Source organism: Kogia breviceps, chromosome 14, assembly GCF_026419965.1.
Source record: "Kogia breviceps isolate mKogBre1 chromosome 14, mKogBre1 haplotype 1, whole genome shotgun sequence".
NCBI classification, from domain to species: Eukaryota; Metazoa; Chordata; class Mammalia; order Artiodactyla; family Physeteridae; genus Kogia; species Kogia breviceps.
The window spans coordinates 43,931,297-44,074,931 of record NC_081323.1 but is presented as its reverse complement, the minus strand read 5'-3'; the positions used below and the strand labels follow the sequence as shown (position 1 = coordinate 44,074,931).

Genomic DNA, 143,635 nt, shown 5'->3' with positions numbered 1-143,635 from the left:
GGAGCTGGAGAAAGACTGGGACCTGAATATACATATAAGAATGTATAGATTCATAATTATAGCAATTATATATATATGTATATCAAGATGAATATAGATACCAATATGTGCATGTATAGAGAGAGATACACAGAAAAGTATTAAGAAGTGTTATATATATGAGAGTTTATTTCCCTACATATGGTGAAATTGCAGGTAAATGTTTTTCCGTTTTGCTCATCTAATATATTCTGCTTTTCGTAAAATGAACTTGCATCATTTATCCAAAAAGAAAGTTGTTTTTTTAAGAAAAGACTAAAGATACAGAAAAAGTATAAAACACTTTGTAGGAATGGCTTCTGACTAGCAGATACATTTAGTTATCTCCCATCTAGTTAGAGTGTCGAGGCAAGTAGAGGGCTTCCAGCATCAGGAAAAAGGGGAAATTTTTAAAGCTATGTCCATGGTCCCACACAGCTAATAATGTAATTAGTTATGTTTTATTTCTGTGAAATTTTTCTACTGAAAAATGACTGTCATGATAAATATCCAGTTTTCAACCAAGTTGTCTCAGGAGTATAGTAGTAATTCTTTGTGGGTATTCCTAATCCAAAAAAGCTATTTTTACATGCACATTGCTTTCAGAATCTGTGGCACATCCTTTAATTAATGATAACACACAAACAGGTCCATAATAAAATGGATTCACCTTATTGTAGACAACTCTCACCCTTTGCAGAAGGATTTGAAATATGAAGCATCAAAAGTTATTACTAACCATATATGAGAACTAAGTTGGTTGAGAAGAGGCATTGTATTAGTTGCCTGTTGCGACGTACAAATTACCATAAACTTAACAGCTTAAAACAATGCCTCTTTATTATCTTACACTTCCCTATAGATCAGGCATCTGGGCAGATTTGGCGGGTTCTTCTGCTCAGGGTCTCACAAGGTTGAAATTTAAGTGTGGGCAGGTCTATATTCTTCTCTGGAGGTTCTACTGGGGCAGAATCTACTTCCAAGCTCCTTCGGGTGTGGGCAGAATTCAATTTCTTGTTGTTAGAGGGCTGAGGGCTTGTTCCTCACTGGCCACTGACTCTCAGTTCTTTAATGCCACTCACATTTTTCTCATGTGGTCCCCACAATCTTCAAACCAGAAATGACATGTAAAGTCATTCTTATGCGAAGAATCTTTTTTTCTTTTGCCTTCTTCTGCTGATTTTTAAAGGGCTTGTGGGATTTGATCAGGCCTACCCAGATAACCTTCCAGATTGGGAACTTTAATTAATAATTGCAAATTTGGACTTCCCTGGTGGCTCAGTGGTTAAGAATCCACCTGCCAATGCAGGAGACATAGATTCGAGCCCTGGTCGGGAAGATCCCACATGCTGTGGTGCAACGAAGCCCGTGCGCCACACTATTGAGACTGTGCTCTAGAGCCCGCGAGCCACAGCTACTGAGCCCACGTGCCACAACTACTGAAGCCCGTGTGCCTAGAGCCTGTGCTCTGTAACAAGAGGGGTCACCAAAATAAGAAGCCTGCACTCCACAGTGAAGAGTAGCCCCCGCTCGCCACAGCTAGGGAAAGCCCATGCGCAGCAATGAAGACCCAACGCAGCCAAAAATAAATAAGTTAAATAAATAAATTTTTTTTAAAAAGAAATACATGTGTATAGGAAAGGCAAAGAAAAGGAACTCAGATTTGTTGAAAGTTTACCATGACCAAGCATGTGCCAGATAGTTCATGTACATTGTCTTACTTACTTTTCCCTACAACCATAATTTTATGCCAATTTTACATCTGATGTCAAGTAATTTCTATAATTTCACACAAAACATTCAGTGGCAGACCCAGAAGTTGAGCCTCAAATTAATGGACTCCAGAACATAAATTCTTGACCCTGCTGAAATGAGACTGAGATAGAAGGTTGAGGGCTGGTAATTTTAAAAGTATTTCTAAAAGTTTTTTTTTTTTTTTTTTTTTTTTTTACTGTTGTTAGGTTATCTTTTCAAGCAACCTGGAAATTAATTAAAGCCAAGTTTAAAAATTTGTACAGGGCTTCCCTGGTGGCGCAGTGGTTGAGAGTCCACCTGCCGATGCAGGGCACACGGGTTCGTGTCCCGGTCCGGGAAGATCCCACATGCCGTGGAGCAGCTGGGCCCATGAGCCACGGTCGCTGAGCCTGCGCATCCGGAGCCCGTGCTCCGCAACGGGAGAGGCCACAACAGTGAGAGGCCTGCATACCGCAAAAAAAAAATAAGATAAAATAAAATAAAAGCAAAAGGGAAAAAGAAGAAAGAAAATTAAACATTGAAATTTAAAAATCTGGCTCACCCAAGCAGGAGCAGTGGCCTGCCTTGATACTGCCTCTTATGTGTCTCAAGACCCAGGATTCACTAAGTTTGGCCTCTAAGTTCACTGGAGCAACTTTAGCATGGTGATGGGCAGACACTGGCCACATGGAGATTTTCTGAGTCCTTCTGTAGGAAACCATGCCAAAAAATAAACACAAGAAAGTTTTGACTCATTCATGCTCTTGTTCCCCCATTTTAGGGGGTTTGACAGGCCTACATTTGGCCTGCACAAAGCCAGCAGACCTTGGCCTTCTGTGGTCTGTGTTGGGACCATCTACATGCCCAGAATAGCCCTTGGACCACCCATCCTTGTGGACCTTTGTGATACTCTCAAGGGCAGCTTAACCTCTCCCAAGGTCCAGGAATCAGGGTCAGGGATGTCAATAATAGGGATGCCCACAGAGACAGAGCTGTGAATGGAGCTGAGGCTAAGAAACAGTGGGAGAAACAGTACCGAGATGTGCCAAACTGCAGACCTGGGGACACCTTAATTCCAGAGGATAGAAGTTTATCGTCTGACGACATTCTTAAGGAGCTGTGGCTCTACCTGCTGAATTGCACTGCCCTGTCTTCAAGGTCCCTCCTAACCTGACAAATCTGCTAGAGTATACAGAGAAACATTTGGGCCTGGTACCATGTGAACTAGGTTGGCTACAAAAGTGACTTTCATTTACTTTGTACATCCTCTTCCCATCTCCAGTTTGTCACACCTACTACCATGAAATAACCTTGCTAAAATACAAATATACTTATATCACTTCCCTGATCAAAAACCTTCAAGGACTCCTCAGTGCCTGCTGGATAGTCAAATTATTTTCCTAGTCTGTCATCATTTGACACTAACCAACTCTGCATGTACTTGACTTCAGTGAAATCAATCTAGTCAGCACCCCGTTGAGGTAGATACTGTTTTCTCCCTACCTTTGGGACTGTGTACACAGGTCTCTCCACCTCTCCAAGCTGACCCAGTTTGGGGCCTACACAAAAGTTTTAGTAGAAACAAACTGAAAAATGACCATACGTATAGTAGTTATCTTTGTTAATGTAGGAGTTACAATGGAAAAATTCCAATTAGAGAGCTGGAGAAAAAGATGACCCTTTTTGAAGATAATATTTTCCAACTGGTTTCCTGAAAACACTCCTCCTGGAGGTGTCAGTAAGTGTGAATGCAATCTGTGTCCTCTCCTGGGTGTGTCATAGTGTTCATGAGGGCATCACAGAAGTCATGTGATTAAAACAAGAACAACAGCAACAATAAAAACCCCTAGCATTTAGGCCAGCATTTCCCAAATGAATTTGATCATCGAACTCTGATTCCCTGTCACACCTATTAGCATGCCTTAGAAGAAGCATTTTGTAAGATGTGACTGAGAAATATTACTTTAAGTTGGTCCTTTTTCACTGTGGCCTGTCAACCAATTTTTTTGAATCCCAGTAGTCTTTTTCCTAATTGCTCATAAATATAATATTTGGAAAGAGTCTTGGAGATGAGTTGTCTCCCAATATTTCTTCCCTCTTTCTTCCAGAATAACTATTTTTAGTTGGGCACATGGCTGCCAAGAATAGTCAGCTCTGCCCAGCTTCCTTTGCAGCTAGATGTGGCCATGGGACTCAGTGCTGGATTGTGCTCATAAAGAGAAGGAGTATATTCTCCCTCTCTTCTTTCCCCCTTCCTCCACTACAGTGATGGAATGCAGAGGGCTGGTGAGCCATATTGAATCATGTGGTCAAAAGCAACACAGAGCAGGAAGGGCAGATCAAGAAGTGAGAATGAGCCAGAGCTTCTGGCAACATGATAGAGCTGAGATGTTATACCATCTTGGACCTTTTTATGAGAGGAAAAAAACTATTTCTATCTGTTTAAGGTGGTATTATTTTTGGTCTCTGTCACTTGCAGCCAAGCCTATATTCTCATGAGTGCAGTTACCATTTATTGTTTTGTCTGGCCAGAACAGAGCCACTATCATTTAGGAAATGATTCCCTACTTTCTAACCATGTAGTTCTTGGGGAGTTTGCAAAACCCCACTTTCCTGTCCATGGTGATGGTTGCAGGGATGGAGACATGATCCACACTGGCCAAGCAGAACACTCTCTGGGATTTCTCTACCTGAAGCTGGCAGGGAAGAGCCTTTTTCTTTGCTGGACATGAGGCTGTAAGAGCATGAGCAGGAGCTTCCTAACGATCTAGTTCAGAAACAGGAGCGAAGAGGGCAGGGCACAACCTTTAAAAGAATGACATAGCCTTGGGACATGACATAAATGGTTACAACCAACTAGGTCCAAGATGGCGGACGAGACTTCCACTAGACTTAAGCCTCAGTAAACACTCCTTGTAACACATCAGCATGCTAAATTACACACCCACAGGTGCCATGACTGTTCCAAGGCTGACCATAAAATGTCAACAAATGGGCGGTGGCCCTATTTCTGGAAATCCCCATCCCTTCCCCCAAATAGCAGGAATACTCCTCCCACTCATTAGCCTATGAAATTACCCACCCCTATAAAAACTGACAACCCCATACCCTGGTGCCTCTCTTGCTTTCTGAGATGTCCCACACTATATGGAGTGTGTTTCTCTCTAAATAAATCCACTTCTTACCTATCATTTTGTCTCTCACTGAATTCTTTCTGCAACAAGACATCAAGAACCTGAGCTTCATTAAGTCCTGAGACCAGGTGTGTGATCTCAATCAAAAGACCATGGTTTCAAGCCCCAATCTGAGTTGCACGGTTCCAGCCTCCTTGTGGGGTTGATGTGCCAAGGTGAGGGAAACTGCGAAAGGGCTCCCTCATCCCCCTTCCTCTTGACTGTCCTTCTCAACACCACATTTTGCTCTTCTCTATTCCACAACTACATTCTTTTTAAAAAAAAAAAAAAAAAATTATTTATTTATTTATTTATTTTTGGCTGAGTTGGGTCTTCCTTGCTGTGCGGGCTTTCTCTAGTTGCGGTGAGCAGGGGCTGCTCTTCGTTGCAGTGCATGGACTTCTCATTGCAGTGGCTTCTCTTGTTGCAGAGTGCGGGCTCTAGGCACACGGGCTTCAGTAGTTGTGGCACGTGGGCTCAGTAGTTGTGGCTCATGGGCTCTAGAGCACAGGCTCAGTAGTTGTGGTGCACAGGTTTAGCTGCTCCACAGCATGTGGGATCTTCCCGGACCAGGGATCAAACCCGTGTCCCATGCATTGGCAGGCTGATTCTTAACCATTGTGCCACCAGGGAAGTCCCCAAATCCTTGGAATTTTTAATTTCAAATGTCTACTAGATTTAGAAAAGCATATGTGGAGGTGACCAAGCCTTTGTATCAAGTTACTCAATGTGGCCTCTGGACCATGGCTGGTCCATGAGTTGTTTGTCACTGGCCCATGATGAGTTAAGTACAGATATCGAGAGCAAGCATTGTATAACCCTTTACAGCAATTTGTTGTTGCCACAACATCCAAATGCATGATTGGCAGACTCATCTCATTGAAGAGTGGTATAAACCAAAATTATTAACTCATGACAATTGGAAGTTAAAGTAAAGGTTATTCACTACAAATTATTTGATGTTTAGATTAATGAGCTTTAGTTTAGTGTTTCTTTAGATTAAATAAAAGGCTCTGGATTCAGAGAAAAGAGAAGAGTTAGAGGGAAGCAACTGGGTTCAAAACTTCAATGTGTCCCTGCAACCATCCTGTCCCCCTCCCCCAGAAGCCCAAGCATTGACATAAATGGAGGGTGGGGGTGGAAGGGGAGAGCTGTCAGCAGGAGAACAAGAGATATCCTTGATAGACTGGGAAATTGGAATCAGAAGGGATCCATGCCCTTTCTCTAAGTAGAGCCTGGGAAGCAGCATATCTGTATCATTTCTTTGAGAAATGAAAAGTCTATGAGCAGAGCTGGACAGCTGGACTGGAGAAAGCCCACACAATTCCCACGCACCCCAGCATGGGGGTGGGAGCAGCAGAGTAATTTGACGTGTGTCCAGAAGGAGCCCAAAGGCAGTGATGAACCTGGGACACTCCCACTATGTAGGCACAAGGGTCACCTAACGTTCTCAGGTGCCCAAATGGGGTGCAGAGGAGCTGAGAGACAGAACTTAAGAAACTGTGCAACTGAGAACAAGCAACAACGCCACAGCTACATGTATGGACCAACATCTGAGGTTTAGACAAGACAAAGTACATCACAGCAAATGCCACTGTGGATACACATGGGCCAGATGCTTCCCTTTCCTGGTATTGGATACCTCCCCACTCCAATTGAGATGGCAAATCTGGCAGGAAGGGGAACTCTCATAATGACCAAGAGTAAATTTTGATCATCTGGTATATATAACAGTGACTCATGATTGAAATTCAATGAAATTATTTAAAAAGTAGAAAAAAAACCTGGAACACCTAACTTCTTGCAAACTTGAGTCTATGAGCTGAGATTCATGCCTGCTTTTGCTTTAACCAGAATAACAGGTGTTAGTGAGCACCTTGACCTTATTTCTGATTTTAATTAGAATGCATCTGGTATTTTACTCTATAGCATTTGCTGTTGATTCTTCATATTCTTCATGATGCTAAGGTCTATCTATTTGAAGCTGACCAGAGAGTTTTAATTTCTTTTGTTATTAAATCAGGAATACATGTTGAATTATATCTAATGCCTTTTTGGCATCTATCAAGAGGGTCATATGATTTTTCTCCTTTAATGTAATGAAGTACACCATAGATTTTTTTTTTCTTTTTAACATCTTAATTGGAGTATAATTGCTTTACAATGGTGTGTTAGTTTCTGCTTTATAACAAAGTGAATCAGTTATACATATACGTATGTTCCCATATGCCTCCCTCCTTCCCAGCCTCCCTACCCACCCCTCTAGGTGGTCACAAAGCACCAAGCAGATCTCCCTGTGCTATGCAGCTGCTTCCCACTAACTATCAATTTTATATTTGGTAGTGTATATATGTCCATGCTACTCTCACACTTTGTCACAGCTTACCCTTCCCTCTCCCCATATCAAGTCCATTCCCCAGTAGGTCTGTGTCTTTATTCCCAGCTTGCCCCTACGTTCTTCATGATCTTTTTTTTTTTTTCTTAGATTCCATATATATGTGTTAGCATACGGTATTTGTTTTTCACTTTCTGACTTACTTTCTCTGTATGACAGACTCTAGGTCCATCCACCTCACTACAAAAAACTTAATTTCATTTCTTTTTATGGCTGAGTAATATTCCATTCTATATATGTGCCACATCTTCTTTATCCATTCATCTGTTGATGGACACTTAGGTTGCTTCCATGTCCTGGCTATTGTAAATAGAGCTGCAATGAACATTTTGATACATGACTCTTTTTGAATTATGGTTTTCTCAGGGTATATGCCCAGTAGTGGGACTGCTAGATTATATGGTAGTTCTATTTATAGTTTTTTAAGGAACCTCCATACTGTTCTCCATATTGGCTGTATCAATTTACATTCCCACCAACAGTGCAAGAGGGTTCCCTTTTCTCCACACCCTCTCCAGCATTTATTGTTTCTAGAGTTTTTGATGATGGCCATTCTGCTCAGTGTGAGATGATATCTCATTGTAGTTTTTTATTTTGTTTTGTTTTGTTTTGCAGTACGCGGGCCTCTCACTGCTGTGGCCTCTCATGCCGCGGAGCACAGGCTCTGGACATGCAGCCTCGGCGGCCATGACTCACGGGCCCAGCCGCTTCCGCGGCATGTGGGATCTTCCTGGACCGGGACACGAACCCATGTCCCCTGCATCGGCAGGCAGACCCTCAACCACTGCGCCACCAGGGAAGCCCATCATTGTAGTTTTGATTTGCATTTCTCTAATGATTAATGATGTTGAGCATTCTTTCATGTGTCTGTTGGCAATCTGTATATCTTCTTTGGAGAAATGTCTATGTATATCTTCTGCCCACTTTTGGATTGGGTTGTTTGTTTTTTTGATATTGAGATGCGTGAGCTGCTTGTATATTTTGGAGATTAATCTTTGTCAGTTGTTTCATTTGCAAATATTTTCTCCCATTCTGAGGGTTGTCTTTTGGTCTTGTTTATGGTTTCCTTTGCTGTGCAAAAGCTTTTAAGTTTCATTAGGTCCCATTTGTTTATTTTTGTTTTTATTTCCATTTCTCTAGGAGGTGGGCCAAAAAGGATCTTTCTGTGATTTATGTCATAGAGTGTTCTGCTTATGTTTTCCTCTAAGAGTTTGATAGTGTCTGGCCTTACATTTAGATCTTTAACCCATTTTGAGTTTATTTTTGAGTATGGTGTTAGGCAGTGTTCTAATTTCATACTTTTACATGTACCTGTCCAGTTTTCCCAGCACAACTTATTAAAGAGGCTGTCTTTTCTCCACTGTATATTCTTGCCTCCTTTATCAAAGATAAGGTGACCATATGTGTGTGGGTTTATCTCTGGGCTTTCTATCCTGTTCCATTGATCTATATTTCTGGTTTTGTGCCAGTACCATACTGTCTTGATTACTGTAACTTTGTAGCATAAACTGAAGTTAGGGAGCTTGATTCCTCCAGCTCCATTTTTCGTTCTCAAGATTGCTTTGGCTATTCAGGGTCTTTTGTGTTTCCATACAAATTGTGAAATTTTTTGTTCTAGTTCTGTGAAAAATGCCATTGGTAGTTTGATAGGGATTGCATTAAATCTGTAGATTGCTTTGGGTAGTAGAGTCATTTTCACAATGTTGATTCTTCCAATCCAAGAACATGGTATATCTCTCCATCTATTTGTATCACCTTTAATTTCTTTCATCAGTGTTTTATAATTTTCTGCATACATGCCTTTTTTCTCCTTAGGTAGGTTTATTCCTAGATATTTTATTTTTTTTGTTGCAATGGTAAATGGGAGTGTTTTCTTAATTTCACTTTCAGATTTTTCATCATTAGTGTATAGGAATGCAAGAGATTTCTGTGCATTAATTTTATATCCTGCTACTTTACCAAATTCATTGATTAGCTCTAGTAGTTTTCTGGTAGCATCTTTAGGACTCTCTATGTATAGTATCATGTCATCTGCAAACAGTGACAGCTTTATTTCTTCTTTTCCAATTTGGATTCCTTTTATTTCTTTTTATTTTCTGATTGCTGTGGCTAGAACTTCCAAAACTATGTTGAATAATAGTGGTGAGAGTGGGCAACCTTGTCTTGTTCCTGATCTTAGTGGAAATGGTTTCAGTTTTTCACCATTGAGGACGATGTTGGCTGTGGGTTTGTCATATATGACCTTTATTATGTTGAGGAAATTTCCCTCTATGCATACTTTCTGGAGGGTTTTTATCATAAATGGTGTTGAATTCTGTCAAAAGCTTTCTCTGCATCGAATGAGATGATCATATTGTTTTTCTCCTTCAATTTGTTTATATGGTGTATCAGTGATTGATTTGCATATATTGAAGAATCCTTGCATTCCTGGAATAAACCCCACTTGTTCATGGTTATGATCCTTTCAATGTGCTGTTGGATTCTGTTTGCTAGTATTTTGTTGAGGAGTTTTGCGTCTATGTTCATCAGTGATATTGGCCTGTAGTTTTCTTTCTTTGTGACATCTTTGTCTGGATTTGGCATAAGGGTAATGGTGGCCTCGTAGAATGAGTTTGGGAGTTTTCCTCCCTCTGCTAAATTTTGGAGGAGTTTGAGAAGGATAGGTGTTAGCTCTTCTCTAAATGTTTGGTAGAATTCACCTGTGAAGCCATCTGGTCCTGGGCTTTTGTTTCTTGGAATATTTTTAATCACAGTTTCAATTTCAGTGCTTGTGATTGGTCTGTTCATATTTTCTATTTCTTCTTGGTTCAGTCTCGGCAGGTTGTGCATTTCTAAGAATTTGTCCATTTCTTCCAGGTTGTCCATTTTATGAGCATAGAGTTGCTTGTAGTAATCTCTAATAATCTTTTGTAATTCTGCAGTGTCAGTTGTTACATCTCCTTTTTCATTTCTAATTCTATTGATTTAAGTCTTCTCCCTTTTTTCCTTGATGAGTCTAGCTAATGGTTTATCAATTTTGTTTATCTTCTCAAGGAACCAGCTTTTAGTTTTATTGATCTTTGCTATCATTTCCTCCATTTCTTTTTCATTTATTTCTGATCTGATCTTTATGATTTCTTTCCTTCTGCTAACTTTGGGTTTTTTTTTGTTCTTCTTTCTCTAATTGCTTTAGGTGCAAGGTTAGGTTGTTTATTTGAGATGTTTCCTGTTTCTTAAGGTAGGACTGTATTGCTATAAACTTCCCTCTTAGAACTGCTTTTGCTGCATTCCATAGGTTTTGGGTTATCGTGTCTCCATTGTCATTTGTTTCTAGGTATTTTTTGATTTCCTCTTTGATTTCTTCAGTGACCACTTGGTTATTAAGTAGTGTATTGTTTAGCCTCCATGTGTCTGTATTTTTTACAGATCTTTTCCTGTAATTGATATCTAGTCTCATAGCATTGTGGTCAGAAAAGATACTTGATATGATTTCAATTTTCTTAAATTTACCAAGGCTTGATTTGTGACCCAAGGTATGATCTATATTGGAGAATGTTCCATGAGTACTTGAGAAGAATGTGTATTCTGTTGTTCTTGGATGGAATGTCCTAGAAATATCAATTAAGTCCAACTTGTTTAATGTATCATTTAAAGCTCATGTTTCCTTATTTATTTTCATTTTGGATGATCTGTCCATTGGTGAAAGTGGGGTGTTAAAGTCCCCTACTATGATTGTGTTACTGTCAATTTCCCCTTTCATGGCTGTTAGTATTTGCCTTATGTATTGAGGTGCTATGTTGGGTGCATAAATATCTATAATTGTTATATCTTCTTTTTGGATTGATCACTTGATCATTATGTAGTGTCCTTCTTTGTCTCTTGTAATAGTCTTTATTTTAAAGTCTATTTTGTCTGATATGAGAATTGCTACTCCATCCTTTTTCTGATTTCCATTTGCATGGAATACCTTTTTCCATCCCCTCAGTTTCAGTCTGTATGTGTCCCTAGGTCTGAAGTGGGTCTCTTGTAGACAGCTTATATACGGGTCTTGTTTTTGTATGCATTCAGTGAGTCTGTGTCTTTTGGTGAGAGCATTTAATCCATTTACATTTAAGGTAATTATCGATATGTATGTTCCTATTCCAATTTTCTTAATTGTTTTGGGTTGTAGGTCTTTCCCTTCTCTTGTGTTTTTTGCCTAGAGAAGTTCCTTTAGCATTTGTTGTAAAGCTGGCTTGGTCGTGCTGAACTATCTCAACTTTTGCTTATCTGTAAAGGTTTTAATTTCTCCATGAAATCTGAAAGGATGCTTGCTGGGTAGAGTAATCTTGGTTGTAGGTTTTTCTCCTAAATCACTTTAAATATGTCCTGCCACTCCCTTCTGGCTTGCAGAGTTTCTGCTGAAGGATCAGCTGTTAACCTTATGGAGATTTCCTTGTGTGTTATTTGTTGTTTTTCCCTTGCTGCTTTTAATATGTTTTCTTTGTATTTAATTTTTGATTGTTTGATTAGTATGTGTCTTGGCATGTTTCTCCTTGGATTTATCCTGTATGGGACCGTCTGTTCTTCCTGCACTTGATTAACTATTTCCTTTCCCATATTAGGGAAGTTTTCAACTATAATCTCTTCAAATATTTTCTCAGTCCCTTTCTTTTTCTCTTCTTCTTCTGGGACCCCTATAATTCAAATGTTGGTGCATTTAATGTTGTCCCAGAGGTCTCTGAGACTTTCCTCAGTTCTTTTCATTCTTTTTTCTTTATTCTGCTCTGCAGTAGTTATTTCCACTATTTTATCTTCCAGGTCAGTTATCCGTTCTTCTGCCTTATCTATTCTGCAATGATCCCTTCTAGAGAATTTTAAATTTCACTTGTTGTGTTGTTCATCATTGTTTGTTTGCTCTTTAGTTCTTCTAGGGACTTGTTAAATGTTTCCTGTATTTTCTCTATTCTATTTCCAAGATTTTGGATCATTTTTACTATCATTATTCTGAATTATTTTTCAGGTAGACTGACTATTTCCTCTTCATTTATTAGGACTGGTGGGTTTTTACCTTGCTCCTTCATCTGCTGTGTGTTTTTCTGTTTTCTCATTTTGCTTAACTCAGTGTTTGGGTCTCCTTTTCGCAGGCTGTAGGTTTGTAGTTCCCATTTTTCTTGGTGCCTGTTGCCAGTGGCTAAGGTTGGTTCAGTGTGCTGTGTAGGCTTCCTGGTGGAGGGGACTAGTGTCTGTGTTCTGGTGGATGAGCCTGGTTCTTGTCCTTCTGGTGGGCAGGTCCATGTCTGATGGTGTGTTTTGGGGTGTCTGTGGCATTATTATTATTTTAGGCAGCCTCTGTGCTAATGGATGGGGTTGCTAATTGTTTGGCATAGGGTGTAGTGCAGTGTAGTTTGCTGGTCGTTGAGTGGAGCTGGGTCTGAGCGTTGAGATGGAGATCTCTGGGCGATTTTTGCCATTTGATATTACATGGAGTTGGGAGGTCTCTTGTGGACCAGTGTCCTGAATTTGGCTCTCCCACCTCAGTGGCAGAGCTCTGATGCCTGGCTGGAGAACCAAGAGCCTGTCCTCCACAGAGCTCAGAATAAAAGGGAGAAAAAGAAAGAAAGAAGATAAAATAAAATAATATAAAGTTAAATAAAATAAAATAAAGTTATTAAAATAAAAATTAATTATTATGAAAAAAACCTTTAAGTAATAAAAAAAAGAAATGGACAGATAGAACCCTAGGACAAATGGTAAAAGCAAAGCTATACAGACAAAATCACACACAGAAGCATACACATACACACTCACAAAAAGAGAAAAAGGGAAAATATATATATATATCGTTGCTCCCAAAGTCCACCTCCTCAATTTGGGATGATTCGTTGTCTATTCAGGTATTCCACAGATGCAGGGTACATCAAGGTGATTGTGGAGATTTAATCCGCTGCTCCTGAGGCTGCTGGGAGAAATTTCCCTTTCTCTCCTTTATTCACACAGCTTCCGGGGTTCAGCTCTGGATTTGGACCTGCCTCTGCATGTAGGTCACCTGAGGACGTCTGTTCTTCACTCAGACAGGACGGGGTTAAAGGAGCAGCTGATTTAGGGGCTCTGGCTCACTCAGGCCGGGGGGAGGGAGGGGTACGGATGCAGGGCAAGCCTGCAGCGGCAGAGGCTGGCATGACGTTGCAGCAGCCTGAGGTGCGCCATGCGTTCTCCCGGGAAAGCTGTCCCTGGATCACAGGACCCTGGCAGTGGCGAGCTGCACAGGCTCCCGGGAGGGGAGATGTGGCTAGTGACCTGTGCTTGCACACAGGCTTCTTGGTGGCGGCAGCAGCAGCCTTAGCGTCTCATGCCCGTCTCTATGGTCTGCGCTGATAGCCGTGGCTCGCGCCTGTCTCTGGAGCTCCTTTAAGCAGCGCTCTTAATCCTCTCTCCTCGCACACCAGGAAACAAAGAGGGAAGAAAAAGTCTCTTGCCTCTTCAGCAAGTTCCAGACCTTTTCCTGGACTCCCTCCTGCCTAGCTGTGGCACACTAGCCCCCTTCAGGCTGTGTTCACGCCATCAACCCCAGTCCTCTACCTGCGATCCGACCGAAGCCCGAGCCTCAGCTCCCAGCCCCTGCCCGTCCAGGCGGGTGAGCAGACAAGCCTCTCGGGATGGTGAGTGCTGGTCGGCACTGATCCTCTGTGTGGGGACCTCTCCGCTTTGGCTTCTGCACCCCTGTTGCTGTGCTCTCCTCCGTGGCTCTGCACCTCCCCCACTCCACTAACCGCAATCTCTGTCCGAGAAGGAGCTTCCTAGTGTGTGGAAACCTTTCCTCCTTCACAGCTCCCTCCCACTGGTGCAGGTCCCGTCCCTATTCTTTTTTTCTATTTTTTCTTTTGCCCTACCCAGGTACATGGGGAGTTTCTTGCCTTTCGGGAGGTCTGAGGTCTTCTGCCAGCATTCAGTGGGTGTTCTATAGGAGAAGTTCCACGTGTAGATGTATTTCTGATGTATCTGTGGGGAGGAAGGTGATCTCCGCATCTTACTCTTCTGCCATCTTGAAGCTGCCCCTCAGATTTTCTTAATATAAATTTGACTTTGCTTATTTGTTTAAACCCACAGCTGGATTTGATCTTATAATTTATTTACAATTTAAAAATCAATATTCATAAGTGAGATTGATGTGTACTTTAAAAAAATGTTCATTTGGACAAGCTTTGATATTGGGGTTATACTAGGCTTATAAAGTGAATAGTGATGCTTCTAAATTTTTCTCATGCTGTAGATTCTAGAACATAAAATTTATCTTTCTTGAGTGGATAGAGAAGATGTAGTACATATATACAATGGAATACTACTCAGCCATAAAAAGAATGAAATAACGCCATTTGTAGCAACGTGGGTGGACCTAAAGATTATCATATTAAGTGAAGTAAGTCAGAAAGAGAGACAAATACCATATGATATCACTTATGTGGAATCTAAAATATGACACAAGTGAACATATCCATGAAACAGATACAGACTCATAGACATAGAGAACACACTTGTGGTTGCCAAGGGGGAGTGGGGTGGGGGAAGGGATGGAGTGGGAGTTTGGGGTTTGTAAATGCAAACTAGTGTATATAGGATGAATGAACAATAAGGTCCTACTGATTAGCACAGGGAACTATATTCAGTATCCTGTGATAAACCGTAATGAAAAAGAATATGAAAAAGAATGTATATATGTGTATAACCGAATCACTTTGCTGTACAGCAAAGATTAATACAACATTGTTAATCTACTATATTTCCATAAAATAAATTTTAAACAAAGAATGAGGGGGACTTCCCTGTTGGTCCAGTGATTAGGACTCTGCACTTCCACTGCGGCGGGCATGGGTTCAATCCCTGGTCATCCCTCATGCCACATGGGGTGGCCAAAAAAAAAGAATGAACAAGAAATCACTTTCATGACAAAAATTGTAACTAAAAGGGAAAAAATAATAAAATATGCGTGGGGAAAAAATTTTTTTAATTACCTTTCTGGAAGATTTTGCCAAAAATTTTCCATACTATTGTCCAACCTGAAAATTTGGGCAACTAAAACCGTTGAGGACCCTTTTCCTATCCTCTAGAGTTAGTGGGTCTATTCAGATTTTCTATTTCTTCCTGAGTCAATTTTAGTAATTTATATTTTTAATAATACATTTCATATCCATTTATAAACTCTCACATAAAATCGTACCTAATATTCTCTGAGTGTCTACCTCTGAATCCTGAGTTTCACCTGAAAGTACAATTATGAATCTTCCTTTTGTACAAGTTTCCCCTGTTACTGGAAGCCTCTCTCCTCCACTTCTGATCCATTTTCTTTTGTGTTCCTGAATCTTTTCATGAGCCAAGTGCCTCTTCTCATCTTTTACCCAAAGGAGTCTGTTTTTGTCCAGTGTCAGAGGAGTTTGATGAGTTTGATCAAAAAATGAGGTTCCCTGTTCTAATCTTCTAGTCTCAGACACAGAAGAAAAGCCATACTTTCTCTAGGTTTATTTACCAGATTTAGAGCATGACCTGAGAGTGAAGAGAATGGCTGGACCCCAAGCTGGGATAGGGGACAGTAGTCTAGACTCTCTCCCATGGCACAGAGAGCTCTCCAACATCTCACCTGCCTGCATCCTCTCCCAAGGCCTCTCCTATTACAACCTACCAGCCATAAAGAAGCCTGGCAGTTCTCAGGCCACGACTGCTTTGTTGCTTCTTACCATGCTACCTGTGCTGCTCCATCTGTCTGGGATGCCCATGTTGTGCTTCTTGACCTGGGAGGTACTTCCTCGAGTTTTCACTTATATGATAAAAATTTAAGCCTTACATTTATGTTTTGTGTACTTTTCTTTTTTAAATGTAATTTAATTATTTTTTTTTAACATCTTTATTGGAGTATAATTGCTTTACAATGGTGTGTTAAGTTTCTGCTGTATAACAAAGTGAATCAGCTATACATATACATACATCCCCATATGGCCTCCCTCTTGCATCTCCCTCCGACCCCACTTTTCTGTATATGTATTATATTTCACAATGAAAAGAGTTTAAAAAGTATCTGTATATATTTTTATATTTGAATTTTTTTTGGAAGAATACAAGGGCATACTGTTTATAAAGGAGGTCTTTACTCTTTTATTTAATATAATTCTACATTTAAATAAATTATTAATTTTCAAAGCCTGAAAATTGGCCAGGTAGTAGGAAAACCCTGGGCTGAACCCTGGTGACCAGAGATACTACCACAGTCTTGGCTGTGTCCAGAGAGATTTTAACATGGAGCTGGTTCCTTCAAGATTTTGTTCAAATTGCATATTCTCAGTAAGACCTTCCCTGGCCTCTCTGTTTAATACTGCAGCCTACTCACATTTCCATCACATCCATCCCTAGCATCAGCATTCCTCGTCTCCCTTCTGCTCAACTCTTCATCTATAGCAGTTGTCACTTTCTAACTCACTGTTACATTTTTCTGCATTCTAGGCAGAAGGAACAGCTAAAGCCAAGGCTCTAAGTTGGGAGCAGGCTCAGAGAAGTCAAGGAGCACTGAGAAGCCTCGTGTGGCTGAAGCAGAGTGAACAAGAGGTAGAGCAGCCAATGACAGGGAGGTGAGGGGGAGACCGTGTTGGGCCCCATTGCATTGCAGGGATGCAGGCTTTTCCTGTGAGTCAGATGTGGAGCTGCTGTGGGATTTTAAGAGAAATGACATGATGTGACATATTTTAAAAGGGTCACTCTGACTACTGTGCTGATAAGTGAAGATTTTATGTTGATAGGAGAACATATTGAGATAAGAAAAGATGTTACAGCCACAAAATAAAAATTGCTTGCTACAAAAATAACACCCAGAATGTAAAACAGAGTCCTTAGACCTCAAAACCATGATAGCAAAAAAACAAAAAGCATAGCAGAAGAGTTGTAACATAAAGTGGGGGAAATCTTCCATAAAGGAGTTCAAAAAGATAAAATATGGAAAAAAGACAAAAATATGGAAAATAGGAGAGAAAAAATAAAGACTAACATTTAAGGAAACAATTCCAGAAATAGGAAACAGAGACATCTGAGTGAATGAAATTATAGGATGAACTGATTTCAAAAAATTCCTTTACACTGAAAGACAGGAGTTCCTAGACTGAAAGGATCTGGAACACCTGATGTAATAGATAACGGGTGCTGGATAAAAATGGACCAACAATGAGACACATAGTCGTGAGATTTCAGTACAGTGAAAACAATCCCATAAGCATCTAGAAAGAAAAATAATAGCAAAATAAAGAACGTAGAATCAGAGTGGCACCAGACATCTCCACATATGTCACACAGGACGCCCAAAGGAACTGCAGTCACATCCTCACCTGTGAAGTAGCATGAGCAGGTGGAGAACAGGGCAGCAGGCTCTGGACAGAGCTCTTCAAGATGAAATGGACGAAACACTAGGAGATATATACAAATGGCAACAATTTGGTGGCGCAGTGGTTGAGAATCTGCCTGCTAATGCAGGGGACACGGGTTCGAGCCCTGGTCTGGGAAGATCCCACATACCGTGGAGCAACTAGGCCAGAGAGCCAAAACTACTGAGCCTGCACGTCTGGAGCCCATGCTTCGCAACAAGAGAGGCTGCGATAGTGAGAGGCCCGTGCACTGTGATGAAGAGTGGCCCCCGCTTGTCACAACTAGAGAAAGCCCTCTCACAGAAATGAAGACCCAACACAGCCAAAAATAAAAAAAATTAAAAAAAAATAAAAAAGAAGTTAAATTTGTGTTATCACACTAATTACATATTATTAAAAACAAAAAAAATTTGAATTAGTGATAGATACACAGAAAATTATGCAAACAAACAAACAAAGCAAGACTGTTAATTCCAGGAAAAACTAAAAGTTGTGTCAGAAAGGAGAAGTAAGTCATAAGTATCTGTCCTGGCTTAGCTGCAAATAAGGTCTATATATTCTTGGTGATGTCAACATTTAATATTGATCCAATGAAAGTGACACAATTATATGGAGAAAATGGAGGGCCTGGAAGTATGTGAGTATCATGGGAGACGATAAGGGAATAGAGCAAAATCTCCACCTCCCACTGGATAAAATCAAATGATTAGGCCTAATACTGAAATATTGTTAAGTGGTAATATATTTCATGTGGAGATAGTGAAGTCAATACAAAAAGTTTCAGCTGGAAGAATTGAAGGTGATTGTTTCTTGGCGAGCAAGGGAAGAGGGGTTGCAGAGGACTACTGATTTTCATGACAAGCCTGGTGGAACCATTTGACTTTTTAAGGTATGTGCATTGATAATTTTGAGAAAAATAAAATGAAATTTAAAAAGAAAGCTATCAAAGTTCCTCATTCCTTAGCTGGTCACAACCTAGTTCTGTGTCACTCTGGCAACCTTAATCCCCAGCTCTCCCAATGCCCAGCCTGGGCACCCAGACCACAGTACCCATTAGCAGTTTGGGACCAGCCCAAGTTTCCCTCCCACCTGCCTGTGGTCTATCTTGAGTCTTGTCTCAACCAGATGCTTTTCAGAGCCTGCTAAGCCTCCTTTCCTCTCCAATCCACTTAGCAGAGCAAAAACTTTCTAAATTACTCATTTATTAATATTACTTATTGCATTTGTTTAGCTAGTTCAGGTATGGATCTCTTTCTCTCTAAGTATGTTGCAAACTTCTGGAAGAAGTGGACATTCCCTTTTGAGGCCTAGCAAATGTTCATAGTGGGTGCCCCCAAATATTTCATGGATAAACTTAAAAGTAGAATTCAACATGAATTAATAGACAAATTTAAATCAAAGTCTGGAGATAAAACAAAGGTTACAGCTGTGACCAATAAGACACGTGGAAGATCTAACTGTATCAAGATAGACTTGGAAATACCCAGGCAGTCCAGTGGTTAGGACTCGGCACTTTCACCGCTGTGGCCCAGGTTCAATTCCTGGTCAGGGAACTAAGATCCTACAAGCCGCATAGTACAGCCAAAAAAAAAAACTAACTAAAAGATAGACTTGTTTTCAAAGCTTGTGGTCTACTTTTCTGGTTAATGTTTGAGATGTTTTAATAAAGAGATATTTTGCCCCCGAAGTCCTCTAAAGTTTCAAGTTTTGGTGACCTGAGGCTTGGTAAGTAAATGTGCATCCACTCCGCCAACACTGCATGTGACTTCACAGACTTTGTGCCAACTGGCTTTTCTAGACTGCAAAATCTGAATCTCTGCAACTTGAGAAGTTAACTTCTTTTACTGCCATTAATATGACATGAGACTGGAGGAGAGAGAAGATTCCCTGGCTCCTTGCTGGAGGCAGGATGCAAACACCTGAGAGAGCAACACAATGGAATACCACCTTGAGTCAATGCTCAAAATGAGCAGGAGTCCTTGATCTGGGGCCAGCATCATTCCATGGCTCTTTTGGTCTCACTGTGGTTTCAGACTCCATGAAATGGGGAAAATACTTGGCATTTTCTGACATCCCCAAGAAGCAGAAACTTAGAGCTCTCAGCAAGTCTCCTGTCAGTAACCTCTTAAGTTAAAATGTTCAGATCACAGTCCAGGGGCAGGAGCCGGGAGCTATGTCCACAGAGATCTGACTTTCCCCAGCTCCGCAAGGTCATTCCTCCCACCTGTGACGAGTCATCTTCTCAACTCTGCCAGGCCACAAACCCTCCGAGGCTGTGTTGGTGATTCTGCTGCTGCCATATTTTCAGTTGTAGGGGGATAGTGGTCCTGTGGGTGATGATCTCAGAACAAACTCGGTGGCCATCAATCTGAGAGAAAACCCTTTTGAAGGATTAGCATCTTGGCCAAGAACCTTTATCTCCCAGACTGGAGCATTTTCTAGTTGGCTCTTCCCAAGTTAGTGAGAGGAATGAAATACTGGAGGCATTAGAGACCCACGGAGACAGGGAGGAAAGCCAGCACCTCAGTGTTCAGGGTAAATTCCTGAGAGACCAGGTCTGCCTCCTCCAGAAACCAAGACAAAACATCCTGTCTCTCATTGGGTCATAAAGTACACTTTGTCCTTTCCCCTGGCCTTCAGAGCACCAAAGCAGGCTTCCACTCCTGCCACAGACCTTCCCCAGCTGTGGGACTACTCTTTTGATTTCTCACTGCTCACAAAAATGGATCTTCACAAAGCTTTCCTGCATTGTTTCTGTGCCATTTCTATGAAGCTTCCCTAAGGCACTGGGGGTTACTGTTTTAGCTGGAGAATAATGGTGGATGGAGGAAGAGGGGCTAACCTTCTGGGTGCCCCTAATCCTAGCCATTGGCGCTACCAGAGGAAGTCCAGTCCTAAAGGGAGGGAATGGACTGAGGCACGGGATACCCCAGATCAGTGCTTCTCAGACACTGACAGGCAATGGTCCCCCAGAGGTCTTGTTGGAATGCAGATTCTGGTTTAACAGTCTGGGGCAGGCCCAAGATTCTGCTTACCCAACGACCTCCAGGATGCTGTTGATGCTGCTGGTCCACAGACCACACTTTGAATAGCAAGGGGCAAGACTGAGAAGGGGAAATTGCAGGAAGAGAAGAGGTGCAAACAGGGTCCATGGGAGAAAGGGGAGGGAAGAACAAGCTCCCGGGAGAGGTGGTCTGACAATACTCCAGTTGCATCATCTCATCTGCACAGCCTTCCCTGCAGGGCCTCCGGTGGCCCACATGTTGGCTACAGTGGGATGCTTCGGTCCTCCCCTTCCTCTCTTGTTCAACCAGAGAAGGACTGTAGCAGCTGCATGCTGGAGAAGGGCAGGGTCTGGAGATCTCCTCACCCCCTCCCACAGGCAGCTGTCAGGGAAGGGAGCCCTGCCTTGGTGGGGCTGACTGCTGTGCTGGCTCTGGCCCCTGGCTCTGGAGTCGCTCCGCCATAGAACAGCAGGTTCTTCAGCTTGGCATCAGGAATAACAGATGGGCTCTCTCCTCTCCTCCTCAGCTTCACCCCAGGGACTACTCCCTGAAGCCAAAGGAGTGAACTTCTTCACTCTCAAACAGCAGCTTCCACTTACTGAGTGCTAGGCTCTGTGCAAATCACCTTCCCACGTTTTATTTACTCCTCACAATTACCCTACAGGGTAGGAACTGCTTTATCCCCATATTACAAGGTAACTGAGGCTCCAGAAGTAATTTGTGCAATACCTTGTGGCAAATAAGATTCAGTCTATGCCCTTCCCACCCTGGCACTAAGCCATAACTGACCACACGTGAGACCAGGAGCCTCGGGATGGGAAATTAGATGACAGAGAAAGGCAAATAAGGTGAGTTGATTTGGTTTATGGCCCTTTGAAGCTCAGCAGAAAATCAAGGCTGTTCTTGTCGCTTTACCAGTTTCCCTCACTGCACCAGTAACGGACACTCCTCTGTGCCTGCCAGCAGGGACACTGCATGACCCTGGAGGAGGGGACTTGCAGGTAGTTGTGAACTGGGCTCAATGGCCTGAGCAGAGGGTGCCACAAAGTGAGTTGTCTCACCAGGGAGCACCAAATCTGTCTACAGAGTAGCTGGCTTCCCAGGCAGCTGACAGAGGGTCATTTAGGAAAGTCTGAATCAAATGGTACCAGCCCATCTGTCTGTACCTCAAAGAAAGACTGTGTTCTGGGACAGAAACACACTCTTGACTTTGATTCTTCATTCAATAAACCTAAATCCCCACAAGCACTGTGCTAGACTTTGTGGGACTGTAAGACACACTCTTTGCCCTTAATGAAGAAAACTAGAAGGTTTGGTACAAAAGTAACCAAGCAGTGGTGGGGCCTGCAGTGAACTAGAGAACTCTGCTCAAAGCTGCTTCACTACTATTTTGCTCCAGTTGGTTGCCTCTCAGCAAGAAAAATCTATTGATTTTCCAGGAAAAGCCCCAAATCAAGATCAGGTGAACTTTACCATTTTTAAAACAATTCTGGCCAACATCTGTGGCCACTAGTTTGTAACCTCTGCTCCTCAACGACCAAGTCTTATCCTTTCCTATTGTACCACCCTCAGCACCTAAAATTCTGGGCAGAAAGGAAGCAATCAATATGCTTCTGGCACACTGACCAGGTGAAGCTTATCCAGAAGAAATGGGTCTGAAACTGCCATCATATGTAGAATAGCTGATGCAACTGGGGAGGCTTCAGCTTTGGAAATGACAAATGAGAGACATAATTATTGTTGCAAATAAGAAAATCCTTATATTGGACTTCCCTGGTGGTGCAGTGGTTAAGAATCAATGCAGGGGACACAGGTTTGGGCCTTGGTCCAGGAAGATCCCACATGCTGCAGAGCAACTGAACCCGTATGCCACAACTACTAAGTCTGTGCTCTAGAGCCCACGAACCACAACTGCTGAGCCCCCGTGCCACAGCTACTGAAGCCCATGTGCCTAGAGCCTGTGCTCCACAATGAAGAGAAGCCGCCGCAATGAGAAGCCCATGCACCACAACAGAGAGTAGCCCCTGCTCAACGTAACTAAAGAAAGCCCACGCACAGCAACGAAGACCCAGTGCAGCCAATAAATAAATAAATAGAAAATCTTTATAAAGCTAGGGCACATGGTTTGGCCAACACTTTAGAAGGAGTGGGGAGGCTACTTTTAGATAAAATGTACATTTGACAATTGACCTTGGTTCCCATTAATCCTACCCATCCCTCTACCCTCCATTCCTCTACTTGTCCAGGCCCTAAAGGCATTTGGCTTTCATTCTTGGTAAGGGAAATTCAGGCTTTGCTTAAATGTGAGTCCCAAATATCAACTTATTACCTAAGAATCTTACCCAACTCAGGGTTTTTCCAAGTATTAAAATGAAATAGAGGGATATCCCTGGTGATCCAGGGGGTAAGACTCTGCATTCCCAAGGCAGGGGGCCCGGGTTCAATCCCTGGTCTGGGAACTAAGATCCCACAGCCACATAATGCAGCCAAAAAATAAAAAGGATGTGGCTGATCTCTGTGGATACAGCAAGATACACAAAATAGAGTAAGTGGGAAACAAATTATGGAGCTATACAACGGGAGTCCGAGTTTTCGTTTTTGTTTTTTGAAAAAAAGGAAAGATATGTGCTTAGAACATTTCTAGAAGGGTATACAAGAAACTTAGACAACCTTGGGAATGGACTGTTTACTCCCCGCACCATTCCATTTTGATTTTTTTTCCCCCTTACTAGCAGTATCATTACCCTTATAAAAAGGACCAAATAATTTAGTTTGGCCAAAACCTTCTGGTCTTAGCTTTGCTTTGCAAACAATGCCCAGGATAAAGCATTATATATTTCCTCACATCTTCACTGTCAAGGCCCAAGAACTTTAATTAGACTACTGGACTCCCCAGCCAACCCCCCCATTACCAAATGCACCTAACCTTGAAGGCTGCTTCCAATCACCCTCCCCTTGTCTCTCACTTCCTGAGTCGTAGCCTAGCTTTTCTGCCCATTTGTACTCACTCTGTGGGTGATCTCATCCAGCCCCATGGCCCTTAGATATTGCCCCAACACTGACTCCCAAATTTCTAACTATAGCATAGACTACCTTCCTGAACTCCAAACTGCACGTTGCAATTGCCTACTCAACATCTCCACTTGGATGTCAAATGGACATCTAAATTTAATATATCCAAAGTTGAAGTCATCTTTCCCAATAACCTTGCTCTACCCATGGCCCTCCAAATCTCAGCTAATGGCACTTGCAGGCTTCTAATCATCCAAGTCCATTACTTCAGAGTAAAAGAATGACTGGAAAACAGTCTAATGCACAATGCCAGTAATCTAAAAATGAAGGTAGTCCTAGGTACTGGGATCAAAGATATCATATAATCACTGAAATGTTTTCTAAAATAGGTTTAAAGTTATCTTTTAAGTCTAGGATTTAGATTTTGACATTTTAATTTCTTTTGAATACAAGCCACTTTTTGCAAGCTAGGAAACAGAATCAAACTAAGGCAGTCTTGTCCTCTAGAGATCCAGGCCAGTTCTTACAATCTTCAGCAGAATGACATCATAATACGAGGTGCTAACAACAGGGTTAAAAACTATAAATAACCACTTATCTACATTTTTTCCTTAGGAAACAGCCAAAAGTCTTGTCCTTAAAGGTATGATATACAGAACATCTAGATTTACAAAGGACAGAACGATCCAAATTATATGCTGGCCAACCTATCAGTGAACCAGATCAGAGCTGGCCAAGGACTGGTGAACAGAGAATGTGCTTACAGTTTGCAAATTTGCTCTGAGGTTTAAAAAATTCCTAGTTGCTGTTAATAAGAAAGCAAGGCGCTTCCCTGATAGTGCACTGGTTGAGAGACCGCCTGCCGATGCAGGGGACACGGGTTCGTGCCCCGGTCCGGGAAGATCCCACATGCAGTGGAGCAGCTGGGCCCGTGAGCCATGGCCGCTGAGCCTGTGCGTCCGGAGCCTGTGCTCCACAACGGGAGAGGCCACAACAGTGAGAGGCCTGCGTACCGCAAAAAAAAAAAAAAGCAAGTAAAAAATATTATAGATGCACCAAACTGATATTTGATTTGCCACAGTTTTCCACTAGAACACAAAGTTAGAGTATGGGGATAAGACACTTACATATTTTCAAAATAAATTACTTAGTAATAAGAAATCTGACATACTGCATTCTTCCATTTGCCACAAGAACATATTGACAATGAGTACTATTTAAAAGAATGCTCAACTCTAAAAAGGGTGGTGGCAGCAACACATTCCACTACAGAATACCCTCCCACTTTCCCATACAATTAACATTGCTACTTTTCATGATACATATTCATGTGGAAAAACTTGTCAGGAGCTTTTGCCAGGGCCAGGAGATGAAAAATAGAGACTGTCCTGATGACATGGATAGTTGTAAGCTCAGTTAACATCTTTAGGATGGACCCATAAAATCTGGCCACTGTTTTGTTAAACATCTGCAAATCACAGAACTCCTTAGCCCTTAGCCACGGTATCTGCTCAATGTCTTAAAGCTGGGCTCAGTCCCATCTGTGACTCCTTTCTTCAGGGCTGACATGTGTGCTAGTCATCAAAGTCTGGAATGTCATCGTAGGAGTATCCCCGGTAGCCTTTGGATGCATAGTAGGCGATGCGCAGGTGGTAAAATCCTGGCAGGAACACCAGGATACCAATGATCAGGACGGGAACAGCCCGGTCTGCCCCCTGGTGGCAGAAGGAGGCAAACACATCAGTACCACGCAAGTTATTTTAAAATAAAATAAAGCCATGGGTCCAATCCATAGATCAGTTATCATATACTTTTCAGAGCACTTTCTTTTGGTAATACACTACCAAGGCAAAAGATTTACATCTCTTTGCCTCCTTAACAATTGCAGAAAAACTACAAAGTACTAAAAATTATAAAGAAATTATATATCATAGATACCTACTTCCCATGAAGAAACCAGAGCTCCTTAGAGAAATGGCTGTTTACGAGTTGAGGGAGCAGGGAATGTATCCTGGAATAACTTGCTGCACCAGAAAACACGAAAGCTATCAAAGGCTAACCTGGGTCAGCTTTTTTTTTTTTTTTTTTAAATTAATTTATTTATTTTTTGGCTGTGTTGGGTCTTCATTGCTGCATGCGGGCTTTCTCTAGTTGCAGCGAGTGGGGGCCACTCTTCATCGCGGTGCATGGGCCTCTCACTGTCGCGGCCTCTCTTGTTGCGGAGCACAAGCTCCAGATGCGCAGTCTCAGTAGCTGTGGCGCACGGGCTTAGTTGCTCCGCTGCATGTGGGATCTTCCCAGACCAGGGCTTGAACCCATGTCCCCTGCATTGGCAGGCAGATTCTCAACCACTGCGCCACTAGGGAAGCCCAGGGTCAGCTTTAAAAGACAGGAGTAGGGGACTTCCCTGGTGGCAGAGTGGTTAACACTCCATGCTCCCATTGCAGGGGGACTGGGTTTGACCCCAGGTCAGGGAACTAGATCCCACATGCATGATGCAATGAACTGCCATAACTAAGGAGCCCACTGGCCACAACGAAGACCCAGCACAACCAAATAAATAAAGAAAGAAATATTAAAAAAAACAAAGACAGGAGTAACCTGAAGAGGCTCCTACTGACCACATATGGGACAATTTATATGTTAAAAAGAATACAGACTACAGTTGACTGAAGCACAAATATGTAAAATGATGATAAGCTTACAGTGATACTAACAATTCTTTGGTTCTTTTGAGGTTTTGAGGTTGCTAGGTGTATTTTTATAAAAATTTGATAATTAAAGAGAAATAATCAAACATTTTTCCTATCTTCACTATACACATTGTATTTCAGGGTAATCAAATAATGGTTTTGAGAAAGTTCCAGAAGAATTTTCGCTGATAAACGTGGAAAATGATAGAACTGGATTCATTAGTGAAAAGGGTAATTCATTTTATAATAAATGAGTTAGGCTGAAGACACTTCAACCCAGTAATCAATCTTAATATCAAGTAAAAATTAGGACAACCATTTTGTGCCTCCTAATGTAATGCTATAGCAATGGTTCTCAAAATATGGTCCATGGAACACCAGCATCACCTGGGAACTTGTTAGAAATGCAAATTCTCACGCCTCACCCTAGACCTACAAAACTGGAATCTCTGGGAGCAGGGTCAAGGAACCTGTGTGTTAACAAGTCTGCCAAGTGATTCTGATAGACGTTGAAGTTTGAGAACCCATGTGCAATAACAAATACACAGCACCCCTATGAAATATTCTTTCTAAAACAAAGCTAAAGTAGAACAAAATCTAAGCAAGTCCCTAAATCTAACAGTATGCAAGAAATATGAGGAATAGAAAAACAGGTAAATGGTATCAAGACAACACCCCGAGATTAATGTAAAAACTGTTAGAGATGCACACTTACAGATTTACCAGCAAATGTAAATCTGGTATTTGCTTTAGTATACAGGAAAAAAAGTTGGGGATAGATGAAACAAAACATTCATAATTGTTGATGCCTAGTTGTGGATACATGGTGGGGGTTCATATTATTCCATCTACTTCTGTTTTGTTTGAAATGTCTGCAATAATAGTGAATAAAACCCCAAACTAAAAACCAAAACCATCTATTAGGTGATTTTCTTAATTAACACCTTTATCCTTATTTATAAAGTAGTCTTTTATAAGCCACACAAGGTGAAGTGATATTTGTTGCATGTGGATCTTACCTGCACCCTCAATTTTCACATCATTAATAGAATCTTGACTATACCCCTGGGATTAACAATGCATGCTGCAATGAAAGTTAACTGAAGGCACAGTCCTGAAGTTAGATGTTCAAATTTAGACAGCACCAAGTATGCCTCTGGTGGCCACATTAGGTTTAGGACCTAAGGCAAATTGGATACAGGTCTCAAAAGCCAAACGTAGCCATTTTATTGTAACAGTGTTAATATTCCCAGTTCCAAGGATAAAGCCCACAGTTTTAGCTCTTGGTTTTGTTCCTTCTGCAGACCAATGTGACCATCATCCCCTGGCCTGGTGTGTGTTGAAGAACAGATGTGAACTATGGTCAGTATTACTTTAGAACAATTTAGATGCTGTGTATAAGCATCTGTATACAATCCAAAAGAAATAACCACCAAAAACTACTTTAGGTTTCTAAGGTATCATACTGAAGCTCAATAGGAACTCCAACCAAATCCAATTTATGAAAGACCAGATCCATGAGACAAAAGTCCTGGCTTGGTCACTGGCCCCAGACCTATATAAGCCTCACTGCTTCTCCCCAAACACTAAGTACAGTAGTATAACTGCAAAGTTATAATAACATCATTCTACTCCAGTTATAGCCTTTATCAGTCAGGAATCCTCAATGCTAGGCTGTTTTGCTGTTCCAAACTAAGATGGTGGGAAAACTGCCTAACATCTCAGAGGGAAAATTTGTCTACCTGCCACACCCACCTCATAGGAACTGTGGGAGAAGTCTGTTGAAGGTCAAAGGAAGAAATATGTCTTGTTATCTGAACAAAATCTAAAAAAAGAAACCCTTTTCTCCTTTCTGCTGGAATATGCTGTACTCAATATGAATATAAAACTGAATATAAAAAAGTGAGTCCTGGCTCACATTTTAAACATCTCATGGCAATCCCACAAGCCCCTCAGCTTACCCCTTTGCTGATATAGCCTGCCAGCAGGAGGGAGCCTATGATAATGAGGAAGGCGCCAATCAAAAACAGAACCGTAGCAAGTGCAATGGCCTTATATGGAATCTTAGGAGGGCTTTTCTTAAACTGAAAGAGAAACAAAAAAAGACAAGGAAGAGCATTATGAATACACCAGGGCTCAGACACTTTAAAGCAGAGAGGATAAGAGGAACCAATCTTGGTGTGTCTTGAAGTAAGTCCTACTACCCAATGCAGCTCTGGGAGAGAAAGAAAAAGGACTGGCAGGAGATGAAGCTCTTGTTATTGCTCTAACAATAACTTGAGGGAGGGAGTCCCAGAATGTTATTCTTTCTCGTTTTAGTCTCATTCCACAGACCATTCATTGTACTGTAAAAAAATTATTTTCTTACAAAAACAAAAGACACTTTATGGTCATTCATTGATTAGACATGTTTTTAATAAACATGTCTTGGCACATGGAAGGCTGTACTAATCTACAGAGATTAAGAGTGTACATCATGCTCTGGAAAATAAGAAAGAAAATAAGTGATTTCTGGTATTCAAAGTTAAGCTGGCATATAGTCAAAGGTTTTAAAAAAAACTTTTTCTAAAGCATCAGTTGCTTGCCCCACAAGGCAAATAACCTGCCTTATTAACAAGTTCAATTCAAGGTTAAGATTCAGAGACAAATTCCTAAGGTTTGGCTCATGGTTGTGTCTGACCTAACTGACTGGAAACTTCCCAGACGCACTTAAAAAAACAAACAAACAAACAAACAAAAAAAACCCCAAAACTCTCTCCTTCAAGTGTGGGTCCAAAAAGTACAAAGAATAATTGATTTGTTTATATTTAAAAGGATGGGTTCCTGCCACTTCCTCTTCGGTCCTGGTTCCACCTAAAATATTCTATTCTAAAGGGAAATGGGCTAAAGTGGATGCTATACCATTAACTATTTTATAAATAATGATCAGGGTAGGACACAAACTTAATAAATATTCTCTGTTTTACTTACTGTTTGCCACAAAGAATACCTTTAATAAACTGGATCTCATGACATCAGGAAAGAAGGAAGATTCCCACAATCTGCTGGCTTTAGCAGTTAGTTTCTCCCTTAAAAGATGAACTGGTTTTGACTGAAGGGTAAACAAACTGATGACACAGTCTTTCAAAATTCTACTTAACAAAAGACAATCTGATGATTTCCAAATAAACTAAATAGAATTTGCAACTACTGAACTCTGGCATTACAACTAAAATTTCTTAAACAATATTTATATTGGTTCGAAACTGCTCTGCCAAGGTCCTTCCTTCTGCAGGCTATGGCTGAAAATCTCAGAGCAGAGTTTCTTTCCTGCTGCTCCCTCTAATGTCTAGGGACAGTGAGCAAAACCTCTACCTGGAAGGTTTCCCTGCTAACTCAGCAGAAACAGAGCCAGCCAATCTCATCAGGTCCCTTCTGCATTTACCTGAAGGTCAATGTAGCCATCGTCTGTACTGGATAGCCTTGAGTACTTCACTTTACTACTGGGGATTCCAGTAGCCAGGTTGGTACGAGTCGGCATCATAACACGCTGACACAGCTATAGTCTGAAAACAAAGAAAAGTGTTATTGTCTGCAGGCTACAACAATGTGTTTGTTATACGTATTGGAGTTCTGGGCTGCAATGTCATACTAGCATCTGGCAATTTAGGCTCCATTGCTCTTAGAACCTGATATTCCTTTGACAAGTGAAAGCATTCTCATTATGCATCTACTCTGGTTTGTCCTGGTAGAATAAGAATCAAGACATTTGCCAAGAACCAGACCTCATGTTTATGTTGCCACCAATGTTTCTCTGCCTCCTAATTTTTCCAAAGTCACACGGTGAGTAGGTGAAAGGGTGGTGACTTAAATCCAAGTCCATCTGACATTTCAACCATTCTGCTATAGTACAGTATTGCCTGTCCCCCGTCCCTGCTTCCAGAAAAAGCAAGAGGAGCATATACTCAAGTGATTCTCTTATTTGTCAGGGAGAGACGAGAGAGGGTGGGAAATGGAATACATTCACATCAGCATTTTGCCTATTTCCCTTTGATAGATATCATCCTTTTAATACAAAAGATCTGTAAAACTTCTTCTTGTATATTTGGATAAGCTACTGGCTACCAGTGTTGTACAGTGTCCTCTGATTTGCCTGCCTCTCTGCTCCACCCCAAGTACTGAAAGCAGCGATTTGCACTTTCCAGGTTATTTCTACAGCTACATTAAAAACAAACAAATAAACAAAAAACCCTGAATAAATACCTGGTTTTTGTTCAAAATAGTAAAAGCTGCCTACAGCAATGAAATCACAGTTATTACGTCACCAGTTTAAACACAGTAGATAAGATTAAAAAACAATGACATTTAAATTGAAAAACATTTGTAATTTGTGTACTTTTCCTCCATAAAATCACACAAAGTTATGTGAATGAAACAAGTAAATCTATTTTGATCATGAAGCTATTTGATTTCTAAAAGTGAAACATATCTTTAAAAAAAGAAAAGTATTTCAATAAGGGCAACATAAAAAAACCCATAAAACATAAAGACCGACCTTCCTCTGGTATGACATTTTGCAAATAATAATCATCATTATAATGGCAGTTAACAATTACCTAGTATTAAGTGACGGGTACTGTTTTAAGTGCTTTATATATACTTAATACTGAATATTAATGAGCAGTTTTAAGGGGCCCACAGTCAACCTAAACTAACTAGCATTATAAAGGAATTGGTGCTAAATGCTCATGTCCCTTTTTAGTAATTATATACTGGAGCAGAAATCAAGTATTGAAAAAATAAGAGTATGCTTACTTACATGGTTTTCTAAAAGGGTTAGATCAAATTCCGTCAAATACTATGTTTTTAGGTGTTGCGATCCCGACTACACGATAATCTAAACTTAATTCTATAAAACTACTTAAAGTCCAAACTACCAATAAATGGGGGGTTTGAGAGCATTTAATCACCTCTGATTTGTATTGGTCTAAAAAAAAATAGTTTACATACTCTGACATTAACTTCATACACCGCATCAAAACATAAAAAAGCGCAGAGCGTGAAGGAGGGGAGACGAATGCTTATTGGTAGCAAAGAGTAATAATTCTAAAAGAGGAGAAAGAAAAAACGTAAATCAATGTTTTCCGGGTACCAGCCCAAGTTCCCAACAGGCTTTTTTACCAGCCTCACCGCAACCCCAAAATTTCCTCAGCACTTGAATGTTGCAAGAATTTTGAAAGCATCATCAAAGCACTTAGCACAGTGCCTCGCACTACGCGCCTCTACACACTACTTCCCTGCCCGCCTCCAGATCGAGCCAACAAGAGAAATAAGGACCAACATGATTTTAGAAGGAAAACAAAATCCAGTTTCTGGAAAAAGGCCAGCCGTGCCCCGGGAAGGCGAACGCTCCACACCGGGGACTCCGGGCTTCATTTCGGCAGGGAGCGCAGTCTGGGCCGCGCCGCGAACCTGAGTCGAGCTCTTCCGTCCCCGCCCCGCCGCACGCACGCCTTACCGGAGCCCGGGCCAGGAAGCCCGCGCGGAGAAAGCTAGCTCACGGTTCGCAGCAGGCGAGCCGGACACCTCACGGTACGCCTCACGCCACTGCCTCCCCTCCCCAGACCAGCTGGGAGCCGGAAATGGCGTGTCGGAAGGCAGCGCGCCGGACGTGGCGTCACCGGGAGCGACGCCTCCTCGTTCCACTCTCTGTCGGGTTTCTGGCGTGTTCGGGGTGTTAGGGCTCCGCAGAGGGGGCGCGCCCCGTGGGGTTTTGGGAGGCGCCGTGGGCTGGGCTGGCTGCCGACCACCTCCGCCGCGGCGGGCGAGTGCCTAGGTACCTGGGCCGCCTGGGTCACAGGTCCAGGGCTAGCCGGCTACGTGTTTCTTCCCGGCCCCTAGGGTAGTGTAGGAAGCTCAGTGGCGCCTCCAGAGGCGGAAGCGGAGCCGGCGAAGCTCCCTGAAGGTCGGAGCTGTCAGGTCTCCTTATGCCCAGGAAAGGCCGCCTTTCCGGGCCATGCCGGTCTCTGCCGCCCTATACCCCACCTGCTACTCAAGAGTAGCCCCACATTCTTGCGCTTCAGTTTCCCACTCGTCTTCAGGCCTTACCCCGTAAGAGGTCTGGCCACAAGGGACATTTTGCAACACACGAAACTTTAAAATGTCGAGCTTTATTAAAGTATAATTTACATGTGATAAAGTACAATTGGATTAGTTCTGACAGATGCATATAGTCTTGGAGCCATCATCACAACATAGATAAAACATTTTCATCACTCCAAAAATTTCCATCAGGCCCCTTTGCAGCCAATAGCCTTCCCCAACCCCAGGCACACAGAAGGTAATGAAGTTACCTACTGGATACAGTGAGTTCTACCGTCACTGCAAGTATGACAGAAATCTGTCATTTAATCCACCAAACACAAAATACACTGGAAAAAAGGACTACAATAAAGGAATTCTCAATATGCAGCATGCCAACTTGTGACCTTGTAGCACAATTACTGCTGGGCCTTTTTCACTTTCTTGGTTGAATCCAACATGCATGGAATTTAAGCCACCTTCATCCTTTAAAGGAGTAAGTCCCCACAAAAGGCTACTTACGCTAGAGAAATTATTTTTGCACAAACATATTCCTTGGGACCTATCAGATCTACTAAAACTTCCAAGACTCCTGTACAAGGCTCCCTAGCCTAATGAAAACACTGCCCCGTAACAATGCTAGTCTTATAAATCTGACAGAACTTTGGGTACATTAAGCTTCTGTAAAGTGTTAGTTTCTGCTAGCAAAAATGACAAAATACTATACATTTGTTCTACTCTCCCCTTTTCATTTCTTGAGCTCAAGTCAGAATACCAAAATAAGTTTGGCAAATGAATCCCCCAAAATATTTTGTCACCTGCTGTATTTGGAATACTTTTTATCACTGTATCTAATGTCATATCAACCTGCTCTAGACTGAAAAAATAAGCTCATTTACATAAGCTGCTTGAATTGTGAATTCTTGAGGATAACCATCGTGGTCCAAATGAAGGCACTGTCCTGTGAGGACAACCATCGTGGTCCAAATGAAGGCACTGTCCTGTGATGCTTGAAATTCAAATGACTTTTATTTAAATTGAAAACAATACTTAAAACTGCATTTAGAGTCAAAAACCTTTTGTTTATAAAATTTATAAGGAGTATTCCTAGGTAAGGCAAAGTTATTACTAGGTTAACAAGACCAGATTTGACTTTGGACTTTACTCTGTGAACAAACTGTAGAGAATGGAGAAAAAAAAAGTTATATACAGAAAACAATATCTACATATGTACTCAGGTACAAAGACAAAAGAGACTTAAGTATGTGCTGGCATCTCAGAAGCAGTTCTCAAAGAGCTTAGTTTTATTTCCTTGAATTTTAAGAATGTCTAAGATCCTTCTTCATCCTCGATCTTGGGAGCCAAATAGTACTTTAAATGTCCCATATCAGCAATTTTATACTCTACGACTGAAAGAAAACAGGAATATAATTAATTACTGAGAAGTACCACACACACTACCTACAAAACAAGATTCAACAAGTTTATTATCTTACCAAGGGGTACATCTGCAGACATACTAAGTGTTACTGTAGGAGAGAGTGGAGTGGCTTTTGTAAAGAAGTTCAGGTACCTCAGTGCAAAAGTTAGCTGAACTGGTTCATTCATCTCTATGGTAACCTTAGAGAGAAAACAAAAGATTCATCATACTGAAAAAACATCAAGAAAGCTGCAACCCATTCATTTCTAATATACATTGACAAATGACTTAGTTTCTTCAACAAATAAAATTGTAATAGAGGGAAAATGAAATTGAAGAGAGAACCAATGGACTAAAAGAAATTTAAGGAGCATATCTCAACGAACTGTAATGCACAGACCTTGTTAAAATCTTGATTCAAACAAACTGAAATAACCAAGGAAGCAGGAACACTGAAAAATTCCTTAATATAATTTTCTTAGATGTCATAAAATGTTTACACTACAAATAAATTAAAATATTTATGAGTGAATTTTTTCTTTTTTTAAAAATTTCTAGCTGCGTGTCTTTAGGGATGTTAGTTTCCTGACGAGGAATCGAACCCATGCCCTAGGCCAGTGAAAGTGTAGAGTCCTAACCACCGGACTGCCAGAGAATTCCCTATGGGTTAAGTAACATTTGAGAGAAGAACAAAAATCAAGATTGGCAGGGGAGTGAAATGTAATTTAGGAGAAAAGCATCAACCCCTGGAGTTTTGTGACTAATATATATTTGTTACTAATATATGTATTTTTAAACTCTTTATTTAAAAGTTAATGTAAGGATTACATAAGAGCTCACAACAGCTAGATTTCCCCCCCAACTAGATCCTACTGGGTTGCTCAATTATTTGGTAAAAACATAGTAAGTACCTCCAGAAAGCTAAAGCTAGCCTCCCAAGCCTATCCTTAAGAGTATGTGTGGGTTTGATACACAAACCCACTGTTCTACAGTTTATAAAGGTTGCACTAAATTTGCATTCTCTTCTCACAAATTTAAGTTAGATGGCATCTATAAGATCACTTGCAGATTTCAAAAGTTTCAATTCTCACATATTAGTTACTTGGAAATGCAAATTGTTTTTCTTTAGAGCTTTCTTTAATTTTAGCAATTACCTTGCTAAAGACTGAAAGTTTGTGCCCCCTCACCCCAATTCATGTTAAAACCAAATTCACAATATGGTGGTGTTGGAGGTGGGGCGCCTTTGGGAGGTGCTTAGCATTAGGAAGGCAGAGCCCTCATGAATGGGATTAATGCCCTTATAAAAGAGACCCCAGAGAACTCCCTTGCCCCTTCCACCATGTAAGAAGGATGCTATCTGTGAACCAAGAAGCAGGCCCTCATCAGACACCAAATCTGCCAGCTTCCGAGTCTCCAAAACTGTGAATAATAAACTTTGGTTGTTTGTAAGCCACTCAGTCTATGGTATTTTATTATAGAAGCCTTTGTTATTAGCAGACTAAGACATAACCTAATATTTTGTTTACTTAAAAACTACTTACAGCCTCCTCTTCTTTATCAACATTACTCGTTTGTGACAACTTAATATTTCCATTTCCAAGTTCTCCACTTGCAGAAAATTTCACTCCATCTTTTGCACAGGAAATTACAACAGCATCTCCAATATGACTGAGATCTCGGCATATACGTGCAAATTCACCAGAAGGCATCTTTACTACACAGCTGTACTCTTGTTCCTATAAAACAAAGACATTTAAATGTCATGGAAATGAAAGATTTGGCACCCTCACTTTCTGAAGACTCAGCATCTAAACAAGAACTCAGAATTCAAGATTTTCTGATTACTTTGAAATATCACTCATTATGTAATTTCTTAACACTCTAACTACTCAAAAAATAAATGCAGATATAAAACAAGTATGCTGTAAGAATAACCATACTAAGAAAACAAATTAGAGCTTAAACTTTTAACAGTAAATGCACTATCCCGGGAACAAGAGCCTCCACCTAATCACCCTACAGTAGGGCTAAATCAAGAGGCCATTAGGGTATGGCATACAGTGATGATGGCACAAACAGCTCTGCTTTCCAAAACGAGAATATGTTAGGCATTTTAAACATCCAAACACCTCTTCTCACTTTTGATGTTGATAAACCTAACCATAATGGATTTCTGCTAAAATAGCTTTAAGATCTTCTCTCAATAAAAATCAAGCACTCGGGTTTCCCTGGTGGCACAGTGGTTAAGAATCTGCCTGCCAATGCAGGGGACAAAGGTTCAAGCCCTGGTCTGGGAAGATCCCACGTGCCGTGGAGCAACTAAGCCCGTGCGCCACAACTACTGAGCCTGCACTCTAGAGCCCACGAGCCACAACTACTGAACCCGAGTACCACAACTACTGAAGCTTGCACACCTAGATCCCATGCTCCACAACAAGAGAAGCCGCCTCAATGAGAAGCCTGCGCACCGCAATGAAGAGTAGCGCCCCCTCTCCCCAGCTAGAGAAAAGCCCACACGCAGCAACGAAGACCCAACACAGCCAAAAATAAATTAAAAAAATAAAGATCTACAAAAAAAACAAAAAAATCAAGCACTCTAGGAATAATAACTTTAAAAACGATGCAGAGGTTAATGTAAATATTCACTCAGCAGAAATAAATTCAAACCAATGAGCCACTGTATATAACACCATAATTTAATAAAATGACAACATCAGTCTTAAATACCCCATTCTGGAACATGCAAGAGCAGATATACAGAAAAAGTTCTGTTAGGAAATAGGCTTTAAATTATTATATTAATATATCTTATGTAACTATCATGACTGTACAGTATGCTCAATCAGAAACTTTGATACTCACTGGAATTCCAAGTTGTTCAACATCTAAATCCATTAACTTCATTTCATAGTCTGAAACCTTTTCTTGATCTACGAAAAGAAACCAAATGTTGAAGAAGAAAATGTAAGTTTACAACTACCAGGTATATTTTACAGCCATCACAAACATTATCTTTAATTTCTCTCAGCCTTGGGAAATACTGACACTACATTTTAATTTCTTCTAGCATAAGTCAGTAGAAGGGTGCGACTTACTTGGAGCTTCAAATACTAGTGCCAAGGTGTCCGCGTTATCTTCAGCCCTTAGTGTAATGATGTCTTCATTGCCAGCACATTTCAGTATTTTGGACATGCTACAATACAGAACAAAGGGTTTAAAATCAACAAATTAAAACCAGGAGGTACCACTTTTAACCATTAGACCATATGCCGAATTGGTGAGTTAGAGAAACGTTAAGGGGTATGTGTAAGCCGGTCCAGCCATTTGGAATGCAATCTGGTAGTATTTATTCTTAAACTAAACAGCCCCCCCACCAAGAGCAATTTCACTTCTGGATATAAATAAAACAGCAGTATTTTATGAACTGCAAATCCCTTTGGTCAGTGAAGTAAATTATTGGGCCAACGATCTTTAGAAACGATTTAATAAACCTGTTAAAACACACTGCATGCAGTACGGGTAAATATTTCTCACAAGCTTTAAGATTTAAACATGTGTATGTACTAGACAGGTAGTGGTCAAAAGTTGAAAGCGCTGCCCTGGAGAAAACTTTCTTCAAACCGGGATCTTGGGGTGCTCACCGCAACTCTATAGTAAAAGAAATACTCTTGTCCCTCATTAGGGCGAAAGAACTAGGACACATTATAAAGCAGTTAAAGTCAACCAGGATCAAGGTTTCTCATCGAGACCGCCTGCACTTAATGACGAAAGAGCTCTGCAACAGTCTTTTCCTGGCACCGCAAAGAAGTCCGTCATTTTCCCGCCACCACCCGCTTTGTGACTTTGGCGCGGAAACAGCCGGTTCGCGCTGCAGCCAGCGCGGGCTTTCCGAAACGCGCGTTCTGCTGGGTCCCGCCCCACTGGTGCCGCAGGCCAATGAGAAGGCGCAGATGGCCCACTCCAGCCAATGAGGGCCCGGCTCGGAGGCGCTCCCGCCAAGAGCCAGAGTGGGTGGATCAGGGTCCAGCTATCTGCTGCTTAGGGGCTCACCTGGTGAGGTTCACGCCCATGGCCAAGTTGCGGTCGCAGCGATACGTGTCGAAGCCCTCGGAGCGCAGGGTGAGCTGCACCAAAGAGACATGGGACGAGTCCATGCTCTGAAGGTTCACGCCGCTCGAGCTGATGTCCCAGCAGGCCTCGTTGATGAGGTCCTTAAGTGCCTCAAGCACCTTCTTCAAGATGGAGCCCTGGACCAGGCGTGCCTCGAACATGGTGGCGGAGTCGCAACGACACGGCTGCTGGCGGAAGGAAGGAGGAAGGGGTAGCCGGCTTAGGCTTCAGAAGATGAGAGCGAGCGGGGAACAAACTCAAGAAAGCTTGAGACGGAGGAAGCCCACAGCCAGCCTGCCGCGCCCGCAGCAGTTTAATACTGCCGCGTCTGCGAGCGCGCGCTACGACCCCGCGCCCCTCGCGGAGACGTCACCACGCTGCCCCGCCTGCTTCCTGGGCGGAGAGACTGCAGAGCCAATCGTGTCCCTGCTCCGCACGAAGCCCGCCCCACCCCTAACATCTATTGGAGGGTGAGGACATGGGGCGGGGCATGAGCGCCTGCGCCTTCTGAGGGCCGGCTGATAGGCGACCGGCGGGAATCCCCTCCTTTTTTGTCACGTTCCGGAACCGGATGTTAGAAAAGTCCGGGCGAGTGTGAAGGTCAGGCCTAGAGTCGGGGGTGGGGTTGGGGGTCGTTGTGGGGGTCGTTGAACGGCGTCTTCGTGGTGCTTCATCTCCCTGTTTAGGGGTAGGGAATTTCCGGCCTCGAAAGTGAAACGCAAATCGAGCCTGCAAGGAGGAAGAGCCATCTTGTAGCCTAAAGAGTGCTGCTTTAAGAGGTGTACAGTTATGATAAAAAAAAACTTGTCTTGACCACCAGCTCTTAAACCTCCTCCGCCATATACACACCAAACTCGTATCATTTACCGTATGCAACTTTCTAAGCTTTTAAATTTTCTCTACAAGTATACTTTTTTTAAAAAAATAAATGAATTTATACCGTAGACAGTTCTGCAAAGTTACTTAATAAAGCATGTGTAGTTTTATGGCAGGTACATGTTTTCTATATCAGCACCTCTTAAAAAGATGGCATAATATCCTACGTATGTAACCAACTTACAAAGTGCTTGTAATTTGGGCAACTCCTTGAAGTATTGCTGGATCGAAGAGCATACACATTAAAATTTTGATAAATGTTACTAAATTGACTTCTAAAAGATTGCAATTTACATTTCAGTCAAGACTACGAGCATGCTCATTTTGCCCAATTTTTCTTTCTATAGATTTTAGCAATCTCGTTTTTAAATCTGCTCGTGTGGAAATTTCAGTTTGTGAATTAAAAGATTGGTGCAAGTTGGATATCGTTCATATAGTTCTTGACCACTGTCTTATTCTTATTGATTAAAAGGAGCACTTCATATATTAATAATCTTCTTATTATAAATATTCCCTCTTTGTTTCTTTTTTGCTTTGTTTACAGCATTTCTCTTTAGTTGCTTCTAATAATTTACCTTGGTCTGTAGAATTCTTTAGTTTTTCTACCGTGTATCTTGGTGTGGATTTAGTTTTATTTTTCCTGTTCAGGGGATTTTGTATTCCGCAATCAGAAGCTTCATGTATTTCATCAAGTCTGGAATATTGTCAACCATTATGGCTTCAAAAATTGCCTTTCTCTATTCTCTCCCTCTAGCATTTTTATTAGGTGTATCTATTTCACTGAATTTAAGGTACCTTCAGTTGTAACATGCACCATTATTTTATGTAGCACAAGAAAATAAAATATCAAACTATCATGATTTATCATTTAGAATGTCTATTTTGTAATTATCAAAAGAACTTTCAGACTTTTAAAAACATTTGCATCATATATCACTCATGTGCATAATATGTACCCACTATACATATATATATATATATATATATATATTGGTTAAAGCACTTGTAATATATCTTCACAGTTTCTCATTCAATTACTGATACTGCTGTTTTTCCATATACATACTCTCGTCAAGGGTGTGGATGATGCAGCATTCTTAAGAGTGCTCCTCTATTGTCTCTGGAATTTCTTCCAAGTCTCTGCCACCCATTCGCAAATTTTGATATTAGCACTAACTTCCTTTATGTATAATCAACTATCCTTTTTCATACATCTTTATAATCAAAACACAATGGTTTCATCTATTTGTAGTTATTTTCCTTTTCAGGTCCTTTTATTTTTTATTTATTTATTTTAAAAAATATTTATTTATTTATTCATTTATTTATTGCTGCGTTGGGTCTTCATTGCCGTGCACGGGCTTTCTCTAGTTGTGGTGAGCTGGGCTACTTTTCATTGCAGTGTTCAGGCTTCTCATTGCAGTGGCTTCTCTTGTTGCAGAGCATGGGCTCTAGGCATGTGGGCTTCAGTAGTCATGATGCACAGGCTCAGTAGTTGTGGCACATGGGCTTAGTTGTTCTGTTGCATGTGGGATCTTCCCAGACCAGGGCTCGAACCCATGTCCCCTGCATTGGCAGGCAGATTCTTAACCACTGCACCACCAGGGAAGTCCCTCCAGGTCCTTTTAGTGTCTCAGTTCCTTTGCAAAATGTGGAATGTATTCATTCCTCCAGTGAGAAACATTTGCTTCACTAATAACGAATGTATACTCTACTACTCTGTTTCTGTGCTTTCTGCTTACATAATAACATTTTGGTTTAATGTCAAATCGAAGTGTTGATTTGAAGGTATTTTAAATGGCAATTAAACTCCACCCATGACTTAAGAATGGCTATGACCTGTGGTCAGGAAAGGCCTTCTGCGGAGGTAGCAGTTTACCAGAGAAACTAGCTGTTTGGAGAGTGGGAGAAAGTATCCTAGGCTAAAGAATAACATGTTTAAAAAGGACAGCATGTTTAGAAAGTGTTCAGGTAGTAGTTTGTTTTAAAATTCAAAGCTTTTTTTTTTTTTTTTTTTTTTGTGGTATGCGGGCCTCACTGTTGTGGCCTCTCCCGTTGCGGAGCACAGGCTCCTGACGCGCAAGCTCAGCGGCCATGGGTCACGGGCCCAGCCGCTCTGCGGCATGTGGGATCTTCCCAGACCGGGGCACGAACCCGTGTCCCCTGCATCGGCAGGCGGATTCTCAACCACTGCCCCACCAGGGAAGCCCTCAAAGCTTTTTTTAAATAAGTATTTTTCCCCAGTTTTATTGAGATGTAATTGACATACAGTAGGACTCAAAGATTGATGTGTCCGGAACACACTGAACAATGGGGAGAGTGGTGCAAGGTGAGGTTGCAAAGAGAGGCAGGGCTGAGATCTTATAGCCCTTTACAAGCCGTCTCTAAGTGAAAAGGAAAGTTATCAAAAGGTCTTTAGCTTGAGACAATTTGGTTTTTTTAAAAAAATTATTTATTTATTTATGGCTGTGTTGGGTCTTTGTTGCTGCTCATGAACTTTCTCTAGTTGCGGAGAGTGGAAGCTACTCTTCATCACGGTGGCTTCTCTTGTTGTGGAGCACAGGCTCTAGGCTCACAGGCTTCAGTAGTTGTGGCATGCAGGCTCAGTAGTTGTGGCACGCAGGCTTAGTTACTCCGCGGCGTGGGAATCTTCCCGGGTCAGGGATCGAGCCCGTGTCCCCTGCATTGGCAGGTGGATTCTTAACCACTGCGCCACCAGGGAAGTCCCCAATTTCTGTTTTAAGAGGATTACTTTAACAACTAGTAAAGGTGCTATTTCAATCAGAGAGAAAGAATGAATTAAATTATGACCAAACAATTTGTTAAACTTCTAGAAAAAACTAAAGCTATAGACTCTCCCTAATAACTGTTTACTGAAATAATTTCCAGATAGATTAAATAATTAAAATTCAAATAAATGTAAACCCAATAAGAACTGGAAGAATATTTTGGTAAATATTTAAGAGATCTTGCTGTGGGCTTCTAAACATAAACGGAAAAAACCCATAAAACGTAAGGAATGACTACATAAATTTTAAAACTTCAGTGTGTCTAAAAACTTGTGTTGGTTAATATACTTTGTTTCTACAACAAAGAACCCAATTCAAACTGAATAAAAAGGCACTTTATGTATCCAAACAAAATCCAGAGGTCCCTGGCTTCTAGTGCCTAAGGTCCAGTCTTAGTAAATGTATGAAAAATGGTTAGCATATTAATAAGCAAAGAAACATAAATTAAGGGGAGATAAAATTTTAATCCAGCAAATTAAAAAAAATTGTGTTAACAGCCATTTCTTAGGAAGGATATAAGGAAGTGGGCTTTAATGACTTGAAGATGAGAGTATAAATTGGTATAATTTTTCCAGTGGGAATTTGGAAATGTGTATGAAAATCCTTGGAATTTTTTACTTAGTCTTTGACACAGAAATTCAATCTATAGGATTTTTTTTTCCCAAAGAAGTAATCAGAGTTACTTACCAAGATGAGGCATGTTTAAGAATGTTTCTTATAGAATTATTAACAATTCCCCTGAGATTGGAAATAATCTTGAGGTCTAACAATATGGGCTTTGCTAGGTAAATTATGGTAAATCTGTAAGATGGAATACTATAAAGCCTTTCAAGTACCATTCTCAAAGGGCATTTGATGTTAAAAAGTTGGGTTATGAAACAGTATAAACAATAGTATCCCAACTTTCTAAAATTATTATATCTGAGTGTAAGTGCACAGAAAATAGAATAAAGCAATAATATGGATATTAACAGTAATTATCTATGGCTGATGCTACCACAAATGATCTTAATATTTTTTGTTATGCTTTCTGCATTTCCCACAATTTCTTCATCAAACATGTATTGTTGGTCAGAAAATGTTAATGCATGCTGGGAGAGAAAACTGCTGTGAACTATTTAATATAATTTCTGGCAAATTTCTTTACAAGGTGATATCACATATTAAACTGAGTCTCATTCCTGGCTGCACATTAGACTCATCTGGGGAGCTTAACAAAGGAAAGAAACAAGACTATTTCCTCTAGGTTCCATCTCTGGAGATTCTTATTTAGTTGGTCTAGGATGGGCCCTCCATTGGCATTTTTAGAAGCTCCCCAGGTAATTCTAATAAATAATTAGGACTGAAAAGTACTGTTTCAGCATGTGTGATCAATTGATGAATATTATGCTTAAAGCCACCTGCACCTCCATATAGACTATTGGTTTGAAAAAGTAAGACCTATGCTTTGTCAGAGAGAAGACTGAAATTATAGTTTAGATGGACTGTCTAATAATCTAATAGGTCTACAAGTTTGTGGGAATGCAGGATTTGTATTTTTGAAACTTTAAGATGTTAGACAGTTCTGCCTAGCCCATTCTCAATTCCATTTTTCATGTCATCTCATTAAACTGAATACGAAGTTTTAGCTTTCTGAGAACACTTGTCAAGATAAGATCTAGAAAGAAAATATGAAGGACAAGAAAAAGAGCAGATCAAGTCTGTTTTTGTTTATGGACTTTTAAAAAATGTATTGTTTAAATAATTCATTTATTGACAGTTCTTCCCCTCTAAGAGAGGACAAACACTATTCAGGGAACTGAAGAATTTTCTTGTCACTTGTACCAATGCAGTTTTCAAATTATCAAGAAGGTGGGAGGTGTTTTTATTACAGAATGATAATAATTATAGCAATACCTGCCCACTTATGCTGAGCTTGCAGTCAGCCTGCACACTCTGGGGGACTAAAAATCTCATGCTAGTTACCTATAATAATCTAAAAATAATGGTAGGAGTGCAATACAAGGAGTACAATGAAAAGAATCACCATATACAAGATATGTCACAAGCCTGGAAGAAATGACCCTAGAGGAAAGAGCTATTATGAAGTATTCTATTATTATGAGGTATTTCTATTGAAGGGAAAAATCAGCGGTAGAGGAGGAGGTGTAACGTAATGTAAAAGAACAAAATTCTTCTTTGGGCTGGAGGTGAGGGGAATTTTTTACTTTTAATTTCTTCCTACAGTTGAGGGAGAGGCTCTAAAGCTTGCCTAAAGATCTGTTAACATGACTTCCAGAGGTCTGAATATCTGATCCCTGTTTACCACAGTACTGACTTCAGAATTGTACCTGGTCTGAGCTCCATTAGTTTGGGAGGGCTGAGTATAACAGATAAGAAGTTTGTTCGGGCCAAACTGTAGGGAGTTATCTACCCTAGTAATTATACTGTGCGTTCTGAAACTCTGATCTACCTGCACTGCTTCTCCAGTTAGGCTGTGTTTTAAAGCAAACAGCTGAGGTTCCAGGAGGACTGACGTGATGCTTACTCGGATGTGACCTTTCACAATTATGTTCCGTAAAGGTGAGAATCTGGTTACTAACACTTCCACCTGTCTTAAAGGATGACCTTGTGACTGTCTTTGTGTTGACATCCTTCTAGATCTTTTAGATAATAAACCTTGCTTAATTTACCCAAGAAGTGTCTGGTCTTTAGTTCAAGAGGTGATCACTGACATTAGTCAAAATGGTGGTCACACAGTCTCCAACAGATTAAAAGAGTTTTAAAATTACCATCATCATGTTATTTACTTTTTAAAAATAATTTATTTTTTACTTTTTTAAAAAAATATTTATTTTGGCTGTGCCAGGTCTTAGTTGCGGCACGCGGGATCTTCATTGCGGCATACAGGCTCATAGTTGCGGCGTGCGGACTTCTTAGTTGCGGCATGTATGCGGGATCTAGTTCCCCACCAGGGATCGAACCCAGGTCCCCTGCATTGGGAGCTGGAGTCTTACTCACTGGACCACCAGGGAAGTCCCATGTTATTTACTTTTATAAATAAGATTAAAACAAAAGACAAAATAAAACAAAAGAGCACAGCTTTCTCTAAATAAATTATGGCCTGAAGGGAGTGGTCTGTTTCTCTAAAAAAACCAAGTATTTGTACGTTAATAGGGAACAAAGCATACCCTGAGTTAAGTGTTCCTCTATACCTATTTTACTGTCACTTTGAAGCAGTGTTATAGGCACTTGGGAATGTACTTTTATAGAAATCAAGAAAATATAACACCCTTTTCAGAATTCTCACTACTTTCCCCAAACCTCACAGTTCAGGTCAAAATTGCTAACACAAAATTGCAACTCCTATGTGTGCAAATATCTCTCCTTGTTAAATTACAATATGCTTAAGGGAAGAGGCCCCATTTTATACTTGTTTTACATCACTTAAAGGCAGCCAACAGGAACTGCTGAAGGCAATGCTGAGCAACACAGATATTAACAATGAATTTAGGAAGGCCAGGAGTATGTAAAAGAGGGCGTTGGTAACAGATCTGTGTTCGTATTCTTAGTGGGCACTTTCTAGCCATGAGACCTTGGTTAGATCATTTTCTTTCAGGAGAAACTTTAAATCTATTAAATAGGTACTTGGGATGTGTCAAGTACATAGGAGATCGGGCTGCGAACAAAGCAGGCAGCATTCCTGTCCAAAAAATATCCTTCAATAGTCCAGAAGAGAGAAAAGAAAGCTGAATAACCGTGGAAGACCCTAGCTGCAAAATGAAAATCGTATCCACTTCCAAGCGTTGTACAGATTAAATTAGATACATTAAAGAGATTACATAGTTCAGTGCCCAGCACATAATTAAGCTCACTAATTTTGTTTGCGTTGCAAAACAACGCAGACTTAAGTTTGGCTTTCACTTCCTTATCACGTAATCTCCTCCTTTTACACAGGTGGGTTCCCCAGGCCTTTCCGCTCAGGGCCTACCAAGCGTCTACCTATCAGTGAGAGAGAAGAGCCCTGGCTACTGAAGACAAGAAGCCGAAGGTAGCAAGCACTAGGCCGGCAGGAGCCTCGGGGCTGCAGCCCATGGCTCCTAGCAACCTGTTATCTCTAAAACCCCGGGGTCCAGTTCCGGAGCTTCCATTGACTAGTCTCCCTCAGAAACGCACGCCTTTTCCAGCCCTCTCCTGCTGCTATCCAATGCACGCCTCTCCACTCCTCTCCGCTTGCCCCGCCCCCGCCCCCGCCCCGCCTCCCTGACAGGTTCGCGCCATTGGTGTATCTCCGGGGCTGTGATGGCAGCGGTGCGCGTGCGCGCTCGTTCGGGGCCCTCCCGTGAAAAGGAATTGGTGGACCTGGGCTGGAGGAGGCTGGTCGCGCTCTGCCCGGGTGAAAGGGCGGTGGCTGCAGCGGGCGGGGCCGAGTTCCAGGGGTGGCGGCTGGGCTGCGGTGGGGCCGGGAGCCGCTGCGAAGCTGCGCGCTGCTTAGGCGACGCGGGGCTGGCCGAGCAGAGTCTGCGGGCGCCCGCGCTGAGCTGCCGGCCTCGGCGGCTGCGCCACTCGGCCGCAGCGACGAAGCGCTGGTGTTTCCAGCATGACGGAGCTAAGGCAGAGGATGGCCCGCGAGCCGGACGCACCGCCCGAGGACAAGGTACCGGCAGCATCGGGTGGGCGCGGCCGAGGCAGCGGAGTCTCCCGGAGGTCCGTGCGGGGGCGCGCGCAGAGGGGTCGTCTTGCCATCTGACTCTTCTACGCGGCCGTCGGCGGCCCCGGGCCTGGTCGGCGGGAAGGGTCCTCGGATGCTGGGCCCCGCTGATCTCGCGGCAGGGTTCAGCAGGTCGGGGTCCCGGGGACATGGCTCTGGGGTTCAGTTGGGGGTGGCATCTCTGGGGCGCAGGAAGGAGACCGCGGGGGTTGCGCACGTCCGCAGCCCTCGCAGGGCTGGTTGCGGGGTCCTACGCCAATCCACCTCCCCGAGGCCTTCTTGGGTGTGAAGACGTCGAGACCCCGGAAAGACACCTCTGAGCGTGACTTAGCCTCTTCTTTAAAATGTTATTTGGGAACTGGAGGTGTAACAAGACAAGGCCATGTGATTTGTCTGTTAGGAGATTTAAACCCCTTCTTGAAAGTTAAATCTGTTGGCTTTAAGCAGAGAAGTCTCTTAATTCATGTAGCCAGCAGGTGTTGGAAGGTATATTCCCCAAAGATGGGCTTGTTTCCTGCTTCAGATGTGGGCGTTGATGGGGTAGAGGAGGAGGGTACAACAGAGGCCATCTTGGCAGGGACGTAGCTGGTTGGGGTTGAGAGATGAGGGGTGTAGACTTAATTGGTTGAAGTGAAAGGTTTGTGTAAGGAAGTTGAGGAAGGTGAGGAGTCGTTATGTTACTGTGGACGTTGAATGACAGCATAAACTTAGTGGTAGTATTTAGAGCCTGGAGTTAGCAGTGGTCAGGAGCAGTGTTATTTGGTAAACTGACCTGACAGTGATGTGTAGACTGGACTGAGGGAGCATGGACCAGAATGAAACAGACTGGCTGACTCGCGGGTTGCCAACAGGTGACCTGCAGTTGTTTTCTTTGGTCCCTGTGTTGCTTTAAAAACCAGAATATTTCTCCGCACAATCTGAATTTATTGCCTAAATTTTTGGATCATTGGAAGATCTGCCATCACATTCCCACCTGATTAACGTTTGGCTGGAACTGAGGAACAGCTGTTCCCACCAATCCCTGTTGCTCTACACCAGGCCCACAGCACCCATTTATGTAGCTTTCCGTTTTTGGTAACTGGAGGAAAGGAACATTAGGGAGATATCAGGAAGGAAGAAGGCACAAGATTAGGTGTCAGGGTGTCAACAGCAGTTATTCTGGAAGGAATGTTTTGGGTGAAAGATAATAGGATTTTAAACAATTTTGTTGGTTATGACAGTGGATCACCCAAGGAGAACTCTCCATACTGATTTTTACAATATGTTTTGGAGAAAATTTAGGGCTTGGGTGCAAGTTTAGGAGTCGCTTACAGAGACAAGGTACTTTGAAATTTCTAATCTTCCCATTAAATACCCTAGCTGGGCCTGGAAGAGCTCTGTTGCCACACTGCATATGCCTGTTGGGGAGTTTACAGATATTTGGAGGCTGTGTAGCCCTGTTTAAGGGTGAGAGATCAGACTTGATGTTAATGGGATTTTGTGGTTTTAGAAGGTGTGAGAAGAGGGAGAAAAAAAGAAGGCATGATACCTAGTGGGTTGTATTTTTGAAAAGCTGTTTGTAATAATTAGACTTACTTAGTGGTAAAAACGAGCAAAGCCACATACCCCAAAACCATGAAGTTACCAGGTGAAACAAAGTTTCTACCCTTCCCACCTAACTACTTGGATCCATCTCCCAGACAAAAGTGCCAGTTGATTCTTAAGTACTTTGCCATCCCCTGTTGTAGGTAGGGAGGATATGAGGAACTATCCAGCTAAAGGGACCTTAATTTTTTACAACTGCACTTAAATTGCTTCTATGATAACAGAATGCCTGGGGCTTTGAGGTTCACTAAGTGCTTGTTGCTCCACAAACACAGCACCTAAGCGCTTGCCTTCTGTTAAAAGCCTAATGTAGTCCATTAGCCCAGAATAAGACAGTTGCTCCGTTGCTCAATATTTCTGATAATCATGCATGGGATTTCAAACTTCCATGATTCTGGCTTTGCTGATATTCTTGGGTTAAAATTTAAGAAAATTAGAAATAATAAAACAAGGATATCTTTTTAGGGAAATAAATGGTGAAATGTGGACTTTCTTATTTCATAGTAGAGGAATTCAGAAAACAGTATTATTAGGTCAATTCATTAAAAGAACTGGAACAAATTTGAAAGATTTAAAAAAATGTTTCAGTTGCTTAACTGTTGTGGCAAAGTGTCTTACAAATAAGCAGACAGTCGTTTCAAAATAATCTGGGGAATGTGTTTATTATAAAACTCAGAAGGTATTTTGTTATATTTAGCATCCTAGAATGGAATTGTCAAAGTCGATTGCTAATAAAGGAAACGTTTTCCTCTGGGAACTGTGCTTATAATTTTAAATTCCCAAAGCACAGTATTGTTGCCAAACTAAGAAGCTTGGAATTTAAGCTTTGGAAGTGGTCTTCCTCTCACCAATCCATGTTTTTCCAGTGGTGCTTAGGAAAGACAAGAATGAAATGTGGGCCAAAAGGCATCTTAAAATTTATGATTGGGTTGGCATTTCAGGAGACTTTGTTTTGGAGGTTAGAATGAAGGTTCTGGGGTTTTCTGCTGTACTTAGATGCTGGAGTGCTATTTAAACTAGAGCTTTACTCATTTCAAGGCTTCTTTTCTAGGTCAATGAAACCAGTTTAGTGAGGAAATAGAGACATCATTTAGAAAGGTGAGTTTAAATTTTAACTGAAGACTGATGGTTTTAAGAGCAGGGATTTAAGAGTCACCTAGATCTATCTTGAGCCTGGACTCTGCCACTTACCAGCTGTGTAACTTTGAGCAAATCACTTGTATGAAAGTCTCAGCTTGTCCATCTCTAAAACGAGGGTGATAAAAAGTAGCATATGCTTCAGAGGATATTCATGTGGATTAAATGAGTATGCACGTTATGTGGAACAGGAATTGTCACATTGTGATAATGTGTTAGCTATTGTTGTTTCTGGTTGAAATATAGTTTTATAGGAAAAAAAAACCCTGTAATATTCACCTTCCACTCTTGAAAGATGATTAAATCTTCAAGTTATAAGTGTTTACAGTAGTCTTTTTCTATTTATCACTTTTTTTTTTTTTTTTTTTTTTTTTTTTTTTGCGGTACGCGGGCCTCTCAACGTTGTGGCCTCTCCCGTTGCGGAGCACAGGCTCAGAGGCCATGGCTCACGGGCCCAGCCGCTCCGCGGCATGTGGGATCCTCCCAGACCAGGGCACGAACCCGCGTCCCCTGCATTGGCAGGCAGACTCTCAAACACTGCGCCACCAGGGAAGCCCCCCTATTTATCACTTTTTAAAGAAAGTTTTATAGACAAAGCTTGGCCTTCTATGACCCGTCTTTTCAGTTCATTTTCTTACTGAATTTTTCAGTGCTCAATCGCAGTCAGACTTTAGCTGTAGAAGGAACATTGCTGCATGCAGTTGTCTTCCCTTTATAGCATATTTTAGAACAGTGGTGAATAATTAAATGTGGTTTTCTGATAGACTTTAAGAGTGAACTACTGAAATAATAAAATCTTATTTTCAGAGCTATGACTACTTCAGATGTAGGAGAAATGCTTTATGCTTTAAAGCTTTTTTTACACAGAAATAATTTGGGTATTGAAAAATCAGTAAACCTTGACTATGGCTCTCAGACTTAAATAGGAAGAGAAGAGGAAAGATTGATTTGTCCTATAACCCAGTATTTTAAGTTGCTTATTTATGTTGATCAAACAGTATAATTTTATTTTAAAAGCTTTCCGATTTATGACTACTTAAAATTAGTTTTTTCAAAAAGCTAATTTTGTTTAAAATGTTTTGTGTTTGCATAAATTTATGATATTTCATTAGCATTTAACATTTAAAAATATTAAATTGCTCTCATCAGATGTTAGAACTAGAAGGGATTTTAGGGGTTGCAGAGGTTGCTGGAAGCTCAGAGTGTTACTTGCTCAAGGTCACACAGCTCTTTAGGTGCAGAGTGGTTAATAGTATCATTTTCTGATTCCTTTTTACTCATTATGTTGCATAATGTTGCCTTCTAGGGTACAAACTTAATTTACAGACTTTAAATGCTTCTGCATTGATTGACTTTGATTTTAAAAAAAAGCCCAAATATCACCTATCTTTCTTATGTGGCTACAAAATCGGAAAAATAGCAAAATCTTTCAAAATGTCAAATATATATATATATGAATGTTGACAATCTGAGAAAACTTTTTTTTTGGTAGAAAAAGTTGCCTAGGTCTGGTTTTCCTGGTCATTGGAAAAGTGGTGATTTATATATTTTAAGTCCATCCCTGGGAGCAGCCACTCAAGTATCCTTGAAAGAAACTCCCAACAAGGTGTCAGATCCTCACTCTGAGATGCATATGAGGTTGCTCGGAATAAATGCTTTCTGGTTGATGGCTCTAAGTATTAGAACTGTTTGTTCTAGCGATGATCATTCATTCGGTATTTAACACATTTTCTCTTTAGAACATTCACTGAATCCAAGGTCTGCTGTATACAGTCTTAGTAGCTCTGAGAGAGGGCTGGTGTCTGTGCTCATGAGGAAAGTGTCCAGGATTTTATATCAATTTTGGCTCCATACAATCCATTCTTTCTCCACTGATTTCAAGAAATCATGTAATTTTGAATGCATCTAGGAAACTTTTGAAATGACTCTCCTAACTGATTTCACAGTGCAAATAATCACCCTTTAAACTGTTTGAAAAAAATGTGCATCACTATTTCTGATTTGTGTACTCTGCTGTCTTTCCTGGGATCCACACAGGTGAAGTGTATTGAATTCGTTAGTTTTGCAGAGAGCTTGCTGAGTAACTCTCCTGCACACAGCTTCTTATAACCTGCTCCCTGTGCTATGACAGCCTCCCCAGCCTTCCTGACTGGTGCTGGAGGCTGCTGGGGGTGACAGAGCACAGCCTTTCACTTACAGATTGCCTCTGGTTTGGAAAAGAGACTCTTGACTGTTAATTTTTCCAGGCTGTCCTTGGAAAAATACTGATTTGTTCCTGGGGTTGGGCTGAGTTCCTGCCTTCCAGGCCTTGCCATGCAGTGGTTACTTGGTTGGGGCAGTGGTGTGGCGCCAACCAGGGCAGACCTGGTCCCCATTAGGCAGCTTGCCCTGACAGTCCATGATCTTTGTTCTTGTGCTATTTGCCTCATCAGTGGGGATGGCATAGGGCCCACTCAGCTGAGTGACCTTTTAAAGAAAGTTAAACTTTGTTATTTTGACTAGACAGTGCGTGGTTCAGAATTTGAAAGGTGCAGAGTGTACACTGTGAACACCTCCTTGCTGCATCCCTGGTTCTCCTCCTCAGCAGCAGCACACCCCTGCCAGAGTGCTCACGAGCACCTGCTGCTGGTGCAAAAGGACCTGAACTGTCCTCTGGATTTGTTGCCCTTTGGCAGCAGCTCTTTTATATTAGAGTCAACACAGGGCCAGCCTGGGGCTTCTCTGTGAAGACTTTGCTGTGTTTTTGAAAGAGCCCTTGAGACCTGGGATTTACTGGCAACATTCTCTGCTCTTGGGTGAGATGTTGAGAGGATACCTGTCACTGACCTAGATCCCTCAGTGGACGACTCTCAGAGCCTTGTCCCCACAGTCTGTGTCCTGCTAGTCCTGTGGTTTCGGTGGTCTGCAGGAAATTCCTAGGTATACGTCCCTCAGTCAACACAAATTTAGTTTGTCTCAAATTTGACTTTTCTCGTTTTAGACGTTGACCTTCCTCCTCCCGTCTGCTCTGCTCCAGCTTGAAATCCATTAGTCCCTGTGTCTCTGCCCCGTCATCCAGTCCAGGTCACAGGTTCTCATCAGATAACACCTGGATTCCTTATCTATTGCTTTGACATATTTCAGATAGTTCAGGACTTGATGCCTGAACTGTTATAAATCCTTCTAATTGAGCTCCCTCCCTTCAGGATTTGTCCTCAGCCCCTTTTAGTCCACCTGACCTTTCTTTGTACAGTTCTGAAACTACCCTATGAGTTACAGAAGGGAAAAAAAATTTTTATGGCCCCTGTTTCAGATCTCTTAAATTTGGTCCTTTATGGCCTTGTTTCTTAACCAGCCCCTTTTCCTGCTTGGAGCCTCTGTGACATGGATCTTGGCTCTTGCTATTTCCAGCCCTAGGAAATGTGCGCATTTTCTGTCACCCCTCTTTCCACCTCTACCTATTTAAGTCCTATATTCTCAAAATCCATTTTAGATCTTCCCCATTTCAATACTTCATCAGGCATGTATGTATTGTAGAAATCACAGGAATGTGTGCAAATGAGAATGAAATCCACCTACAATCCCATCATTCAGAGAAACAACCATTGTTCAAATGCATATCCCTCCTGTGCATATTGCTATGTGGCTGTCATGCTACCATGTATGGTCTGATAGCTTGCTTATTTTTTAATAATTGAAATATAGTTGATTTACAATGTTCTGTTAGTTTCAGGTATATAGCAAAGTGATTCATATATCTATACTGTTTTCTTTTTTTAAATTAATTTACTTTTATTTATTATTTGGCTGCGTTGGGTCTTTGTTGCTGCATGCAGGCTTTCTCTAGTTGTGACGAGTGAGGGCTACTCTTTGTTGCGGTGCGTGGGCTTCCAACAGCGATGACTTCTGTTGTTGTGGAGCATGGGCTCTAGGTACACCGGCTTCAGTAGTTGTAGCACACGGGCTCAGTAGTTGTGGCTTGTGGGCTCTAGAGTGCAGGCTCAGTAGTTGTGGCGCATGGGCTTAGTTGCTCCGCAGCATGTGGGATCTTCCCGGGCCAGGGCTCGAACCTGTGTCCCCTGCATTGGCAGGCGGATTCTTAACTGCTGCGCCACCAGGGAAGTCCCTATGTATTGTTTTTTACATTCTTTTCCATTATAGGTTATTAGAAAATATGAAATAGAGTTAACTGTGCTATACAGTAGGTCCTTGTTGTTTATTTTATATATGGTAGTGTGTATCTGTTAATCCCAAACTCCTAATTTATCCCTCCTCTCCTCCCTTCTCCTTTGGTAACCATAAGTTTGTTTTCTGTGTCTGTGAGTCAGTTTCTGCTTTGTAAATAAGTTCATTTATATTATTTATATTATTTTTTTAGATTCCACATATAAATGATATCATATGATATTGGTCTTTCTTATCCTGACTTATTTCACTTAGTATGATAATAGGTCCATCCATGTTGTTGAAAATGGCATTATTTCATTCTTTTTTAAGGGTTATTAATATTCCATTGTCTATAAATACCACATCTTCTTTATCTATTCATCTGTCAACAGACATTTAGGTTGCTTCCACATCTTGGCTATTGTAAATAGTGCTGCAGTGAACATTGGGGTGCATGTATCTTTTCGAGTTAGAGTTTTTGTCTTTTCCAGATATATGCCCAGGAGTGGGATTGCTGGATAATATGGTAACTCTGTTTTTAGTTTTTTAAGGAACCTCTATACTGTTCTCCATAGTGGCTGCACCAGTTTACATTCCCACCAACAGTGTAGGAGGGTTCCCTTTTCTCCGTACCCTCTCCAGCATTTATTATGTTTAGACTTTTTGATGATGGCCATTCTGACTGGTGTGAGGTGATACCTCATTGTAGTTTTGATTTGCGTTTCTCTAATAATTAGTGATGTTGATCATCTTTTCATGTGCCTGTTGGCCATCTGTATGTGTTCTTTGGAGAAATGTCTATGTAGGTCTTCTGCCCATTTTTTGATTCGGTTGCTTTTTTGATATTGAGCTGTATGAGTTGTTTGTATATTTTGGAAATTAAGCCCTTGTCAGTTGCATAATTTGCAAATATTTTCTCTCATTCTGTAGGTTGTCTTTTCATTTTGTTTATGGTTTCCTTTGCTGTGCAAAAGCTTATACCTTTGACTAGGTTCCATTTGTTTATTTTTGCTTTTATTTCTTGCCTTGAGAGACTGATCGAAGAAAGTATTCCTGGGATTTATGTAGAGAATTTTGCCTTTGGTCTCTATCAAATGACCCATGACATTTTTTTTTTGAATTTTTGAATTTTATTTTATTTATTTTTTATACAGCAGGTTCTTATTAGTTATCTATTTTATACACATTAGTGTGTCCATGTCAGTCAAAGTCATCACCCCCCCCACCCCCCCCAGGCACTTTCCCCCCTTGGTGTCCATACGTTTGTTCTCTACATCTGTGTCTCTATTTCTGCCCTGCAAACTGGTTCATCTGTACCATTTTTCTAGGTTCCACGTATATGTGTTAATATACGATATTTGTTTTTCTCTTTCTGACTTACTTTGTATGACAGTCTCTAGATCCATCCACATCTCTACAAATGACCCAGTTTTGTTCCTTTTTATGGCTGAGTAATATTCCATTGTATATATGTACCACATTTTCTTTATCCATTCGTCTGTTGATGGCATTGCTTCCATGACCTGGCTATTGTAAATACTGCTGCAGTGAACATTGGGGTGCATGTGTCTTTTTGAATTATGGTTTTCTCGGTGTATGCCCAGTAGTGGGATTGCTGGGTCATATGGTAATTCTATTTTTAGTTTTTTAAGGAACCTCCACACTGTTCTCCATAGTGGCTGTATCAGTTTACATTCCTACCAACAGTGCAGGAGGATTCCCTTTTCTCCACACCATCTCCAGCATTTGTTGTTTGTAGATTTTCTGATGATGCCCATTCTAATTGCTGTAAAGTGATACCTCATTGTAGTTTTGATTTGCATTTCTCTAATAATTAGTGATGTTGAGCACCTTTTCATGTGCTTCTTGGCCATCTGTATGTCATCTTTGGAGAAATGTCTATTTAGGTCTTTGGCCTATTTTTTGATTGGGTTGCTTATGTAATATATTTTGGAGATTAATCCTTTGTCTGTTGATTAATTTGCAAATATTTTCTCCCATTCTGAGGGTTGTATTTTCATCTTGTTTGTAGTTTCCTTTGCTTTGCAAAACGCTTTTAAGTTTCATTAGGTCCCATTTGTTTATTTTTGTTTTTATTTCTATTACTCTAGGAAGTGGGTCAAAAAAGATATTGCTGTGATTTATGTCAGAGTGTTCTTCTTATGTTTTCCACCAAGAGTTTTACAGTGTCCAGTCTTCCATTTAGGTCTTTAAACTATTTTTAGTTTATTTTTATGTATGGTGTTAGGGAGTGTTCTAATTTCATTCTTTTACATGTAGTTGTCCAGTTTTCCCAGCATCACTTATTGAAGAGGCTGTCTTTTCTCCGTTGTATGTCGTTGCCTCTTTTGTCATAGATTAGTTGACCATAGGTGTGTGGGTTTATCTCTGGGCTTTCTATCCTGTTCCATTGATCTATATTTCTGTTTTTGTGCCAGTACCATCTTGTCTTGATTACTGTAGCTTTGTAGTATAGTTTGAAGTCAGGGAGTCTGATTCCTCCAACTCTGTATTTTTTTCCTCAAGACCACTTTGGCTATTTGGGGTCTTTTGTGTCTGCATACAACTTTTAAGATTTTTTGTTCTACTTCTGTAAAAAAAAAATGCCAGTGGTAATTTGATAGGGATTGCACTGAATCTGTAGGTTGCTTTGGGTAGTATAGTCATCTTTACCATATTGATTCTTCAAATCCAAGAACATGGTATATCTCTCCATCAGTTTGTCATCTTTGATTTCTTTCATCAGTATCTTACAGTTTTCTGAGTACAGGTCTTTTAACTCCTTAGGTAGGTGTTTTCCTAGGTATTTTATTCTTTTTGTTGAAATGGTGAATGGGATTGTTTCCTTAATTTCTCTTTCTCATCTTTCATTGTTAGTGTATAGGAATGCAAGAGATTTCTGTGCATTAATTTTGTATCCTGCTACTTTACCAAATTCATTGATTAGCTCTAGTAGTCTTCTGGTAGCATCTTTAGGATTCTCTGTATAGTATCATGTCATATGCAAAGAGTGACAGTTTTACTTTTTCTTTTCCAATTTGTATTCCTTTTTTTCTTTTTCTTCTCTGATTGCCATGGCTAGGACTTCCAAAATTATGTTGAATTATAGTGGCAAGAGTGGACATCCTTGTCTTGTTCCTGATCTTAGAGGAAATGCTTTCAGTTTTTCACCATTGAGAATGATTTTTGCTGTGGGTTTGTCATATATGGCCTATGTTGAGGTAGGTTCCCTCTATGCCCACTTTCTGGAGAGTTTTTATCATAAATGGGTGTTGAATTTTGTCAAAAGCTTTTTCTGCATGTATTGAGATGACCATATCGTTTTTATTCAATTTGTTAATATGGTGTATCACATTGATTGATTTGCATATATTGCATCCCTAGGATAAATCCCACTTGATCATGATGTATGATCCTTTTAATGTGTTGTTGGATTCTGTTTGCTAGTATTTTGTTGGGGATTTTTTCATCTGTATTCACCAGTGATATTGGTCTGTAATTTCCTTTTTTTGTAGTATCTTTGTCTGGTTTTGGCATCAGGGTGATGGTGGCCTCATAGAATGAGTTTGGGAGTATTCCTTCCTCTGCAATTTTTTGGAAGAGTTTGAGAACGATGGGTGTTAGCTCTTCTCTGAATGTGTGATAGAATTCACCTGTGAAGCCCTCTGGTCCTGGACTTTTGTTTGTTGGAAGATTTTTAATCACAGTTTCAATTTCATTACTTGTGATTGGTCTGTTTCACATTTTCTATTTCTTCCTGGTTCAGTCATGGCAGGTTATACCTTTCTAAGAATTTGTCCATTTCTTCCAGGTTATCCATTTTATTGGCATAGACTTGCTTGTAGTCGTCTCTTAGGATGCTTTGTATTTCTGTGGTGTCTGTTGTAACTTCTCCTTTTTCATTTCTAATTTTATTCATTTGAGTCCTCTCCCTCTTTTTCTTGATCAGTCTGACTAAAGGTTTATCAATTTTGTTTATCTACTCAGAGAACCAGCTTTTAGTTTTATTGATCTTTCCTATTGTTTTCTCTGTTTCTATTTCATTTATTTCTGCTTTGATCTTTATGATTTCTTTCCTTCCTTGTACTAACTTTGGGTTTTGTTTGTTCGTCTTTCTCTAGTTCGTTTAGGTGTAAGGTTAGGTTGTTTATTTGAGTTTTTCCTTGTTCCTTGAGGTAGGCTTGTATTGCTATAAACTTCCTGCTTAGAACTGCTTTTGCTGCATTCCATAGGTTATGGATCATCGTGTTTTCATTGTAATTTGTCTCTAGGTATTTTTTGATTTGCTCTTTGATTTCTTCGGTGATTTCTTGGTTATTTGGTAACGTATTTTTTAGCCTCCATGTGTTTGTGGTTTTTACGTTTTTTTCCCTGTAATTGATTTCTAATCTCAGAGTTGTGGTTGGAAAAGATGCTTGATATGATTTCAATTTTCTTAAATGTACCGAGGCTTGATTTGTGACCCTCGTTGTGATCTATCCTGGAGAATGTTCCATGTGCACTTGAGAAGAAAATGTAATCTGCTGTTTTTGGATGGAATGTTCTATAAATATCATGGTCTATTGTGTAATTAATTTTATTTATTTTTATTTTATTTTATTTTATTTATTTATTTTTGGCTGCATTGGGTCTTTTGCTGCACACGAGCTTTCTCTAGTTGTGGCAAGGGGAGGTACTCTTTGTTGTGGTGTGTGGGCTTCTCATTGCGGTGGCTTCTCTTGTTGCAGAGCATGGGCTCTAGGTGCGCGAGCTTCAGTAGTTGTGGCACGTGGCTCAGTAGTTGTGGCTCTCAGGCTCTAGAGCACAGGCTCAGTATTTGTGGCACATGGGCTTAGTTGCTCTGTGGCATGTGGGATCTTCATGGACCAGACCTCAAACCCGTGTTCCCTGCATTGGCAGGTGGATTCTTAACCACTGAACCACCAGGGAAGCGCTATTGTGTCATTTAAAGCTTATGTTTCCTTATTATTTTTCTGTCTGTATGATCTGTCCATTGGTGTAAGTGAGGTGTTAAAGTCCCCCACTATTACTGTGTTACTGTTGATTTCCTCTTTTTTAGCTGTTAGCAGTTGCCTTATTTATTGAGGTGCTCCTGTGTTGGGTGAATATATATTTATAATTGTTATATCTTCTTCTTCGATTGATCCCTTGATCATTATGTAGTGTGCTTCCTTGTGTCTTATAACATTCTTTATTTTAAACTCTATTTTATCTCATATGAGTGTTGCTACTCTAGCTTCCTTTTGATTTCCATTTGCATGGAATATCTTTTTCCATTCCCTCACTTTCAGTCTGTATGTGTCCGTAGGTCTGAAGTGGATCTCTTGTAGACAGCATATAGATGGGTCTTGTTTTTGTATCCATTCAGCAATCCTGTGTCTTTTGGTTGGAGCATTTAATCCATTCATGTTTAAGGTAATTATCAGTATGTATTTTCCTATGACCATTTTAATTGTTTTGGGTTTGTTTTTGTAGGTCCCTTTCTTCTCTTGTGTTTCCCACTTAGAGAAGTTCCTTTAGCATTTGTTGTAGAGTTGGTTTTGTGGTGCTGAATTCTCTTATCTTTTGCTTGTCTGTAAAGCTTTTGATTTCTCCATCAAATCTGAATGAGATCCTTGCTGGGTAGAGTAATCTTGGTTGTAGGTTCTTCCCTTCCATTGCTTTAAGTATATGGTGCCACTCCCTTCTGGCTTGTAGAGTTTCTGCTGAGAAATCAGCTGTTAACTTTATGGGATTTCCCTTTTATGTTATTTGTCACTTTTCCCTTGCTACTTTAAATAATTTTTCTTTGTCTTTAATTTTTGCCAATTTGATTACTATGTATCTCGGCGTGTTTCTCCTTGGGTTTATCCTGTATGGGACTCGCTGCGCTTCCTGGACTTGGGTGGCTGTTTCCTTTCCCATGTTAGGGAGGTTTTCGACTATAATCTCTTCAAATATTTTCTCTGGTCCTTTTTCTCTCTCTTCTCCTTCTGGGACACCTATAAAGCGAATGTTGTTGAGTTTAATGTTGTCCCAGAGGCCTCTTAGGCTGTCTTCATTTCTTTTCATTCTTTTTTCTTTATTCTGTTCAGTGGCAATGAACTCCACCATTCTGTCTCCCAGGTCACTTATCATTCTTCTGCCTCAGTTATTCTGCTATTGATTCCTTCTAGTGTATTTTTCATTTCAGTGATTGTATTGTTCATCTCTGTTTGTTTGTTCTTTAATTCTTCCAGGTCTTTGTTAAACATTTCTTGCATCTTCTCGATCTTTGCCTCCATTCTTTTTCCTAGGTCCTGGATCATCTTCACTATCAGTATTCTGAACTCTTTTTCTGGAAGGTTGCCTATCTCCACTTCATTTAGTGGTTTTTCTGCGGTTTTATCTTGTTCCTTCATCTGGTACATAGCCCTCTGCTTTTTCATCTTGTCTATCTTTCTGTGAATGTGGTTTTTGTTTCACAGGCTGCAGGATCGTAGTTCTTCTTGCTTCTGCTGTCTCTGTTCTTTAATTCTTCTAGGTCTTTGTTAAACATTTCTTGCATCTTCTTGGTCTTTGCCTCCATTCTTTTTCCAAGGTCCTGGATCATTTTCACTGTCATTATTCCAAATTCTTTTTCTGGAAGGTTGCCTATCTCTGCTTCATTTAGTTGTTTTTCTGAGGGTTTATCTTGTTCTTTCATCTGGTACAAAGTCCTCTGCATTTTCATTTTGTCTGTCTTTCTGTGAATATGGTTTTCCTTCCACAGGCTGCAAAATTGTAGTTCTTCTTGCTTCTGCTCTCTGCCCTCTGGTGGATGAGGCTAACTAAGGCTTCCTGATGGGAGGGACTGGTGGTGAGTAGAACTGGGTGTTGCTCTGGTGGGCAGAGCTCAGTAAAACTTTAATCTGCTTGTCTGCTGATGGTTGATTGGCCTGAGGTGACCCAACACTGGAGTCTATCTGGCTCTTTGGTGGGGTTACTGGGAGGGCTCACGTGAAGGAGTACTTCCCAGAACTTCTGCTTCCAGTGTCCTTGTCCCCATGGTGAGCCACAGCCACCCCTCGCCTCTGCAGGAGACCCTCTAATACTAGTAGGTAGGTCTGGTTCTGTCTCCTATGGGGTCACTGCTCCTTCCCCTGGGTCCCAATGTGCACACTACTTTGTGTGTGCCTTCCGAGAGTGGAGTCTCTGTTTCCCCCAGTCCTGTCAAAGTCCTGCAGTCAAATCCCGCTAGCTTTCAAAGTCTGATTCTCTAGGAATTCCTCCTCCTGTTGCCGGACCCCCAGGTTGGGTAGCCTGATGTGGGGCTCAGAACCTTCACTCCAGTGGGTGGACTTCTGTGGTATAAGTGTTCTCCAGTTTATGAGTCACCCACCAGCAGTTATAGGATTTGATTTTATTGTGATTGCACCCCTCCTACCATCTCATTGTGGCTTCTCCTTTGTCTTTGGATGTGGGGTATCTTTTTTGGTGAGTTCCAGTGTCTTCTTGTCATTGATTGTTCAGCAGTTAGTTGAGATTCCGGTGCTGTCTCAAGAGGGAGTGATCCCATGATGTTTTCACCGAACTAGAACAGAATAATCCTAAAATTCATATGGAACTGTAAAGGACCCAGAATTGCCAAAGCAATCCTGGAGAAAAAGAACAAAGTTGGAGGCATAACCCTCCCAGACTTCAGACAACACTACAAAGCTACTGTAACCAAAACAGTGTGGTATTGGCACAAAAACAAATATATAGATCAGTGGAATAGAATAGACAGCCCAGAAATAAACCCACGCACTTACAGTCAATTAATCTTCAACAAAAGAGGCAAGAATATACAATGGAGTAAAGACAGTCTCTTCAAGTAGTGTTGGGAAACCTGGACAGGTACATGTAAATCAATGAAATTAGAACACTCCCTCACACCATACACACGAATAAACTCAAAATGGCTTAAAGACTTAAATATAGGGATTTCCCTGGTTGCACAGTGGTTAGGAATTTCCCTGCCAATGCAGGGGACGTGGGTTTGAGTCCTGGTCTGGGAAGATCCCACATACTGTGGAGCACCTAAGCCCGTGAGCCACAACTGCTGAGCCTTCATGCCACAACTACTGAAGCCCGTGTGTCTAGAGCCCATGCTCCACAACAAAAGAAGCCATCACAATGAGAAGCCCGTGCACTGCAAAAAGAGTAGCCCCCGCTTGCTGCAACTAGATAAAGTCTGCGCACAGCAATGAAGACCCAATGCCGCCAAAAAAGTAAATAAATAAAAAATTAAAAAAAATATATCTGTAGTGGGGAAAAAAAGACTTAAATATAAGATATGACATCATAGAGCTCCTAGATGATAGCTTGCTTTTTTATGCTGTCAGGAACTTTTTCCCACATCGTTAAGGTTCATAACGGTTCTTTTCAAACAGTATTTCAAACTTTTTTTAAAAATTATGAAAGACGTAGGTGAAAATAAAAGATAATCATTGTAAAAGCACGAAAAAGAAATCACTGTAATCCTGCCACTCAGAGATAACCACTGTTAATATTATTTTTATACACACTGCACATTCCTGTGCTATGTGTACTATTGTAACTCACTTTTAACATTAAGTTTTTTGCTGTTGTAAGCAAACTGTAGGAAATACCCTCGATTTAACACACACACACACACACATGCACAACTTTCTGCACATGCATATCCTTAGATAAATTTTATGTTTAGAACTACCAACTCAAAAAGGATGTACATTATTTAAGCTTTTGTTACAAATAATATATTGTCTTCTGCAGTAAATTTGTAGTCACTGTAACTGCATGAGAGTATTTGACCTCGTGGTCTCTCCCCAGAAAGGAATACTGAGTATTCACTCGTTTCTCGATTTTAGGAGAGGCATTTTTGCCTAGTGGTTACAAGCACAAATTCTCAAGTTGAACTGCTTGGTTTATAACTTGACTCTACCACTGATGTGCTTAAGTATTCTCATCTGAACAGAAGGTCTTAGAGTGGGATTGTTCTGAGGCATTATGCCTTTCTTGTATGAACTGTACCTTCGAGTAACCAAATAGTTGATTAGAAGTTTCTTTTTATAGAATAATTGGAAAAGAAGTGATAGAATATTAATATTTTCACACCCCATTGGATTAATTGAAATGAGGCAATAACCATCAATGCTACTACCATCACAGACAACCCATTATTGTGTATTTCCTGATGGAAGTATACATACAGTACTACTGATGGAGGAATCTTGTCAAAAAAAATCATACCCCAAACTCTTCAATACTCTAGTTCTAACTGCTAGTTTACAGGAAGTTCAATGAATAATGAGAAACAGCACTGGACAAATGACCTGGTTGCTTTAGAAAATAAATGGCAAGGAGACCCACCTCCCCCACTTAAAAAAAAGAGAAGGGGGAAGCAATAGCTATAGATATGTGGAGGATAAAACCTACAAATTAGAAGACTTAAGACAGATTAATGATTTCTGGACCTTATTTGGATCCTGATTCAATCAAACTGCTATAAAGAGAAAAAATGAAATTATTGGGTAAATTCAAATATTGGATATTTAATACAAAGGAATTGTTAACTTTTCAGATGTGAAATAATGGTATAGTGATGTTAAGTCCCTATGAAAAAGCACTAACTATAAAGAAAACAATTGACAATTCGAGCTACATTAAAATTAAGAAATTCTATTTATTGTGCTATTAAGAGAGTGAAAAGGAAGGCCACACAATGAGAAGATATTTATAAAAAATATATCTTACACAGGACTCATATCCAGAATCTATAAATAATTCCTACAAAATGAATTTAAAAAAGGAAACTCAGTAGAAAAATCAGTACTTCAAATGGTCAGTAAATATATCCAATGTCATTAGTCATAAGGAAAATCAAAGCAAAACTCAATAAGATACCACTACACACCCACCAGAATGGCTAAAATTAAAAAGACTGAAAATACTAAGGTTTGACAAGTGTGTGCGGCAAATGGAACTTTTATATACTGTTTGTGGGAGTATAAATTGGTACAATCACTCTGGAAAATTGGCAATATTTTCTTTTTTTGAAAACTATTTTTTTTTTTTTTTTTTTTTTTTTTTGTGGTACGCGGGCCTCTCACTGTTGTGGCCTCTCCCGTTGCGGAGCACAGGCTCCCGACGCACAGGCTCAGAGGCCATGGCTCACGGGCCCAGCCGCTCCACGGCATGTGGGATCTTCCCGGACCCGGGCACGAACCCGTGTCTCCTGCATCGGCAGGCGGATTCTCAACCACTGCGCCACCAGGGAAGCCCTGAAAACTATTTTTAAAAATTAATTAAGTTTTGGCTGCATTGGGGCTTTGTTGCAATGTGCCGGCTTTCTGTAGTTGTGGCAAGTGGGGGCTACTCTTCATTGCGGTGCATGGACTTCTCATTGCGGTGGCTTCTCTTGTTGCAGAGCACAGGCTCTAGGCACACAGGATTCAGTAGTTGTGGCATGTGGGCTCAGTAGTTGTGGCGCACGGGCTTAGTTGCTACACGGCACGTGGGATCTTCCCAGACCAGTGCTCAAACCTGTGTCCACTGCATTGGCAGGTGAATTCTTAACCACTGCGCCACCAGGGAAGTCCCGGCAATATTTTCTAAAGCTAAATATATACAAACCTTACAATCTGGTAGTTCCACTCCTAGGTGATTACCCAATAGAAATCTGTACATATGTTCACTAAAAGACAAGATCTAGAAGATTAAAAGCAGTGTTCTTTGTAGTAGCCCTAAACTGCAAACAACCCAAATTGTGATTGTGCTGCTATAAACATGGGTCTACAAATATCTGTAGGAGTCTCTGCTTTCAGTTCTTGGGCAATATATCCTGAAGTGAAATTGCTGGGTCATAAGTACTTCAATGTTTAATTTTTTGAGGAACTGCCATATTTATGTATTCTTGTATTTTAGAGACCTCAGTTTTAATTTCTAATATTGGCAAGTTTTGATAGATATAAACTACATAAACAGCTATTGAAGTTCTCAATAATTAGGAGTGTAAAGAAGTCCTAAGATGAAAAAATTCAAGAACTGCTGCTTTAATGAACTGTATTACTCACCAAGGAAGGGAAGGGTTGAAACAGTCATTGTTGATGGGTGTGGATGAGTTGGGGAATGAATAGGGTGACACACTTGAGGGAAAAAGAGATGCCCTTTTGCCCTCAAGTGTCTCAGTTTGGAGGATACGTTATAGATCACCCTAATGATGGTTCACATGAGGTGAATTATCAGACTCGGCAATCAAGTTATCTTTGTTTTGGTGCTGCTGTAGATCTTCCTGAGCTGGCAGGCTTTCATCTTCCTATGGACCATGGTGGACCATGCTTTAGGATGGAAAAACTGCAGAATGAAGCTTTGTTATACTCTTGGTGGTTACATTAAATTTTTCCTTGTATGGTGCTATGTGACATATGTCAGGACATTTTTTCAAAAGGAAGCTTTTCGGGAATTCCCTGGCAGTCCAGTGGTTAGGACTTTGCATTCTCATTGCTGAGGGCCGAGGTTCAATCCCTGGTCAGGGAACTAAGATCCCGCAAGCTGTGCAGCATGGCCAGAAAAAGTAAAATAAAAGGAAGCTTCTCATCGGATCTTCACAAGGCAGGTATTTGCCAATATGACTCTCAAAATATCAGTACCTCTGGAGATCACACATCTCTTTTGAAATTTAATATACTATTCAAAATGTGTAACAGGTCTGATGTTCTCCCAGTGTTGTTTGAAATGTAACTAAAAAATTTCCCCAATGCATTGTTCTGTTAAAATGCTGAATGGATCTTCAGGACGTTAATACACATTTTTTCCCTCTATAAACACTGACTGAAAACATCATGTTGAGGATCATGTGCAGTCTATGAAGTGTATATTAATCCATGTATGTCTTCCCAGGAAAACATTAGCTGGGGAGGGTTTGCAGGGTGTGCTTGCGTGATCCAGTCTTCTCTTCTGGCTTGCAGAACTCACTCATTTCCTCCCAAAGCAGGCAGCACAAAGCTCCGTTCAGTCACTAGTCATTGTGTGTGGCTCAGAGTTCGCATGCAGTTTGATATCCAGCAGTTTCCTCATTGGGTCTGGCGACTATACATGAAAGGGTCATTATCTATCTGTCATCTCTTGCCCCTTCAAGTACAGTTGTGGAAGAGGGACAGGATGAAGGTGGACAGGACAACCCTATTCAGACATGGAGAGAATGGGAGAGACACACAGCAGTGTCTTGGCTCACCTGTGTCCTGAATGGGAATTGGCCTGACCTCTGTGTGCTTAGATGGAGTCTGTTGCCTGATAGGCTTCATTTTAGGTTGAGTGGGTGGGGAGCAGAGCCCCCCTAAATCTCATCCACCATCTTATATGTCAGACCTCAGTCCAGAGCTCCTCCAGGGTTTCAGAGGGCAGAGGGCTCCTACTTTGCCTGGAGCCTTTCTTCTATATAATCTCTTGGCTGCATTTTTCTTTTTTTTTTTTCTGTTTTATTCCATCCATCTTAGCTCTTCAGTCTACTTTGTCATCCAGAAATTTGTTGAAATCTCATCCACCGATGATCTCTGTCCCCTAATATTTCGTCTAAGGCCATGGTTTTATTACGTACTGTACCCATTGACATTGATTTCAGTGGGATATTGAGGTGAAAGGGCATGGGCTCTGTCTGCCCTCTTCAACAGGGAGTTTTGAGTTTTGAGAGACCAAGTTCATCTTACAACATTAGACGCAGGTAGTTGCAACACTTTTTGTTTTATGTGTGAAAATAAAATTAGTTCCTCTTGATTAGTGAACAGTGAATTCTGGGCTGCTTCTTCTGACGAGCAAGAAAGACCAAGAGCTGATGACTGACCCTGGGAAGTGCCTGCGTTTGGTTGGAATTGTCTGATGGAGGAGAGGAGACAGGGTAGGAGGCCAATGAAGGAGCGTGTGGTGTGCTACCAAAGTCTGAGAGAACAAGTGCCATGGAGATGTCAAGTAGAATTAGGAGTAAATGTGGTTTATCCTCTGCCCCTATATTTTTTCTCAGTGACCCAAAAATCATTTTATGGAAGATGGTATCTCAGAAGGTGATGGGACTTAAATTTTTTGAACAGTAAATCTTTATACATACATTTGCCATTTTATGGATTTTGCTAAGCTCTTTTTATGATATTTTTTAGTCTCTATGTAGCTTTTCAAAATTACTAGCACTGTGTGTTTATAATCTATTTCTTTAAACATTCTAGCAAAATCTCAGGCTTCTTGCCCTGTTTAACTCCAAGTGACTGAAAACCAAAAATGATAGAGGATTAAACAGGATGGAAGTGTATTTCTCTCACAAAAAAAAAAGAAGTCTAGAGGTCAGCATTCCAGCAGCTTCATAGTGTCAAGGATTCAGGTTCCTTCTTTTGCTGTTCCACCACCCTGAGTATGTGACTTTTGCCTCTAGTACAGTATGGCTGCTGAAGTTCTAGTCATCACATCCATGTTTCAGAAAGCAGGAAGAAGGGCAGGAGAAGAAGAGGCCTGCTCCTTTCCTGTAAGGATATTTCCTAGAAAATGTACTCACTGTTTTTGCTTACAGCTTATTGGCCACACTCTGTCACTTGTCCTTGCCTGGTTGCAAGGGAAGCAGGGAAATGGTCATGTACTTGGCTAAGCATTGGGGTTCTGTTACAATGGGAATAAAGGGAGAATGGATGTTGGGGCAACCAGTGACCTCTGAGCACTTCCAAAGGCCTGAAGATGCCTATCAAAAATTGGCAGCTGATCTGCTAAGCAATGAAAAAGAAAAGCTGGGGGAAAATGAGGGCAGAGAGTAGTGGAGACCAGTGGTGGCTGAGAGTCTCCTCCAGTGGTGGCAGGCAGCTGATTCTTGGGAAGTGAGGAAACAAGAAAAGGGGGACTGCTTTGCAGAATTTGGGGATAAGAAGGAAGGGGCTGAGGGTCAAGCGCAGGCAGCTGCCTGCTCCTCAGTGGGAGAACCCTCGAGGCATAAGCATCTTTTGGACGGTATAGTACATGTTTGGCAAACAAAGGAGTAATATGTAGAAAAGTCACTGCATACTAGTATCTCCCAAGATGGATGTCCAGCACCACTTTTCCAAAACTAGAAGAAGTACCAGGCCCTCGGTTTCCTGTCTATTATCATCTAATTTATATCTTTTGATCTCTCTATAAGATGGAGCAGTAATTGTTGTTTAAAATGATGATCTTGAATTCTTACAAAATTGTGTGAGAATAGCCAGAAATGGTGTGGCTTTAACAAGATGCCTTTGGATAAAAGTTATCATTGCACATGCACCCCCTTCCCGCTATTGCAGCAGAAATGTATGTTTCCTGTGTGTTGGAGCAGTAACTTGATGGAGGTGGCAGGGCTGACATTGAAACCTGAAAGAGCCTAACGAGGATGTGCAATGAGGCAGTTATCTTTGGAGAAATAAATCAGTTATTAATAAATGCAGTCTTCAAAATAAGAGGTCCTTGGTGGAAAAATAACTAAAGGATAAGATTGAGAAATAATCTCATTATGTTACATGTGGAGACTGGCTGGCTGGAGTTCTCATTGCTTCTGGCCATTTTTTTTGCCATGGGCTTAACTCCAGAGGTATAAATCTTCTCTATTCCCTTCCATTGTGGTTTATATTGTCTCATCCTGGGTTGAGTGTGAAGGTGTTTGTAGAAGCCCCTTCATTGCTGATCTTTGACTACTTTGAATAGAATCTCCTACTAGGTTCCTGTCTGTGCTATGTTTGGGCTGATGTCTTTCCCCTCCTGTAGTTTTGGGAGACCAAGGGCCACATGAGCTTTGTTTTCTTACGGGGATGTCAGCCAAACACCCAGTCTTCTCTTGAACAGTTGCCATTTCTACCTCCTGTCTGTTCCACAGAATTCTCTGTACAGACACTTTTCACTACACACATCGTGGTCTATCGAAAAGGTGCCCCTGGGGAGTAGTTTTTTTAGAACTTCTGACAAAGAAACCATTTCTTCTGTAGATATAGCCTCTCCTAGGGACTTTCCATCAGACAAGTGACATCTCATCATTCTGTAGGGTCCTGCTTGAGTCCTGGGAAATTTGGTTAGACATCTTGTTTCCTAGATCTCAGGGAAGAGTTATTCTGATTATTCAGTTTGGTGTTCTAACATGACTCTTACATTTCTCATTGGTCTTAAGATATCCAAAACACTAGAATGAACCATCATTTGAAATTGAAGAAACAAAGATTTGTAGTGTCCTGGGGATCAAAAAGGGGATAGAATGGTTTGAGATTAGATGGTTTGGGATTGTTCAGGGTCCTTCCTTTTCAGGGAAATTGGCTCAGGATTTCCAGACTTTGTTGTCCACTAATCTCTCTTGGCTTTGATGAGTTCAGCACAGGTAATGTGGTTGTGGAAGCTGATCTTAGGGCTGGTTTTTCTGGTTGCTTCGAAGAATCTCATATTGCCTCATGTGTTCATCTGTGTGTGACTCCAGGGCTCACTCACTCATCATTCGGAGGTGTTTAGCACCGCCTGGGCAGGGGGAGAGGGAAGGGCTTGGTGCAGGGGTGGTGACATTTGAGTTGCAGGAGCAGAAATCTGCTGGGAAGGATGGACAGAGAAGTAGTCAAGGGTCCCAAAGTACAATGGGGAAGCCTTGAGTTCCCTGCCACAGAGTTTAGGGGAAGCCAGTAAAGGTGTCAGCACAGAGGAGTGAGAGGCTTAGATATATCCATTTTGTACTTTTTAAATTATGGAAGTAATACTTGTTTTGTGGAAAATGTGGAGGTGACAGGAAAGTATAAATGAACGTAAACTACATTAATTTCACTACCCAGACTATAACTGCTGTTAACATTTTCATCGTGTCCTGCTAATCTTTTTCCTGTGGTTTTAAAATGGCTGCTTGGCATTCCTCCCTATCTTTGTTGAATAGATCATGGCAGACTCTTCTATTGTTGGACATATAGCTTGTTTCTTCTTATAAATAATGCAGTGATGAACATCCTCATAAATTGTTTCTCTAGACATTCACTTAGGGTAGTGTCTCAGTATGGAATGACTAGATCAGAGGTGATGTGAACCATTTAAAGGCTCTTTGTACCTATTTCCAAATTGCCTTTCGGAAAGGTGGTCCTAATTTACATTTCCATGAGTACTGCATGAGTGCACTGGTTTTTGACCCCCCCACCCCGGTCCACAGTGAATATTCTTTTTATCTATTCTTTCAATCTGATATGACGAAAATGGTTTCTCGTGGCCATTTTTTTAACATCATTTACAAATATTTTTAAATATTTATTTGTATTTGGCAAATTCCCTCTCTCTTTTACTTATTTTTCTATTGGTATGTTCACATTTTTCTTACTAATTTTAAGGTTTTTTTTTTTTTTTTTTTTTTTTTAAGTAAAGAAGTTGAAAGATCTAAACTGGTATTGTTCTTAAAGGATTTTTGGAAATGATTATCCATTTTTCACAGACATGCCACTGTGATAGCCTGGCAGGAATGTGGGCAGTGGGGTGCTCAGTAGGCCTGTGATATTATTACAAGGCCTGACCATGCAGTGACCAGCCGGCCACTTATATACATGTCTAGAAGTGGGCTTGCTGGATTATCAGAAGCTTTGGCTCCTATTTTATAGGGATGAGCATAAAGGCTTGAAATTCAAGCTATAATCTGAACCCAGGTGGCCTGAATCTGAGTTCCATGCTCTTTGCCTTAACCTTCTGTCTCCTTGGCCTCCTTGTTTCCTCAGTCATTTTTCTTCCACGGTGTGGCCAGAGAGTCCCTAACACAGGAGGACCTATGAATGTCTCAGGGTTAGCCAACAGGGCTGTGGGAGGGCAGTGGGAAAGCCTTTACCAGTACCAGTCTGTACCAGTCTGTGAGAAAGGAGCTGGTGACAGTGGCCACTGAGTTCCTTGGGGCCTGCAAACTGGAAGCAGCGACATCTCAGCCAGCGCAGGCCCTGCAGGCTGCAAGCAGGCTGGAAGCTACACTGGGTATGAGGCCTGTGAGGCATGGATCCCTTGTCCCCTGAGGCCCGGCTCAGCCCCAGCCTCCTCTGTGGAGCCCTCTTGACTCCTGCACCCCATTTCTTCATCCTCCTCCCTTCTCCATGCTTCTGTGGAAATTGACTGTTCAGATCCTGGTCAGGTGCTATCTCCTCAGCAGATGAAGTACCTGGAGTTGGGCTCCTTGTCTTGGATTTCTGTAGTTCTCATGAGCTGCAGTAAAGGCAGGTTGATCTGTCATGGGGGTTTCTGGCAGGCTGGCAAAACTGGGGTAACAAAGCAAGCAGAGCCCAAAGGCACAGCTTTCCTTTATGACTACTTGGTCATAAACTCCCAGTTGCTGTCAGACTTGGCTGTTCCTAGACGTAAAGTGGTCGGGAGATTGAGTGTTGTTAAGTCAGCTGTGAAGATTAGCAACTGGCTGGGCGGTCTGAACTAGGCCTCTGGTTTCAGGAGGAATTTGTTGAGCTTAGTGACTAGAGTAGTGGAGCAAAAAGAAAACATTGGCAGGTCAGTGTTTATTTTTAGTATTGAAGTACCATGCTGCATTAATACATGATGTGCTTAGTATTAATCCCAACATTTGTTGAAAAGTGTTTAGAATTTATGAAAATAAAAAGACGGTAAATGCACAAAATTTGGACATGCTACAGAATATCAAGTAAAAATTTAAATGCATAAAAAGGCTAAACTAAATATTACTGTTGTCGGGAGGAGGAAATTTCCCCCTCTACCCCTCTTAAGTTCTGTGGCTGGACTAATAATAAAATCGACACAAGACAGATTAACAGGAGAAAAAGAAATTTTAATTCATGCACATGGAGGTCCCATAGGAATGGGACCTAAGAAATGGCCACAGCAGGCAGCTTTTATACTTTTTAGACAGTTTGTGAAGAACTGACAGGATGAAGAAGCTTAGGTTTTTGGTTCCCAATTAGTGAAGAATGTAAACAGCATTTGGGCTTGGGGTAGTAAATTAAAGAAGTTAACAAGGTTTGTTTATATAGGCTTCTTGGCTGCATTCCCTATCACTTGGCTATAAGGGTGTCCTCCTAAAGCCCCAGATGCAGGGAGTGCACCTTACACATGAGAGATTTATTTCCTGCTTTCAGGGGACAGCAAGGAGGGTCAGAGTGTCCTCCTTGCATTGGCCGTTTCTTAAATAACTAATTCAAAATAATTAATATACCATTGTGGCATATGTTGGGGTGGCCTGCCCTGAGTCTCAGTGATGGCGTGCAGGTGTGACAAGCAACTTGGACTGCATGAACACAACTTCCACTCTCACCGTGCAGCAGAGCACTGTGGTGACTTGGATTTCCCTCCCTGCCTCTGGAAGCCTATGGGTAGATTTCTTCCTGTCCTGTGTCTTTCTCAGGTTCACCTACCTGTAAGGCCTAAGTACTGAGCTGTCCTCAAGCCTTTCTGGTTAAGAGATTGTTGCTCCCAGCCAGGACCTCTTGGAGTAAATGCTCTGAGAACAGCTGGGGCTGATATCCACAGTCTATGCCCAGAAGTATAGACTGGGCACTGAGCCTGAGCACTCTCAGGCTGTGAACAGTTTACTGGCTCTGTCCATTCTTAGCTCAGGCCTAGTTCTCAGAGCCTTGGATAGAGGCTCTACCCCTGATAGAGTTCTCTGGGAGAGAGGCAGCTTGGAAATGCTCTCAAGGCAAGTATGTCAGTAGCCTGATAGGGAGGATAAACTCTAGGATTCAAACCTGAGCACTAAAGCACAGGGTCTGTATTATTATTGGGGAAGACAGCCTCTTCATTTATTAGCTCCTGAGATCTGCACAGGTGGAAGAGCAATGGGGATTCAAGGTGTTAAAAAACAAGGCAGTAGGCCCAAAATGCAGGCACTTATGCTAAGCTCTGCATCACCAAACGAGACCTAGTTACTGTTTTGGCTCTCCCAGAAATGGAATCTTAGACCAGTCACTCAGGAGTTACCTAATCAGCACTATTTAGGGTAATCTCCTGATAGACCCCTGCCATTCCCTGAAGGAAAGTAATATTGCAATAACCAATCTACGTTTTTTTTTTGGCCTCACTGCGCACAGCATTCTGGATCTTATTTCCCTGACCAGGGATTGAACCCCTCCCCCTGCAGTGGAAGCGCAAAGTCCTAACCACTGGATTGCCAGGGAATTCCCCCAATCGACTTTTTTTGCTAGTATAGTTTCCTTGTTCCCACTCCCTTCTTCCTATAAAAGCATTTCATTTTATGCAGCTCCTGGGAGCTTATTTCTTTCTGCTGGGTTGGATGCTGCCTTATCATGATTGAATACAACCAAAAAGATCTTTAAAATATACTTTGTTGAATTTTATTTTTTAACAAAGTAAATGTAGAATAATAGGTTAAGCATCCTTGTTGCAGAGGTGCGTAATCATTTTTGGGTAGAGGATTTGCTTTTAAATAGCTTTAAAAGAAAACCATTTTTTATTGATGAAGCAGGTATGTTTTGGTTATCTAGAAATTTCACTATGGATTAGCAGGTTTTTCCTTGATACCAGATAACAGAGATTTAGAGTTTATTCTGTTCATCAAACCTCAACCCTCAGCTGAGATGGAGTTGGGTAGAGGTGACAGCCTGCCTGTTCAGTGTGAAGAATGAGTGGCCACCAGTCACTGTTGCCTGTGTTATTAAGGGTCTTTTTTGGTTGATGCTTCTGTCTGTCTGTGCTTGGAGCAGAAACTAGCTTGGTGGAGAACTGAGCTTCTGGAAGCCCAAGCTGCAGGAGGCAGGTATTTCTTTTTTGCACGAATGCATGGAGGGGAAGGCAGTCAGCAGCTGCTTGAGATTGTCTTCTTAGTTCTGCTACCCACCTCTGTTCTCCTGTTTGATGGCTCATCCTTATGACATTCTTAAGACTTTCACATTCCTTCCACATAGAACCTGCAGACATGAGATAGGAACATTTTGTGCAAAGTGGTTGGATATTGTGGTGTGATATTTATGCCTTCCATTTTAACCTACAGACTCAGAAGTGGATAACTCCTTAGTCATTCCTTAAGCTGTCTTCTTTCTTCCCTTCCTCCCTTTGTACAGAGACATTTATTGAGGATCTTCTATGTACCAGGCAGTGTTGTAGGCCATGGGGATATAGCAGTAAATAAAAGTCCCTTCTACATGGAGTTTATGTTCTAGTGGAGGAGACAGAAAAATGTGTAATAATTTCAGGTAGTAATTGATCTTATAAAGAAGAATAAAGCAGGTGTTTCTTAATATGAAGGTAGCATTTCAAAGTGTGAGCATTGGAAGGGACCTTCCAGCATGCAGTCCAGTTGGCTTAAAAGACAGATGTGTTCTGATTCTGCCTGAAGTATTTCCCATTATTCAAGGGAAATGAGTGTACCTATACATTCTTGCAGCATTGAACCATTTTGGGCTTAAAAGGTTTCACTCTGCCAACTTATTATTTATTCCTGACAACACATTAGTTGCTGTCCAGAAATACAGCTCATTTTCACCTGGGTTTTATGGGTGTACCTCCCCAAATAATTTCAATCTTTGGGAAGGGCTGAAAATTTAGTCCTTTTAGTTTAGTTGTAATTGTGTAACTGTAGCTCTAAAGTTGTCTTTCCTACCCAAATGGTGGCAGCCATTATTCTAGGTTTTGTAGATAAAGGTTGATGAATTTGATTAAAATTCAGTGAGTTTAAAAAAACACCCATTGGGGCTTCCCTGGTGGCGCAGTGGTTGAGAATCTGCCTGCTGATGCAGGAGACACAGGTTCGTGCCCGGGTCCGGGAAGATCCCACATGCCGCGGAGCAACTAAGCCCGTGAGCCATGGCCGCTAGGCCTGCGTGTCCGGAGCCTGTGCTCCGCAACGGGAGAGGCCACAACAGTGAGAGGCCCGCATACCGCAAAAAAAAAAAAAAAAAAAAAAAAAAACCACCCATTGAGCTTTTACCAGCTTCTAGGCAAGGAGCACTCAAGGTAAAGAAAGATGAATAGGGCAGTCCTTACTTTTGATGAGCTTGAAATCTAAATTAGATTATGTTAAGATTATGCCCTCTTAACATGACTACAAAGTGCAAAAATTAGTGGGAGGAAGGATACATAATATGTTGTGGGAATTTATTGGAAGAGGAAACTGGTGAGCAGGGTGGGGTATTAGTTTCCTGGAGCTGTTCTAACAAATTGCCACAAACCTGGTGGCTTAAAACAACAGGAAATTATTCTCTAACAATTTTTGGAGGCTGGAAGCCTGAAATCAAAGTATTGGCAGGACCATACTCCTTTCAGAGGCTCTAGGGGCGAATCCATGCCAGGTCGCTTTCCAGCTTCTGGTGACATCTTGGCATCCCTTGGCTTGTGGCCACATCTCTCTCTCTGTCTCTCACTCTCTCTTTCTGGTCTTTTTTCATGTTGTCTTCTCCTTTGTTTCTGCATCAGATCTCCCTCTGCCTCCCTCTTATAAGGATACATGTGATTCCATTCAGGGCCCAACTGGATAATCAGGATAAACACCTCTGTTCAAGATCCTTAACTTAATTAACACACCTTTTGCCATATAAGGTAATATTTACTCTTTTGCCATGTAATGTAATATTCACAGATTTCTAGGAAGTCAATTTATTTTGGGGAGGGGTGTTTTTTTTCCTGTTTACTGTAGGTGGAAATCAGGGAAGACATTCTTTGAGGAGTCTTAGTGCTCCTAAGATGGGACCTGAAGGATAAGCAAGGAGGAAAAAAGGCTGGGAACAAAGCTGGAGAAGAGAGCAGGGTGGGAGGTAATCAGGGCCAATGAGTAGCTGTGCTTGGTTGGAGCATGTGGTTTGTGCTGGGTGTAGTGGACGGATCTTGGAGGACCTGAGGTGAGAGGCCATTTGTCATTAATTCACTAGGCAAAAATGAGTGGAGGAGGGGTGTAATCAGAGCTGTGCTTTATGAAGATTAATTTGGGAGTGTGTGGGGAATAAGTTAGAGAAGGGAGGAATTGGTGGAGAAATCAATTGGGAGGCCAGTGTAGTAGAGAAGGGTTGACATGCAGACTTTAGCAAGCATACTAGGGATGAGAGTGGGAATAAAGAGAAACCCTGGAGTGTTAGGATCACACAGTTTGAGGACTGATGAGGTGTAGGGAGGGGGATTTGACTGTGGTGATGAGGTCACTGTTCCCTATGGAGCACATCTCAGGTAGATTAGGTTCTGATAGAAACAGGAGGAAGAGCTAGTGTGGTTGGTAAAGGAGGTGGTTCGTTTTGGACCTGTTGAGTTTTGAGGTGCTGGTTGGACATAGAGGTGTCTTGTTGACGGGTTGAAATGTAGTGCTGTAGCTTGAGAGAGAGGATATATCTAGTTTTATGGAAGGTAGGTCCATAGAAGAGAGACTGATGGTACTAAGGGTGCAGTACACTGCACTACAGAAATACAAGCTTGGGGAACACTGGCATTTAGGAAGTGTGGGGAAGAAGAACAGAAGTGTGAGGAGAGGAAGAAAATAAGACTGTTTCAGTTATAAATGCAAGAAGCTTCTCAAACTTGATTAAAAAGGGAAAAGGGCTCTTTTAGGTCATGTAATTTAAAGACCAAGGAGGTTCTAGCTTCAGGCCTAGTTTAATCTAGTGCCTCAGTGTCATCAAGCCCTGGTCTCCCTCCATCTCTTGGCTCTCCTTCATGTTGGCTTCATTTCTAGGTTTCACATGGTTACAGGATTTTCCAGCAGGTGGAAGGTCCTACTGACAAGATTATGCCTTCTTTTTGGGGGGCTCCAGAAGAAGTACAAGGAATTGCTATGATTGGGTCATATGTTTACCTCTGACCCAGTGGTTTTCTAGGGAGCACAGTGCTCTAATTAGTTATAAATTAACTGCTTACAGCGGGTGGGGGTGGAGAGAGGATTACCCCAAAACAAAATTAAGGAATTGTTATCACAAAAGGGAGAACCAAAGCTGGGTATTAAAACACGACATGGACATGTGCAGTATACCAGGATTGATCCAAGCCCAGCAGTATCACCAAAGATCCAGTCCGAGAGGCAATAGATTGATAACTGATACATATGTCAGCTGTTTTCAAGCTTTATGTAGTTAAAACCCCATATAGACATAATTTTGCATTCTGCCTTTTTCATGTTGCCGCATGGTGTTTATAGTTGTCTTGTTAATAGCTGCACAGAAAGTTGGTTTACTATAATTTACCTAGTAATTTTCCTTGGTTAGGGACATAAAACCTGTTTCTGCTTTTTTATCAATGCAGTGATGCCATGTTCATTTCTCAGTGGTCCCCAGGCTCAGCCTCTCTGGTTTCTTCATCTGTTTCTATTACAGTCTTGTTCCTTTTGTACCTCCTTACTGTTTTAACCTCTGTACTGGACATATTTGCCTCTAGGTAAGGTCTGACCAACGCTAAGTAGAGCAGGACCATACCTGTGTTAATACAACCTAAGGTTTGTTGTTGTTTTTCTTAATTCAACTGAGTAAAATTTGAAGATCTTATTGGCTTTATTCAATGATCATGAATCAGGCAGCATCCAGTGTAGCAGACAGAAATGAGCTCCCAGAGCAGTACAGAATGAAAGACTTTTATAGGCAGGAGAGAGTGGGAACAAGGGACTTAATTAACACTAGGCAAAAAAGTAGATTAGTTACTGCAAAGTTACTTTTCTTTAGGAGATGGCAGGGATCTGTCAGGCACATTACCCGAAATAGTGCTGATTAGGTAACTCCTGACTGACTGGTTTAAGATTCCATTTCTAGGAGAGCCAAAGCTGTAGGTTAAGTCTCTGTTTGGTGATGGGAACTTAGCATAAGTGACTCCATTTTGGGCCTGTTGTCTTGTTTCGAACCGATTGGATCAGTTTTTGTTTTCATTTGTTTTTGTTATTCAAACTAATCTGTGATTGCCAACCAAAGTCCTTAAGTCTTCCGGTGTATATGTTACTGTTAAGCTATATCTCCCTCAATTCGTGCTTCTGAACGGGTGGTTGAAGTCTTCTGTTAATTGCTTTCTAATTTTATATTTGTATAATTGGCCCATCTTTCTAGCACATTGATATTTTTAAGTGTTTGTCTATCTTTCTGAGCTTTGCGTCGCCTGCATGTTTTATCAGTCAAGTGGTTTCACCTAAGTCATTGATGACAGAGGTGACTAGGAAGCAAAACAGGACTTGGGTGTGCAGTGTGGTTACAGCTATTATCCCCCCAAAAACATGTATACATAGAAAAAGACAAGCATGAAATACATCAGAACGTTAATTATTTTGGATAATTTGGAGGTTCTAAAGATGCATATCCCAGTTATCTTTAAGGAATATGTATTACTTTAAGAAAAATGTTTATCAAGACCAGATAAGGGTTGAAGGCGGTATGCATTCCCTAGTGCCTTCAAATTTATTGATAATAAATTTCAGGCATTGGTAAGTGCTATAAAGAAAAGAAAGCATTCTAAGGAGATAGAGAATGATGGAGGTGGAGTTGGGCCATTCTTTTAAGTAGGGTGGTCAGAAAAGCCCTCTTTGAGGAGGCACTATCTGAATGGAGACTGAGTGAGGTGGCTGATTGAGCAGTGAGAACATTCCAGAGTCAGGGTGAAGGCTCTGAGTCAGGAGTTAGCTCAGGGTATTGAGAGACAGCAGAAAGGCCACTGTGGCTGTGGGTCCATCCTCCCTGGAGATCACTGGTGCAGGGAAGGGCTAGGAGAGGTAGGTTGGGATCTGGTAAGTTAAGCCAAATTAGTGAGAGGTCATTAAAGGGGTTTTAAATGGGGGAGATGCATGCACTGGTAGGTATTTTAGGAAGATCATTGGCTATTTGTGAGGAGAGTGGAGGGTGGAAGGTGCAATTAGGAGACTGTTGCAGGTGAGAGATAACGGGGGCTGGGATGAGCCTAGTGACCGAGGAGATAGAAAGGATATGTTCAATATATATTTTGGCTGTAGAACCAACAGAACTTGAATTGTTTTTCAGTTGCAGATAATAGATCATGCAATTCATTGGCTTAAGCCATTCTTGGTCCTCACTCCACTGTGGCTTTCAGGTGTTGCATCATCCAAAGACTTCCATGAAGATGCAGGCTAGTGCTGGTAGCACCTGGGGCTCTGCCTCTCCACCTGCTCCCCTTTTCCTCAGGCTGGTGGGGGAAAGAGAGCTCAAGTGTCTCTCCCCACAGTCATCTAACTGATTCTAGAGTTCTAATTTGATTATACTATCTTAGGCCAAGTGCCTGCTCCAGAACAGTCATGTTCCCCATTGGGTTATGCTGGGGTTAAATGTCTGTTCATGAACCTGTCGCTGTGGAAAAGAGCATGGGATTAAAATAATTATTTTGCACAGGCTACTACACACCATGCAAGGGGAGTAGAATGGATTTTAGGAGGGAGTCAGCTGCAGTGTCCAGTACCTGGGGAAAGATGAGGAGAGAGGAATTAAGCATGACTCCTGGGTTTCTGGCTTAGGCAGGATATAGATTGTGGTGCCATCAAGTGGCTAGCTAGGCACTTGAGGATCAACAGTTTCATGGGTAATGTCAGTAGTTCTGTTCAGATATGTTTGAGATGCCTGTGAGAACTTTCTAGTGGAGATGTAAGTAGTTGGAAATATAACAGTTGGGTCTGGCGCTGGAGGAGAGGTTGGGGTTGGTGATACAATCATCAGAGTTGTTGGCGTGGTATCGGTAATTAAAGCCAAGGGGCTGGATGGTAATACTTAAGGGAGAGAGTGTAGTGGGTCCAGAATTGAGCCCAGGGCCAGATCAACATTTAGAGCACAGGTAGAGGGAAAATAGCTCTCAGGAGAGAGTCTCCTGCTCTCAGGAGACTGAGAGCAGCCAGTCAGGTAGAATGAGAACCTGGAAAGTATGTATCGTGGAAGCTGAGAGAAGAATATTGAAGTGGTCAACTAGATCTAATATTGCCAAGAGGTGAAGAAGACCTGCATAAGATGAAGACTGAATATGTATTCGATTTGGCATCTTTGAGGTTGTTTTATTTACTTCATGTGTTAGAAATTTTAGATTCATTTTAGTCCCCAGAGCCTGGGACATCACACTTGAGGGCACATTGGTTTTTCTCTGCTGAGGTTCTGGATATCTGAAGGTCATATGCAGTTGAGCTGACCAGGCACTCTTTTTTTTAACCTTTGTATTAAAGGAACTTTTCAAAGACAAAAGAGAATAGTTTAATCAATTTCTTTGTACCCATTGTACAAAAGGGGTGCGATAAACACACTTTTCCTTTTAATGATTGGTTTTCAAAAGTTGATCTGGTGTCCCAACAACCTTCAAAGGTGGTCTCTGTGGCTTTGCACAGTTATCATTATGAACTCAGATTTTCATATTTTTGTGTTTAAATCACTTTTGGTTTATTATTTATTTTAATACTCAAATTGTCCCATCTTTGATCATTAGGAGTATTATATTTCTTAAACGGCTTTCTCATTTTCCTGTTTAATCTTTTCCCAGGGATCTTAGTGGTTTATCAAAAACTACTTTGTTTTTTTTTTTTTTTTTTTTTGCGGTATGCGGGCCTCTCACTGCTGTGGCCTCTCCCGTTGCGGAGCACAGGCTCCGGACGCACAGGCTCAGCGGCCATGGCTCACGGGCCCAGCCGCTCCGCGGCATGTGGGATCCTCCCGGACCAGGGCGCGAACCCGTGTCTCCTGCATCGGCAGGCGGATTCTCAACCACTGCGCCACCAGGGAAGCCCCCAAAACTACTTTGCATTGTTGCTCTCATAATTTCTTCTACAACTAATATGGAAATTTTGGGATGAGAACACTGTTAATTTCTTGCTCCTCAGTATATCTGATTGGCACTTGTTTCTATGACTGTTGGCTATGAATCAGGAATAGTGACACACAAAAAAAGTGACACTATACTATTCCAGTACTGTAAACAGCTCAGGGTGCTTGCCCACCCACAGGGGCAGGGGAGCTTGAGGCATGAGATACTGGGGACATTAGCTCTCATGTCCACTTACCTTGTCTAGTAATCTTTGTAGTAAGAACTGTTGGAGATGCATGACACTGAGGCGGGTACTGGATGTCGGTTTATAGTTTAGGGGTTCATCAGATGTGGAATCCAGCAGCTGGTCCTGGTTTCATTTTCTGGCTGAGGTCTAGTTAGTACACTTGAGCCCAATTTTGAGATTGCAAATATATTTTTCTTTCCCATCTTATTAGATCTTTTGGTAATATTAGATAAACTTTCTTCTTTGCAAGAGCCTTATTCTAATAAAGAGGAAACTTTAAAAAAAATTACTTTCTCCCCCAGGATGGACTCATTTTTTTCTTAAATACTAACAGAGATGCCTGACTAGGTAACTGAAGATAAGAGGACCTATTGGACTCCAGCAGGGCTTCTAATTTTTGGTGTCTTGCTTTGACTCTGGAGGACAGTGGAAAACAAGTGGTATCATTAGAACAGAACTGTGGGCAGAGCCTCCCGGGAGACAGAGGTGATTTTTCCAGCTCTGGTAGTCTCTATCCTGAATTAAGTAATGTCTTTTGATGATGATTGGTACTAGGTTAGAGTTGTATGCTTGTTCTTTTAGTAAACAAATACATGTACTCCAGAGGGAGGCTTTAATGGGGGGAGGTAGGAGAGTGTTGGGAGAAAGAACAAACAGGAATTATCCTATGTCATCCAAACTCTTGGTTTAGTGTATGAGAGAGCAGTTTTGAGGAGGTTGGGACCTAATCCAGCGGTGTTTGTCTGAATTAGAAAACCTTGTATTCAAGCAGGCTGCTTCTTCCTTTCTGAACTCCTTCTCAGACATACCTCTATCACAAATCCTGTGCTTCTTTGAGTCCCCTCTATCACTTATATATTTGGCCACAAATGACAGAAAACCCAGAATATCAGTAGCTTACCAAGATAGAAGTGCCCTTCCTTCTCATGTAATAAGCAGTCCAGGACCCATACCACTTTTGTCGTGCTACATGGTTGTCCTCGATGGTCTCCTCCTTTTATCTTGTTGCTTAGTCATTGGCAATAGGTGGCTTTCACATCATGGACCAAGATGGTTGCCGGAGCTCCAACTAGCCTTTCCACATTCCAGTCAGCATGAAGGAAAAATGGTAGAATTGCACACAGCGCTTCTGCTAACATCTCATTGACCAGAATTGGAAAATGCAGTCTTGGTTCTAAGCCCAGCTAAAAATCAGGGCTTCTGTTCTAAGAAAGAAGAGGAGATGAACAGTGGGACAATGCGTTGCAACCCTATAATGCCTCATATAGTGCTTTTAAGAGCGTGGAAAATGTTGAATTGCTGTATGTCGCTCGGCTATCTACCAATCTAGTAAACCCTGGGTCCTTTCCGAATGATTGGCTGTGGCTGCTTAGGCAGATGTGGTGAGACTTACTGTCTTCTCTGTAGGCACCATGCCAGGTGTAGGGGGTACTGTGGTGAGTAAGTCAACATTTCCCCCTTGCCCCCACCCAGATTGTGGTCTACAGGAGGAGACCATACAGTGTAGGGTGCATTCTTGAGGGAGGATGGGGGTCACTGGGACACATGGCAGAAGGTTTGGAGAGAAAGGGATCTCTTAGCTGAGATCTGAAGTAAATTACAATTGGCCAGAAGAGAGATGAGTTTCTGAAGAGGGTGATTTGCAGAGACTGTTCTAGGTAGGAACAGAATGAGCAAAAGGCCTAAGGTAAGAAAGTACAGCCTGTTCTAGGAACTGACTGTAGTTCAGAATGGCTGAGAGAGACGAGGCTGGAAGGGTATACAAGACCATGATCCCAAAGGGGCTTGTAGACCATTAAAAAAAAAAGCTTAGATCTGTCCTGTAGTTTAGTCTATCCTTTAGACTGCTAGAGGTGGAAGAATCACCTCAGTTTAGCCCAGAGGGCTCCAGGAGGAGTATTGCACAGGGAGTTGATGTGGTCAGATTTTCTTTCTGGAAGGTCCTTCTTGGTGCAGTGTGAAGAGTAGAGTGGAGGTAGGAATAGACTAAGGCCGGAGGTGAGGTGGCTGGTTGTGCTGTCACAGTTATCCGGGGGGACAGTGTTGGCTTGAGTTAAGGGGGATCCAGAGGCAAGGGGAGTGAATAGATGGAGCTAAAAGCTGTTTTGGAGGTAGTGATCCCAGACCTGGTGATAGGAGCCAAGGCAGGAAGCACCAAGGATGATGGCCACCTTTCTCACTTGCCAATTCAGGGGAAAGGGAATGAATTTGGTTTTGAACACACAGAAAATTTTAGGTGTCTTTGGGACATCCAAGGTGGGGACATCCAGTATGTTTGGATGTGTGGGTCTGAAGCTCAAGAAGAGGCAGTTAGAGGCATCAGAGTGAATGAGATTACTCAGGGAGAGTGGGCAGTAGAGCAGGAGGAGTGCCCAGCACAGAACCTCGTGGAGTCCCTCAATTAAGGGACAGGCTGAAGAAGAGGAAGATGCCAAGGAGGAGCTGGCTAAAGAAGGCCTGGCTAGAGGGGCAGGTGGGAAACCAGGAGGATGTGCTGCTTGGAAGCCAAAGGGAGAGTGTTTTTCGATAATAGCATCAAAAGCTGCTGCAAGGCTGTGCCGGTTGTGGAGGACTGGGAATGCCCGGGGATGAAGGTGGCTTGGTGTGGCTTGAGGAATGAAGGTCAGTTGAGGGAGGAATGAAAGACAGTCAAGGGTGAAGGTCAGTCAAGGGAGGGGGATGGGGTGTTCAAAGCTCTTCCCAAAGGTTTATCTGTGAAGTGGGGAAGAGAGTGCTTTCCTTCGATGAGCCGGTTTAAATGGTGTAAATGAGGGCCAGGGGTGAGGGGGAGGCTGGAGGACAGAGGGGAGGGAGGGGGGGAGATCAGTGGAGCAAGGTCTCCGCAGAGGGGGAGGAAAGGGGATGGCAGCACGTGGGAGGCTCCCATTGCTGGTGTCCTGGGAACAGTTGTCCTCCCACAGGAGCCCTATCTGGGCCCAAGACTGGCAGTGGTGTGTTCTCTGCCAAGACCCCTGTGGCTCATTGTAAATAGTACTGTCTGTGGGTGAAACAAACTGTCTGTTTGTGTAAGTTGTGAAGTCACTCAGTAAATGAAACTTATGAGTTTTAATGGAGCTTAGTATTCTCTAAGCTGCTTGGGTTCTCTCTAGGATTTTCTAAGTAGATTATAACAGTGAAAATGAGTCCTATGGATGCTGTTATGGACCAAGCCAGGTTCCTTCTCAGGACAGGAAGCCAGACCTTGACCACAGGGACCTCCCCTCCACCAACCATTACTGCTCCTTCTGTGGCCCTCCCTCGCTGCCTTCTCTTGCTTGTGTTGAAGTAAGCCTTCTGTGCTGTTTTGAGCCCTAGTTCATTGGTGTCTGGGCAGCTGTAGGAGGTTGAGAGACCCTGGAAGACTGGTAGGGGAAGAAGCCTTTCAGGCATGAGTTTCTCTAAGAATGTTGACAGGTCTTAACCTGAGCCCTTGGTACCCAAGACTCTCCATGTGTCCCTCACCTGAAGTGCTTCTGCCTTTCCCTGTAGAGTATTAGTGAACCAGAAGGAAGGAGGCCTGAGAGAACTTTTTTTTTTTCCTTTTAAAGCAATGCTCTTGTTTCCTGTTTACACCAGCATCACAACCCCCTTGAGAAATGGCTGCTGGACTGTGGGAGGATGGGCGGTGATTGAGAGAGAATCTGAGAGATAGGGTCTGCCCTACTCAGCCTCTGATCTGGGCCCTTGGGTTGAAAAGAAAGAAAGGAAGGAGGAGGGGATGCCTGGGAGCTGTGCTGAGACAGTTTGAAGCAGCAAGGCAGCCTTTCCCCGCCACTGTGTTCTGGCTGCAGAGCTACTGAGCTGAGTCCTCAAACCCTCCAGTCAGCAGGGAGAGGGAATGAGAGTGGGCACTAGTCTGGCCCTGCTGCAAGGGCCACACGAGCTGGAAATCCAAGTGGGTTCTGTCATATGCTCAGTGCAAACAGACACTTTGGTCCATGGTAGGTTAAGTAGAATTAATTAGCTCATTAGTCCAACAAATCTTCGGGTGCCTGCTATGTTCTAGGCACTGCTCAGTGCAGTGGGAATCAAGAAGACCACAGACACTGACACACCACCGTGTCCAACATGTATGTGATGCTTTTACCATGTGCCCCAGCTTGCACAGACTCACTCAGTTATGTACCTGTGCTGATAGGTCCCTTATAAAGCATGCACAGGAAAGGAAAGCTGAATGAGCCAAATAGAAATAAGTCCTAATATTTCCTCCCATACCTCAGTGGACTGTGCTATACACATCCCACGTCAGGGAGCACTGCCGTGTACTGCTGCCTGTGTCTCAGACCTCCACCTTCCATGGGACCTTTGAGAAGTGGATCATTTTTGAGTTGGGGCCGCCTGTTGGATGAATGGAAAACAGGAAAGAGGAAGCAAGGCAGGCAGATGCTGAGCTCACAGAATTGATTAGCCCAGGGCCCCAGCAAAGCCTGATAACCACCATTCTTTCACCACTCTACCCTCCTTGGGAAGGGTGCCCAGGTTGCCTGGGGTAGGTTTTTAGGGTTCTTGGACTTCTGTCCTGTGTGCCATGGTCAGCCTCCTGGGGGCTGGGTGTGGCTGTGGGTGCAGCAGGTGCCTGTTGCTATTCAGTCCCTTTATAGTTTTAATAGACTTTCACTGATGTTGCATTTGATCATCCCAGCAACCGTCTGAGGTGTGTGTGTGCGGGGGGCTTTCCCTAGTGGTAAGACCAGAGCCTGGAGGCCTGTGCTGAGTGTCATGAGCACCAGGGCTGGGATTTGACTGGCCGCCACCGCCGCCTGCTGCAGAAAGTCTTCCTTGGCGTCTGCCTGTCTCACCATCCCTTGGAGGAGCAAACCAGTGAAGCGCTTGGCATCTCTGACTCTTGGTCCTGCATGTGCCACTTTCTCCTGGGTGAAAACTTGGGCTCTAGGTTTCTGCCTCCTCTGGGCCCACTATGGAAGCTGCCGCCAGCATTCGCCTCCTCACTCGGGCATGAGCAGCCCACGTGGAAGGCGCTGCCCATGTGTGGGGAGGAGCCAGAACACCACAGTTTTCCAGGTTCTCCAAGGTTTCTGTTCCTTGCCCCGCTTTCTCAACATCTCCACCTGGAGCCTGGAGAGCTGGCTGACTGGCCCCACCCTGATCCATGTCTTCCTCTTTCCTCCCGCACAGGAATTTGCCCTTCTGCCTTTTTTGGTTCTGTTTCAGCTTGTGGGAGAGTGGCTGTCTGTCTAGGTGTTTGTCTCCTGCTCTAAGGAGACCTCCAGGTAAGGGCTCTGAGGATGCTTATTCAGGACCCTGGAGTGAGTTACTTGCTTACAGGCAGGTGACACCTGGAAAGTTAATCTCCTTCAGGCTTGTTTCTTTAGGGCATTTACTTCATTTCTTAGCTGTTCATCCCAGGCCCCCTGATGTCTTGACAGTAACAACAGTCACAGCATCTTTGTAACATTTCTCTCTGTCCTTTTACTACGTTCTGCTTCAGGATACCTCTCTTCACTGCACTTCTTCCTAGCAAGGAAGGAGAGGAGTTGGATATGGTGATATCTGGGCTAACGTTCGTAAAAGGGCCTGCAAAGTCCAGAGACTTAGGACTGAGCCGTAGCTCCCTGCCCCTCCCCTGCAGGGGCTCCGCCTGGGTTCCTTCCTGCCCTTCCTGGCCTGGGGAACCAGCAGCCTTTGTGAGTTTCCTTGACAACAGGATGGATAAGTTAAAAATAAACTGTGCTAGGGCTTATGTGTGTGCATGCACATGTGCCTGTGTCCTCTTGCCTACTGTGCTCACCTCAGTCCCTGTGGCTTCTGGATACTCCTGGAGAACATCTGTGGAAAGCCTTGGTGGGGCTCTGGTGCTTGCATTTTGAAGCCCCTTGGTTTAGGGGTCAAATCTAGATAATCCCACAGCATCGTTACCTCATATTCCTAATGGTAGCTGATGGAGAGAGGATGATAATGTTAACACAAAGAATGGAAAGCTGTTCCAAATGCCTGTCTTCACGCAGTCTCATCAGAGAGGGATTATCCCACATTATCCATGCATTTTAGAACCCTGTGGGCAGTGGAATAGGACACAGCTCTGGGTGGGGGTTTGGTTAAATCTTTCTAGGGAACCCCTACCAGATAAGGAGGGTCCTTTCTGGGCTCCTTTTATTAGGTGAGGAAGCAGAGTACAACACTTGGGTGACTTGTCCAGAGCCACTGGCTAAGCGTAGTGGAGGAAGGAACATTGACCCCATCATTGGAAGTTGTGGCTTTTCCCCTCAGATCCTACAGATGAGGCCACCTCCATAAGTTCTTTCTTTTTTTAAATTGAAGTATAGTTGATTTACAATGTTGTGTTAATTTCTGCTGTACAGCAAAGTGCCTCCATAAGTTCTTTACCAAAGCCTGCTATCTCTGTATCAGCAGTTCTGCAGTAGTTAAAACCTCTGTTTTGTGGTGTTATCACAGTTGTAAGTTAATTTAGAAACAGCTGTCTCTGTGAGGGCAGGGGCAGCTTTACCACACCTGGAATTAATTCCTCTCTTCCTCCCACCATCCTTCCATATATTTGTAAGTATTTTATGTAAGTATCTGTGTGCCAGGCATGAGGATATCCTGAGAAAAAGGTGTTATAATCCTTGTCTTTAGGGACCTTATGGTCAGTTGGGGCAGAAGACAATTACAAAATCTCCCACCAAGTCCCCGTTGTGGCCAGTGCTGAGCCGGAGGGAGAAGGTCTGATTGTAGGAGAGGGAAGGACTGAGGTGGGGCGTGGGGGTTAGAGAAGGCTGGAGGAACAGATTAGTGACACAAAGTACTTAAATCTGGAACATATTAAAAAAAACTCCTACAAATCAATAAAAAGGAAAGCAAGAAAACTCAGTAAAAAACTGGCCAGTGACTTGACAGACACTTCACAGAAGATGATATCTAAATGGCCAAGAAACATGTGAAAGGATCCTCAGTTTCATATATTTATTAGTCATCAGGGAAATTTAAATTGTCCAATTTGAAGAAAGATATAACTGTTTTTTTGTTTGCATATGTATGTAATGAAATCTTTGACACTTTGGTGAAACATCCCTTTTGCCATTATCAGTTTACTTTATTCTGAATCTCTTACTGAAGAATAAAATGGATTCCGAGATGCTTAAAAGGAAATCTAGTAGGATGAACACACTGAAGTCAGAGACCTGGTTAGTAGGAGATTTGGGGCCAGCCATCGAATTTCTCAGAGACCCTGTTTCTTCATTTGTAAACAGGGATCTTTCTGTCTTCCTTCTCTTCCTCCCAGAGCTGCTCAGATGTTCACAGGTGTGGGAGATGCTCTCAAAACTGTGAAGGGCTATTCAAATACTGTGTAGTATTGTTACTCTGATTCCAAGTGATTTGATTTCTCCTGCACCTCTTCTCACAGCAGCTATTCTAAATTCTCCTAAGAAATAAAACCTCTGAGTAGGAGGATGGTCCCTAGGATGCAGAGCAGCCTGCTCCATGGTACTTGGATGGAGAACCTGTTGTTGGCATGGCTCTGGTCCCTTCACACAGGCTGGGGAGCAGAGTGAGTTCCTGAGAGCATTTCCTTATGTGGCTGGGGCCTGGTGGCAATACTGTGAGTGACATCGAAGTGTCTGCTGATGCCCAGGCCTGGTGGCAGGGAGAGGGCAGTGGTGCACACCAGTCCTGGTGAAGCAGTGACTCGAGTTAGTGGTCCCATAGGGCTTCCACACTGAGTGGGGCTGGCCTCCTTATGGGGTGTTCTTGTGAAGACTGGAAGTAACACCATGGACTTTGGGGAGCCCTGTTGCAGGGGGCAATAGCCTGAACACCCAGCTTTCCCTGAGAGAGCCCGGCCTGTCTTGATGGTTCTGAGAGTCTATAGCTTGTGACAGAGCAGGGGCTGCTTCCTGTGTGACTTAGGTGTTGATGGAGAGGGGTTCTCAAAGGTGGATGGGTCTTTTTGGATGTCTACACCCAGTATCCTACTCAGCGCTTGTGACCTTTTCCTCTTCTGTTTTTCTACTATGTAGGAGTCGGAGGCAGAAGCAAAGGTAGATGGAGAGACTGCATCGGACAGTGAGAGCCGAGTGGAAGCTGTCACCCTACCAACCTCTGTAGACGATACCCCAGAGGTCCTCAACAGGGCCCTTTCCAACTTGTCTTCAAGGTAGCTTGGCTTAATGATGCAAGTGCTTGCTGGGGGCTTGCACTGTCTCCAAGTGCCATGGAAGACCCGAAGCCCTTAGAGAGCCCACAGTCTTGTAGCAGGAGCCCACATCTGTTAGAGTGTGAGGTGCAGGCCTGCCCACTTTCATTAGCCACAGTCTCCCCTGCCTTTGCCTAGGGCTTCATTGAGTGTCATCTAGTGCTTAACAGTGACTACGAGCGCCGCCTGGGTGGATCTGGCCTTGAAGGGTGCTCTAGGATGTGTGGGAGGTGCTGTCTAAGGAGGAGGAACGTGTGGACATGGGGGTGGTCACTGACACAGCACATGAAGATGAATGATCCTTGTGACTAATGGGCAGGTTGCTTTACACTGAGGAGCCCAAGTTTCTAGTTAAGAGTTCAGTTTTCCCTCTCTCACACACACATGCATTGTGGACATTCCTTGAATTTTTCTATAAGAATTGAGAAACATCTCAACTTGGGTGAATTCAGGGTTAAATTTTTGGTCCCTTGAGATTCTGGTCCTTCCGATACCAGCAGTATGGGCAGATTAAAAAGGCAAACTATAAGACCCCGAAACATTGTCTAAGAGTGTTCCTGGGCATGCCTTCCACACATTTGTCCCTTTGAAAGGCTGTATTGTGCAGTGGTTAAGGGCATGGGTTCTGGAGCCAGACAGACTCCCAGGATTCAAATCTCAGCTTAAACACTTCACAGGTGTATGAACTGTGCATCCCTTTCTTCATCTGTTGTAAAAGCTAGTAGTGTTGAGGGCTGAATCAATTAATACATGTAAAGTCCTTATAGAAGTGCCAGGTACATACATATGATAGCTGTTATTACCACTGTGTTTGATACTGTTATCACCATAGTGATGCAGGGTCAGAGCAATGTAGTATTCTGCTGCAGGAAAAATGTTCATAGTTTTTTCCTCAGATAGAGAAGCCCATAGAAGCCATCCAAGTAGATACAGAAGTAGAGGGCATTGTTCCCTTGGGTCTTTTGCCTGATTCCTTCGGTAAGACACAAGCTGGGTGTGTTTTTCTATGGACCTTGGAGCACTTGCTGAGTTTAGCGTGGATGATGTGATGGCTCTGGCGGCCCTGCTTCTCCCAGCATATGGCTACTGGGCTACTGCCTCTGTCAAGGTGAAGGACATACTCCTGGAAAGGATTGACCTCAGGGCCCTCTCAACCCAGGAAGAACCATCCCCCTTGGGTTTGTGCCTCAGTTCTTTCTGGGCTCCTGACATGTTTTCTCCTTCCCCTCCTCTCTTAACTTAGATGGAAGAACTGGTGGGTGAGAGGCATCTTGACTTTGGCCATGATTGCATTTTTCTTCATCATCATTTACCTGGGACCAATGGTTTTAATGATGATTGTAAGTGCCATTTATATGCTGTTCTATAGTTTTGCCTTCACTTTTCCCTGCAGGACTGGTCATTTTAAGTGCCAGGTGTTGGGTTGGTTCTGGGAATCACTTGGGGTCCGGGCTCTTCAGACCACATCTGCCTTAGAATAGCTGTGCTTTCTCACCTTCCAGCAGCCAACTGAGGGCCATTTGTGTGTGAATTAAAGATCACTTTAAAATTTGATTTTATTACTTCACCTCTTTGATCAAACTGGGACCCTGGCTACGATTCTGTGTGACTCTTGGTTTTGTTTCTTGTTTTCCTGGAGTCTTCCTCCTAGGTTTAGGACTTTTTTGTTAAGAAATCCCAGTCCACAGTACTTTGCTGTTAGTCTTCTCACTGTCATGGACAGGGTCAGATGACTAACAGATGAGTGCTGAGCAGAACAGTTGGGACTTTTCAAGTACGTATTTCTATTCAAAGTCAAGAATGCAAGATACTGAGTCCCGAGGTGGGGGGGTGTTCTACAATAGAAACTTAATTGAAGTTTCAGAAACATATATTTATTGTGAGAAATTGCATCTACTCTGTGTGACTTAAAGTGCCTCACTACCCTGTGGGGTGGTGTGAGAGAGAAAGGAGGAGAGCAGAATCACTGAAGGACCGACATTATTCTTAAATACATTGGTTTTTCTTGAAGGCCCATGACCTGTTGGTTTCTGTTTCCAAAGATCATAAGAATTGGGGAGTTGACAAGTATTCTAATTCTTTTGTGTCCTGCAGGTGATGTGTGTTCAGATTAAGTGTTTCCATGAGATTATCACTATTGGCTACAATGTCTACCACTCTTATGACCTGCCCTGGTTCAGAACCCTCAGCTGGTAAGCTCTTTAGCCCCACAGAAACCCTTAACAGATTTGGACAAGTGTTCTTTGGTAGGTATTTACAATCATGGTGGGAGGCAGGCCATGATGGCCATGGACCTTCACAGCGCCTTTGAGACCCAAGTATTGCATAGGCCGGACTATATGTGGTTGGCCTGTGAGGAGCGTTTGAGTAGTTACCCTGAGTCTGGACTCTTCCTCAGAAGAAGCCAGACCAGCTGCATCTGTGACCATGTTTGCCTCAGTATTTGGACTCCTTAGACTCTGCACAATGGCCCCCCTTTTCTAGATCAGTACATTTTTCATGCTCTAGTATCTCAGCATCCCACAAGAGTCATCTGGGAGTTGTCAGTGCTGGTGTTGCTGTCTCTGGAACTTGATTCCCTCATCCTTAAAACAGATGGTTGAGACTTAGTTAGTGCTTTTCAAACTGTGGTTTTGGAGCCCTAGTTCCTCAGAGGCTCCTTGGGTGCCAGTGGGCAGGAGTGAGACTGAGTGCAGGGGATCTGGGCTCCTCAGAGGAGCTCTGCTTTCTCCTCCTAGGAAGGGGCTTGGATTTTTTTTTTTTTTTTTTTTTTTTTTTGGCCATGCCACGCTGCATGCAGGATCTTAGTTCCCTGACCAGGGATTGAACCTGGTCCCTCAGCAGTGAGAGCGCAGAGGCCTAACCGCTGGACCAGCAGGGAATTCCGGGCTTGGCTGTCTTGAAGCAAAAACAGGATCAAAACCTATAGTGCAGATGATGTCCGAGACACCTTCCTGATCTGAAACTCGCTGCTGTATTGACCACACTCTTCTCAGCTGGTGACATGTGAGGAGAGCACTGTGTAGTCCTGAGAAGACTTGGGGCAAATACAGACTCTTCTCACCATGCTGTGCTGGGTCTCGGGCACTGATTTCAGTACTTACCAGGCCGGAGAGTAGTGTTTTGGGCCCCGGCAACTTGGTTATGGCCAAGGGAGTTGATGTGCTTGGACTTGGCCTGGACACATCCTTCTGAGAGATGCTTCCTTGTCATCCAGCAGCACAAGCTGCCTCACAGTCTCCACAGGGACTGTGCTTGCCACCTGGGTTAAGATGTAGGTCTCTCTTGTGGGTCTTCGATAGCTGGAAAGCAATGTTATGAATTTTGTTAACATACTCAGGATGTCTGACCCCTGACTCTGGTCACTGTACAGAGGAAGTGTTTTTCACATAACAGAAAACAAACCCAGTATGGGAGTTCTTGAACTTCCACAATTAAAAAAAAAAGGGCTTCCCTTGTGGCACAGTGGTTGAGAATCTGCCTGCTAATGCAGGGGACATGGGTTCGAGCCCTGGTCTGGGAGGATCCCATATGCTGTGGAGCAGCTAGGTCTGTGAGCCACAACTACTGAGCCTGCGCGTCTGGAGCCTGTGCTCCGCAACAAGAGAGGCCGCGAAAGTGATAGGCCCACGCACCACGATGAAGAGTGGACCCCACTTGCCACAACTAGAGAAAGCCCTTGCACAGAAATGAAGACCCAACACAGCAAAAATAAATAAATAAAATTAATAAACTCCTACCCCCAACATCTTAAAAAAAAAAAAAAGAAAAAAAATGGAAGCGAGATGCTCTCCCCTCTCTTCTCTGTCTGGATCCTTTTTGAGTGTTTAGAGTGGGGCTGCTGGTTCCCATACTCAGAAACACCAGTGAGGCCGCAGAAACACCAGTGAGGCCGCAGAGGTATATGAGCCATGTCTTCTCCCTCCTCAGAGCTCCTTCCAGTAGAGGAGAAAGGTTATAAACAAATGAAGAGTTAGTGCTAGTGAAAGGTTTGTGTGTCAAAGCCAGGCATCAGAGAGGAAGACAGTCTGAAGCATAATTAATTGCTTAGTGGAAGGAGCAAATACTTTGTACTATAGAAATAAATGCACGGGAGGCAGATATCATGTTAGGTCATGCAAGGTTTTTATGAAGAAAACGGTATTTGAGCAATGAGTGCTAAACTGGGTAAGCGAAGAGGATGTTCTAGGTAGGGAAAAGAAGGGAAACAAGCAGACAGGTGGCAAAGCCAGAGAAGTGCATTTTGATAGGTGTGCAAGGTTTGTGTCAGGAATAGTGGACGTAAGGCTGCGGAGGCAGATGAGGTGCCTTTCAGAGGGTTGCCTTACGGTTTGAGTGTTAAGTTAGGCTTGGTAATCCTACAGAAGGGGCAAAAACTCGAGTCCCAAGTTTATGATAAATGGAGAGTGAATGAAAGCCACAGATTTCTATAAACGTCTCACCTGCAGTGTCACCAGAGAACAGGGAATGGTGGTCTGCTTGTCCCTGTGTGAGCTGCCCCCGGGGGTCTCAGCGGTCAGGTGGACCTCTGGTCCTCAAGACTTTCTAACAGCCTCACTTTAAAGGAGAGGCCACATGTGCTCCCCTTGACAGTGACCTGTATTCTTTTACAGGTACTTTCTACTGTGTGTAAATTATTTCTTCTATGGCGAAACAGTGACAGATTACTTCTTCACTCTGGTCCAGAGAGAGGAACCTTTGCGGATTCTCAGTAAATACCACCGATTCATTTCCTTTACTCTCTATCTAACAGGTATGCGTCAAGCCGCTCACCAGTTGTTGTGTATGTCTTGTTTTTGCATGTCTGCTGAGTTGGGGCATTTCTTGGTCAGTGTAAGGTTTTGATGACATTAACTCTGACCACTTAGGGGAGCAGAGCTAAGGATTCTGCCTTACGTGAGCTGTAGCAGCTCTTTACTAAGAGAAATGAGACCAAGGGGCTTGTGTGGTTGTGGAGGCTGAGTTTGTGCCACCTTGTCCTTGTGTTCCAGCCTCTGTTGGAGGACTGCATAGCATGGTCATGTCCTGACTGTCCTCTTGGCAGAGATTCTGCAGTGTGACTGAAACAAAAACCACCCAGGAACTTGTGTATAAAAAGGGACATTGCATTGACATATACACTACTATATATAAAATAGATAACTAACAAGAACCTGCTGTATAGCACAGGGAACTCTATTCAGTACTCTGTAATGACCTATATGGGAATAGCATCTAAAAAAGAGTGGATATATGTATAACTGATTCACTTTGCTGTACAGCAGAAACTAACACACATTGTAAATCAACTATACTCCAATAAAAATTAATTTAAAAAAAGAGACATTGCAGCATATTAGAAATTTTATTGATTTGGGTTTAAAAAGACCTGTGACTTGAAAGGAGCCAGGAGCTTACTCTTGGAATCTCATCTAGCTCTTCTGTAATCTAAAGCTAAAACAGGAGCATTACTTTGAGGATTTGATCAGATACATTGCAACTTGACAAACATTAAAGTGCTCTGTCAATCTAAACTCAGTTAAGCCTGTACAGTAATACTAGTAATGCGTTCTTCATAGTTACCCTCAAAGCCAGTTTGAGGCATATGAGACATTTGTTCTGACCTAATAAGTTTCAGTCTTACCTGTTGTTCATCAGCTTAATGGCAATACTTTGCTCTGTGAATGACACCTGGCTATTAAAATATGAAGTCCACTTCCGAGAGGTCTGCTGTGTTGAGGATAGAGAGCATGCCTCAGAGCCTGGGAGCAGCCCCACAAAGGGAGGCCAGGGGTCTTAAATAGTGATGTGCTCTCTTCTGGACAGGGCTGCTTTTGAGGGACCCAGCACACTTATGGGTAAAATCCCTTTTCTTCCTGGAGAGTTTGGTCATATGGGTCAGTAGGAGAGAGATGCAAGGATGGCCTTGGCCCCATACCAGGTGGATCCCCCTTCTGCCTGTTCTTTAGGACAGAGGTTGGCAAACGTTTTCTTAAAAGGTCCAGATAATAAATATTATAGGCCTTGGGGGCTATAGGGTCTCTGTTGCAGCTCCTCAGTTCTGCCATTGTAGCACAAAAGGAACCCCAGACAATATGTAAACAAATAGGTATGGTTGTGTTCTAATAAAAGTTTGTTTATAAAAGCAGGCAGCTGGCCTGACCGGTTGTCAGCCTCTGCTCTAGGATCAAAACATTTCTATCTGGTGAACAGTGTCCTAAGTTGAGTGTAGTCTGCAAAATTTAAAATATTGCCTTCCTTTAATTATCTTGAAGTAGTCATTTTTCCTTCTGACAGCTTATCTGGTTTTATTCCCTTGGGCTATGAATTTTTGCCCTGGTTAACTGCTGCCAGGAAATTAACAAACGACTGCTTAACACAGCTAAAGGAAATGACTAGGACAAAGACAAATGCAGAATGTGATTCATTTTGCCCTTTCTCCTCCTCTTCCTCAAACTAGGATTCTGCATGTTTGTGCTGAGTCTGGTCAAGAAGCATTATCGACTGCAGTTCTACATGGTAAGGGAAATATGCGCGTCAGTGTCAAAATTTTTGGTATAAGTGAAATTCTGTGGAAACTCCACAGGCCTCTCATCCTTTCTGTGATAAATCAAAACCCTGGAATGCAGTCCTTATGCATCTGGAACCTAGAGGATGAAGGAGGCATCCCCAGTGAAGTTTGGTGGCTCTTTATCCACCTAGACCCAATCACTGTTATGTAATTTACACCCTAAGTAGTCTTTGCCCTCTGGACCTAAGGGTGGCCTCCAGGTAAGGCTCAAGGTGAAGCTTTAGACATTGCCCATAGATATCCTGCCTGCTGTATCACTCCCTCAACCTAAAAACATCCCCTCTCTGAGTGTCCTAAGCACTCAATAAATACTAAGAAAATGAGAAGTACCCAGGCTTTTGGAGCATAGAAGGACTAACTGGTGGGCCATATGGGCCCTCCTTTTGATGGCAACTGTAGCTGGAGAACATAGTTCTTCCCAGAGGCCTGTTCTATACCTTTTTCACTTCCTGTAAGACAGGTACAGAAGCAGATATCTTTCCTACCTGTTTCTAAGCAATTTTCTGTTTGGTATTAATGGTTATTTGAAGTTCCTTTCAAGCTAAACTGTTAGGTAGAGTTTATCCTTTATCTTCTTTTGCAGTTTGGCTGGACCCATGTAACATTACTGATTGTTGTAACCCAGTCACATCTTGTTATCCACAACCTGTTTGAAGGAATGATCTGGTGAGTGATGTTGGGGGGATTTTTCCTTTTATTTTGTGGGTGTTCTCGTATAGGTGGACTGAGAAACCCTGATGAACTGTCTAAGCCAGAGGTTCTCACTTGAGCTACATCAGAATCCCCTGCAGGCCTAGTTGCAACACAGGTTGCTGAGCCACCCCACTCCTGAGTTTCTGCTTCAGTACCTATGGGGTGGGGCCTGAGAACTTGAATTTCTAGTACATTCCCAGGTGATGCTGATGCTGCTGGTTGGGACCTACACTTTGAGAACCACTGTTCTAGACTAACAGGTGTAGGGATATTTAAAGAATCAAAGGCAATGCAACTGTATGGCAACAAATTTGAAAATCCAGAAGAAAAAAATCATGATTTCCTGACAAGAGGTCTCTGAGTAAAAATCACGAAGAAGAAAACTTGAATAGATCAGTAACTATAAAAGAACTTTGAAAATTGCATAAGAATCCACACCTGGAAAAAATGACCAATGATAGCAGCAGAGTTTTATCCATCGCTTAATATTAAAGCTGATAAAAGCATAGGGAGGGAGAAACAAGAATGATAAACTGATTTCTTTTATGATTATAGATATACTATTCTAAATAAACTATCAGCGAATGGAATCTGGCAATGTGTCAAAAGAATGATATACTTAGTAGATTTTATTCCACAAATGCAATGGTTTCAGCAGGAAATCTATCACCATTGATAGAAATCAGTAGGCTGACTGAAGAAGCTGTGCTTTTAGTGAAAATGTGAAGGCATATACTCGTGTATATGAGGTGCTAAAGTACTGTGATTAAGATCCCAAACTGTGCCTCTGTTTCGTGTTCTCAGGGTGAAGGTACAGTAATACCCACTGCCTGAGGAATAAATTAGTAAAAATATGTAAAGTGCTTAGAACAGAGACTAGCTCATCTAAATGTTCACCTTAGGGCATTATTATATTTAAAATAATGATAATGGCCTGAGGAGATGTACTCGCCCTCTCTTTCAGAGTGTTGTTAAGTAATTCTAAATAGGGGCTCATGCTAAGTTCTCATCTTTAGGGCTAGACATACCACTTGGTTCTAGAGTGAATCATATTAAAATCTCTAGTTACTGGTTTTTAGACTGAACCTTGAAGACTTAATTATAGGTGTAGAGCAGAGAATGTTGCTAGAAGCCTCAACAAAGTAAATACAATGGGTGGTTGGGTGGATACAGGTGCTCTAAATCCCTACCTTAACAAGCAGGAAGTCAGAAAATATTGCCTGTAGTTGAGGGGCTGGGATTTATGTATGTTATGTCAAACTGATAGAGGAAATTTGAAAAAAGTGACTGTCAGAGAGCAGAAAGTGAGAAGAGAGATGGTCCAAGTTTGGAAACTGTTGCTTTTTTTTTTTGTGGAGGGGTGACCAGACCCACAGAACAAGGCAGAGAAGAAGTCTGGCTGTGTGTGTACTTGGTCTTGCTCTCATGTAGTCCTGGGGAAAAGTTTCATTCACTAGAGCTAGTAATAAACAGTTAAAAAAAAAAAAAGTAAATTATGAAATAGTACATGTATTACTTAGGATTATGGAGGTAACTACTAGAAGAAAAGTCAGAAATGATTAAAAGTTATTTTGGAGAATGGAGATAGGGATGGGGAAACAAGGCGACTTTTTATTTTTTCTTTTTACACTTTAAATTTTTGTATTACTTTATAATGAAAAAAGAACAAATGATATTTTATAGAATACCACCTCCATTTATTCAGTAGTCATTCAGTAAACATTTGAATGCTGCTATGTGCCGGGTACTAGGTAGGGCTTATGTGGATTTTATTTCTTTTAAACTTATTCCTTAATGGTTAATAAGTACTGTATGGGTTATTGTACTGAAATTTATGAATGGCATTGTTTTGTGGACTTTTGAGGTATTATCATCTTAGTAGTGTTGATTCTTACTTTGGTTTATTTCCTAGGTTCATTGTCCCCATTTCTTGTGTGATCTGTAATGACATCATGGCCTATATGTTTGGCTTCTTCTTTGGTCGGACCCCACTCATCAAGGTAAGTGGATCACCCTAACATGGACCATCACCATGAGGGGAGGGTGGTGCTTTCAATATGAGTAGATCAGCTTGGGAGACAGAAGAGATCTAGCTGGTGTGTATATCTTTATGTCATCCTGATGAAAGGCTAGTAATATATTAGCTTCAAGAGAAAAGCCAGAGGAAGACTTGACAACTACTCATAGGAAAAAAAAAAAAAAAGAGCTAATAGGGGAAATATTTTTATAGATGGCGTAGGCACACTTTTGTGGCTTTGATCTGAATTTGAGTGTTATCATTTACTTAGTTTGCTGTTTTATAACATAATTAAATTATTTGGCCAATTGAAACAGAAAGGAAACTGGGGGCTATCAGGCAGGGAACAAGGAAACCAAGTATGGGGCATTTTAGAAGGTGAGGTGGTTTAATTGAATGAGTTTTTTTAATAGTAGAAAGACTTTTAACAGTCATTATTCCCAAAGCTAGAGTTATCAAAATGCCTTTTTTTAAGAACTTGCTCTCTGTCCACAGCTGTCCCCGAAGAAGACCTGGGAAGGCTTCATTGGGGGCTGCTTTGCTACTGTGGTATTTGGCCTTCTGGTAGGTGGTGCTCCCAGCTGGGTGGGGGATGGGCAGAGGCCTCCCACCCACCTTCAAAGCCCATCCACGGCTAGTGAACATGTCCCCCGAGGCCAAGGACTCTGTCCTGCTGAATGGCAACCTTGCCCTGTAGCGGAGCATGAACATGGCACGGGCAGTGCCAGCTGTCCTTTTTCTGCCAGTATTTAAGCATTAGAGGAGTGGGGGCCGTGCACACCTTGTACTCCTCTCATGCTGAGGCCTGGCAACACTCAGGAGATGGCATTCTTGTCCAGGCATTTGATATTTTGCCTGAGAGAGGTGAGGTGGGATATGCCATTCTAACCCAGATTTTCTCCTGTGCGTGTCTTGCCTGGAGAGGAATGATCTCCCAGCCCTTTCTAGAGCACCATTCACTGCTTCTGACCCTCAGGCCAGTCTCTCCCCTTTTCAGAGTTGTCCAGCTGCCCTTCAGGGCTGACTCCCTACTTACTGCTCTTCAGCCTCCTCCCCTCCTGGTTGTCTCCCTCTCACTATACCGCTCCCCTCACCACCTGCCATTTTGAATTAAGGGATCCTGAGAAAAATGGACCATCGCTCCTTCCAATGGGGTGGAACTTCTTGTAGTTCTTTGCCCAAATTCCCTCAGGTCTTTCCTGGGTTTATTCAGGGCCTGGTTGTTGGAGCAAGTACATTGAAGCTTCAGTGGGCCATCAGCCTCTTTTTCATTTTTTTTCCCAGATACAGGTAAAATACACATATGGTGAAATATGAACCTCTGATTTAGTGCATAGCTTGCTCTTAGGGTGCTAGGCACTGTGAGGGACTTGGCTGAACCAGGCACGTGCTGCCCAGGCAAGATGGCTGGAACTTGTCTCCTTTGTCTGTTCTCATCCTCAGCTGTCCTATGTGATGTCTGGGTACAGATGCTTTGTCTGCCCTGTGGAGTACAACAATGATACCAACAGCTTCACTGTGGACTGTGAGCCCTCGGACCTGTTTCGTCTGCAGGAGTACAACATTCCTGGGGTGATCCAGTCGGTCATTGGCTGGGTATGTGCCACTCACATGGGGTGAATGATCCTTGGCTGGATAGTGACTACAAAGAGAGGGCCGCCTCTCCACCACTGCCTTCCCTCAAAAACAACTAGCTTCCTCCCTCCCCAAAGCTTGTAAGCCCCAGGTTGGAGAATTGCTCAAGTCAGTTCAGGGTGAGGACAGGAGGAGACATTTCCTCCCACTTCAAATCATTAAGACCAGGGTTCTGAAAGTGTGCTTTTGGATCCTGGGGCACCCTGAGGTCCTCTCGGGGGGTCTGTACTTTCTTTGTAACGTAATGAAGAAAGTTTCACTTTGTCAGCATTTGCCATGATGGTGCAAAAGCAGTGCTGGCACCTTAGCATGAGTGAAGGCAGTGGCACTAAACTAGACTGTCATTGAATTCATTATGCCACATACTCACAGGAAGACTCAGCCAGCTCACCTTAAGAGTGTCTTTGATGAAATAGTAAAATGATTAATTTTATTAAATCTTGGCCCTTGAATACACACCTTTCTAATGCTCTGGTACCAAAATGGAAATTATACATAAAATGCTTCTGCTAAATGCTGCAGGACAGTGCTTACCTAAAGGAAGACTGCGTGTGCACCTGCTTGAGTTATGAGCTGAGCTAGCGGCTTTTTTATGGGGACATAATTTTTACTTGAAAAGAACTGACTATAATTTTTCAGATTTGGATTTTTGGCAGACATTTTTCTTGAAAAGGAACAAAGTGAGTCTGTCACTTCAAAAAAACAGCTGACAGTAGTTGTTACCAACGATAAAATTTGGCTTTCAAGTACAAATTAGAGTTTTGGAAAGTGTATACCTGCCACTGTAAGTTTGACAGCTTCTTAAAGGCTTTTCTGAGGGATCTGTGGTGATTGTAACATGACGTTTTGACATTGTATGGCAAAATTTGTCTACATTTGAAAGATTTGTGTAACTCAGTGAACCAGTATTTTTGAAATGGCCAGTGCATGGTGTTACACAGTCATGCATGGGTAAATGATCCATTCAAAGAGCAAGATAGACCAATGGATTTTAATGTAGGAGTACAAAACGGTCATTGATAGGCTTTCAGATTCCACATTGCACCAAATTTTTAGAAAACTACCACTTAAGTTCTGGTGTAGTATCAGAGAAGAATAGCCATAATTATCTGAAAAGACGGTGCTAAAATACTCTTGCTTTTTTCTTCCTTTTTTCAACAACGTGTCCTTGTAGGGCTAGATTTTCTTCATACACTTCAACCAAAACATCATATTGCTGTAGACTGAATTCGTAATACATTAGTGTCCTCTATTAAGCCATGTATTAGAGATTTACCAAAAACAAACAAACAACCCCCAAACCAGTCTTTTTCCTAAATTTTTTTGGGGTGGGGGGAGAGAAATAGTTTAATAAAGAGGTGGTTTTGTTGTTGTTTGTTTGTTTTTTTAATGTTAACAAGTAATAAGCCTGGGCTTGCAGGCATCTCGACTGACTTCATTTATTCTTTTCAGAAAACAGTCCGGATGTACCCCTTCCAGATTCACAGCATTGCCCTCTCCACTTTTGCTTCACTCATTGGCCCCTTTGGAGGATTCTTCGCTAGTGGATTCAAGCGAGCCTTTAAAATCAAAGTAGGAAAACCCTTTTCTGTTCCTCTGATTGTCTCCTAGCTGGGCCCCTTTTCACCCGTCTTCTTCCTTCCTCCTCCTGTCCCACCTCATCAGCCACCACCCCCTTCAAAATACCAAGCTATGAACCCTGATTATTAATGTGTGCTCTTCTTCACCCATGCATGGAATTTAAGTAGGTTAAAGGAAGATACATTGTTTCTAAGAAAATTCAGTGGTTGGATTTTCAGTATATTTGTTAATATAGTCTTTCTTCAAAAGAAATATTTTGTAATTTAATAAGATTGTGTACTATTATAGCTTCAGCATTTGAATCAATACTTACTTTTCACTATCTGTTGCCCTCAGCTATTCAGTACAGTAGCTGGACATTGAGGTTGGACCATAAGCCAGGCTTTGACTTGGCTGAGGCCAGACTAATCAATCCTTCCCCTCCTCTAACAGGACTTCGCCAATACCATTCCTGGCCATGGAGGCATCATGGATCGCTTTGACTGCCAGTATCTGATGGCCACCTTTGTCAATGTGTATATTGCCAGTTTTATCAGGTATAGTACCTTTCCATCTGAACCAAGTTAGTGGATTTTTAAGTGTGGTGAAATTCTAGAATTTTAGCTACTTCTCAGTTTGAGTGAAAAAAACCAAATGTGAATGCAGTTTTCAGTTGCTGTTAGTTATGGATTCCCTGAGGACCCCTACCCTCCATTAGTAGAGAATCCAGAGAGGAAACAGCTACTTGAATAATTAGGCCCTCGAAGTTGCTTGGCCTCTGCTTTGCTCAGTGCTGTTTCTTCATCCTCTTCCAGGGGCCCTAACCCGAGTAAGCTGGTTCAGCAGTTCCTGACCTTGAGGCCAGATCAGCAGCTCCACATCTTCAACATGCTCAAGTCTCACCTGACTGACAAGGGGATGCTGCCAGCTGCCACAGAGGACGAATAGGGACCACCCAGGGCCAGGAGAGCAGGAACAGGGCTGAGTGAGAGGCAGGGCTCCAGGGCAAGCCCAGCTGGACAAAAACAAGACTTCAACTCACTGTCTTTTTTTTTTTTTTACAGTGTTGTTTATTTGTGGATTTAAAAAAAAAAAATCTGTGTGTACAGTCTATGTGCTTATGATTTGGGTTGTAAGTAACGTACAGCTTTGAGTTGGAAAGAAGTCATGGGGGTAAAACCATTTGGGTTTTTAAAACCGAAGTCTTTAACAACCTGGAAGACAGTGTTGCCCAGCTCTGGAGCACCTGCTTGGTGCTTCTAGCTCCCAAGCTAGAGCTTCCATATCTGGGCTTGATCAGAGTGGACATTCATCTGTGTTCGTCCAGTTTAGCCACCCCCCTGCCCCGAGCTGTCTTTGTAGCTGACCCCCAGCAGGGAAGAGATGCACAGCTTGGATGTCTTTACTACTGGAGCGCTTTCCCTGGGCTTCTCAGTAATCCCTGCCTTGGAGCTACAGGAGTGTTGCCTCCTGAGGCTGGAGGGATGAAGACTTATTAATCAGATAAGCATTCTGTTCACAAATCCTGTGGAGTATGAGCTCTGCTTTATGATATGGGTTCACCTCGCTTCATCACAGACTGAAAGAAGGTTTCAGTGTTTTTTTTTTTTTTTTCAGAAAGCATGAAAAATTATAATAGTCTGGAGAAAAGCCACACTGTACTATTTCAAGTGTATGCAGTAGGATATACTGTAATTGGGCCTTTTCCCACAGGGTTTAGGCTCAAGTGGCTCCTATAGGGCAGTCGGCTAACTGGGTCTTTTCAGGGATGATGTCGTTCATATTTGTGCTGTAGACTTGTTGCTGCTGAATCCTTTCTGGGGGCTTCCCCATTTGACAGGGAGCAGAGGGCTTCTCTTTCACATGCCCATGCCCTTGGCCTTCCTGACCATCCATGTAGCTGCTGTGTTGTGTGTGTGTGTGTGTGTGTATATATATATATTATATATATATAATATATATATGTATAACCGTTAAGGCAAGTGTGTATCTGTGTGTGTTTTAAAAATCACTTACTTCTTACAGTGATTTCCATTGTACATGACTTCTTCACTGAAACCACAAAGTCCTGCTTACAACTCTGCATAACCCAACCCAATTAGAGGTTTGAAGCTTCTGAAGATTAAATGCACACTTGTTGTATAATGTGAACAGTTTAAATGTAGTTTATATTTTACAGGGGGACCTTTTTTCATCTGTGATTTATTTATTGTTTCCTTTTAATTAGAGGAGTGAGGTTGACTTTTGGAATATACGTTCTTTGTCAGGACAATAAGCAAGGGGGTATAGGAGAGAGAGCTTGGTGGCCAAGTGTGTTCCATTATTCTGTGCCATATTGGTTCTCATTGCCAAATGGGGGTGTAACAGCTTGCTTCAGCACCTTGGCTGGTGCTGCTTTGCTTTGTTTCTGTTTATCTCAGCCTCACTGCATCCGTGGATGCTCACAGCCAGCCCAGATCACTGAAGCGTCCAGCACGGGCCAGACCCCTCTTGATGTCTCAGCTCACAGTCGCTGTGTGACCTTCCACGTACAACAGCTTCTTTCTTCTGAACTTTTATTTCCAGTTCAGTACGTGGCTTTTCTTTTTCAGGTCCAAGGCCCCCTTAAAAACAAAATGTGTTTTTGCATGGGGTTTTAGTGCTGGCTGTATGACGCTAGGTAGGACAGACACATCACTCTGTGGGTCCTCATTTTCTGAGCTGTCTTCTAATTCCCGTAGTCCATGATTCTGGCCGAACAAGTACATGTACCAGAGGCTGCTGCAGGTATTGAGTCATGTCCTGGGCACCCAAAAAGCAAGTACTTACAGGCCTTTTCTAAATACTTGTCCTTAAAATGCTTGTCCTCAGCAATAAATCTTAAAGAGTGAAGGTGATTAGTAATGAATCTAGTTTTCTGATTGCAGAACGAACTTGGTTCCCCAAACCAGAGATGGAATGGTGCCACATTTGTCTCGTGGTGCCCCACTGTGGGCAGATGGTGGATCCTTGGGAGCAGGGAGTCTCAGCTGGGACCCGGCAGCAGGGAGCCATGTTTGAATAGGTCTTCCTTTGGGATCAGGGAGCCTGGCACATTCCTGTGGATGTGGCTGCTGATGGGGGTCCTGGGAAATGGCAGTTGGAAGCTCAACAGAGCTGCCGTCAGAAAGCCCAAGGGTCAGCTGGGATTTTGTTTTCTTTTGATTCCCTGCCTGCTTTCTGGTGAAATAGGGGAATTTCGTAGTCAGTAGCCAGGAGACTGATGCCACCTTGTGTCTGTATAGCACATTGTTTTTCTTTCTCCCATTTATTGAAAATCTTTCACCAAACAGACAAGTTTCCAGAGACTTGTAACACATAGCTGTGCAGATCTTAATGAGTGGCATAACTTGCTTCAGATCCATTTTTTTTTTGAGAAATAAAATGTGACAAATTGTGTGCTCTCCCTTGTCGTGGATTCAGTTTCTAACTCCCATGCATGGTTTTATGTTTCCCATTTGATATTATGTTCATACATATTGTGCAGTTCTGATTTAGAGATTTTTGTTTTGTTTTCCAGTTTGAATCCTATACACTCTCACAGCAGCCTTCTGAGGTACCTCAGGTGAGAGGCATGAGCCCTTTGCTGATGAGGAAGCCGAGGGCCAGGGGGGGCGCTTCTCCAGGGTCACGTGGTGGTTGTGCTCACCAGCAGGACAAGGACTTACCATCCCCGGGCCTCCTCACCTTTGGGAAAGCGCAGTATTCCTTCTGGCAAGCTCAGGAGGCCCGATCTGTGTGCCACGTTTGGAGCTTAAGTTGCTGTTAGCTCCTACCTGGTGACATAAGGAGCTGATGGAAAAAGAAATGAGGGAGCATCTGCAGGGGCTGGGCCTGGGCATCCTCCCTGGCGAGTTCTCGTGACTGCTCGCAGGACACCCGCGCCTTTTCCCTTTGCATGCATGTGCCACCCTCTCAATTGCTCTCAGCATCAAAAAAGTACACATTTATGCTTTGCTTCTGAAAGTGAAACCCTCTGAGGCAGCCTGGGCCTTATTTATGTTGATTACTTCTTGCCTGTTTCATATTCTGAGCATTTTAGTAGGTATAGTTTAACTGTATTTAAGATATATTTCCTTCTAGTGTTGTACAATTCTGTAATGTATGCTTGAAACTAATGTCTCTTTCAGAAGGGGCAAAATGTAACTTAGCCTTACACAGGTAGACTCTGAAATCATTTTATGGTATTTATTTTTTTCCCCACTGGGCTTTTTATCCTGTAACTTATATTGTATAAGAAGATTCCAAAAATATATTTTAACGGAGACTAAACAGGCCCTTTGATTTGAATGAGCTAGTTGCCGAGTTAGCTGCAGGCTGATTCGAATGGATCCTTAAGTTCACATCTTCAGACTGTCAGTGAGCCCCTGGCAGACTCAGGAGCATCCCTGACATTGCCAGGGGCAGGGGTGTGTGTGACTGACTCAGGGCAAAGTGCATCATTGCTTGGAAAACTGGACAGCAGTGGCCTTGCTTCATAAGAAGTCTGCCCAAGGTCAGTTTCCAAGGAAGTAGATTTGCATTACTGTACTAGATGTGGCACCTCTGAAACAACTTCTTGTGTCACTGATATCTTAGGCACCATCGCCTTTCTTTGGGAGTAACTCTCGTCTGTGCCCACCTTTCTTGTGAGCTGTGATTATATGCTGAGGAAGGGGTGGAGTGGGGAGGGAGCAGTTTCCCTTAGGCCCAGGGTTCCTGTTCTTCCACAGTCAGGGTGGGAAGTTTCCCTTAGGCCCAGGGTGCTGTTCTTCTACAGAAGGGTGTCCAGGTGACTGTCATACACACATTGCAAGACAACAAACCATGGGCCGACTCTCACTGTGCTTGTCAGCAGGGGCTCCGAAAGAGCGGCTGGAACGAACGAACCATCAGCTTCCTGAGGAGAGGGTCTGGTTCCTGGGTAGAGCCTCGTTATTCTGTCCTTATCTTGGTGGAAACGAACTTCCTTTTTCCTTGATCACCTTCCATGCACGCAGTCACCCAGCTTTCACTTTTTAAAGAGATTACCCGCTCCCATTTCCTAACTTGTTTTCCCTTGTTGGGTGGGGGCCCTTGTGGCACGACCTACATAGGGTGCTGGGCTTGGACCAAGTGGTGATGAATGAGGCTAATTTACTGGCTCTTCTAGGCCACCTCCTCTTGGTCCTGAACTCTGCTCATCCACATTCCCTGCAGAAGGTGGGCCCATTCTCAGTGAGGAATGGAGTCCCAGCTGCTGACTGCCTATTTCCATTTGAAGGTGACCCCATCTTTCTGTTCCTCCCAGCACTGCCCCCCCCCCCACCTTTCAGGTTGACCAGCAGTAACCTTATTCACCTGGCCTCTCAGGTGGGTAGAGGCTGCTGTTCTTACCTGGGGCTGCCTCTTGATAGAGTAAGGCTTTGACCTGTCTGTTATGTATGCCATGTTTTCAAAGACAGAGATCTCAGCTGGGAGGGTGGTTTGGGAGGTATACTTTGGGTGCTGAAGTGTTGGGATAGAACATGTAGATGATTTATCAGAACAGAATGCCAGAATATCTGAAGTCTAGGATTTTATGGCCAGTGGCTTTGAAATCCATTGGCTCTTTGAAAACCCTGCCCTCCTTCCCCTCTTCTACCAAATACCTATCTGATGAGGCTCCTTTTTATTCTCGAGTCATTAAGTTACTAGCAGTGTTTATTAATAATAATTGCAATAATAGTAATAGTGCTTAATATGTGCCATGCAAATAGCTCCCTTTCGGGATTGTTGTGAGGATTTTATGAGGTAATGCATGTAAATATTTGTCAGTGCCTGGCACATAGTAAGCTCTCAGTAAATGGTACTTGTTTTTATTGAACCCAGCTGGTAATTTGAACCCAGGGTTGTGTGATGCTGGAGACTGTTTCTCAGCCACTACACTGCCCCTGCCCTGCACACAGCCTGGGTGTTCAAAGTCTAGAAAGTGACCACACCCTCCTTCTGAGAGAAGCAGTCCAGACTTTTAACACCCATCTACAGCGACTGGGTACTTCCCACTTCATTTAGAAAGCCAGCCTGATGAAAGGAAAGAGGATGTGGACAAGTTTCAGAATTCTCTGTTCCTGGTAGGAATGGTTTGCCTGAGGTTTTGCTCACCTCCTGCTTCCCCTGGTCAGGACTTGCCATGGGGAAGGAGGCCCTTTCCTCTTACCTTGGTGGTGCCTCCACTTCCTGGGCAGTAAGGGCTGATCTGTGACTTGCTCTGGACCCCATGTCCCCCTCTGCCAAGAACTGTGCCCTGTGCACACAGCTCAGGGACCTGCAGCAGTCCTCCGTGTGAACGGATATCGCGGGGCCCAAGAGGAGTGGGAGAGAGAGAAAGCTTCTCTGTAGTAGATGATAGTACAGAGGGAAGGCCTAAAGCTCTCGCTCATGTCCTTATAACAAGCCAGGGGCTTTGTGTTTCTTGCTTTCTTAAAAGTGTTAACAGAGTAGACGCAGGTGACCACTTGGGGATAGATGATAGGGGGTGTTTCTCTTGGATTCTAGGTTAGCAGAGGATCTCAGTGGTGATTCATGAACGAAGGGAGAATAGGCACCGGATTAATGAAAAACGAAAACTATTAAGTTTTCTGAATGCAGACGGAGGAGTTGGGGAGGGTGTGTTTGAGGTGGCTCATTCTTCACTTGGAAGGAATGGTGTTCACGGGGGATCCAGGAAGTTCTCAAGCCAATAGAATAATAATGACCTAGAACCACTGGCTTGACTGTGGGCTGTTTCCTGAGTGTTTGTGGGGAATGAAGACTAGACCCAAAGGCCCATGTGTTTAAATGGTAGTCTCTCCCCTTCAGTTAGTTGCTTGTGACAGGAGCCAGGAGCACAGTTGTGGGGGTTTAGTGAGCAGCTGCTGTGATGGACTGATCCTGGGCCTGCCTCCCGCTCCTCTGGACCCGTGCTTGCAGGCCGGGCACTTCCTCCCTCATCGTTGTATCTAATGGACCCAGGCAGCTTTTTATCTGTAGAGAAAACGGCTTCAAACCAGGGGCAAGGGCCCTCTGCGCCTTGGGCTGAAGATGCTGCTGCAGTGGTCTCCCAGGTCTTGGGAGACCCTTATGTAGCGCTCAGAGTCTGTAGTTGGGTTTAGCCACCTGGTGACTCTGTCCCAGGTGAGATTCTCTGCTGACATCCATAGCGCAGTCCCTGTCCTCGGCTGCTGGAGCACACCCATTTCTTACCCCTGTTAGGGTCATGTGCTGGTTTTGCTGGCTTTGTGCCAGGGAATGCCAGGATAGAAAGGGGGTTGAGAATGTACATACGTGTTTTTATAAGGATGTCCTTTGTGTTCTGTTGCATTTGAATCCTCCACACATACAGCACCGTGTGGCTGCCACACAGCACTGTGTTGCTGCCTTATATCACACTGGCTTGGTGTCTGGGAGCTGATGACAAAGGGAAAGAGCTGAGCATACATCAGGGCCAACATAACCAAAGGACTTGGAGCCAAGAGAACAAAAGGCAGTGTCAGGATACAGTGGTTGATTGTCGTCGGGCCAGAGGCCTGTTGAGAAGCCTGGGGCAGCAGCAGGAGGAGCACAGGCAGAGGAGAGGCCAGGATGCAGCTGCGGGAGGCTGGCCCTGAGTGTCTTGTGAGGCCGGCCCTGAGTGTCTTGTGGGAGGGGGAACAGAAACTGGGCTCAGAAACCCATCCAGGGAGATTCAGAACTCATGCATTGTGGATTCTCTTCTGGAGTCGATGCTGATACCAAGTTTTAAGTTTTATTGGTGTTTAATACCTTTCAAAACAGGAGGGGAAGACCAAAGTGTTAGAGACAAGCGACCCCTCTGTTGAAGATTGTTGGGAAGCCTGGTGGTGTTGGGTGAGTCAGGCACTTCCTCAGTTCTGTTCACTCTGAAGACCTGTTTAGTGAGAAAGTCCCCCAAAACATAGAAATGGCTTCCCTGGCCCCACTGGGGAGTGCCAGGTAGTCAGATGTAGCCCACTGCAGTGTCTGTGCTACCAAGATTGGCCCCGAGTTTGTCCTGGCCCTACCTCTGATATTTCACTAAATCCATGTGTTTGTTTTTTTTTTACATCTTTATTGGAGTATAAATGCTTTACAATGGTGTGTTAGTTTCTGCTTTATAACAAAGTGAATCAGTTACACATATACATATGTTTGCATATCTCTTCGCTCTTGCGTCTCCCTCCCTCCCACGCTCCCTATCCCACCCCTCTAGGTGGTCACAGAGCACCGAGCTGATCTCCCTGTGCTATGCGGCTGCTTCCCACTAGCTATTTTACGTTTGGTAGTGTATATATGTCCATGCCACTCTCTCACTTTGTCACAGCTTACCCTTCCCCCTCCTCATATCCTCAAGTCCATTCTCTAGTAGGTCTGTGTCTTTATTCCCATCTTGCCCCTAGGTTCTTCATGTCCATTTTTTTTTTTTTTTTTTTTTTAGATTCCATATATATGTGTTAGCATACGGTATTTGTCTTTCTCTTTCTGACTTACTTCACTCCGTATGACAGACTCTAGGTCCATCCACCTCACTACAAATAACTCAATTTTGTTTCTTTTTATGGCTGAGTAATATTCCATTGTATATTTGTGCCACATCTTCTTTATCCATTCATCTGATGATGGACACTTAGGTTGCTTCCATGTCCTGGCTATTGTAAATAGAGCTGCAATGAACATTTTGGTACATGACTCTTTTTGAATTATGGTTTTCTCAGGGTATGTGCCCAGTAGTGGGATTGTTGTGTCATATGGTGGTTCTATTTGTAGTTTTGTAAGGAACCTCCATACTGTTCTCCATAGTGGCTGTATCAATTTACATTCCCACCAGCAGTGCAAGAGTGTTCCCTTTTTTCCACAACCTCTTCAACATTTATTGTTCCTAGATTTTTTGATGATGTCCATTCTGACCGGTGTGAGATGATATCTCATTGTAGTTTTGATTTGCATTTCTCTAATGATGTTGAGCATTCTTTCATGTGTTTGTTGTCAATCTATATATCTTCTTTGGAGAAATGTCTATTTAGGTCTTCTGCCCATTAATCCATGTGTTTTTGCCCCAGCTGACCTTTCTCTGTGCACTGTCTGATCAGTATTGAACTGATTCTTTTTCAGTGAAGTGTCAGATCATGATATACTGTACATTGGAAAGTATTCACATTATTTATATACCTGAATCTTCCTACTATACAAATAAACATCTGTTAAATTCTAGATCGTTTGTGGTATCTGATGGGGGGAGTGCTGACTTGGTATGAGATGTGTGGAGTTGTCTGTATGGAACCAGCGTCACTTCACAGGGTGCTGCCGACCACTTCCTGCTTCTAGAGGCATCCTTTGCCCTTGGCCTTCACCTGCTCTCTGGCTTTCCACCTTTCCTCATTTTGCCTTGGCTGCTTCTAAGTTGCCTTTCTGGGCATCTCTCCTCCTGCTGGCCCTGCCCTTAGCTGGCAGCATTCTGCTCGAGACTCTTCTCCCCACTGAATGCTCTCCTGGGTGTTCTTGCCTACTCTCAGAGCTTCAGTCACCACAGTCCTGCAATTTCCAAGTCCACGTTCCTAACCCTCATGGGCCTGTGAGGCCTCTTCGTGTGGACTTTGCATGGCCAGACCTAGGCCTTCTCCTGTACCTGCCCCAATCTGGTGTTCTTTCACCACCATCGTTTCTTTACTAGGAGTGATCTCATCAGTATCCAAGGCCTGCCCATTCTACTTTCTAAATATTCTTCAAATTCATCCTGACTGCCAGTTGGCTCCATGCAGCCTCGTTGCCTCCACTCATTCATTCCTTACACAGTAGCTGGGGTGAGATTTCTCTGCTTGGTGCCTTCCTTTGGCCTTAGTTGAGGCTTGTTGCTGAGATCTGACCCCACGCTCAGGTCCTGCCATCTCACAGCCACGCTCCTGCTGTCCCCTCTTTGTCCCAGGCGCTCTCATCTCCTAGCCTTTTCACGTGCTGTTTCCTCTGCCTGATTCCTCCTCTCTCCTTCCCTGGCTCACCTCGGCTGCCTAACCTCCTGCTCATCTCTTAACTGTCCCACCTTCAGCAGCACCTGACTCGGGAGACGTATGTGCTCCCCACCCCAGGACTGCTTTCCTGGTGGGACTGTGGGCCTTGGTGGGAGGGTGGGGGCTGCCCTGGCTCTGAAGTCCGGGGGCTAATGCCTCGGGCCAGTGGGACCTCTAGATAACTTGCCTTTTGGATAGGAGCCTCTGCCTTTCTCACCTATAGGGACCCGAAATGGTGGGACTTCTGGAATGAATTGCTTCCCAACACTCAAGGTGTAAAAGATACTGCATTTACTTTCCTAAATCCAACAAAATGTGACTCTAAGCCACCAGTTTCCACAATTAATGAGAACCCCAGCTTTACTTGTCTTCCCTTACTGCCTTGCTCCCACGGGCTTGTGTGGTGCCAGAGACAAGGGGGTCCTGGGTCTTCAGTCCATCTACTGAAGGCTCTCCTCATCCAGGCCTGTGAGGTCCATCCACTCACTCCCCAGTCAGTGTGTCAGCACCCACCTCCCTGGGCACCCCTGCAGCTGTCTGCATCTGACATTATGCCATCTCAGGGCCCCCTCACTCAGGCCTTGACCCTCCATGCATTCGACAAACACTCGTGGGGTGCCTGTCCTGTGCTAGGCCTGGCTGGACACTGGGGATGCAGCAAAAAATAAAGCTGACACAGTCCCTGTTCTCAAGGTGCTCATTTTGGAGAGGGTGGCAAACATGTGAAAAAGGCATGTTAGATGGAGAAACTGTAGCCAGGAGAGGGGAACAGGGAATGCTGGTAAGGAGAGGTTGCAATTGTAAATAGGGCCCTCAAGGAGGCGCTTGCTACCACAGTGATGTTTGGGCAAATGGACACACACCTGAGGGAGGTGGGGGAGGGTGTTCCAGGCAGGTGCAGAGCAAGTGCAGACACCTGTGCCTTGTAATGAGTCCCCAAAGAGACAAGGTAATTAAGCAGGGCCAAGGCCACTGGCTTTTACTATGAGCAATAAGAGAAGCTGTTGGAGAGTTAAGAGCCAAGGAGTCACTTGATTTGATGTTTGTTTTCAAAGGGTCACTTGGCTGCTGCACTCAGACTTGATTTCAGAGGGCCAAGGGTGGGAGGAGGGAGCAGCAGCAATCTGTGCAAGAGAGGATGGTGGCTGAGCTCCGTTGATGCAGTGAGAAATGGTCAGAGCATCAGGATGTGTTGAAGGATTCTATGTGGCCTGGGAGAGAAGAGGAGTCAAGGATGGCTGTGACGTTGTTGACCTTGGCAACTGCAAGAACAGCATTGCAGTTTTTCTGACCTGAAGAAGGCTGTGGTGGGAAGACAGAATTGGGGTGGGAGGTGGAAGAGAGGGAAGATCAGGAGTTTGATTTGGATGCAGTAGGTCTGACATGTCTGTGAAATGTCCATTTGGGGATGTCCAGTCCAGGGAGGTGGTCACAATGTGGATATTATTCTGTAAGAGCCGGGATACTGGATGAGATCACTGATGAAGAGCTGAGGTCCAGGGACTTCCCTGATGGTCTAGTGATTAAGATTTTGCCTTCCAGTGCAGAGGGTGCAGGTTCAATCCCTGATTGGGGAGCTAAGATTCCACATGCCTTGCGACCGAAAAAACCAAAATATAAAACAGAAGCAATATTGTAACAAATTCAATAAGGACTTAAAAAAAAAAAAGGTCAACATAAAAAAAAATCTTAAAAAAAGAAAAAGGGACTTCCCTGGTGGTGCAGTGGTTAAGGATCCTCCTGCCAATTCAGGGGACACGGGTTCAAGCCCTGGTCCAGGAAGATACCACATAGCACAGAGCAACTAAGCCCGTGCGCCTAGAGCTCGTGCTCTACAACAAGAGAAGCCACACGCACCGCAATGAAGAGTAGCCCCCTCTCACTGCAACTAGAAAAAGTCTGTGCACAGCAGTGAAGACCCAGTGCAGCCAATAAATAAATAAATTTATTTTTATAAAACGAATTGAGGTCCACAGCTGAGCCCCCCCAACCCCTGCCATTCTTTCTTGACTTGGGGATCCAATTCTTTTCAGTGAGGGCCACTCCCTTCATCCCTTCAGGGAGACTTCCTTTCCTCAGGGAGCTTCGGACAATCTAGGTCTCAGGCCAGGACAAGGGTCTGGATGGATCTTGTCGTCAGGTGGCCCCACTCTGGTCTGAAAGCAGACTAGCTTCCTCCTGGGGAAGGAGGCTGCAGTTCTGGAGGAGGAAATACACAATCACCTTTTTGGTCTCTTGGGGGAAAATGGGGGTGGGAAACAAAGCAAGAGTGACTTTTTTTTTTTTTTTTTTGCAGTATTGGGGCCTCTCACTGCTGCGGCCTCTCCTGTTGCGGAGCACAGGCTCCGGACGCGCAGGCTCAGCGGCCACGGCTCACGGGCCCAGCCGCTCCGCGGCATGTGGGATCTTCCCGGACCGGGGCATGAACCCGCATCCCCTGCATCGGCAGGCGGACTCTCAACCACTGCGCCACCAGGGAAGCCCAAGAGTGACTTTTTTAAAAAACAACTTTATTGGAGTATAATTGCTTTACAATGGTGTGTTAGCTTCTGCTGTATAACAAAGTGAATCAGCTATACATATACATACATCTCCATATCTCCTCTCTCTTGCATCTCCCTCCCACCCTCCCTATCCCACCCCTATAGATGGACACAAGAGTGACATCTATATTTGGTTATTCAGGGGACAGGCAGTTGTGTGGAAAGCCCCAGAGAATGGACTGATGGCCTAGCCATGACAAACTAAATCAAAACCCATCACCTCCCCATATATACCAAAGGACATTGCCAGTTCCAAAATCAACCAAAACCCAGGGAGCCCTCAAATGAAGTAAAATTGGGTGGTGGGAGGGGCACACAACGAGGGGCATGCACGAGGATGCCTACCCCCGCCAACACCTTATACTGCATCACCACTCCTGACCCTTTCCCATGTTCTCCACTGCCAGTGATGGCGGGTGTGGGCCCCACACTCCAGTGCCATCCATTTTCAGGGCTAGTTGATTTGGCAGCTCTGTGGCTGACAGGGTCTTGGTATTCTGGCCTGGTGTCAGTCCTGAACCTCTGAGGTGGGAGAGGCAAGTTCAGGACGTTGGACCACCAGAGACCTCCCAGCCCCAGGTAATATCAGTCAGCAAGAGCTCTCCCGGAGATCTCCATTTCAATACTAAGACCCAGCTCCATCCAATGGCCAGCAAACTCCAGTGCTGGATGGCCCATGCCAAACAACTAGCAGGACAGGAGCACAACTCCACCCATAGGCAGAGAGGCTTCCTAAAATCATACTAAGTTAACAGACACCACAAAACACACCACCAGATGTGGTCTTGCCCACCAGGACAACAAGATCCAGCCCCACCCACCAGAACACAGGCACCAGTCCCCTCCACCAGGAAGCCTACACAACCCACTGAACCAACCTCACCCACTGGGTGAGGGAACTCCACCAAAACAATGGGAACTACGACCCTGCAGCCTGCACAAAGGAGACCTCAAACACAGTAAGTTAAACAAAATGAGAAGACAGAGAAATATGCAGCTGATGAAGGAGTCAGGTAAATACCCACCAGACCAAACAAATAAAGAGGAAATAGGCAGTCTACCTGAAAAAGAATTCAGAGTAATGATAATAAAGATGATCCAAAATCTTGGAAATAGAATGGAGAAAATAGAAGAAATGGCAGGACATGTTTAAAGTGATGAAAGGGGAAAACCTACAAAAAAGATTACCCAGGAAGGATCTCATTCAGATTCGACGGAGAAATTAAAAACTTTACAAACAAGCAAAACTTAAGAGAATTCAGCACCACCAAACCAGCTTTAGAACAAATGCTAAAGGAACTTCTCTAGGCCGAAAACACAAGAGAAAGAAAAGACAAACAAACAAACAAAAAACCAAAACAATTTAAAAAATGGTAATAGGAACATACATATCAATAATTACCTTAAATGTAAATGAATTAAATGCTTCAATCAAAAGACATAGACTGAATGGATACAAAAACAAGATCTGGATATATGCTGTCTAAAAGAGACACACTTCAGACCTAGGGGCACATATAGACTGAAAGTGAGGGGATGGAAAAAGATATTCCATGCAAATGGAAATCAAGAGAAAGATGGAGTAGCAATTCTCATATCAGACAAAATAGACTTTAATATAAAAACTATTACAAGAGACAAAGAAGGACACTACATAAAGAACAAGGGATAAATCCAAGAAGAAGATATAACAATTATAAATATATATTCTCCCAACAGGAGCACCTCAATAATAAGGCAACTGCTAATAGCCATAAAAGGGGAAATCGACAGTAACACAATTAAAGTAGGCGACTTTAACACCCCACTTTCACGAGTGGACAGATCATCCAAAATGAAAATAAATAAGGAAACACAAGCTTTAAAAGACACATTAAACAAGATGGACTTAATTGATATTTATATAGGACATTCTATCCAAAACAAACAGATTAGAATTTCTTTACAAATGCTCATGGAACATTCTCCAGGATAGATCATGTCTTGGGTCACAAATCAAGCCTTGGTAAATTTAAGAAAATTGAAATCATATCAAGTATCTTTCTGACAATAAAGCTATGAGACTAGATAACAATTACAGGAAAAAACCTGTAAAAATTATAAACACACTACTAAATAACCAAGAGATCACTGAGGAAATAAAAAAACATGTAGAAAAAAAATGACAATGAAAAATTGACGACCCAAAACCTACGGGATGCAGCAAAAGAATTTCTAAGAGGGAAGTTTATCACAATACAATCCTACCTCAAGAAACAAGAAAAATCTCAAATAAACACCCTAACCTTACATCTAAGCAATGAGAGAAAGAAGAACAAAAAACCCCCCAAAGTTAGCAGAAGGAAAGAAATCATAAAGATCAGGTCAGAAATCAATGAAAAAGAAATGAAGGAAATGATAGCAAAGATCAATAAAACTAAAAGCTGGTTCTTTGAGAAGATAAACAAAATTGATAAATGATTAGCCAGACTCAGCTGGAAAAAAAGGGAGAAGACTCAAATCAAGAAGTAACAACTGACACTGCATAAATACAAAAGATCATGAGAGATTACTACAAGAAACTATATGCCAATAAATTGGACAACCTGGAAGAAATGGACAAATTCTTAGAAATACACAGCTTTCTGAGACTGAACCAGGAAGAAATAGAAAATATGAACAGACCAATCACAAGCACTGAAATTAAAACTGTGATTAAAAATCTTCCAACAAACAAAAGCTCAGGACCAGATGGTTTCACAGGCAAATTCTATCAAACATTTAGAGAAGAGCTAACACCTATTCTTCTCAAACTCTTCCTAAATATAGCAGAGGGAAGAACACACCCAAACTCATTCTACGAGGCCACCATCACCCTGATATCAAAGCCAGACAAAGATGTCAGAAAAAAAATACAGACCAATATCACTGATGAACATAGATGCAAAACTCCTCAACAAATACTAGCAAACAGAATCCAACAGCACATTAAAAGGATCATACACCATGATCAAGTGGGGCTTATCCCAGGAATGCAAGAATTCTAAAATATACACAAATCAATCAATGTGATATACCATATTAACAAATTGAAGGATAAAAAGCATATGATAATTTCAGTAGATGCAGAAAAAGCTTTCTACAAAATTCAACACCAATTTATGATAAAAACTCTCCAGAAAGTAGGCATAGAGGGAACCTACCTCAACATAATAAAGGCCATATATGACAAACCCATAGCCAACATCATTCTTAATGGTGAATAACTAAAACCATTTCATCTAAGAATAGGAACAAGAGAAGGTTGCTCACTCTCACCACTATTATTCAACATAGTTTTGGAAGTTTTAGCCACAGCAATCAGAGAAGAAAAAGAAATAAAAGGAATCCAAATCAGAAAAGAAGTAAAACTGTCACTGTTTGCCGATGACATGATACTATACAGAGAGAATCCTAAGGATGCTACCAGAAAACTACTACAGCTAATCAATGAATTTGGTAAAGTATCAGGATATAAAATTAATGCACAGAATCTCTTGCATTCCTATACACTAATGATGAAAAATCTGAAAGAGAAATTTAGGAAACACTCCCATTTACCACTGCAACATACAGAGTAAAATACCTAGGAATAAACCTACCTAAGGAGACCAAAGACCTGTTTGCAGAAAACTATAAGACACTGATGAAAGAAATTAAAGACAATACAAACATATAGAGACATATACCATGTTCTTTGACTGGAAGAATCAACATTGTGAAAATGCCTATACTACCCAAAGCAATCTACAGATTCAATGCAATCCCTATCAAACTACCAATGGCATTTTTCACAGAACTAGAACAAAAATTTTCACAATTTGTATGGAAACACAAAAGACCCTAAATAGCCAAAGCAATCTTAAGAAAGAAAAATGGAACTGGAGAAATCAGGCTCCCTGAATGACTTCAGACTATACTACAAAGCTACAGTAATCAAGACAGTATGGTACTGGCACAAAAACAGAAATATAGATCAATGGAACAGGTTAGAAAACCCAGAGGTAAACCCACACACATATGGTCACCTTATCTTTGATAAAGGAGGCAAGAATATACAGTGGAGAAAAGACAGCCTCTTCCATAAGTGGTGCTGGGAAAACTGGACAGGTACATGTAAAAGTATGAAATTAGAACACTGCCTAACATCATACTCAAAATTAAACTCAAAATGGGTTAAAGACCTAAATGTAAGGCCAGACACTATCAACCACTTAGAGGAATACATAGGCAGAACATTCTATGACATAAATCACAGCAAGATCCTTTTTGACCCACCTCCTATAGAAATGGAAATAAAAACAAAAATTAAAAAATGGGACCTAATGAAACTTACAAGCTTTTCCACAGCAAAGGAAACCATAAAGAGGACAAAAAGACAACTCTCAGAATAGGAGAAAATATTTGCAAATGAAGCAATGGACAAAGGATTAATCTCCAACATATACAGGCAGCTCATGCATCTCAATAACAAAAAAACAAACAACCCAATGCAAAAATGGGCAGAAGAACTAAATAGACATTTCTCCAAAGAAGACATACAGATTGCCAACAAACACATGAAAGGATGCTCAACATCACTAATCATCAGAGAAATGCAAGTCAAAACTACAATGAAGTATCACCTCACACCAGTCAGAATGGCCATCATCAAAAAATCTACAAATAATAAATGCTGGAGAGGGTGTGGAGAAAAGGGAACCCTCTTGCACTGTTGGTGGGGATGTAAATTGGTACAGCCACTATGGAGAACAGTATGGAGGTTCCTTAAAAAGCCAGAAATAGAACTACCATATGACCCAGCAATCCCACTACTGGGCATACACCCTGAGAAAACCATAATTCAATAAGAGTCAGGTACCACAATGTTCATTGCTTCTCTATTTACGATAGCCAGGACATGGAAGCAACCTAAGTGTCCATTGAGAGATGAACAGATAAAGAAGATGTGGCACATATACACAATAGAATATTACTCAGCCATAAAAAGAAACGAAATTGAGTTATTTGTAGTGAGGCGGATGGACCTAGAGTCTGTCATACAGAGTGAAGTGAGTCAGAAAAAGAAAAACAAATACCATATGCTAACACATGTATACGGAATCTAAAACAAATCAGGATTCTGATGCACCCTTAGGGGCAGGACAGGAATAAAGACGCAGATGTAGAGAATGGACTTGAGGACATGGGGAGGGAGAAGGGTAAGCTGGGATGAAGTGAGAGAGTAGCACTGACATATATACACTACCAAATGTAAAATAGATAGCTAGTGGGAAGCAGCTGCATGGCACAGGCAGAACAGCTCACTGCTTTGTGACCACCTAGAGGGGTGGGATAGGGAGGGTGGAGGGAGGTGCAAGAGGGAGGTGATATGGGGATATATGTATACATATAGCTGATTCACTTTGTTATACAGCAGAAACTAACACACCATTGTAAAGCAATGATACTCCAATAAAGATGTTAAAAAAAATGTGCTGCCACTTCCCTTTATGTCTCTTCTCAATTTTAACAAGAAATCTCAGCACACTTTTGGGGTCAAAAGTTCGTCCATCAGTCTGAGACTACGTGCAGGGTACATTCTGATCTCCGTTTGACCAGGGTATTTGAATTTGTTCATTCCTGTAGCAAATACTGGCGCTCTGGTCTTGTCCACATGGTCCATTTTCTCTGAGATTCACAGAACCTTAGAGCATCCCAAGCCAATGATTCTCAAACTTAGGTGTACATTAGACTCACCTGAGGAACTTTAATAAATGGTGATGGCCAGACAGCACCCCAGGCCAATTACACCAGAATCTTTGGCATCGGTATTTTACAAACATTCCCGGGGAGATTCCAACAGGCAGCCAAGTTTGAAAACCAGTAGCTGAAACTCCCTTCAGTGAGACCATCCCCTCTCAGACAACCTCTCTACACGTACACACAGTGGTTGGCACCCTGTGCCCGATTGTCCCCAGGGGAGAGCCTCAGGGTATCCTGAGGTGAGCCTTCTGGTGTAAACACTGGAATGATCCACACCACAAGCCATGGTTTAGAAAGGTGTGTGCCTCCCAGTACCTCCCCCCAGTATTCATTCTGTCTTGCATCTCACAGACTGAGTCTGCTTTCCGTTTGTTTGACAAATGTCTAGAATGTTTCTCACGTGCCCCCCAGCCAGCTCCTCCCCTCACCATCTAGCCTTCTCTTCCCAAGCTCCTCATCTTATTCTCTTCACTCTTCCTCACAAAAAATGCCTTCCAGCCCCTTCGCTATGCTAACCAGTGTCTGGACACACACAAGATTATCCTTTTTGGGAGTTCTCTATCATTGCCTGTAGTTGTCAATATGAATGTGTTTGTGCCTTGGAGGGGGTGCACATGGGGTACTGTGGGAACTAAAGACCCTGAGAGCTACTGCTCAAAGGTAACTTCTTTCCTCCTGTCATCTCGAGGGTCCCTATACTCCCTGCCTACCAAGATTGTCATGATTGTCAACCTGAAGAGGATCCAGGGAGGTACCCCTGTGGATAATAAATTTGCAATCTCCCACGGACCCTAGCATTTACCAGAGAAAGTCCCAGCAACCTGGGGAGCTATGGTGGTTGGCTTCCTGAAGGTACAATGATTAACCTTTTTATTTGAAGTAATTTCAGACTTACAGAGAAGTTATGACAGTATAAGGGATTCCCTACATACTTCACCCAAATTCCCCAGATGTTAACATTTTACTACATTTGTTTAATTAGTCTCTTTCTCTCTCTCCATGCACGCACACATGCACTTTTAAAAACTGAAATCTGGGGCTTCCCTGGTGGCGCAGTGGTTGAGAGTCCGCCTGCCGATTCAGGGGACACGGGTTCGTGCCCCGGTCCGGGAGGATCCCACATGCCGCGGAGCGGCTGGGCCCGTGAGCCGTGGCCGCTGAGCCTGCGCGTCCGGAGCCTGCGCTCCGCAACGGGAGAGGCTGCAACAGTGAGAGGCCCGCGTACCGCAAAAAAAAAAAAAAAACTGAAATCTGTAGACATCATGCCTCTTTACTCTTATGTAACCTTATTCAGATAATAAGATAACCTTATTCAGATAATTTCACCAATTATCCCAATAGTGTTCTTCATAGGAAAATAATGCATATAGTTATGGCTGATGCAATTTGATGGGCTCTGCAGTGGCTTTGAGAACCAGAACTACCCTACCTGCTTCCCCCCCACCCACCCCCAGCCTGTCCTTCATCAGATGGAACCACTCAGCACCCTGTGTGCTGTAGTTAAAACTTGGTAGCCAGTACAACAGGGCAGTGCTGTCCCACACCTAGCAGAGGGCAGCAGTGGGTCACGAGGTGCAAGGCTTTGAAGTGAGACATATCTGGGTGGAATCCTGGCCCAGTTGTCACTGACTTTGTGACCTTGAACGAAACACTCAACCACTCAGCCTTCTCCTCTATAAAATGGAGGTAATTGAGAAAATATGCAAGGTACTTATCCAGCACCAAGCACCTACTAATTACTCAACAGAAACTTTTATTTGTAATATTGCCACCTTGGTCTGAGAAGTGAATTTCTGGGGGGTGCAGGGGAAGGAACTGGCCCCAACACTCCAGTGAAGGCAGGGGCACAGGGAAGGGAGCACCCTTGGGAAGGAAGGGGAGGGAATCTGAGTCTACTGGCCTCGGGTACCCCAAGACCAGTTGGAACGAAAATTCACCCTGGAATGCTGGCTGAACATTTCGTGGCATTGTCCAGACTCACAACCTGTTCTGGAATCCCCCTCCACAGCCATCCTTACCAAACCCATGAAGAAGTGGTTTGTCTTCTTTGTTGTTTTGGTTGGGAGAGCAACTGGGATCAGATCCTGATTCTTAACATTTACTGGTTGTGTGACCTGGTGGCTTTGGGCAAGTTACTTAACCTTTCTGTGCTTCAGTTTCCTCATCTGTGAAGTGGGGATAATAATAGTGCCCACCCCATGGTATTGTGAGGATAAAATGAGTTAACACTTGTAAGTAGCTTAGATTAGCTTCTGGCACATAGTAAATTTTCATAAATATTATCAGTTATTTCAGTGATCCCTCCCTATTTTCTTCCTGATCCATGTGCTTGGCCCTTTCATATCACCCTGGAGATGGTCCCATTGTGGGTGGGGGAGTTACTCTTGGGTCTGGACCTCCCTGCTGCTCACACTGAACTCTCCATAGCCACCAGTCAACCTTGTGGACTTTTCACCCAACCAACGGCTCTCTACCTGTTCATTATCTATTGCTACAAACATACCAGAGAGCAAGTGTGCTATTAAAAAACAACAGGGCTGGGAGTTCCCTTGTGGCCTGGCAGTTAGGATTCCGGGGTTTTGCTGCCATGGCCTAGGTTCAGTCCCCATCAGGGAACTGAGATCCCTGCAAGCCACATGGCATGGCCAAAACAAACAAAAAGTAAGAAACAAAACAAACAAAAAAACCCCACAACAGGGTCATATCAAAATGCCTCAGAGTTAGCAAGAAGATGCGCCCAAAGATGGGACATTTTGAACATCAATGAGGATAACTGCAGTGTATTGAAACATATCAATTACATTTTAAATACATGAATTCATAACAATACTTTAAAAATGCAGTTGATCAACACTGGAGGAGGCTAGTAAGCCAAATCTATTTTTCTAAGACTAGTAGACAAAGAGGAAGAATCAAGCATTTATCCTGCCTTTTAAAAATAAAGCATACCATTGGTATCAAGCACCTGCTGCATAAAGATGAAGCAACTAGCAACATAGGTAGTAATTTTTAAATTGGTAAATAAAGTGAAATAATTTAAAACTGGGAAACAGACTTGCACATATATGGTCATTTTATTTGTGACAAAGGTAGTACAGTGGAAAATGGGTGGTTTTTCAATAAACAGGCTGCATCAATTGGACATCCATGTGAAAAAATTACCTCACATTATACTAAAAACATCAGTTCCAGATGGATTGTATGTCTAAATGAGAAAGGTAAAACAATAAAGCTTTTGAAGAAAACACAAGAGATCACCTCATGACTTTGAGTAGGAAAACGTTTCTTGAACAGAATACAAAAGAGCTAACTATAAAAGAAAAAAAAAGGAAAATTAGACTAAAAGACAATTGTGTTAAGTATATTGAGGGGTGCAATGACAGCAAGACCTGGTTCTAGTCCTAGTGAGGTTTATGATTAAGACCATCTATGGTTTTATTATTCTTTCTTCATTTTCTTTTTCCTTCTTTTTCTTTCCTTTCTCTCTCTCTCTCTCTCTCTCTCTCTCTCTCTCTCTCTCTCTCTCTCTCTCTCTCTCTCTCTCTCTCTCTCTCTCTCTCTCTCTCTCTCTCTCTCTCTCTCTCTCTCTCTCTCTCTCTCTCTCTCTCTCTCTCTCTCTCTCTCTCTCTCTCTCTCTCTCTCTCTCTCTCTCTCTGTCTCTCTCTCTCTCTGTCTCTCTCTCTCTCTTTCTCTTTCCTGTCTGTCAGGCTCTTCCTGGGTGGTGGGCTAACTCCCTCATTTGCCCTGCTGTTATCTTGCTGAGTGTCCCCAGAAAGCCTGTCTCCTCATTGAGTAACTGATATTTCTCCTTTGCCTTGTCCATATTGTCCATATCACCTGGATTAGGAGAGGTGGTGTGGTGGTTGCAGAACAGGAATGGGGTGGGAGAGGAAAACAGGTCTCCTCTGCATCACTGACAGCTGGTTTTTGTTGTCAAACTATTAAGATTGTGAAATTGGCAATTGGTGATGATTAAGATTCTGATGAGACACTGTGGGGGGAGGTGTGGTAGCCCCTGAGAACATAACCAGAAGGCATTTAGGGAAATGGAAAAGTTGCTGTACAGAGGGCTCAGAGATAGTTCCTTCTCTTTTTTCCCCCTCCTTTCCCTTCCTTTTCCTTATCCTGTGGGCTTTGGGCCTCAAGTACTTAAAGGAGTCAGAAAAAACTCAGTTGCTTGGAATTATCCTTTTATTTATTCACCAAAAACATATGCAAGGGCAAGTAAATCATTCCCTACCCTTGTTAGTACAAAAACAAATCTTTAATAAGCATGAGGTATACTGATGAATGTGCCTAATCTACTCAACATTGTTATTATATTTCATGGTTTATTTTTAAATTGGAGTGAATCAGCTATATGTATACATATATCCCCTCTTTTTTGATTTCCTTCTCATTTAGGTCACCACAGAGCATTGAGTAGATTTCCCTGTGCTACACAGTAGGTTCTCATTAGTTATCTATTTTATGAATAGTACCAGTAGTGTATATAACATCAATCCCATGAGAGACAGACATTTAAAATGGGCCATTACAACACTGTGGGAGGATTATTAGTAGCTTATCATCAATGACATTTGTGAAAGTTTTCCATTGACCAAGTATTGTGGCTGACCCTTTATTTGCACCATTTCATTTAATCTTTATGATATCCCTATGAGCTAAGTAATAGTTTACCTATTTCATAGATTATGAAGTTGAGGTTCGTAAAGGTTTAGTAACTTGGCCAAGTGTATTGTCAAGGATCTCAAGACAATCCTCTTTACAGGTCCTGGCCCCTCAATCAGATGCTGCTTGGCAATTACTCTTTCTTTGTTATCAAACTATCTCCCAAATTATTTGAAGCCTGAGGTCTTAATGAAAAATCTGGCTAATGGAACTTGACTATAAGGTGGCAGAGTGCTGAGGCCATGTTTGAAAGTCAGAGTATGCTTCATTTTTTAGCTATAGATTTAAAAAGGGTTGGTGGTGGTTACCTATGCCTCAGGGAAGCACCCCTTTTGTGCCCCGCCACTCCAAGAAGGGTTTAGGGCTATAACTGGCTGGCCCCAAATAGAGAAAACATAATGGTTATCTTTCTGCAGTGGCCCAAGGCACAGTGTACAAACTGTCCAACCTACATCTGTTGCACTTGCTAAGACATACCAGGTTGAAGTTCTGTCTTCCCATGATAAATTATGGAAGTGAAACTGTGCAACTCAGACTGGGACTCGCATCTGGCCAAAACCAGATTGGGATTTGAATCCACAGTCTTTTAATTAAGATCACATACCTGGTCTCAGGACTTAAGGAAGCTCTGGTTCATGATGTCTCATCACAGAAAGAATTCAGTGAGTGACAAAGTTATAGGTGAGAAGTGGATTTATTTAGAGAGAAACACACTCTACCCACAGAGCGTGGGTCATTTCAGAAGGTGAGAGGCCTTGGTAGAAACACACTCCACAGGCAGAGTGTGGGCCATCTCAGAAGGTGAGAGGTAGTGAAATATGGCTTGGTTAGTTTTTATGGGCGGGGTAATTTCATAGGCTAATGAGTGGGAGGATTATTCCAACTCTTTTGAGGGAAAGGGTGGGGATTTCCAGGAATTGGACCACTGCCCACTTTTTGGCCTATATGGTTAGCTCTGAACTGTCATGGCACTGGTGGGTGTGTCATTCAGCTAATGTATTACAGTGAGCATATAATGAGGCTCAAGGTCTACTGGAAGTTGAATATTCCTCCATCTTGGGCCTAGTTGATTCTAACCAGTTTTTGTCATGTCCTATGGCTATGTCATTCTTTTAAAGGTTGTGCCCTGCCCCCTTCCCTCCTGTTTCAAAAGGATTCAGTTTCTTCGGGTATGTTCAGGATGTCAGAACAACTCTGCCTCCTTTCTCAGTGTTCAGCATGTGCTGTGTCCTGCCTGGAGTGGGGGAAAAATATAAGCTCTTTTCTTTTTTTTACTTTCTCCTTCATTCCCATTGGTTCTCAGGAGGTTGTGAGCATTAACCCTGTTCGAGCTGAACCTTTCACCTTAGGTTGAGTTTCCCCTAAGTTCTAGGGGGATTTGAGTGCCTGCAGTTTATTTGGGAGATGGTCTTTGAAAACTATAAGGGGATGAGGAAATTTGTGACAGAGAAGGAAAGAAACCCAATGCATGGTGTGCTGAACAGTCAGTACCTCTGACAAGTTAAGAAGTATATTGTAAGCCCTAGAGCAACAGCTAAGAAAATAACTCAAAATATAGTGACAAAATCAATAAAGGAATTATGATGTTACATTAGAAAATATTTACGTAATAGAAAAGAAAGCAGGAAAGGAGGAACAGGGGACAAAAAAGATATGACACATAGAAAATGAAAAGTAAAATGGCAAATGTAAATCTACCTATATCAATAATATCAAATGTGGATAGAATAGCGAATGGAGTGAAAAAGGCAGTGATTGTCAGACTGGATAAAAAAAAAAAAACCATGATCCTACTATATGCTGTCTATAGGAGGCAAACGTTAGATTCAAAGATACAAATAGGTTGAAAATAAAAGGAGGGGAAAGATATATCATGCAAACAGCAATCCTAAGAAAGTTGGAGTGGTGATACTAATACCACTCAAAATAGACTTTAAAGTAAAAAATGTTAGATAAAGGGGACCATTTTATAATGTTAAAAAAGTCAATGCATCAGGAAGGATAACAATTATAATATATATTCACCTAACAACAGAGCCCAAAAATACATGAAGCAAAACCTTCAGAATTGAAGGGAGAAATAGACAATTGAACAATAATAATTGGAGACTTTAATACTTCACTTTCAATAATGGATATAACAACTAGGCAGAAGATCAACAAAGAAATAGAAGACTTGGGCAACATTATAAACCAACTAGACCTAACAGACATCTGTAATCTACCCATCAATAGTAGAATACACACTCTTTTCAAGCACACATGGAACATGCTCCAGGACAGACCATATACTAGGGATAAAACAAGCCTCAGTAGAAGTAAAACAATTGAAATCATATAAAGTATGTTCTCCAACTGTAGCTGAAATTTGACCTCTGTACACCAGTACTGAACTGAATCTTGGAGACAGTTTTGGGTGAAGTAGAAAAGAATAGCTTTATTGCTTTGCCAGGCAAAGGGGGCCACAGTGGGCTAATGCCCTCAAAACTGTGTGTCCTGACCTGGAGGGGGTAGTGATGAGTTTTATGCTAATGGTTCAAAGAGGAGGGCATGATCAGCTCATGGACATTCTTCTAATTGGTTGATAGTGAGGTAATTGGGAGTCAGCAACATCAACCATCTGGTTCTAACAGGTCTGGGGTCTACAGTTAACTTCTTCCACCTGGTAGGGGTTTCAGTATCTGTGAAAGAGCTCAAAGATATTGTTATGTATAACCCTTGAGGGGGAACCAGGACCCTGCCCCAAGGCTGCACTATTGTTTCTTGACTTCTCCTCTGTTGTCTTCACATCCCCTCCCTTCCCTAATTAGCAAATGTTTGAACCTGCCCCTTGGAACTCAGGGAAGGTCACAGAGGCTGAAGGAAGCCTATTTCCTGCAAACAAGAAATGGGGGACACAGAAAGGCTTTTGTGCCCAGGAGCCCCACAGGGTCTTGCTCAGTTTCACAACTACAGTAGAGCAGAAGGAAATTTGGGAAGTTTGCAAATATGTGGAAATTAAACAACCACTCCTAAATAATCAGTGTGTTATTTAGAGAAGAAATCACAAAGGAAATTAGAAAATACTTTTAGATGAATGAAAATGAAAACATAACATACCAAAATGTATGGAGGGAAGCTAAAGCATTGCTTGGAGGAAAATTTATAGCTGTAAATGCCTACATTAAAATAGAATTCCACCTTCAGATACTAGAAAAAGAAGAGCAAACTAAAACTAAAACAAATAGAAGGAAGGAAATAACAAAGATTAGAGAGGTAATTAATGAAATAGAGAATAGGAGAACAATGGAGAAAATCAACAAACCCAAATCAACAAAATTGACAAAATTTTAGCTAGACTGACCAAGAAAAAGAAGACCCAAATTACTAAAATCAGGAATGAAGAGGGGGCATCACTACAAATTTATAGAATAAAAAGGACTATAAGAGAAAATTATAAAAAACTGTATGCTAGCAAATTAAATAAATGAAATAGACAAATTCCTAGAAAGACACAACTACCAAAACTGACTCCTGGAGCAGACATGGCCAGGTAAGAGGTTAATACAGTAATCTAGGTGGGGGTGCTAATGGCGACTTAGACTTGGGTGGTAGAGCTGGAAAGTGAGAGGCATGGGACTCTTGGGATATATTTTAGAGGTAGGACTAGTGGGGCTTGCTGGTGAGTTGGATGCACGGTGGTGGGGGAAAGAGGAATCAGGAATGAGTCTTAGATGTGAGCCTTGCCCAACGATAGGTGGACAGGGTATCATTGTTTCTTTGTAAGAATCTCATTACTTAGTATAGGACAGAGGTTGTAATGGAGATGGAGAGATTTTTGAGGGAGTGGGAACATAACCTGGTAAAGATGGCGGAGGGTTTTTCAGAGGGGAGACATCTGAAACATCTCTCACTTTCTCTTGTTAGACCTGAACGGTCTCTGAGGGATCCCAGCTCGCCCAAGAACCGCCAAGAGTCGAGAGTCGCTGCAACACGCAAGAGGTTTATTAGGAGCCGGTGCACCGGGGTTCCTTGGTCCTCACGCAGGAGGCCGAAGAGGAACCCCCCCAAGCGGAATTACATACATTTTATAGTTTTCATTATGCAAAGTGTGGATATATCAAGGGTTTTTTCCTCATTGGTTTGTTTGTTCCTGGACCGGAGTGGGGACTTGGCTCTAGTTCCTTGATTGGTTAGCTGTTGGATGCCTGCTTTACATTTACCGGAGTGGGGGTTGAGTCACATGAGTTATGGTTGGCTAGGGCGACCTTTAAACTCTGGCTTAATCATTCTTATCACCCGCCATACTGGTTTGCTGAGGTTTCATCCCCCGCCATACTTGTTTGCTCGGAGCGGTTTCTGCCCAGGGCGGGGACATTCCATTATCTTATTGCCAGCGAAAAAGCTTAAAGCTCAAAAGTATCGATAGGGAAGTAGGGGTGTAAGTATAGTTGAGGCCCTACATTCCCCCCTTTTCTTTTTGCAACTAATTTCAATCATGAAATTTCAGTCTCTCTCTGCAAGCTTTGATATTGTTGTCTTAGCATTAACACTTGTACTGCACTGACACGTTGTCTGATAAAGGCTATCAAGCGATTTAAAATGCATGGTCCAAAAGTTAAGAGCAGCAACAAAATAATGAGGGGTTCTAACAAGGTGGAAATTAAAGTAGTAAGCCAGGGTGATTTGTGAAACCATGATTGGAACCATCCTTTTTGATTTTCCCTTTCTTGTTGCCTTTTGTCCAGGCGCTCCCTAAGCCTGTCCATAGTTTCGGTGATAGCCCCAGAATGATCAATATAAAAACAACATTCTTCTTTTAATGCGGCACAGAGTCCTCCTTCTTTAAGAAATAGTAGATCTAATCCCCTCCGGTTTTGCATCACTACCTCAGAGAATGAAGTAAGTGACTCCTTTAACTGAGTTATAGAGCTTTCTAATGCCCGGAGTTCAACATCCACAGCCTGTCTCAGGCTATCATAATAGTGAGGTTGCTGGATAAGGGCTGTTGCGCCTGTCCCTATTCCAGCCGCCATTCCCAACCCTAAAAGCACAGCCAGGGTAAGAGTCACAGGTTCCGGCCCAAATTTGAGGAAAATTCTATCCGAGTTATCATGTGGGGTGTTAGCTAGGTCATAATGATCAGACATGCCCCATGCTGACATCCCAATTGCCAACTTACATACATCAGGAAACAGATCAGGCCACCAAGTCCAAGGGGGTGCGGTGTGACTAACCGACCAGATCACATCTCCAGTCTGGGAGATGACTTGCCAGGTCAGCCGCTGGGGCATGTGAGGGCTAAAGTCACTCACGATTAGCTGAGGCAGCAGAGTCAGGATTATGAGCCGGATGATCGCAGGAGCTTGAGCTTGAGCGGGTTGCTGGTTTTCTGGACTTTCCATTCTGGTGTTGCTGAAGTTGGGAATGGGGTCAAGCCTCCGGTGGATGTTGGGGCCGCCTTAACGTGCGAGGCGTGGATCCAGGCAGCTATGCCGTCTACCTTGACTGCAGTTGGAGTGGTGAGCAGTACGATGTAGGGGCCCTTCCAGCGGGGTTCCAGCGTCTGGGTCCGATGCCGGCGGACGTACACAGAGTCTCCGACTTGGAAGGGATGGGCTTCTGCAGGGGTCCCCGGCCGGTATGCCTCTGCCAACTGAGACCACACTTCCTTCTGAACCAGCTGGAGCCCCAACAGCCTGGCATACAGATCAGTGTTATTTTGACAGTCGGGGCTGATACCTTCCCCCAGTGTGAGCAGAGGGGGAGGTGCCCCGTACAGAATTTCGAAAGGAGTGAGGTGATAGCGAGAAGGAGTGTTTCTGGCCCGAAACAGGGCCAGGGGAAGGAGCACCGTCCAATCAGTACCGCCAGTCTCTATGGACAATTTAGTTAGGGTCTCTTTTAGAGTTCTATTCATTCTTTCTACCTGTCCTGAACTCTGGGGTCTATAGGCACAATGTAATTTCCAATCAGTCCCCAGGTATTTGGCCACACCCTGACTTACCTGGGCAACGAAGGCGGGACCATTATCGGATCCTATTACCTTTGGTGCCCCGAACCGCGGGAAAATTTCTTCTAAGATCTTCTTGGTCACCATAGTAGCTGTCTCCTTTTTCGTTGGGAAAGCTTCTATCCATCCTGAAAAAGTGTCTATGAAAACTAAGAGATATCTGTTACCGTATCTTCCTGGACGGATTTCAGTGAAGTCGACTTCCCAGTAAGCTCCAGGTCGGTCTCCTCGGAGCCTCTTACCGCTGGCCACATTTCCTTTGTTTGTGTTCACCTGCTGGCATGGAATACATTCCCGAGCAATGTGCTCGGCTAATTTAGTTAGTCCCGGGACATCATATCCTGTTTTCTGCATCAGAGATACCATTTTCTTAGTTCCCAAATGAGTCCATCTATGAATTTGCTGTAGCATAGATTTGGCTTGCTGGGGGGACAAAGTTTCTTTAGTTATGGCTGGGGGTGTTACCTCTTTACCCTTTGGTGTTTCTGAGCCTGTTAATTCTAGGATGATTTCCCCCAGAGCTACTTCTCGTGCCACTCGATCAGCCATATTATTGCCAGTTATTATTGGTGAATTCCCTCTTTGGTGTCCGGGACAATGGATGATGCTAACTTTTGTAGGGAGCATCAGGGCTGCCAGCAGGGCTACAATTTCTTCCTTATTTTTGATTTCTTTTCCTGCCGAGGTCAATAAGCCCCTCTGCTGGTAAATGGCACCGTGGACATGTGCAGTGGCAAAAGCATACCTGCTGTCCGTATAAATGTTAACCTTTTTATTCTCTGCTAACTCTAAGGCCTTTGTCATGGCTATCAGTTCAGCCCGTTGAGCGGATGTTCCTTGTGGCAATGCAGCCGCCCATATGACTTCTTTTCCGTCTACCACCGCAGCTCCCGCCCGCCGCTTACCTTCATCCAGAAAACTGCTTCCATCCGTGAACCAAGTGAAGGCGGCGTCAGAGAGGGGCTGGTCCATCAGGTCGGGCCTTGTTCCATGGGCTGCCGCTAGTACCTCCTGACAATCATGGATAATTGTGGTGCCTTCTAGGTCAGGGTCAGGCAGCAAAGTAGCTGGGTTCAGCCCCGTGGCTGAAGTAAATTTAATGCGGTCCGAATTCAGGAGCAGAGTCTGATAATATGTCATTCTGGCGTTGGTGAGCCATCTATCAGGCGGTTGGCGAATTACACTTTCTAGTGCATGAGGTGCAGTTATTGTCAGATTTTGTCCCAAAGTCAGTTTATCTGCGTCTTTTACCAGTGTGGCCACGGCAGCAATTATTTTCAGACAGGCAGGCCAGCCAGCTGCCACAGGGTCTAATTTCTTTGATAGGTATGCAACAGGGCGATTCCAAGGGCCCAGCTTTTGAGTCAGTACTCCCTTTGCAATACCTTTGTTTTCTGCCACATATAGATGAAAAGGTTTAGTTACATCGGGTAGCCCTAGGGCCGGGGCTGATAGCAAGGCTCTCTTAATTTGGTCAAAAGCCCGTTGTTCCTTGTCACCCCATGTGAATGGGGTGCCGCTCTTGGTTAGGGGGTACAGAGGGGCTGCCAGTTCAGCAAACCCCGGAATCCATAGCCTGCAGAATCCAGCCGTCCCCAAGAATTCTCTGACCTGTTTGGGACTCTTAGGGGCAGGTATTCGGGCCACAGTGTCTTTTCTGCTTTCTGAGAGCCATCTCTGTCCTTCTTTTAGTAAATACCCCAGGTAACTGACCTGTCGCTGACAGATTTGGGCTTTCTTCGCTGATGCCCGGTATCCCAATGTTTCAAGTTCCGTCAGCAGTCTTTCAGTCCCCTTGATGCAGTCCTCTCGGGTTTCCGCAGCTAAAAGAATATCATCAACATATTGAAGCAGAGTTACCTGGGGGTTAGATTCTCTGTACGATGCCAGGTCCTGATGCAGCGCTTCATCGAAGATGGTAGGAGAATTTTTAAATCCTTGAGGCAGGCGTGTCCAAGTCAGCTGGCCTGCCATTCCTGAGGCAGGGTCCTTCCATTCGAAAGCAAAGTAGGGCTGGCTGAGGGAGGAAAGTCTCAAACAAAAGAAAGCATCCTTAAGATCCAAGACAGTGTACCAAGTATGTTGAGGTGGGAGAGTACTCAAGAGGTTATAAGGATTTGGCACAGTGGGGTGCAAGTCTGTTACCTGCTTGTTTACCTCTCGTAGATCCTGTACTGGCCTGTAGTCATTAGTCCCTGGCTTCTTAACAGGCAGGAGAGGCGTGTTCCATGCTGATTGGCATCTCACCAGGATTCCTAATTCCAGCAGTCTCTGTATCGGACGGATGCCGTCCCGAGCCTCTTTGCTCATAGGGTATTGGCGGATTGTTACTGGTGTGGCAGTAGCCTTAAGTTCCATTACCACCGGGGGGCGGTATTTTGCCATCCCCATCCCAGCAGTCTCAGCCCAGGCCTGAGGGAACCTAGTCATCCAGTCCTGCATATCAGTTTGTGGAGGTGAGGGTTTCTCATAGATCCTGTGTTCATCGTCTAATTTCATAGTTAAAATCTGGAGGAGCCTTCCCTGGCTATCCGTTATGGTGGGTCCCTCGGGCTGGAAGTGAATCTGTGCCCCGACTTTGGAGAGTAGGTCTCTCCCCAACAGCGGATAGGGGCATTCTGGAATGACCAGAAATGAGTGGGTCACTTGCCCCATTCCAAGATCTACAGTCCGGCGGGTGGTCCAAGAATATTGTTTATTTCCTGTAGCCCCTTGGACCCATGACCGCTTGTCTGAGAGAGGCCCTCTTGGTTGCAGGAGGACTGAGTGCTGAGCTCCAGTATCCACCAAAAACTGAACTGGTTCCCCCTCAACTTTCAGGGTTACCCTGGGCTCGGGGAGAGGGTCCGAGCCCTGACTTCCCTAATTTTCCTCTTCCAGGGGTAAAATTTTGTCTCTGGTTGGTTTTCCCCCATTCTTCTTTTTAGGGCATTCTCTTACCCAGTGACCTTTTTCTTTACAGTAAGCACATTGATCCTTGTCTAATGGTCGCCTTCCTGTCCGCCCTTCCTGTCTATTCCTGTCTCTAATATTTCCTCCTCTGACTACAGTGGCCAGTATCTTACTCAAATTCCTCTCTTGCCGCTTGTCCCGCCTTAATTCATGGGCCTCTTGCTCCTTCTGCTTCCTTTCTTCCCTTTCCTCTTCTGTTTCCCTCTTATTACATACTTTATCTGCCTCTTTTACTAAGTCCTGAATTGAGAAACCTTGTAGGCCATCCAGCCTTTGTAACTTCTTTCTAATGTCAGGGGCCGCCTGGTCAATAAAGGCCATTGCTATGGTGGCCTTATGTTCCTCAGAAGTTGGATCATAAGGAGTGAACCGTCTAAAAGCCTCCATTAAGCATTCTAGGAACACGGTTGGCGACTCCTGGGGCCCCTGAGTTACCTCTCTTACCTTGGCCAAATTCGTGGGGCGCCTGGCTGCTCCATGGAGACCTGCCACCAGAGCCTGGCGATACATCTTCAGGTGCTCCTACCTTCTGGGGTATTGAAGTCCCAATTCGGCCTGACGAGTGGAAAACCGGCATCAATCTTGTTAGGCAACTGGGTAGGTTGCCCATTGGCGCCTAACACATTCTTTCTAGCCTCCAAGAGAACCCGTTGCCTTTCCTCAGTTGTGAGGAGAGTCTGGAGGAGCTGTTGACAATCGTCCCAGGTGGGTTGGTGGGAGAAGACAAGAGACTCTATTAAAGCAGTGAGAGCCTGTGGATTTTCAGAGAAAGTAGGGTTATGCATCTCCCAGTTATAAAGATCTGCAGAGGAAAAGGGCCAGTATTGGAGGGGCCTCGATCAGAAGGACTTGGGCCCCCCCACGAGCGGCGCCGGGGGAGGTGGAGCATGAGCGCACGTGTTAGAGCGCGGCGGCGGGTCTGGTTCCCTCGGCCCCGGGATTCGGCGAGCCCTGCTGCCGGGGGGCTGTAACACTCGGGGAGGGGTGGGCCCGCCGCCGCTGACGCCGGCGCCGCCGGCGCCGCCGCCGCTGGCCAGCCGCCGAGACGACGACGACCGCGACGACGACGACGACGCCCGCGACGACAACGACGGGGCCCCCCCCGAGCCACTTTCCCCACCGGCCTTCCCAGCCGTCCCGGAGCCGGTCGCGGCGCACCGCCGCGGTGGAAATGCGCCCGGCGGCGGCCGGTCGCCGGCCGGGGGGCGGTCCCCCGCCGGCCCCACCCCCGGCCCCGCCCGCCTACCCCCGCGACCCCCCCGCCCCCACCCGCCCGCGGAGACGCGGGGGGAGAGGCGAGGGGCGGAGGGAGGGCGGGGGGAGGGGTTGGGAGGAACGGGGAGCGGGAAAGATCCGCCGAGCCGCCGGCACGGCCGGACCCGGCGCCGGGTTGAATCCTCCGGGCGGACTGCGCGGACCCCACCCGTTTACCTCTTGAATTCTTTCTTCAAAGTTCTTTTCAACTTTCCCTTACGGTACTTGTTGACTATCGGTCTCGTGCCGGTATTTAGCCTTAGATGGAGTTTACCACCCGCTTTGGGCTGCATTCCCAAGCAACCCGACTCCGGGAAGACCCGGGCCCGGCGCGCCGGGGGCCGCTACCGGCCTCATACCGTCCACGGGCTGGGCCCTAGACTTAACTTCGGTCCAGTGACTTAGAGTGAGAGAGAGAGACGTCGTCATAGTTTGTCCCATTATCGTCCGTCAGGAGAAAGATAGAGCACAGGAGAACAATAAAATTTCAGAAGACACACATTAATATTGCCGCCGCGAGCTCGTTTTAAAACTGCAACTAACTCAGATTCAGATGGCAGTTTGTATATCCTGCCAGGACCGATGAAGGGGAGACAAAATTTGTCTCTCCTTCCAGATGGACCACCAGGGCGTCCCCCAGGGTCCGTGGACACCAGCTATTGGCACGTCTGCCTAGCCAGGAGTCCAATACAGATTTCACAGAGAGCCGGTTCGCACGGCTTCTTTCTGATGGCGGCTTACAGAGGACAGAAGACGAACAGACAGACAATTAGGCCTACCTGATACCTCCAACTCCCGAGGTTCCGGCGACCCGGGGCGAGTGGGGATCCCGGACGAGCCCCCAATCTGTTAGACCTGAACGGTCTCTGAGGGATCCCAGCTCGCCCAAGAACCGCCAAGAGTCGAGAGTCGCTGCAACACGCAAGAGGTTTATTAGGAGCCGGTGCACCGGGGTTCCTTGGTCCTCACGCAGGAGGCCGAAGAGGAACCCCCCCAAGCGGAATTACATACATTTTATAGTTTTCATTATGCAAAGTGTGGATATATCAAGGGTTTTTTCCTCATTGGTTTGTTTGTTCCTGGACCGGAGTGGGGACTTGGCTCTAGTTCCTTGATTGGTTAGCTGTTGGATGCCTGCTTTACATTTACCGGAGTGGGGGTTGAGTCACATGAGTTATGGTTGGCTAGGGCGACCTTTAAACTCTGGCTTAATCATTCTTATCACCCACCATACTGGTTTGCTGAGGTTTCATCCCCCGCCATACTTGTTTGCTCGGAGCGGTTTCTGCCCAGGGCGGGGACATTCCATTATCTTATTGCCAGCGAAAAAGCTTAAAGCTCAAAAGTATCGATAGGGAAGTAGGGGTGTAAGTATAGTTGAGGCCCTACACTCTCTACCCATTTTGGAAATCAGAACTCCTCTTATTCACCTGGGAGGTGATTACACTGGCCAGGGCCGATTGCTTTGCAGGGTTTGTTTCTGTTATCTTTGTTTTGACAGTGTCTCTTTCTCTGGCATTTGGTGGGTGTCAGCATTATTAGGTTTGCAGAAATAATAGTACTTCTTATTCTGCCAACTGAGTGGGCTTGATTTGAATGTCATTTGCATATGTTAAATTCCTCTGTGAAAATTATCAATACTTCCTGTCTACACTGGAGTCTGAAGAACTAGACTTGAAGACTTAAAGGAAGAGTCAACTTAACTAATCCATTAAGCTGCTGCTTTAGGTTGGGTTTCTCCAGAAGCAGACCCTGAGACAAGGACAAACCTGCATTGGCACAGTGAGGTGAGACAGAAAAGTGTGTATTAATGAGCAGGTTGCTGCTGGGGGCTACTGGGGTTTAATCCCCCTGCAGAAACTTGGGAGAATATGGAGAGCACATTCCTTAGAGTTGTCACTACTAAGAGGTGAGGAAGTTCCTCCAACCTGCTTTGTTACTGGCTGAGGAGAGCCTCTGGGGGCATCAAATCTTCCAGCACATCCTACCAGCTGTGCCAGTGGGCTGAGAACATTCCTGCAGCCAGAGGTGGCTCTCAGGCAGAGTCACAAGTGCTTGCTCTAGGAGGCCATTGTATGCACAGGAATGGTGAGGGCCAGGGAGAGATGGGTGGGGCACTGACATCACCTGCTACAACAGCTTTTAGGGAAGATGTGGGTTGCTGGACCCAAGGCATGGGAGGGCATGCAGATGATTTTTCCATGTGTGACACAAAAGATGCCATTGTCACCTGTGGCGGTTTCCTGGTTTGAGATTCTCACAACAGCTTATAAACAGTAGCAAAATAATTTCCATGATAGTTCCATCTCTAAAATAGGCCAATAATTCCTGATATCAATATTTCATCCAACTATTCTGTCCTTTTAAATGGTCAGCTTGTACCCAGCCCCATGCAAGACCTGCAGAAGTTATGGGCTGGGGGTGGCAGGTATTTTCCAGGAATTCAATGCATAAGGTATCAGGATAATTGGCTGGCTTTAATTTATTGATACTGTTAATGAACCAGTTTGTTTTGTCTGATGCACAGCTAGGCAAATCCTTAGATGTCGAGCTTTGCAGCAGAGCAAGGCAGCCAAGCCAGGAGAAGAAGTCTCAGGTTCACCTCGCTGATAGTGAGAGGGTTGGGACATTTATGGGACAAGCAATATGGTCTCAAGGTGGGAAAGTGTGGTTGAAGGTAGGGAAAAGGTGAGGTAATCTGTGTTCTACACAAGCTTATCTGAGTTACATGCTTCTTCGTGGGATGCATATTCAAAAATTGAGGCACTTAGCATGATCTGAGGGTGGAGATTTTGGCCCTCTGACACCTGTGCAGGGCCAGTTTTAGGGTCAGTGGTCCCAACCAGTTTTAGCTGGCTTGACCTGAACAGGGACTGATTCCAAGTTCCTGGAAAACAACTTAAACCCTTTGTTACTATAGTGTTATTTATAGGGGTGGTTAAGGGGTCTTGTGATATATTATTTAAACTACGTGAAGCTTGGAGGGTATGCAGTTAAAGGAAACAACAAAACAACACAACACAAAAAACTAAAGTGAGCTTAATCAGTAAAGGCAGGTTACAAGCAGGGTTTTTCTTTGTTTGTTTTTCGTTTTAAACAAGCTGTTCCCTTATCTGCTACTCTAAGAAAAGTTCAAGGATTTCTGTTAGTCACCAGCTTCTGTTAATCCTATGGGGCACAGTTTCAATATCTGGCTCATTTGAGCTCAGCTTGCTGGGTATGGGGACAGATTGCAAATTATTGTGAAATTAAAAATGTTATCAGTAAACAAAGGATGTTGCAGCCATCAGGTCACCGCAGCCATCCTGGACTGTGAGCCCTGAGGGAGCTCAGTATGGAGACAAATAGACTGCCTACTGCCAAGCACTCAGCTACTACAGTTAGCCCCAGCTGTGCACCCTGAGGGAATCCAGGATGGAGAAAAGCAGGATACTGGCCCCAGATAGTCAAGCTGCCTATCAAAGGGATGATTTCAGTGAGCCCAGACTCTTGTATCTTCCCATGTATAGAAAATTGCTAAATTCCTTAACTTGAGATGTCTGATTTTCTTTAATTCAGTAATCTTTTGATGTTCCGACTACCTGGTTTTCGTTGCAAAAATGCCCATATAGGGGCTTCCCTGGTGGCGCAGTGGTTGAGAATCCGCCTGCCGATGCAGGAGACACGGGTTTGTGCCCCGGTCTGGGAAGATCCCACATACCGCGGAGCGGCTGGGCCCGTGAGCCATGGCCGCTGAGCCTGTGCATCCGGAGCCTGCGCTCCACAAAGGGAGAGGCCACAACAGTGAGAGGCCCATGTACCACACACACACACACACACACACACACACACACACACACACAAAAATGCCTATATATCCTGGCTCCTCCTTTACCTCTTTGGAGCAGTCTCTCAGAGCTATCTGAGAGGGTGTGATCTGGGCTTAAGTCCTCAGTTTTGTCTGCCAAATAAAACCTAATTCCAACTTTTAGGTTGTGTGTGTGTGTGTGTGTGTGTGTGTGTGTGTGTGTGTGTGTTTTCAGTCGACATCACATCGACTGTGCAGGGTGATGGGGTCCAATACACAGAACAAGCTACATTCACCTAGTCACATCCAGCAAGGAGTTGTATCCAATCTGGTTACATCTGGACACAAGGAGTCTACATCCAGTCTGAAGGATGTATCTTTTTCTAATTTACACAAAGTTGCCATATGAGTTAAGGGAAATACCAAATTGGAAAAGTGAGTTTAGAAAACAATGATTTATAGCCATGGTATGTCTTTAGGGCAATGGTTGCTTATAATAAAGGCACTGCATTGGCGTTCAGTGTGGACATGAAGATGAATCATAATTAGTTGTGGGAGCTGCCATATTTCTTCCCACATCAGTCCAAATACACACTGACCCTTCTGAGGATACTAACCTGTTAACTTGAGAATGACTAAGTGGAAAGTCATGTCAGCTGTCTTTAAGAATACCTTCTACTGGGCTTCCCTGGTGGCGCAGTGGTTGAGAATCCGCCTGCCGATGCAGGGGACACGGGTTCGTGCCCCGGTCCGGGAAGATCCCACATGCTGCAGAGCGGCTGGGCCCGTGAGCCATGGCCGCTGAGCCTGCGCGTCCGGAGCCTGCGCTCCGCAATGGGAGAGGCCACAACAGTGAGAGGCCCGCGTACCACAAAAAAAAAAAAAAAAAAAAAAAGAATACCTTCTACTTCAAAACAATAGTAATAGCAAGTACCAATTAACCAGCCACCCCATTCTACAAATAAGAACAGAAGCATATGAAGGTATGTGGAAGTAGTAAGACCTTGCTGACTTCAGAGCCCCCTGAAATTCAATATCCTGTGACAAGAGTGATTTGGTGGCCTGAAATAATGTAATAGGAAATTTGCAATCTGAACTCCAACTTTGAGCACCTTATAGGAATGGACCCTCCATGGAGAAAAGAGCGAAAGGGCGTGAGGGTCTTTGCCATGAGAAAAGGAACTAGGAGGAAGGAATTGACCCTACGCCTCCTCTCTCCAAGCCCCCACTTCACACAGGCCATGTCCATGGCTGGCTCTCTTATTGCCTTTTAAGCTTTCATGGTATGAATATCTAGAATATCACTTCTGGCACAAATGCACAGTTTACTTATACTTTCTCTTAAAAATGATGCACTTTTCATCTGATCTCTTCTTATCCCTTGCTATCACTTTGGAACATGCCACTCTCATCTCACATCTAGATTAGCCACCCTCCTGTCTCCCTTCTCTGTCCCTATCTTCACTCTATTATCAACATTGCTGACAGAGTGACCCAGCTCACTCAGATCCTGTCTCTCTTCTGCCCAGAGCCCTACAGGGGCTCTCCTCTCACTCAGTAAATGCCAGAGTCCTCACAATGCCTGTGTTACCTGGCTCCATTTTCTTTTCACATCCCCTTCATTCACTCTGTAAAAACCACGCTGTCCCCTGGAATAGCATGCTATTCCAGGCACATCCCACCTCAGGGCCTGCATTTGCTCTTCCCTCTGCCTGGATTGCCCGTACCCCAGATGTCCACATGGCTCACTCCCTCACCTCCTTCAGGTCTTTATTCAAATGTCTTTTTACTGGACTTCATCAGGCCTCCCACCCAAATGTGTGCACACCTACACCCATTTCTTCATTAAAAATTTTCTTAGTTCTTGTCACTATCCAACACACTACAAATTTTACTTATGTCTTTGTTTATTGTCCATCTCTCCCTCTGGAAGCTAAGAGTCCTGAGAGCAAGGATTTTGCCTGCTTTGCTCACTGTTGTGTCCTCATCACCTAGAGCAGTGCCTGGTCCATAGTAAGAGCCCTGAAAATACAGATTAAATGTGAAGAATGGGAACCTAGAAGGGCTCATTCTATGAATTTATCAGCAACCATCTCTCCTGGCCACTGAAATCACTTCCCTTATGGATTTCCAGGTGCGTGGAAGGTTAGGTGTTTTGGCCTCACCTCCTAATTGCTTGCTGTATGTATAATCTGACCGTATGGACAAAAGATGTCATGAAATCCTCTGGGCTATGGTTTCTTGTAAAATAATGGTTTTGAACTGGATGATCTGGGGCTCCTAAATCCTGAATTTAACCTCGTAACTCTTAGTTGGTTTTCTGTTTTTTATTGTTCTATTTTTGCTTTTGTGTGACCAATCTTCAATGAGACTATATTATCAAGGCAATTAATGACTGGGTTCCTTTGGTGAGTCCCAGGCTCAGCTGCTTGCAGCAGACACCATCAGTGGCCAGCCCCAGTTGGCACTCACTATTCCAGGACATACTGACTGCATTCTACTGCAAGTTCTTGTGCCTTTATGCCTGAAGGTTTTCTTTCTTCCTTCCTTCCTTCCTTTCTTTTTTCATGGATTGGAAGAATTTATTTATTTATTTATTAAGTGTAGTTGATTTACAATGTAGTGTTAATTTCTGCTGTACAGCAAAGTGATTCAATTATACATATATATACATTCTTTTTAAAAATATTCTTTTCCATATGGTTCATTATAGGATATTGAATATAGTTTCCTGTGCTATACAGTAGGACCTTGTTATCCATTCTATATATAATAGGTTGCACCTGCTAACACCCAACTCCAACTCCATTCTTCCCCCGCCCTCCCTCCCCTTTGGCAACCACAAGTCTGTTCTCTATGTCTGTGAGTCTGTTTCTGTTTTGTAGATAAGTTCATTTGTGTTATATTTTAGATTCCACATATAAGTGATATCATGTGGTATTCATTTTTCCTTCTGACTTAGTTCACTTAGTATGTTAATCTCTAGTTCCATCCATGTTGCTGCAAATGACATTATTTTGTTCCTTTTTATGGCTGAGTAGTATTTCATTGTGTGTATGTACCACATCTTGTTTATCCATTCATCTGTTGGTGGACATCTTGGCAATTGTGAATAGTGCTGCTATGAACATAGGGGTGCATGTATCTTTTTGAATTATAGTTTTGTCTGGATATATGCCCAGGAGTGGGATTGCTGGATCATGTGTATGCCTGAAGGATTTCTTTCCAGGAAGCTGGAAGTTCTGGGGGGTAAGTGTTCCTGGGAGTGGCCTTCAGCTGATGATGTATAAGAGTTGGTGGATAAATAACCAAGCCCCTTTGCCCTTCTGGTGGGATAGCTCTGAGGTGTGTTCAGTGCTGTCTCCCAGCAAGATTGAGCCCCAGTTGCCCAGAGTGGCATCCTGCTCACTACCACTCTCTGCCATCCTTACATCACTCACCCTACTCCCCTTACCAGTGTTTCCTAGGATCACCTCTCTAATAATCTGCTTTCGATTTAAAAAAAAAATTGAATTGTAATTAACATATTAATTTTAGGTGTACAACATAGTTATTTTCTATTTTTTACATTACAAAATTATCACCATGATAAGTCTATTTACTATTTGCTTGCACGCAAATTCTTATGGCAGGGTCAGCTTCTGGAGGACCCACCTAAGGTACTGCTCTTTGACTTCTGGTCAGTCATCCATTATGCATGCCACCTCCAAGGAACTGAGTAGCATATGAATTTCCTCCATAGGCCCCTCTTTCTCTGGGATTGATTGCATCCTCCCACAATCTCCATCCTCCCACAGTCCCCAGGCCCCAGCAGTCAACTCTCAAATTATTATGCAGCATGACTTAGCTGTTCCTTATCCTCACTCCTCTCACCTAAATTATGCCCTCAGGGATATTTACCCTCTCTATGAACTCCACCTATCAAGACACTTGGCTAAACAAAACAATAGATCTCACCTTGCACATTTTGCTCACTTTTCTGAGTTTGAGCTGTTGCTCAAACTGCAAGCAGTTTAAAAATGTATTTTCCGGGACTCCCCTGGTGGCGCAGTGGTTGAGAGTCTGCCTGCCGATGCAGGGTACACGGGCTCGTGCCCCGGTCCGGGAAGATCCCACATGCCGCTGAGCGGCGGGGCCCGTGAGCCATGGCCGCTGAGCCTGCATTGATACAGCCACTATGGAGAACGGTATGGAGATTCCTTAAAAAACTAAAAATAGGGCTTCCCTGGTGGCGCAGTGGTTGAGAATCCGCCTGCCGATGCAGGGGACGCGGGTTCGTGCCCCAGTCTGGGAAGATCCCACATGCCGCGGAGCTGCTGGGCCCGTGAGCCGTGGCCACTAAGCCTGCGCTTCCGGAACCCGTGCTCCGCAACGGGAGAGGCCACAGCAGTGAGAGGCCCGCATACCGAAAAAAAAAAAAAAAAAAAAAAAAAAAAAACCTAAAAATAGAAATACCATATGACCCAGCAATCCCACTACTGGGTATACACCCTGAGAAACCATAATTCAAAAATGTACATGTACCACAATGTTCATTGCAGCACTATTTACAATAACCAGGACATGGAAGCTACCTAAATGTCTATCAACAGATGAATGGATAAAGAAGATGTGGCACATATATACAATGGGATACTACTCAGCCATAAAAAGGAACAAAATAGAGTTATTTGTAATGAGGTGGATGGACCTAGAGTCTGTCATACAGAGTGAAGTAAGTCAGAAAGAGAAAAACAAATACTGTATGCTAATGCACATATATGGAATCTAAAAAAACGGTACTGATGAACCTAGTGGCAAGGCAGGAATAAAGACAGGTGTAGAGAACGGACTTGAGGACACAGCAGGGGATGGGGAAGCTGCAATGAAGTGAGAGAATAGCATTGACGTATATACACTACCAAATGTAAAATGGATGGCTAATAGGAAGCTTCTGCATAGCACAGGGAGATCAGCTCGATGCTTTGTGACTACCTAGAGGGGTGGGATGGGGAAGGTGGAAGGGAGGCTCAAGAGGGAGGGGATATGGGGATATATGTATACTTACAGCTGATTCACTTTGTTGTACAACAGAAACTAACACAACATTGTAAAGCAATTATACTCCAATAAAGATATTTTTTAAAAAAGAAAAATACAACACAGTAAAAAAAAAAAAAGAAGTATTTTCCTCATTACATCTGACACATGAACAAAAGTGAGCTTCAGGTGTACTAAGAAGGCTTAAAGCCACAGCTGGAAAGTGCTGTTCATTCACAGAGCATCTGGGGTAAGACATACTCTCTGTTGGCCACATGAATGATGACAAGCTGAGGCACAAATTGTACAAGAAACTAATATTCCTTATTCCTGGAAGTTTTCTAAAAGAGAAAGGATGAGGGCTCTCAATCTTATTGTTTTAAAAATCAGCATATAGCCTCAAATTGCCAATCAGCCTCAAGCATATACTTGCACTTGTAATTTTTCTTGAATATCTAGCATACAAATGTTAGCCTCCATGTCCCAACTAGACTAGCAATCCCATGCAAATTCATGTTCCATGGAACCTTGAGATATTTAATCTTCCACAGTCACTCTGTGCTCCCCAAGCATTTCTAACTAACTCAAGGAATGTGGGCCCCTGTGTGGGCTCACGGGAGAAGAAGGCATGAGGAGGGGGCACAAGCCACAGAGGTTTTTGCTCTCCCTCTCAGTCCTCATCTCCATCTGGCCACCCCAGACCAACTCTTTGCCTCAAAGATAAGGGGGAAAAATCCCCCCACACAACTAACTGCAAGTCTGTCCACCTAAACATCCAACCCTGGGATCCAGCTAATGATCAAGGTGTGACAATATAATGGATTAAGAATGTTGACTTATGGGGGAAATATCCACAGTAGATTGAAGACTACAAAGTAGAAAGTACAGGTGGTCCTGATTTTTCATAAATTATATAGGCAGATATAAATTGTAAATGCATTTGTAAATTATTCCATACACATAGCACATGCTTGCAATATTCAATTTACATTGTGTAATATATT

The 143,635-nt window shown here is 43.1% G+C and overlaps 3 protein-coding genes and 1 long non-coding RNA gene across 9 annotated transcripts; 2 read left to right on the top strand and 2 right to left on the bottom strand.

Moving 5' to 3' along the window:
- Positions 1–22,768: 22,768 nt before the first annotated feature.
- Positions 22,769–32,271, bottom strand: TMEM230 (transmembrane protein 230). 5 transcript variants are annotated; one of them, XM_067012221.1, is made up of 6 exons: positions 31,886–31,994; positions 31,378–31,473; positions 29,813–29,933; positions 29,378–29,456; positions 28,350–28,472; positions 22,769–25,410 (listed from the first exon to the last, which is right to left on the bottom strand). In XM_067012221.1, the coding sequence occupies exons 3-6, from the start codon at positions 29,830–29,832 to the stop codon at positions 25,270–25,272; spliced, it is 363 nt and encodes a 120-aa protein (XP_066868322.1). In that variant the 5' UTR covers positions 29,833–29,933; positions 31,378–31,473; positions 31,886–31,994; the 3' UTR covers positions 22,769–25,269. The 5 variants fall into 5 exon arrangements, with proteins under 5 accessions (XP_066868322.1, XP_066868321.1, XP_058893653.1 ...); XM_067012220.1 differs by lacking the exon at positions 31,378–31,473 and having other exon boundaries at positions 31,886–32,026; XM_059037670.2 differs by lacking the exon at positions 29,378–29,456 and having other exon boundaries at positions 31,886–32,014.
- Positions 32,272–32,517: 246 nt separating this feature from the next.
- PCNA (proliferating cell nuclear antigen) lies at positions 32,518–38,376 on the bottom strand. The gene is made up of 6 exons (XM_059037663.2): positions 37,919–38,376; positions 36,964–37,061; positions 36,731–36,798; positions 35,410–35,604; positions 33,945–34,068; positions 32,518–33,857 (listed from the first exon to the last, which is right to left on the bottom strand). Exons 1-6 carry the CDS (start codon positions 38,137–38,139, stop codon positions 33,778–33,780), a joined length of 786 nt encoding a protein of 261 aa, XP_058893646.1. The 5' UTR covers positions 38,140–38,376; the 3' UTR covers positions 32,518–33,777.
- A 114-nt stretch (positions 38,377–38,490) lies between these two features.
- On the top strand, positions 38,491–45,661 carry LOC136792465 (uncharacterized). The gene is made up of 3 exons (XR_010836281.1): positions 38,491–38,578; positions 44,113–44,205; positions 45,580–45,661. It is a non-coding gene; the product is annotated as an uncharacterized lncRNA (long non-coding RNA).
- A 251-nt stretch (positions 45,662–45,912) lies between these two features.
- Positions 45,913–104,072, top strand: CDS2 (CDP-diacylglycerol synthase 2). 2 transcript variants are annotated; one of them, XM_067011768.1, is made up of 14 exons: positions 45,939–46,279; positions 48,969–49,015; positions 88,025–88,161; positions 89,444–89,540; positions 90,295–90,392; positions 92,814–92,953; positions 94,640–94,698; positions 95,334–95,416; positions 97,356–97,443; positions 97,956–98,024; positions 98,904–99,056; positions 100,548–100,667; positions 101,109–101,212; positions 101,471–104,072. In XM_067011768.1, the coding sequence occupies exons 4-14, from the start codon at positions 89,484–89,486 to the stop codon at positions 101,601–101,603; spliced, it is 1,104 nt and encodes a 367-aa protein (XP_066867869.1). In that variant the 5' UTR covers positions 45,939–46,279; positions 48,969–49,015; positions 88,025–88,161; positions 89,444–89,483; the 3' UTR covers positions 101,604–104,072. The 2 variants fall into 2 exon arrangements, with proteins under 2 accessions (XP_058893620.1, XP_066867869.1); XM_059037637.2 differs by lacking the exon at positions 48,969–49,015 and having other exon boundaries at positions 45,913–46,279.
- Positions 104,073–143,635: the final 39,563 nt, after the last annotated feature.

Coding starts and splice junctions, on each gene's coding strand:
- TMEM230 (XM_059037671.2), bottom strand. CDS start 29,911: ATGATGCCGACTCGTACCAACCTGGCTACTGGAATCCCCAGTAGTAAA. Junction 28,473..29,812: donor ATGGCTACATTGACCTTCAG/GTAAATGCAGAA, acceptor TTTCTCTTTCAG/TTTAAGAAAAGCCCTCCTAA. Junction 25,411..28,349: donor CAGGCTATATCAGCAAAGGG/GTAAGCTGAGGG, acceptor TTCTGCCACCAG/GGGGCAGACCGGGCTGTTCC.
- PCNA (XM_059037663.2), bottom strand. CDS start 38,139: ATGTTCGAGGCACGCCTGGTCCAGGGCTCCATCTTGAAGAAGGTGCTT. Junction 37,062..37,918: donor ATGGGCGTGAACCTCACCAG/GTGAGCCCCTAA, acceptor TCTGTATTGTAG/CATGTCCAAAATACTGAAAT. Junction 33,858..33,944: donor GTCTGCAGATGTACCCCTTG/GTAAGATAATAA, acceptor GTTTTCTTTCAG/TCGTAGAGTATAAAATTGCT.
- CDS2 (XM_059037637.2), top strand. CDS start 46,223: ATGACGGAGCTAAGGCAGAGGATGGCCCGCGAGCCGGACGCACCGCCC. Junction 92,954..94,639: donor CTTTACTCTCTATCTAACAG/GTATGCGTCAAG, acceptor TCCTCAAACTAG/GATTCTGCATGTTTGTGCTG. Junction 97,444..97,955: donor GTCGGACCCCACTCATCAAG/GTAAGTGGATCA, acceptor CTCTGTCCACAG/CTGTCCCCGAAGAAGACCTG.